This window comes from Cynocephalus volans, chromosome 8, assembly GCF_027409185.1.
Source record: "Cynocephalus volans isolate mCynVol1 chromosome 8, mCynVol1.pri, whole genome shotgun sequence".
In the NCBI taxonomy this organism is placed as follows: domain Eukaryota; kingdom Metazoa; phylum Chordata; class Mammalia; order Dermoptera; family Cynocephalidae; genus Cynocephalus; species Cynocephalus volans.
The window spans coordinates 28,705,969-28,816,821 of NC_084467.1; the positions used below are offsets into that span (position 1 = coordinate 28,705,969).

Genomic DNA, 110,853 nt, shown 5'->3' on the forward strand with positions numbered 1-110,853 from the left:
TGAAGTCCAAAGAAGTCAGGTGACTGATCCAAAGTCCCACAGTGAGTGGAGAGAAATGAAGATAGGATAGTTTTCCTCTTTTTCCTTTTTAAACAAGAATGTATTTTGATTTTTAAAAGTCTAAACAGCATTACTGATGCTTAAGGACATAGGGAAAAATCATGAATCATTACTCAGCCTGAATAAAACAGGTACCATGTTTCATTAAGGCAAATTTATTAAGGACCTACAATTTGCCTGACAATGTGCTGGACCTGCTTTCCTTATAAAGCGTACATTCTAGCGGGGAGGGGGCACACAATAAAGTAGTAAACTGAAATTACAGACTGGGCGAAGGGTTACCATGCAAATATTATAACAGACTAACAGAGGTGCTCCACCGTAGGGATAAAAAGAGCAGATGAGTGGTGGGTTCTAAGGGGAGGATGGAGAGAGGAGAAAGTTCCTGGCCAAGGGAACCAAAAGCAGAGAGGCTCCAAGTCAGAGAAGAGAAGCAGTTGGCCAGCGAGGTAATTGGTGGCCGACCAGAATAGCTGTGTCACGCATGACGAGTCTCACTGGGGGAGAAAGGCAGGGGCCAGTTAACGCCCTGCGTTTTGACCCTGGAAAGAAGTTTGGGTTTTCAGTGTGACTAGGCGCTATTAAAGAGCTTTAAACGTGGAAGTTATTTAATCCAATGTCTGTGTAATGTCCTGTTTCTTAGTCATCTTTTCCCAAACTGTATTGTACATCCCCCCTCCCCCCCAGACATGGTCGTTAAAGCAAGCCCTACGGACTTGGAGAGATCAGTTGCGATGATCACTTGACAGCCCGTGAGGAGGCAGCGAGCGGAGCGGCCTAAACTGGGCGTGGCGGGAGGGGCCCGGGACGGAGGGTGGCCTGGCCTCAGTGGGCCGGGCTCAGGGTCTCAGCCAGCTCCAGGTAGGCTGCTCCTCAGGTAAGCTCCGCCGCCGGCCGCGACGTCGCCTCAGGCAGGCACCGCCCCCGCCGGGGGGTGGAGCGAGGAGTCCGGCCTCTCGGGGTTGTCTCCGGTCGGCACGGCCCCGCCGCGTGTGCTGCAGCTCCGCCTCGGCTCTGTGCCCGCTCGCAGGCGCCTCCCCATTGTCCTCTGCGCCGGCCGTGCCCGCACGGACATCGCTCCCGCACGGCTCGGGGCCGCGAGGAGAGGCGAGGCGTGGACCCCGGGCGAGCTGGGCAGCGGAACTGACGCCGGCGGGCTTCCGGGGGCGGCCCCGGGGAGGTCGTCGGCAGCGGCGGCCCGCAGTCGTGGAGGAGGGGTGGGAGCGTCGCGGCCCCGGCGACGCAAGTTCCGGAGGGGGTCCACTCTTCTCGCCTCACCTCTCTCCTTCCTCTTGGTTCCCGTGAAGTCTCCCGACGGCGGCTCTTCCGACCGAGAGCTTTCAGAGCGGGGTGGCTCAGGGGAAGCCGTCGCCGCCTCCGCCTCGGGGCCGAGAGAGAGAGAGCCAGGCGCGTCGTGTTGCCCCCTGCGTCGCCTCCTCGCCCCCAGTGGCGGGCGCCGTTCTCGCTCTGAGCACTCCCCACAGCTCCATGAATGGAAATCGGCTCCGCAGGTGAGTCAGCTGCTGGGCCGGGTAGGTGGGGGTGTCACCCAGCTGTTGTCCCCTGAGCATCGTCGCTTCCTCTGCCCTGGCCCAGGTGCGCGAGGTGAGCGTCGTGAAGGCGTCTCCCGTTTCCCGCCCCCCGCCCGGCGCCTCCGGCGACCTCCCTACAGCCCCGCCGCAGGTCCCCGAGGGCCACTGAGTTGGCGAAACTGCGGGCTGGGGAAACTGCTTGGAGGGTTTAAGTTTGGAGTTACCTAGGCGATGTTACACTTTTTTTCTAGATACTCATTTTCTGGACTCCAGAAAGGTTTGCCATCGCTTTTGTTATTCCAGTTGAAGATATAACGGTGTCCTTTAACCGGCTGTGTGCCCCGTAGAGTCTGGGCGGCCAGCCATCTCCCATTACCTACTAAGGTAGTTGTGAAGATGCATTGAGATAAGAGATGAGAGTTAAGTTTGATATAGGTGTTAGTGCATCGTGAAATACAAGGTGGTATTATTGCTTCCATCCCCGAGTTCTCTTCTGTTTGTGGCAGTATGGTGTATGTAATTTCTGAGGACCTGGGAAAGGTCGTATCAGCCTGGATCACTGTATGAAGAGGTAGATCTTAAAATTGCTGACAGTATTTTTTTTTTTTTTTTTCCCATTGTCTATTCCCTAGAGAAGCCATTGTCGTATTCCTGGGAATTGGAATTTAGGAAAATTGCTTTATCACCTGGGGGTAGTCTTGAGGATAAATTGCAACATGAACAGTATTTGTCCTTAAAAAACAAACAAACAAACAAAAAACTCCACTCTTTATGTTCTTGGGGGACATAAAGTAAATATTACATAACAGTTTGCTTACCAAATGAACATGCTTGGTATGTTAAATTTTAAAGTATATTTCATCCAGACGATCACAAATTTAGAAATTAATTTTTAGAATATTTGGGGAGGATGTCTTGTTACAAAATCCTGATTTCACAAGTCTTTTCGCCAGTTTGAGAGGTACTTGAATATGATCTAAGAAAAACCTCTATACAAGAAACCAATGACATAAAAATAAAGGACTTTGTAGAATAGATTAAGGAGTATAATTGTCAAGTGGATGCAAAAAAAAAAAGCCTCAGAAATTGTGGAAATGGGTTGGGAGGGGAATTTATTACAAGGTTTGTCTCATGGAATTTTCGCTAATCAGTTTCTGCCATTTCTCTTTTTGGTGCTCCGTTTTCTTGACTTCTCTATATCTTCTTAAATACAGTTTCTCTAGATTGGAAAGAGTTTGATACACTGTTTCTTATTGATTTGCATGTTTTTGAAACTGAGTCCTGCTCTTGTTTTTTAATCTTCTACTATATTATTTGCTCTTACTGTACAGGAAATGTGATGATGTGGGGCTGTAGATGATTTTTACATAACTGTTTTGGTGTAAGCCTGGAAAACAAAACATGAAAGTTAAACACTGTATTAATCATCCAAAAACTTTTCAAGATATTTAAAAAATTTTTTCTCTTTTGGGTTTTTCATATGAAATTATGCTCAAATATGTGAGCAGCATCGTAGAAAATACTTGTAATATCAAACCACCTAGTTAACTGGTACAACTAGCCAAGTATGGCTCAGAAAATAAGTTTTACCTTTTTTGGGAGGGGTGCCCATTGCTGAAATACATACCCATTTAGCCGTCTTCACATCTGGGGAAGTATAGTAGATTTCTCAATCCTATGCTTGGCCATCTTGAAACATGAAGTTTATTTTTCAGTGCAGTTTCTAGGTGACTGACTATAGTCTAATAATGAGGATAAGCTATAATTTGGCTTAAAATTGTCATGAGAAACAAAATTTCATTCTTCCAGAGACTTTATATAATCGTTATGCTGAATGTGAAGTTGAAAGCATAGTTGGGGAAAATGTGCAACTAAATTGTTTTAATTTAAAAAGATTTTTTTGCATAGGCATTATTTTCTGTAACAACTAAGTTTTAAATCCAGAATTTGATAGATATATATCTTGGCTTAAAAGCTTTTATAGATGTAAATATTCTCGTCTGTCAGGTAAGTATTGAATCTTGGCTCTCAAATTCTGTTTTAAGTTTTTCTTTTGTGTGGAGATTCTCAGGAATCATTTTATGATAGCGTGTTTTAAAATCTAGTTGTTACGTAGACACATAGAAAACTTAAATTTATTTATATTAAAGGACTTCAAATACAAACCCCATACAATTGGTTTTGGCGAATCATTCCATAGTAAAAGTTAATATTTGTCTGTTCTTCTCTTTCACATGGAATATTTTAAAGAATTTTTAAGTTTGTCCTATATAATATACTGATTTAGTACCATCTGAACTTAGATTTAACCAAAAAAGTTGGCGTGATTAGTTTTTAAATAATAATAATCAGTTTAGCATCTGTGCCCGTGACTCCTTAGCTAAGAGAGTTTCTGATGAAACCCTATTTTTTATGGCCTAATTACAACTGAACTAAGAGTATAGGTTATGTTTTAGTTCCAAATAATGTGGGAATAGGGACAGCAGAAATGTTCCATGAGATACTGCTTCTGAGTACCTATTTTTTAGAACCATACTATTCTAGTGAGTGTCTTTAGGTAAAGTCAGATTACTATTCAGGATGAAAGGAATTATACTTACTTAATAATGGAAGGAAAACATTTACTTTAAAATAGTGACATGCAGATTGACATGTTTGGTGGTAGTTTTATACAGTATTGCAGAAGTGAATAAGCTTGTTTCTTTCTTAGTTATACTTTTAAATTCATGTCTGGATATAGTTGTTTTAGAGCTCTGCATTTCTTTAATAATAAAAGTCAAGAAAAGTCATTTGGGAACCAGTTTCAAAGGAACAAAAGTTAGATATGGGAGACTAGGACTAAATCAGGATTGAGATTTAAATGAAGTGAATAAAAGCTGTGCACTCAAAACGCTAAAATATATAATGCCATCAGGCTCTCAGTTTAGTATTTAAGATAAACAATCTTCTTTAATCACTTTGGAAAATATTTTTATTGTTTTTTTTTTATGTTGAAGGAAAAACATGTTGATTTGCTGCTCTGTCTGGTGGGCCTGAATTTACTAAGTGGTAAAGGTTTTTCTGTTGGGTTTTCATTTAAATTTTAGCTTGTGCTGCTCTGGAGTGGCCACTGTAACTTTTTTGTTGTTAGTATTTGCTGCTCGTGACTGGCAGCGGTACTTATTTTAAAATTTGATTTATGTTTTAGTGTTTAATTTCTCTGTTTATCAGTGATGAGTCGCCCTAAGGGAAAACTGAAAAACAACTTTTTTTCTTGTAAACAAAGACTAAAAAGTAAAGGAAAAAAAAGAACATTTATGTAAACTTCAAATGTAATTCGATTAACATGATGAAGATATTTAAAAAATTATCCATGATTCCATCACCCTGATATAACCACTTTACATTTTTAAACCAAGTTCCAAGCTAATAAATCTATTAATTTTAAAAATTAAGGAATTAAGTTATTTAGGAAAGCAGAATGAATGAAAAGATGTCTAGATGTTACTTCTTTTTGTTCTTTTGGAGAATTTTATGTGGTAAGTTGGTAATTTAGAATGAATTTATATTAGTTTATATTTTCCAGTGAGAACATTGCGTTTGCTTGGTTCTGTAAGCCTGGCTTGATAGTATGCGAAGAGGTCTGGGGCCCTGTAAAGGGGACATTTCCTGGAAGAATTCTCTGTTTTATATGGAAAAACCCTCGCTCAGAGTAGAGTTCTTGCCAGATTGTCATAAGCTGTTGGATTCTAGTTGAATACCATTTTGCTTTATAACACAAATGTCTAATTTCACATTGGTTTCTATATTCTTAAAATACATGAGGATCTACCTGAAAGATGAGTTAAAATGAATATTTTGCTCTTCTAACAAACATTCTTACAGTACTTAAAACTAGGATCTTAGAAAGTAATTTATAAGTTGTTGGGTTTTTTTTTTTAATAGATAAGGAAAAAAACCTGTTTAGTCTCAGAATGTTGGGATGGACAGCATTTACCAGACATTCCTACTTTCTAGTTCTGTTGTCTAGGATACTCAATAGACCCTCATTCTTGGCTCATTAACAAGACAGATATGAGAAAGAATATTGTGTGGTTTCTCAACCATAATGGTTATGCTGTTAGGATACATGAACAGCCTTTCTGTATTTGGAGTTTCTGTGGTTTTCTGCCATTATCTGTGTTAATATTAATGACTTTCTTTGGTTAGCCACTGCTGAAAAAAAAGAGAGAGAGATTGAGATTCAGCAAAACCTTGTCACACTGCTGATGTTTTTTCTTATATCCTAAATGTGGGCTTTTTGTGGTTTGGTTACAATAAAAAATTATACGCATTATTCTGGCACTTCATTTTAGTGAAATAATCTGGAAGAGTTCTTTGTTTTACATCAACCAATTATTTTATGCATTATTTCCAAATTGTCATGTTCTTGGAAAATCAGAAGGTATCTATAGAATATAGACATGAGATATTTTTAGATTTTTCACTTGGGGAAGAAATTTTGCAAGAAAATGTTCTCAATTGTGGGCTTACTTAATGCTGTTTTTGAGTCATTACTAATGCTTGATGTTTTAACTGGTTTCCAGATCTTCTAACAACATAATAGATACATAGTATTTCTCTAAATTTTAAAAATGGTTAAAGAATAGATTGCAAAGTGGGCTTCTTAGATAATGTCCCCACTTGATTTAAGGGGGAAAATGCATTTTAAAAAATTGTTTCCCATACTGCCATTTGGCAAATGTAACCTTTAGCAGGCTGAATATCCTAAAAGTGAGTATTTAGCTGCAGTGAGTATAGTAAATGTAGAGAGTATGAAAATAAGTGCACTATGTTTGGATAGGTTCTTTGAATGAATAAGGGGAATTAGTATGTAGGAGGTTTCAAAAGTCCCATGATGATTTTTACTTGTTAGCCTTGTGGGCTTAAAACGTGTAAAATCAGAGGCATTTTATTATGTCAAATTTTGAGATAAACACAATACAAGGAGTCTTCAAAAAGTTCATGGAAAGATTCATATTACTTTTTAATTTTATTTTTCCTTTTTTTTTTTTTAAAGATGACCAGTAAGGGGATCTTAACCCTTGACTTGGTGTTGTCAGCACCATGCTCATCCAGTGAGCTAACTGGCCATCCCTATATGGGATCTGAACCCATGGCCTTGGTGTTATCAGCACCACACTCTCCCGAGTGAGCTTTGGGCCAGCCCCTATTTTTCCTATTTTTAAAGTACACTCATATATTTGTTTTAACAAAACAAAAATATAATTTTTTCTGATTATAAAATAACAAATGTTTATTATTTTAAAAAGCAATTAATACAAGAAAGTCTAAAATAGAAAGTGAAAATAATAAGATCCTATCCTCTGGATAAAACCATTGTTAATTTTTTCTTGTATATCTTTCCAGACCTACATCCATGTGTTTATATATCTATCCTATTAATTGTTTCTAACCTGCTTTTTCTGCTCAGTAATGTTATCCCCTTTCTCCCATGTAACCTTTCTCCCATGTCATTATATAACAATGTAATAATTTTTACTGAGTGCATAACATTTAATTTTATCTATATATTATTTAATCATTCTCACTGGTGGTGGTTTAGATTTTTCCAGTTTTTTGTTATTACGAATAAAACTTTGGTAGGTATCCTAGTATGTATGTCTTTGTATACTAGTCTAGTAATTGCTTTTGGATGAGCTCCTAGAAGCAGAATTGTTGGAACAAGTATTCTATGAATATTAAAGCAGAAGTTCCCAGTGAAAATCCATAATTTGGTAATAGGCTATATAGTATTTGCTGTAGTTGATTTTGATTTATGCACTGTATATTTTTCACCAGTCACATTTGTTGCAGGCTGTAATTTAGCTTTGGACTTACAACTAGTACGTATTAGATTGTTAGATCAGTTAACAACATAGACACACGTATGCTTCGAAAATGCATGGTTTTATGTTTGAAGTTTAGTTTTGTTATTTGATATTAGCTAGTACTTAAAAGTTAGAGGTAGAGAGAAATTCCAGATAGTGATTTGTTTTTCTGTGTAATTACATTTTCAACTTTAGTGGGCATTTTCTGAGGGTACTTCAAAAAGTTTGTAGAAGGGGCCAGCCCCGTGGTGCACTCGGGAGAATGCAGTGCTTGGGAGCACAGCGGCGTTCTCGCCGCTGGTTCGGATCCTATATAGGGATGGCCGGTGCGCTCACTGGCTGAGCACGGTGCGGGCGACACCAAGCCAAGGGTTGCGATCCCCTTACCGGTCACAAAAAGGACAAAAAAAAAAAAAAAGTTTGTAGAAAAATTGAATTAAAAAATAACACAAAACCTTCCATAAACTTTTGAAGACCCCTCATATGTATTTGTTAGATAACGAAAATATGTGTCATTGGAAGTATAATTTGATGTATTGACAGAATTGTTTCCTCTACTAATTTATATTAAAATATCTTTTGGATACTTAACCTTGGTGTTGATTTTATAGTTAGTAACTGTAGGTTTTTAGTCATTGCTTATTCATGAAATAGAACTTTGATTTTGCCAGATTGTATAAAAAGCACCAGACAACATAATGACAATGGACAAAAAAAATGACAGTGTGATACAGTGTAAAAAGCATGGTTTTTGGAGACAGATTCTAGCTCTCATATTAACTGTGATTTATTAATGATGTATCAGTGTAGGTTCAGTTGCAACAAATACACCACTCTGGTGGGACACGTTGATAGTGGGGAGGCTGTGTGTGTATGTGGGGGCAAGAGATAAAAGGGAAATCTCTACCTTCTGCTCAATTTTGCTGTGAACCTAAAACTGCTCTATAAAAATGAAGTCTATTAAAAAAATTAACTGTGACTTTCGGTAGTGCATTTAATCTTCCTTAACCTTAATTTCCTTATCTGTACAATGGGATAGTAAAAAGAGATTAGGAAAAGGCCCTTCCTCTCTTCCTATTTTTTAAAGACATTTTATTATAGAGAATTTAGAATGTATACAAATAGTCAGAATTGTATAATAAACTTCCATGTACCCATCACCCAAACCCAAACAATTATCAACCCATCTCCAATCATGTCCCTTCTACTTACCCCTCCTCTGAATCTTTTTGAAGCATATTCTAGACATAATGTGATTTCACCCATAAATGTTTAGTAAGTATCCATAAAAGATATAAACTTTTAAAATATAGACATATATTCAACAAAATAATAATCCCTTATATCATATCGTCATTGTTCAAATTTTTACTTGTCTCAAATATTATACTTTTTAACAGTTTACCTTAAAAATTTTTTAAAAAAATTTTTGAGTCAGGATCCAAATAAATTTCACACATTGTGATTGATATGTTTTAAAGTGTCCTTTAATCTGTAAGTTTTCTCTCCTTTTTTATTGCCCCCTGTAATTTATGGGTTGTCTGTCCTTTTAGAATTTTCTGGTTCCTTTGCTGTTTTCTCTTTATCTCCCCATCTCTAAACGTTGGGAGTGTTCCAGTTCTTAGTACTCTTGTGAATCCACGCCACAGTCTGGATGATCTCCTCTAATTTAGTGGTTTTAAATACTACTTAGATGATGAGGACACCCACATTTACATCTCCAATTTGGACCTCTCCCCTGAACTCCACAGTCATCTAACTGCCTACTCGTCACCTACTTAGATAGACACCTGAAACTTAATATGTCCTAAAAAAACCTCTTGATTGACTTTCCAGACCAGCTGCTATCACTGAGTTTTTCCTGTCTCAGTAAATGACACTTGCGTTCTTTCATTTGCTTAGACCAAAAAACCTTGAGAACTCTTTTCTCTCACATACCGCACATCTAATCCACTAGCAGTTCCTGTCAGGCCTGTCTTCTAAATGACTTCCACAACCATCACTCTACCAGTTGCTACCAGTCTAGTATTAACCAACATTATCCTTTACTTGGACAGTCAATTAGTCTACCAACTGGTCTTCCACCTTGTACCCTTACATATAATTTTCATATAGCAGCTGGAATGATCCTTTTAAAAAAAATTAAAGTCAGATGATAATACTTCTTGACTCAGAACCCAGAGAACTCAGAGGACTGACTGACACTACCTGACTTCAAGACTTAGTATAAAGCTACAGTAATCAAGACAGTGTGGTGTTGGCAAAAAAACAGACAAATAGATCAGTGGAACCTAATAGAGGGTCCAGCACGGTCACTTCCCATCCCTGTTCTGCTACGTACTAGCTATGAATTTTCGGCAAATTATCTCAATTTCCCTCATCTATAAAATGATTCCTTCCTTTATGGGGTTCATATAAACGTTAAACAAGATAACACATGTAAAGTACTTAGCACATTGCCCAAAACATGGTAAGAACTTGATAAATTTTAGCTATTTTACATTTTCTAATTTGATCCTGATAAAATTCATAAGAAAGAGGCAGGTTGAGTATTATTCCCATTTTATAGATTAAGAAGCAGATTTAGGGACATTAAGTATTTGGTGACATCAAATGGTTAGGTAAATGGCAGAGCCAGAACTATGGTCTAGTCCAGAATTTTTACAGTGTTAACCTATCTCAAACTAGGGTAGCAGGAAAGATTGTGCCCTTGGAAGAGTTGGTTTTTTGTTGTTTTTTTTTAAATATATGAAAGCAAAATTTAAAAATAAATTATTTGGTCAGCACTTTATGTACTTCTTATTCCTGATATAAACTCATCCTTTTGATACATTGCTGGATTTAATTTGTTAACATTTTGTTAGGATTTTTGCATGCGTGAGTGGCCATGAATGAGATTTTTTTTTTTTTTTTCATAATGTTTTTATCAGGTTTTAGTGTCAGGGTTTTCCTGGCATCATAAATTGAATTGGAGTATGTTTACTTTTTCCCTATTCTCTGGAAGAGTTTTTATAAGATTGCTGTTATTTTTTCCTTAAATGTTTGATATAATTTTTTAGTGAAGCCATCTGGATCTGGAATCTTTTTGTATATGTGTGGGAATATTTTTAATTGTAGATTTAATTTTTTCAAGTAATTACAGGACATTTCATATTTTTTGAATGTAACTTTTAGTTTATTCAGATGATAGTTATTAATTTATTAACTGAATTTATTGTTTAAATTTTGATTAGCAAAGCTACATTTTGAACTTTAGAAATTTAATGCTAGATATCACTTTTTTTTTATTTGTGGTAAAATACATGTACCATTAAATTTATCATCTTAATCATATTTAAGTGTATAGTTCAATAGTGTTTAGTACATTCACATTATTGTGCAACCGATCTCCAGAACTCTTTTTTCCTTACAAACATGAAACTATATCCATTAAACAACTCCCCATTTGCCCCATCCGAGCCCCTGACAACCACTCTTCTACTTTCTGTCTCTTATGATATTGACTACTATAGATATCTCGTATGAGTAGAATAATGCAGTGTTTGTCTTTGTCACTGGCTTATTTCATTTAGCGTAATGTCCTCAGGGTTTATCCATTTTGTAGCTTGTGTCAGAATTTTCTTCAAGGCTGAACAATATTCCACTGTATGTATATGCCACGTTTTATTTATCCATTCATTCATTAATGGACACGTAGATTACTGACATCTTTTGGCTGTTGTGAATAATGCTGCTATGAATATGGGTGTTCAAATATCTCTTTATTCGATTCTTTCTGCTTTCAATTCTTTTGAGTATTTACTCAGAAGTAAAATTGCTGAGGGTGGCCCGTGGCTTGGCTCACTTGGTAGAGTGTGGTGCTGATAACACCAAGGCCAAGGGTTCGGATCCCTACATAGGGATGGCCGGTTAGCTCACTTGGGAGAGCGTGGTGCTGACAACACCAAGTCAAGTGTTAAGATCCCCTTACCGGTCATCTTTAAAAAAAAAAAGAAGTAAAATTGCTGGATGTTATGGCTCTGTTTTTAACGTTGGAAGAACCACCATACTGTTTTCCAAAGTGGCTGTACCATTTTACGTTCCCACCAGCAGAGGTCTTTTTTAGATTATATACTTTTGCATGTTAGTAAGTTGTATTTCTCTAGGTATTTGTCTGTTTTATCAAACTGTCAAAATTATTGGCACAGTGTTTGAAGTGTCTTCATTATCAGTATTCATTTTTTTCACTTGATACAGATTTTTAAAGCCCTTTTTCTCATTTTTAAAAAAGAAATTTTATTTTACCTTTCCAGTAATCAATTTTGTCATTTGTTAATCCTTTTTACTGTATATTGCTTTTTTTGGGGGGGGGGGATGCTCGTGATTCAACTTGATGTATATTGCTTTTATTTTAATTTTTGCTCTTTATTTTCTCTTTCTACTTTAAGATTACTTTGCTGTTGGTCTCACACTCTTTGGGTCTGACCTGTGTTTCTCATGCTCACCTGGGTTTATGTGATTGTTCTTCCTTTTGTCTACCCCTTTCAGAACAGTTTTCCAGGGGAATACAGTTGTTTGTTTTTAATGAAGAGAGGAAATTGGGATGAAGGAAGTTGAAATGTCAAGAATGATGTCATCTTTCAGCACTGGGCTTTAACCATTATCAGCTGTACTTACAATTCTTACGTTTATTCAACTGCAGCTTGTAACAATATGACTCTTCTTTTTCCTTCCTGACAGGACCCGTTGGGGCCCAGCCCCTACTCATGGTGCCCAGAAGACCTGGCTATGGCACCATGGGCAAACCCATTAAACTGCTGGCTAATTGTTTTCAAGTTGAAATCCCAAAGATTGATGTCTACCTCTATGAGGTAGATATTAAACCAGACAAGTGTCCTAGGAGAGTGAACAGGTAAGAATCATGAGGCTGGGGAGATCTTTTGCTATTTGTCTTTGCTTTGGTAATTATTTATGTTTATCTTGTGTATTTGAATAACAATGATAATATGTAACAGTTTGACCAAGAACAGATGGTAATTTGTTTTGAATTAATTGTGTTTCAGAGGTGTGATGGTAGGGAAAATCTGTAAACAGCCTTGAAATTATTCCATTTAACATGAGCTCACATGTTTTCCCGATGATAATAGAAAAGGTCTAAGTCATCTGACATGCTTTTGAAATCAGGCTGAGCATCCTGAGTGTATATATCTCTTTCCTTGTTATTAGGTAATGTATCTGTGCTTTCTTTTCTCTCTATACCCCAGCTTACTTAACACTTTTATAATGTTTTCTTTAAGATGATGGTGGTGATGGTACAGGTGGTGATTTTCATGGTTTCATGCTTACTGTTCTCATGTCCTCAGTTTCTGACTCTTCCTTATCTTATATAGGAATAAATACCTATGGAACATAAAGGTTTATCAGTCTGCTTTCAATAAACTACTCCCCCGCCCCCAAATGCCATATGTATTCCTGGCTGTGGTTTAGGTAATATAGGAGCTATTAAAGGAATTTATCATGTGGCGCATACCATGTATGTTCTGATTTTTTTTTAAAAGACAACACATTTAGAAAACAATATGACATTCAATTTAGCATTTTGGTTTGTACTGTCTCAGGCTTTTCTTATTCGATAAGTATTACTAAGAGCCTTCATTTAAGGTATAGATGGTTCTTACCCTCAAGAAGTTTGTAAGTTAGTAGAGGGGATAAGACACATAAGAAATATGGTCTGATATCTTTTGTGCTTGCCATCCTAATTGTTAGTATTTCTGTTATATCTCAAAGTGGATGAGCACTAAGAGACTTTGTGATACATGTTTAAAAAAAAAAAAAACAAAACAACTATATGAATGTTATAACTAACATGTAATGTAGAGTTCTTTGTGCAGCCAGAAAGAGTTGTGTGGTATTACAGTTGGAAGGACTTCCTAAGAAGCTAACCCAGTAACCTTTTTTAACAGTGAAAATGCAGAAAAGTTAAGGGACTTACCTAAGAACACACATTTCTAGTAACAGAGGTAAAACCAGAACTCCAGAATCCTGACTTGGTAGTCATTAAGAAATGTTTTGTAAAGGAAGAAGAAAAGGAATTCAGTTAATCTAAAACTATTGTTAGAATTTGGGATAGCTGTAGTAAAGAAAATACTTTTTTTTTTTTTTTTTTTTTTTCAAGGAGAAGGCAGTAACAAAAGTACAACGATTGAGAAGTAGGTGTGTTGAGCTTAAGCCAGGCTTAAGGGGAAGGTCCTGGTTAGTTAATACCGTAAGCTACTGTGTATGAATGGGTGACTCCTAATCTTGCTGTAGCCTGCCTCTTTACTAAACTTCAGACTGACATGTAAATGTTCTTAAAGTGCTTCAAACACAAATCAAAACAACTTTTCTCCCAATCCTCATCCCTACACTTTGTTCATACTACTGTATTCTTTTTCTCTTCCTAAACTCCAAAGTTAGACCTTCCATTTCCTTTTCCTCCTATTGGTGACCAAGTCCTATTGTGTTTATTACAAAAATTGTTCCTTAATCTGGCCCTTCTTCATTCACATGGCTGTCGGCTTGATTTCAGACCCTTATTTCTTGTCTACACTATTGTAATAATCTAATTGGTTTCCCCTAACATCTGTCTCTCTTCATTCTAGTTAATTATCCACACTTCTGGCATAGTTAGCTTGCTTTCTTTTTTCTTTTTTTTTCCTGGTGGCTGGCTGGTATGGGGATCCAAACCCTTGACTTTGGTGTTATAACACCACACTCTAACCACCAGAGCTAACTGCCCAGCCTCTGGTGTAATTATCTTTCTAAACAAGAAATGTGGCTATGTCACTCTCCTACTTTAAAAATTTAATCAGTTCCCCATTGCCTACAGAATCTCATCCCAAACTTTGTACAGCATATTCTTCTTAGTTTGGCTCTAGCCAATATCCTTTTCCATATTCTGCAACTCTTACCTGAAATGCCCTCTCTGACCTTGTCTATCTGGCAAAATCCTTTTATTTTCCGGGACAAACTTTTTGAATTCCACAGTCAGATGGTGATTCTTCTATGACCTAGTAGTACTTGGTATACACTTCCGTTATGGTATGTTAAGTACATCTTGGTTATTTGTTTTTCCTCCCTTCCCTGAGTGTATAACCCCTTTATGAAAAGAAATGTTCTTGATCATTATCTTTGTAGCCCTGATCTTTGGTACACAATACTGTTTCTTACATAATACTCAGTAAAATTAATGAAATGCTTATAAAAGTAAAATGGGATGAGCATGATGGAGACAGGAAAGAGAACTGTATATCATAGAGGCTTGTGTGTACATGGATATGGATTTTCAGTGCCCTTTTCTTATCTAGTAGGATCTGTAGGCTAGTGTTTGTCTTAGTCTCTCTCCTTTCTCTTTTGTGTCTTTCTGTTAGCCATCATGATATTAGGCAAAAAGAACAGAATTGTTTATTGATTTGTTCTTTCTCCTACCTAACATTTCTGTTTTGTTTTGTTTTGAGGGTGGGAATAAGGGAGAATATGTGTATTATATATGTATATATGAAGCTGCACAACATAGAGTTTCATTTGTTAGATGCTCAATATATTGATTAATTTTGGGAGAAAAAGATACGTAATAAATTAATGTGGAACATTCTGGCTTTAACTTAAGGTCTTGTTACCATCCCTAATCAGATTTTGTCTTTAGGTTACTTTGTGTGGTTATTTTATTTGCCAGTATGAGTAATTTAGATCTGTAATTTAGATGTTCTCAAGTGGAAAATTTTTATCATATACGTTTTATTTTGAGTATTGATAGAAACTGCAGGACTTCTTTGGGACTCTAAAAATGGCATTGAATTCAGCTTTATAGTTTATTAATAATATTGCCTTGATTTAATGTCAGCATCTGCAAAACTTATTCCCTTTATTTTCCTCAACAGACTTGCTTTTGTCTTCAGTTTTTACAGTATTACTACATCACTAGTTAAAACTGTAGAGGTCTTTTGAAATTTTGAAATCAATTCCTATACCTAAATGATTGGAATTTTAGAGGTTAGAAGGAACTAGATCGAAGTTTACAATTCTTTTTCAATATTAGTGAAACAGTTCAGGGTCAAAATGCAGAAGTCCAGTTATATCTAATTTGTCTAAAAGTTAAAACTATGACACATTTTTTTCTTATTAGTGTAAAGGTTTTTGTAGTTGCCTTCTGTCAACTCACAGTGTTTCTCTTCTAAGTGACTTAAGTTTTTTAATACATAAATCAACACATAGGAGATTTCTCTTGTCCATATGCCACATGAACAAATATTTTAGCACTAAGGCATTAATCATAATGGTAGAATGATGTATTGTAGCCAAACAAGATTCCAATTTATTCAGAAGAGTTTTCTTGGACAAAATATCCAGGAAATGCTCATGAGTCATTTTGTGAGTCAACTTTTCTACAAATTTATTCTTTAGATTTTTGTCTATTGCTTTTTTGGTCCTTTCCTCGCCCCCTTTTTTGTGGAAGAGGAGGGGTTCTCGCCTTCCTTTTTTTCATTACTAAATTATTTTGATTGAAAATGATCATTTGGTAAAAGAGCATATTTGTTTAGCAGATTTAAAATGTTAGTAGTTAATTTTTTGTTTTAAAACAAGTGAATGGTTTAAAGAACTAAAAACCAAATATTTTTAGAAATATTATGACCTAGGGTATAAATTCTTTAACTTGAGATTTTATGCTTGTTTGTCTAGCTACTAAATATACATGGGGATAAACCTTGAATAGATTGTTATGTATTTATTCAAAATCATCAAATGGTGGAATAGATACATGTGAAAAAGTTGTATATACAGCATAATTATAATTACAAAATCTATTTTAAACATGAATAAAAATTTGAAGGAATATTGAAATAGTTGGTGGTAGACTATGGTTGAATTTTTTTGGTTTAGTTTTCCTGTACACATTAAACATTGTCTTTTGGTCATTGTACTATTATTACTATTACTATTACTGTTCTATTATGATTAATAGCATAATGCCAAGTATTTGTGCGTATTGCATACGGATGTATGATGATTGAATTTATTACTGATGATTGAATTTAAGAAGGAGAAAGATAAGTCTATATTGATTCCATTTTGGCTTTTAAAATGGAAATCTTAGATCAGAAGAGTGTTTGAAGGAATTCCCTTTCTGCCTTTATTAGGAATATTGCTGCCATGGTGTTGTAGTTGGATGGTATACTTACAGAGGCATGATTTTTTTAATAATGACTTTATTGATATTTAATTCACATACTATATGATTCACCCATTTAAAGTTTGTAACTCAGTGGTTTTTAATATATTCACAAAGACGATGTACAACCATCACCACAATCTAGCGGTTTTTTTAGCACATTCATTGTTACAAATCATACTTATTTATGCCTCTTATCCAGTCTCTCCCCTCCCCCTCTAATAACCATAGATTTGTTCTCTCCATCTGATAGATTAACTGTTCCTCCTTGGTTTGTTGCATAGGTGATCTGTCCAGTACTGAAACAGATGTGATCAAATCCTCCCCTATTATCATACATCAAACACTTCTTTTACTCTGGAGAATGCTTTGTGGGGAGAGAGGACCTCTTTTTTTTTTTTTTCTTTTGGTCTCCATTGGTGCCTCTCCTTGTATCAATGAAACTGAGAGTCTGGTGTGCCATCAGCACAGTGGCTGTGATTGCTGCTGTAGAGACTAGCTGCTTTTGCGGCAGCCATGGCAGTTGCAGTGACTGTGGAGGGCTACCTGTGTGAAAGTAGTGTTTTTGGTGTGCTCTTTACCTGGTTGTGGCTGAGTCCAGCTTCCCCCAGCTGGACTCCAGGGTGGTGGTAGCATTTTGCCTAGTTGTGGTTGAGTTCAGCTTTCCCCAGCTCCACACTTTCAGGGCCTTGGCAGGGCCCCAGGGCTGTGGTGGCAGCTTGTCTAGTTACAGCTGGGTTCAGCTCCCCCCCGCCCTGGCTCCATGCCTCATTGTAAAATGTTGTTGCAGAGCAGTTGGGGGAGAGAAGGAGAAGGGAAAGGGGAGGGAAATAGGATGGGAAGAGTGGGAAGGAGTGGAGCATGATCGAGGCCTGTGGCCACCCCCACCCCCATTCCGGCCCAGGGCTTCTGGCAGCTGGGTAGTCACTGGGCTGAATGCAGATGTCAGGGGGGTGTGGCTGAGGCCCTTGGCCACCCACCTCCCCACCCCCCACCCCCTGCTTGGGAATCTGGAGCACTAGAGCAGTGGCTCAGTGGTCATTGCTGGGCTGGTTGCAGATGTCAGGGGCATAGCTTAGGCCCTCGACCCCTCGCCACCCTGACTTGGGACCTGGGGCACTTCCTGCAGCAGCCCAGTTGCGGATGATAAGGGTGTGTGGTTGAGGCGCTTGGCCCCCCGCTCCCCCCAGGCTTGGGAGCCCAGGGGGCTTCCAATCCTTCTAGGTTTTATAGGTGTTATTTGGTGATGTTACACCTCTACTAGTTAATATCAAACTTTCTCTATGATCTGTGGGTGTTTTGTTTTTTCTTTCAATTCTGTTTGGATTATTTGCTATTCCCATCACTTAAACTCTGCACTGGAATTTTGTTGTCCTTTGCTTACTTCTAAAACGGAGAAATGTCTTGTGGGGACAAGCACTTGAGCCCTGTAGTTGAGCTAAGCTAAACTACTGCTTTGCTGCTGTTTCCCTGAGGAAGACTTTTTGTGCAGCTCAGGTTTTAATGGTTGTCCTTGTATGTTCTTCCAGGTCTTGTGAGGTCTGGTACACATGGGTTGCATGGAAACTCTGGTCTGGGTCTGAGTCTTTTCATCAAACTTCACCCCCTACAGTTCTGTATTCCTGACCAGTCTCCACTGAGTGGCCCTACGCTGATTGGAGGGCAGATCAGCTGCCCTTGCTGTGCCCCAGTGTTCCCCTGGTGGCCCATCTCCCCCACTTCCTGCACTCCAAACACTTCCCATGGGATGGACCGTGTGCCGGTCCATTGTGGTCGGCCTCTGAGTGGCCTCCTTTTTTTCAGTTCTCTGTGGCTCCTTGCTCCTGTGTGGGTCCATGGGAACCCTGTTAGTGGTCTTGTGGCCTAGGGGCCACCAAGATCCTCTTCTCCCCTGCCACCTCTGAGCAACTTCATAGGAAGGGCAGAGCTGCGGCTTTTGCTAGCTCTTGCTCTGTGTGCTCACCAGTTCCAGACTTAAAGCAGCCAGGACTTGAAATGATGTTAGTGATCCTTTCTTTTTCTCATCATGGCCTCTCCTGCCTTCCTACCCTCCATAGGTCTCTTCTCCTCTTCCCCTGAGCTCTAGTGGCCCCAGCGTGGCTGTCATTCCTTTTTAATAGTTGTAAATTGGTTGATTTGTGAGAGAATAAGCTGGGGACCGTCTATTCTGCCATCTTGACCGGAAGCCCACAGTCTAGTTTTAAAACATTTCATCCTCCCAAGAAGAAACCCTGTTACTCATTAGCAGTCACTCCCCATTGCCTCCCTCCCTACAGCCCCTGCCACTACTAATCTACTTTCTGTCTCTGTAGATTTGCCTATTCTGGACATTTCATATGAGGAATTATACAATATGTGGTATTTCGTGACTGGCTTCTTTCTGTCCGCATAATGTTTTCAAGGTTTGTCCATGTTGTAGCATGTGTCAGTACTTTATTCCTTTTAATTGCTGGATAATATTCCATCGTATAAGGATATAATACATTTTGTTTATCCATTCATCAGTTGATGGACATTTGGCTTGTTTTTCTTTTTGCCTGCTATGAATAATGCTGCTGTAAACTTTCATGTACAGGATTTTGTGTGGATATATGTTTTTATTTCTCTTGGGTGTGTACCTAAGAGTGCATTCATATGATAACTATCATGTTTAACCTTTTGAGAAACTGCCAGACTCTGCTCCAAAGCGGCTGCACTATTTTATATTCCCAATAGCAGTGTATGAGGATTCTAATTTCTCTACATCCTCACCAATATTTGTTATTATCGGTCTTTTTTTATTATAGCCATCCTAATGGGTATGAAATAGTATTTCATTGTCATTTTGATTTGCATTTTCCTGATGGCTGATGATGTTGAGCATCTTTCCATGTACTTATTGACCATTTGTATATTTTCTTTGAGAGATGTCTGTTTAGGTCCTTTGCCTGTTTTTAAATTGGGTCATCTGTCTTTTCAGTATCAAGTGGTAGGAGTTTATTATACGTTCTAGATAAAAGTCCTTTATTAGATATATAATTTGAAGAATTTTTCTCCCTTTCTACTTGTTGCCTTTTCACTTTCTTCAGGGTGTCTTTTGAAGCACAAACATTTTAAATTTTGATAATATCTACCTTATTTTTTCCTTTGGTGCTTTTACTTTTGTTATTTTGGAGAAGGATATGCTTCTGATTAAAATGATTTTGAGGATATACCCCAGAAAACACTGCCAGTGAAAATCAAATGGTGTAGTTTTGAGTGTTTAGATATCTTGTGGAAATACCGTACAAAATATGTTAGCTAATAAACGAGTTTTATTTTCCTTGTTAACCATTTGGAAGATAGGAAGGCAAATAGATGGTAATTATTTCATATCTCATAATTCTTTTAAAGTAGCATTTAAATAAACTAGTCAGTACAAATTAGTCTTCTGGCTAACATTCCTACAATATATTTGAAATTTGAAGATACTTTTATAAATAAACATATGCCTAAAATCAGAGACTAGTAAGTATTTTTACTAACAACTATCCATATGTCTAGATTTAAATTATAATAATAGCTGTATAGTATTCCATTGAATGGTTCTACCTTGATTTGTTTACTTTTAGTCCATTCCAGTTTTTTTCTTGGGTTAAGTTAAATTAATTTAAGCCAATTATCTGAATTTACCATATGGTTGTACCAAAGTAAAATACTGTTGGTACTGAATTTAAAAGATATAAGGGCTCTGACTGGAATTATAATTCAAAATCCTGCAGTAACTTTTTAAAATTTAAAGATCAGTTTTGGATTTTCTCTGTGTTTTCCTTAGCTATTTAATTTATTGTGCCTTTGTTTTGTGTCAGGTACTGTGCTAGGTTCTGGAGATAACAAGGTTAATAAGACATTTTACCCCTTCTAAAGATTTTATAATCTGTATGGAGTGATGTTCATTATGTAGTTTGATGAAAGAGTAATGATTCCTGCCTTTGTGAAAGGAGTAGGAAGGGGGGTATGTGACATGGTATCTGAATGGAATAGTTGTCCAGTGGACATGGAGAAAGAATAATCCATATAGAGAGAACATGAGCACAGGTAGGACAGGTATGATATGTTTGTGTAATAGAAGTAGGCAGTGCAAATACAGTAGCTAGAGGTGAGTCTGAAAAGTTAGCCAGGGAATAGGTTACGAAGGATCTTAAATCCATGCTAAGATTTGTGAATTCAGAAATAATAGAGGACCACTGGAGACTTTTAAGCAAATGAGGAGCATCTGTTTTTAAAATCATAAGTGATGGTAGTATGGAGAATCAGTTAAAGAAGAGAAAGACTGGAGTCCTGGAGAACATTTGAAAGGCTGTTGTAATAGTCTAGGTCAGTGGTCTTCAAACTATTGGTCATCATCCCCATTAATTAAAATATGTTACAGTAAATAGATAAATATATATGCACACATATTTTATGTTATATTTATAATTACAATTAAAATTATAATTTATAGACATACTGCTATTCTAATATATTATGTAATTATAGAAAATTAAAGGTGAGAAACAATATTTTGAAATAAACCATTTAAAACTATTTATATAAATTGAAAATTTCAGATTAATGGTACCAAAAACCTGATTGGATATGTGCCACACACTTGAACTACAATAAGTTACAACATTCTGAAAATGAATGAATGAAGGAATGAATGAGAGTTCCACTGTTAACTCTTATATGTTGCAGAACTCCTGTCAGTCTCAGGATCCTGGTGTACCATGTGTTACACCTGACATGGACTGAGTGAGGGCACCAGTGTCAATCGATATTCATGAATAACAGTGAACCTTAATTTCTAATTATTAGATGAAAATTAAATATAAATACTTATAATTATTTTCTCATACTCCAGCATACCCCCTAGTACCTCTGGTGCATATTTTTCTGGATCAGAGGTAAGTGTGTTCTAAAACACAGTGGCAGCAGTGATGATGAAGGGAGAGCATAGACGTAAGATTTAGAAGAAGAATGAACAATTTAGATGTGTAGGGAAAGAGAAGAGATAGAACGTTTTCATAGTTCCTAGCTTGTGCAGTGCAGTGCTAATGGCTTTAACAGAAACACATAGTGAAAGGACCAGGTTTTTTAATATTCTGGTTTGGGTATTTGGAAGTTGAATTGCATAAGAAGCATCAAAATGGAGAAGTTCAATAGATTATTGGAAATAAGTGCCTAGAGCTCAGAAGATAAGTCAAAATGGAAATTGAGATTTGTGACTTGTCAGCATGTAGGTGGTAGTTAAAAGCCAGGGAAGTGTGTAGAGTCAGGAGAACTGAGAATAGATCTCTGGGGATGGTATTATTTCAGTTAAGACACATGGAGATTGGAAAAGTAGGAAAACCAGGACAAAGTAGAAGCTATTTCAGAGAAGGCAAGGCAAAGATTGTGATTTTCAAGGAACAAGATTTGATCACAGTGGCAAATGCTAAAAGAAGCCCTGAGTGTAAAGGCTGAAAAAGACCATTACACCTGGATATTGAGAAGTCCGTGGCCTGAGGGGAAAATGTTCAAGAGGCGAGTTGTTAGTGTAAGCCAGATTGAGTTAAATTTTTTTTCTCAATCTAAAGTAATCTGTCAGTTATTTGTGAATACTAGGAATGTTTACTACACTAGTGTGGTTATATAAGTTTATAAAAGAGTTCACACCCATGTGAAATTTATAATGGAAAAAAAGAATTTACATGTAAGATAACTACAAAGATAGTTTATAGTAAGACGCTCTGGTGTACTGCAGATTTTATATTACAGCATATTAAAAATTTAGTCTAAAATATAACCCCTTTTTTCTCTATTCTGCATCGCTTAAAGTGTATCTTGATGCAAAAAGTATTCATTGGCTACCTTCTCTGCTACTTACTACAGAATTATGAAGTTACTTAAAAGTTGGAAGGATACTAGGAGAGACCACCAGCTGTTTTAGTTTTAAAAACCTGTGAATGACTTTGGCATTTTGTTATACCTTACCAGTCTTCCTTCTTTCTGTCTATACTATAATGACAGATTAATTTATTGTAACTCTGGATACTATACTAATGTAAATAGACTTTTGGGGAAAATATGCTTTCATGTTGTGTTTTGTAGACTTAAATAATATTTCCCATTCTACCTTTTGGGTGCAGAGAATTAAGATGTACCTAAAAATGAGATGAAGGTGGATCTCTGTGAACTTATTTCAACAATTAACAGAAAAATAATTTCTTTTCCTCTTTTTTACATTAAAGTTTCCCTCTCCTACCATTTTTCTGCTGCATGAGTCAGGTGGAACTTATTGAAATCACTATTAAATTTTACTTTACAGTCTGTGCACCAGAGCATGATGGAGTCAAAAGATTTGGTACCAGAATGTAGGAAATGGTGATTGAGGTAAGAGTGGGAAGGTAGGCAGTAGCCCTTTGTAAGACCTAATTTACTCAGGTAAATTCCATTTTTGGAGTAACTCCCAGATATTCTTAAGGATTTCTAAATTCTAGCTTGAGTTTCTAAAAAGTGTATTATATTATACAGTTGTCCCTCAGTATTCATGGGGGAATGGTTCCAGGACCCTTCATGGGTTACCAAAATCTGTGCATTCTCAAGTCTCTCCTATAAAATGGCATAGTATTTGCATATAACCTACAGCATATCCTCCCACATACTTTAAATCATTTCTAGATTACTTATAATACCTAATACAGTGCCTACACATCACTTCATTTTCATGGATTCACCATAGTACTCAGCATGCAGCAAATTCAGGTTTTGCTTTTTGAAACTTTGTAGAATTTTTTTTTCCTTTCTGTGTATTTTTGGTCCAAGTTTGGTTGAATCCACGGATGTGTAATCCACAAATGCTAGGGCCAAACTGTATTCCGCAAGAATTCTTCCCTCCTCAGACTAAGGTTATTAGTAAAAGTAAGCCATTAAAGATTGGTTAAAAATTCTTATACCCATTTACTCAGATTTTTCTTTCACAAATTACTTTCCTAAGTATTGTTTTATGTATTTTGATTAATGTAGTTTTCGTTCTTTTTTTTTTCTTTTTTCTATTCTTTTTTTTTTTTTTTTTTGTCTCTTTCGTGACCGGTAAGGGGATCGCAACCCTTGGTGTGGTGTCGCCCGCACCACGCTCAGCCAGTGAGCGCACCGATCCGAACCCGTGGCGGGAGCGGCGCTGCACTCTCCCGAGTGCGCCATGGGGCCGGCCCTTAGTTCTTATTGTAAACTAAGAAACTGTCTTGACAATATACACTTGACTCTTCTGCTAAAAGTTCTACATTTGAACAGAAGATTCTACCTGCCCCCCCATTGTTATAATAAAAGACTAGTGTTCCACAACTACAGTATAGAGAAAACTCAGTTTGTTAATTACCAAAATTCATTCTTTGTCTTAGTTTACTACATTTGATTCTAATGCATTGTAGCATATCCATTTGTTGTTTGGAAAACTTTAATATAATTCTTGAAGTATATTTGTGAGATAATTATGCTTAAATTTTTACATAAATAAAAGCATATCTGCTTTTATTTTCCCCCAAATTATTTTCGCTAATATCCCATTTGGCCCTGAAACTATTATCCCATTTTTGTTGAGAAAAAAACAAAAGTCAGAGACCTCAAGTAACTTTCAAAAAACTTAAGTTGCAGAGTGGGGCTAAAAAAAACTCATGTTTACTTACTTCTTCTCCAATATTTACATTACCACATATTTTAGAAGTTTTTCAAGTTGGCGGTTTCCCAGTTCAAACTTTCTTCGTAATATAGTAGCACCTTTGCTGCTATAGCTGTCTAGATGGCTAGATAAATTACTATTGTTGAAATACCATATGTTCTCACTCATGTGGGAGCTAAAAAAGTTGATCTCACAGAAGCAGAGGGTATGATGCTGGTTACCAGAGGCTAGTAAGGGAAGTGGGTAGGGGCTAGGGAGAGGTTGTCCTCATGTTCTGTAGCACAGTGTGATGACTGTAGTTAACAATAATTTATTGTATATTTCAAAATAGCTGGGAGAGAAGATTTTGAATGTTCCCAACACAAAGAAATATTGAGGTGATGGATACTGTAATTGCCCTGATTTTATTACACATTGTGGTAAATGTATCAAAGTATCACTCGTACCCCATAAGTATATACAGTCATTATGTATCGACAAAAAATAAAAAATTACTATTGTACAGAGTTTTTTCGCTAGTTCCACATGCCTGCCTGATAAAAATTCTAATAAACTATCCTTTGCTCTAGTATCTTTTGAGATAAGAAATGAGAATTTGCAGTCCCTGGATTTGTCATTTTGTAACTTGCATACTAAAATTTTATTAAAATTCTAAGTGTAAAATGTAATTTCATCATATCACTAAGGGCTTAAAGTGAAGAGATATGATAATAACTGTTGGTCCCCACAAAGGCTGATTCCCTTTGTAGCGTAGGTTTTGGCAATTATACCTTGGAACGTATAAGTAGTTGAGTGTTAAAATTGCCTGGTGTACTACAGAATTCTAATGCCATTCCCTTAAGGCTCTGATGTAAATTATCAAACGTCAGTGTAATTATTCATAAAAGAATTTCTGTATTTGATGCCATGATAAAATCTATAGTGTTTCATTATTTGGTATTCTCATAATTAAATTTTACTGTCAGGGCATTGTAGATTATTCATTTCAATCTTAAATTTATGAGGGGTCTTCAAAAAGTTCATGGAAAGATTCATATTATCTTTTAATTCTATGTTTCCACAAACTTTTTGAAGTACCCTCGGATATCTTCTCTGCGGGTTGTTCACATAGCTACTCTTTGAACAATTTGTAGCAAGGATAAACTCAGTTACTTTATCAGATAGTGTAATCCACTTTGAATAACCAGCAGTTAGAAAATTTTGGAAAATTTTGTTCTGAAATCTAGCTGCTGTATTTTTCCAGTCATTTTTCCTAGTTATATCCTCTCATACAAGAAAAATTTTCAGCTCAGTTTTTCATATGATAATCCATCCAAATAGCTGAAGATTTCTTCTTCTTCTTCTTTTTTTTTTTAAAAGATGACCAGTAAGGGGATCTTAATCCTTGGCTTGGTGTTGTCAGCCCCACTCTCAGCCAGTGAGCGAACCGGCCATCCCTATATAGGATCCGAACCCATGGCCTTGGTGTTATCAGCACCGCACTCTCCTGAGTGAGTCATGGGCTGGCCCAAATAGCTGAAGATTTCTATAATTTCCTTTGAGTCTTTCCTATTCTAGACTAAAAGTCCATAGTTTGATTTATTTTTACTTATGTTACATGAATTTTTATCAGGATTGCCTTCTTCTGGTTGTTTCAATTTTTAGGGTCTTTAATTTTTCCCAAATTGAACAGAGTACTCCAAAATGTGAAGTGACCTGTATAATATATTATCTGGGTTATCTGGGTACTTAAATATATGCAATCTGAGTTCTTTAAGGTTGAGGGAGCCACCTCACACTATTAGCTCATTTTGCACTGGTAGTCCTCTAAACACCCTTTCCAGAGGAACATTGGTTGAGATGAGATCCTCTAATTTGTTCTTGTTGCAGTTAAAGTTGTCAAACATAAGTGTGTAGATTACAGTACCTTTATTATATTTCATTTTCATTTAGTTTATTGTCATAGTTTGTCAGTAGCTTTTAACACACTAATTTATGTTTTTAGCATACTAGTCATGTCTCCCACATATGTGTCATTTGGGGATTTTTTTAACAAACAGCTAATTTATTGATTATTTACTATTTGTGGGGCGTTAGATATGTTTCCTTTCCTTATAGTATTGATAGTTTTCTAGGGTGCATAGTTATTCTGAAATAAAAGTTTCCATGAATATTCACGTTAACTTAGAAAAAGTAAAGGAAATTGCCCTGCTCCACGTTATAATAAAACACCTTAGTAATAGTGAAAACATATGGTATTGGCACAAGAACAGACAAATAGATCACTGGGACAATATAGAGATCTCAGAGTCAGATTGATTCATATATGAGAACTGAATAAGATAAAAGTGCCATTACAAATTAATTGGTTAAGTGTAGACTATTTAGTAGATTATGTGGGGAAACTGGCTCACTATATGGAGAAAAATAAAATTGGGTCCTTACTCTTTACAAAGAAGAACAGATGGATTAATAACCAAAACATATGAATAAAACCATAAAGTTAATAAAATGTAATTTATCTTTCTTAGTATTAGGAGCACCTCAAAAGCATAGTGAAAAAATTATTAATTTGATGATGTAAAGTACGGATTTTGTTCAGCACGGACTTTGTTAACAGAGAACATTTTGGGAAAAGATATTTGCAATAACTTATCTAGAATATGAAGGAAACTCCTTCAGTTCGACAAGAATACTGGAACCCCAATAGAAAAATGGACAAAGGAAACAAACAGGGAATTCCCAAAAGGGGAAACACAGACAAATGACAGAATTCTCAAATTCATTGGTAATAAGAGAAATCTAAATTAAAACAAGCTTTTAGTTTACACTCATTAGGCTAGCAAAAATTAGGAAGCAAAGGTGGATAATGCCAAATCTTGGCTGGGACATAGGGAAATGGAAATCTCAAGGAGCATAGATTAGTGTAGCTATTCTGGAGAGCAGTTTGGCAGTTCTTCATCACTTAGTTGATAAAATTCACTTTGACCTAACAGTCTGTTGCTGGGTGTATAATCAGAGATAAATTCTCACACAGATTCCTAAGAGGACATGTAAGGAGATAGATAATGCATTGCAACATTGTTTTGGGTGGCTGGCAGTTAAGATACTCTGAGTCTGCATTGCTGGGGGAGTAAACAGACAACATGTGGAGTACTCTGCATCAATCAAATAAAATGAACTAAGTCACTTAAATTGTATACCACTGATTTTTCACAGATGAAGCTTTTAAAAATAATAAAAATAATTTTAAAAAGAAACAATGTACTGAGCACACCACAGCAACATGAATGGATTTTAAAAATCTAGTGCAGAGGGGTAAAGTAAGAATACATACAAACAGATGGATGTTCATCAAACACATTAGAAGGAATAACTTATCGGGAAGGGGAATGAAGATAGGAAATGGAGATGGAAGGAAAGAAATCAGTTAGAAGAGTGGTCTTATACAGATTATGACAGTGTGCCGTGAACTAAGTAAAGAGAATGATTAATTTAATCTTTTGTACCCGAGAAATAAAAATGAGGTTTGGGGACTCATTTGGCAGTGGTGTGAAAATTGGGTTGGAGAAAATACAAGAAACTTAAAACAGTTCAGATGCTAGGACATGAGGCCTTAATTCAGGATGTTGGTATAAGAAGTACTATGGAGAGGTGGAGTCAACAACTATAACTGGGTGAAGAGATGAGCCAGGTTTTGAATCTGGGTAACTGGTAAGATGGAGGTACCATTAATTAAAGAGGAGTAACAAGTAGAAGATAACCAGATTTAACTTGGGGAAAGTATGTTGAATTTAGGTTTAGATACATTTCATTGGAGGTTCTAGAATTTCATTGAAGAAGATTATCCACTCTTAGAACATTTATGTAGGATATGCTGTGTGCTGAGCATTGTCAAAGCAGTATATTTTTTATCTCTAAGATGTTTTGGCCCTACTATTTCAATCTCCTTCACCATCTTGATTCTTGGGGTGGTTTGGGTGGTTTGCCAGGAATTGGTAAGCTTAAAATTACACCAGTCTGCTGTTGAATAAATAGTGACAAAATAGTAAAAGCATCCTGACTGATGAGATCTGTAAAATTTCACCTGAGAAACTATTGGTAATAATGGCCACAACAGAAAATTTAAAGTGGGAGAAAAATTGAAATTCTTTTGAATCCCAAAATTGATAGGTATCTCAAATCTGTGTTGTAAAATTTACTCTAGAAAAGACTTGATATTGATTTAAATAGTTTCAATAAGGCAAAATTGAAAATGGATAAGATAGAAACTTTATGCCATGTAGAAAATTGCTCTGGGTATCAAGGCAGTTTGATTTTTTTGTTCCAGAAAAATGCTGTCTTTTCCCTCCCCCTCCCCCACTTGAATGAGCTAGATTTGAATCCTTTAAATTTATTTTAAATTATACCAGTACTATGTGAGTATACTCTCATTGTAATATATTTAGATTGTATAAACAAAAGTCACCCTGTGACCCTGTCACTCTCCTTTCTACAGGTAACCACTGTATCTATTTGATAGATATCCTTCCACATATCTGTTCACTGCTTTTACAAATATGCGTGTACAAAAACATATTAATTTGTGGATATTTAGTATCATTCTCTATATAGACTGTAATTTTTTTTTTTTTTTTTTTAAGTGCAGGTCTTGAATGTCTTTCTATACCAATATATTGGATCAAAATGTTTGCTGGGTAAAAATGGAGGTTTCATAATATCCTTACTGGCTAGATACTTTTGTAAGGACGGGGGAGTGCAAGGAATACAGGTGTGTTTGTTGCTTTCAAGAAGCTCACAGTTAGTAGAAATGAAGTATATGATTATTTTAATATAGTAGACTAGGTGTTCTAATAGAGATTTGTACTAGTGCTATTTTAGCACAGAGGAAAGAGCATCTAATGTTTAAAGAAAGAGAGGTGAACATGTCAAGAAATGCTTAGAGATGGTGGGAAGGGTTTTGGGTCAGTTTCTAAGGAGGATATTTTGCAGGTCAGTTGTGTCCTGGAATGATTAAGTAATTTACTGGATTCATTATTCACTGTCTTTTGTGAAATTCATGTCATCCTTTGCCAGCAATCAATCCTTTTGGTGTCCTAAGCCATGGTTCTGAAAGCAAAATCTTTTAGAATTTTGACAGCTTTAAATAGTGCCAGAAATTACTTCAGTTAATATTTTTGCATTTCATCTTGTAGAGGATTATGTGAATGTGTTTTTCCTTTCTTTAGGGAGGTGGTTGACTCAATGGTTCAGCATTTTAAAGTAACTATATTTGGAGACCGTAGACCAGTTTATGATGGAAAAAGAAGCCTTTACACAGCCAATCCACTTCCTGTGGCAACTGCTGGGGTAGGATATACTTTTTGTAAATTGGAAAGCTATTCTTTTGTAATGTCTCCTTTTCAATGTTTTTATTACCATTTTTATTATAAATCATATACATGTAAGTATGTGTCACTTATCTTTTTTAACTTTTTATTTTCAAATAATTCCAAACTTACAGAAAAGTTGCAAGAATAATGTAGAGAACTCTAACATATGCTTTACCCCTTATTTACCAGCATTGTTAATGTTCACCACATTCGTTTTATCGTATTTTTTCTTACTCTCTCTCTTTTGCACACTCTTCATATCTATAGATGTAGCTATCTAGGGAAACACACATACATACTTTTTTTTTCCTGAACCATTCACAAGTAGGTGCATACATCATGCCCCTTTAATATGTAATACTTCACTGTGTATTTCCTAAGAACAAGGATAAAAACCGTAGAATAGTTATCAGCTTCATTAAATTTAATATTGATATGATACTTTTGTCAAATCAGCAATCCATATTCCTTTTTCATCATTTGTTCCAATGATGTCCTTTAGCGTTTTTCCCCTTCCATTACAGAATCCAGTCCAGGATCATGATATAGATGTCATGTCTCTTCAGTCTTTATTCTAGAACAATTCCCCCCCCTTTTTTTTTTTTTTTTTCTCTTCTCAAGTTTATTTGTAGAATGTCCGCCAGTCTGGGATTGTTTGATGCTTCCCCTTGATGATATTCTGGTTATGCGTTTTTGGCAGGAATATATTACATAAGTGTTCTTTCCTTATCAGTGCATCATATCAAGAGGCATGTAATATGTATTTGTTCTGTTAATGATGATGTTAACTTTGATCATTTGGTTAAGTTGGTATCTGCCACGTTTATCCTAACAAGATATTCTTTTTCTCCTTGTAGATAATAAGTATCTTGTGGGGAGATACTTTTTTTTTTTTAATTGTGGTAAAATGCACGTAATGTAAATATTACCACCTTAACCATTTTTAAGATATAGCTCAGTGGTATTAAGTACTTTCACACTGTTGTATAATCATCACCACTGTCCATCTCCAGAACTGTCTTTATCTTGTAAAACTGAAACTCTGTACCCATTAAACAATAACTTCCCATTGCCACCTCCCCTCAACCTCTGGCAACCTCTGTTCTACTTTCTATCTCTATGAATTAGACTCTTCTAGGCTCCTCATGTAAGTGAAATCATACAGTGTTTGTCTTTTTGTGACTGGCTTACTTCACTTAGAATAATGTATCCTTTTGATATAAAACATTTTTTAAAAAATACTTCATTACTTTCTGGCACAGTAAAATGTTCCAGGTTTATCTTATGTTTTCCCTACTGCAGTCCTGCAACTAATCATTTCTTAAAGGAGCCCTGGTTTCTTTTATTTGGGGAATTCATTTTTGAAACCAAAATCTTGATACTGGTTATGCTCATTGCTACTGGGGTATATGTGCTTCTAAGCTCACTCAGTGGACAGAGGTAGGAAACAGAAATAAGTAAGTAAGTAAAACAGATAGACAATAAAAAATATTGCACTTTGTAAATCTAACATATATATATGTTGGAAGTCATGAATTCACATTGATTGTTCCAATTCCAGCCTATCCCTACAGGATTCTTCCTTTCCTCACCCAATTCCATATTGTATATTCTTTCTCCTTTAGTTAGACACGTGGCTCCCCAAAACATCCCCATTTTTTCTCATTCACTCTGTCCTGCAGTACATATAAAATAGTTTCTGAATTACTATACCCATACCACTATAAAAAACAAACCCACTCAAGAAGGGTTGAAGGCTGTTTTTCCAAACTCACCCTTTCTCCACACCATCTGAACTGAGGGTATAGTCAGTATACTATGTTTGAGTTACTTGCATTAGTGTGACTTTTTTTATCCCTTTCCATATGGTTATGTTATTCATTTGGAATGCATTTGAGTTCATTTGATTCTGTCTATATTGGGTTCTATTTTTTTCCCTCCATCCTTGTTGATTTTTTTATTTTATTTTATTTTTTTAAAAAGTAATTTTTTTTTGACAGCTGCTCAAAGCAACTGAGCCAACCAGCAACCTTATTTATTTATTTATTTATTTTTTCTTTTTTCTTTTTTTTTTTTTTTTCTTTTTCGTGACCGGCACTCAGCCAGTGAGTGCACCGGCCATTCCTATATAGGATCCGAACCCGCGGCCGCTGGGAGCGTCGCCGCGCTCCCAGCGCCGCACCCTCCCGAGTGCGCCACAGGCTCGGCCCTTATTTATTTTTTTGAGGATGGCCAGCACAAGGATCCAAACCCTTGATGTCAGTGTTATCAGCACCACACTCTAACCAAGTGAACTAACCAGCCAACCCCCTCATTTAAAAAATTTTTTTCTTTTTTTTAAAGATGACCAGTAAGGAGATCTTAACCCTTGACTTGGTGTTGTCAGCACCACACTCTCTCAAGCTAACTGGCCATCCCTATATAGGGATCTGAACCTGTGGCCTTGGTGTTATCAGCACCACACTCTCCCAAGTAAGCCACAGGTCGGCCCTTAAAAAATTTTTTTAGGGGCTGGCCGGTTAGCTCAGTTGGTTAGAGCTCAGCCTTGTAACACCAAGGTCACGGGTTCGGATCCCCATGCCGGCCAGCCACCAAAAAAAAAAAAAAAAAAAAAAAAAATTTTTAAATATGTAGAATATGTAGCTGTTATTTAAGTTTTAGTCTATTGATTTGACATTAAGATTGATTTTTTATTTTTGTTTTGTTTCCTCTTAGATACTTCTATACGTTAAACATAAAATAATTGTATTTATCTTTTTTAACATTTACCAGTTGACTCTCTTCCCATCAACAGGTAGATTTAGACGTTACATTACCTGGGGAAGGTGGAAAAGATCGACCCTTCAAGGTATCAATCAAATTTGTCTCTCGGGTGAGTTGGCACCTACTGCATGAAGTACTGACAGGACGGACCTTGCCTGAGCCACTGGAATTAGACAAGCCAATCAGCACTAACCCTGTCCATGCTGTTGACGTGGTGCTACGACATCTGCCCTCCATGAAGTGGGTACTTCTGGCTTTTTTTTCTTTTAAGGTTTTAAATGTGAAGGTTTTCCTCCCAGGAATGAGTAGTGCAGGCCTCCCTTCATTAATGCTGTATATTTTGATTATTTCAGTTGAAAAAAATAGCATGCATACAAATTCATTGACAGAAATTAACAAGATGTTCTTTGACTTTTGCAAGTAAATTTACATCATTAGCTTAGCTATTCTAATAAATACGTTTATAGAAAAATGTCTAACCCCTTTCTCCTAGGAGCTATAAATCTTGAGTAACTGATATATTTTCAGATATATTCTGATAGTTAAACCAACTTGTTTTAAAAGTAATTTCACTGTTAATACAGTAGTGTCAAATGTTGAAATTGCTACTCTTTTAATCACACTGGTACCTTGTGTGTGTGTGTTTGTGTACACTCATAAGGGGTCTACAAAAAGTTCATGAAAAGATTCATATTATCTTTTAATTCCATTTTTCCATGAACTTTCTGAAGTCATATATACACACACAAGACCAGTATGTCTTTTTAAAGAAAAACAGTATGTCTTTCAAACATTTATAGAAATAGCTTTTTGATCAATAATTATTTACTCTTTAACATTTTTAAGGTTGGAATTGTTAACTTTTTTTTTTTAACTTTTTAAGAAAATGTTTTAAGTAAAATTTATTCTTATTCAAATTAACATTAATTTGAGAATGGAGAGTTTCAGTGAATGATGCTGATGAATTTTTCATTTACAATGGCTGCTTTATGCTTTCACAAATTTGGAAGATGTTTAGTTTCATATATATTCATAATGATAAGCATCACTAAGATAAATTAATTGTCTGTGCTCTAGTCTCCCCTGTTCTGCAAGTTTAAATACTTGTATGGGAAGAAAAGAATTGAGCATACCATTTTAATTTTTGTAGATATACACCTGTGGGGCGTTCCTTTTTCTCAGCTCCAGAAGGATATGACCACCCTCTGGGAGGGGGCAGGGAAGTATGGTTTGGATTCCATCAGTCTGTTCGGCCTGCCATGTGGAAAATGATGCTTAATATCGATGGTAAGGGAACCAAAGCCATATTCTGTATTGGGTAGTTGATTCTATATGGTGTGCACGTGTGTATGCATATACATTTTATATATAATTATATGTACTGGTGTCTTGAAGTAATATTTGAGCATGTATTATGACAAACTGAAAAAACTTGTTTTTCTTGTATTTCATTTAGAAAACCTTTACACAGAACTTGAACTGGAAAGCTGCTAAACATGAAGCAAGCATAAATGTGAAACCAATGCAAAATATGAAAGCCCTGATATGATTATCTTAGCAATTTTCTATTATAACTCACATTTGTCCTTTTAACTCTAAGTCTGCATTTTATTATACATATTTTAAAGAAAGAGAAGTCTGTTGGTCATAGTGACCCCAGGCGTTATGCCTGCTGCTGGTGCTTAATGTGGTGCTAATTTCATTCTCATTTTTAGGCATTTTCTTACAAATATTTTCAAGCTTATATAAAAGTAGAGAGAATAGTATGATGAACTGGCATGTATGTAGCCATTATTCAGGTTGCCAGAAGTTTTCTGCCATTGCTTAATCTATGTTTCTTCCTCTACTGTAGTGTTTTTAAATCAAATCCTAGACAGCATGTTCTTTTGTCCACCCTACTTGAGTATGCACCTCTAAAAATACAGATTTTTTTTATAAAGCAGCAATATCTTTATCATATGTAAGAAAATGAAAAACAGTCATTTATTTGTACCCTCTAATACTCTGTCTGTAGTCAGATTTCCTTGATTGTCTTAAATATGTCTTATTCTAGTTTGTTGATTTTAATCAGAATCCAAACAAGATCCACACATCACATTTGGTTATTATGCCTTTTTTAACCTAGTAGTCCAATTTCATTCCCATTGTTTGTTTTTTCTTTTTTATGCCATTGACTTCTTGTAGAAGCTTGATCACTTGTACTGTAGAATATCCCCAAATCTGAATTTGTCTTTTTATTATGTCATTCCCTTATTCCTCTATCCCCTATATTTCCTGAAAATGAAAGTTAGCCCTGGAAGTTTGATTCAGTTCTGGTTCAAAATACTTAATAAATTCTTTATATTGTGTCATAATAGGGGAAACACAGTATCTAGTGGTCTCAATTTTAGAGATGGTAAAATTAATCCATAGGTTCAGAGATTAATCAGTAGGTTCAAAGATCTCTCCATTGTAAATTTCCCAATCAGCCTTTCAATTACTAATGTTCTATTCATTGGTCATTGTTACCCGAATTGTTTATTTCACTATGGATTACCAACTGATCATTTTTCTCAGTCTGTTAATCTTTTTTGCATTAGATGGAGTTCTTATGTGGAAAAGCATAATGTTCTGTTGATAATTCATTAGTATTTGATAGCTTTCTTGCTTTCTAGCTCAGCAGGATACTCTAGGCTCATCTTATATTTCCTGCCCGCTACCTGGAATTAGCCATTCCTCCAAGGATTTTGGAGTTTTCCTAATCAGTAACGTAGTTTCCTCACATTTTCCAGCTCCATCTACTATTGTGGATATGGATGATTGAGTAGGGATATATGAGGGTACTTCAAAAAGTTCGTGGAAAAATAGAATTAAAAGATAATACAAGTCATTCCACGAACTTTTTTTTTTCCTGTTCTCTCTAAGGCCAGGACCATGAACTTTTTTTTTTTTTTTTTTTAAAGATGACCAGTAAGGAGATCTTAACCCTTGGCTTGGTGTTGTCCGCACCACGCTCACCCATTGAGCTAACCGGCCATCCCTACATGGGATCCGAACCCGTGGCCTTAGTGTTATAAGCACCACACTCTCCCGAGTGAGCCACAGGCCTGCCCAGGACCATGAACATTTTGAAGTACCCTTGTATTTAGCCCGTCCAGTAGGTCTGTTTTTAATTATTTGCCATTTCAGAACATCATTTCATATATATTTTGATACATCTGTAAGATAAATTCCTGGAGGTGAGATTGATGGGTGGAGGGTAAATGTATTTGTAATATTGATTGATATTGCCACATTGCCCTTCATAGAGGTTGTAAACATTTTGCATAAATGAACAAGAGTAGCTGTTTCTTTATATCATCACCACTAGAGTTGTCAAGCTCTTAGATTTTTGTCAACCAGATTTGCAAGAAATAGTTTCCTTATGTATTTTTAATTTGCATTTGACCACCTTTTCACATATTTCACATATTTGTGTTTCTTTTTTAATGAATGATTTGTTTATTTCCTTTGCCCTTTTTTCCTGTTGGATTTTTGGTCTTCTCATTTACTGAAAGCACTTTCTAAATTAAGAAGATAAGCTCATTGGCTGTAATATGAGTTGTAGATATTATAACTAGGTTCTTATTTGTCTTTTGACCTTTGGTATGGTGGGTTTTTTTGTTTTTTGCCATGTAAAATTTTGTCTGTCTATTGGTACATATGATTGGTCAGTCATTTCTTTTATGACTCAATATCTGATAGGGCTATTTTCATTTTCTCTTTTTTAGGGTTTCCTAGGCCATTCTTAATTATTTTACCATATAAGTTTTAAAAACACCTTGTCTAGATCTAATGGATAAGAGAGGACAGGTTATTATTTTTATTGAAATCTCATTAAATGTATTAACTAAGTTAGGACAAATTGGCATTTTTAAGGTATTGAGTCTTTCTGTCCACGAACATACTGTGTCTTTTTGTTTGTTCAAGGTTACTTTTGTTTCCTACAGGAGAGTTCTAAAGCTTTCCTCACATAAATTTTGCACATTTCTTGTTATTCCTGAATATTTTCTTCTTTTTGTTGCTACTAAATGGATTTAGATTCTAAATGGTTATTGTTTATATTCACAAAGGCTTTTGATTTCTATATACTAACTTTTAATCTCCCTGCCTTATAGAATTCAATTATTGTTTTCGTTTGTTTTTTGCATTATTGTTTATAGTATTTTTTCAAGAGATTTTCTTAAGGTTTCTATGTTACAATCATATCATCTGCAGATAGTAATAGGTTTACTTTTTCCTTTGGGTTTTTATACCTCTATTTTTTTCTTATCAGATTATATTGACTAATTAGACAGGACAGTATTAAACAGTAGTGATTTGTGGGCATCCTCTTTTTGTTCCTTACTTTAGAAACCCAGTGTTTCTGCATTAAGCACTCTGCATAAATATATGTTAGTAAATATTATCATGCTAAAGGGTATCTGTTGATTTTATTAGGTACTTTTAATCAAGAATGTGTGTTATATTTTGTCAGATGCCTTTTTAGCATCTGTGGAACTAATGATATGATATTTTTCCTCTTTTTAAAAAACATTGACCAAAACTGGCATTCCTAGATTTTTTTAATGTGATGATGCTGGATTTCGTTTACTGATGCTAATATCCTGTTATTAATATGTTTTTGCCTATTTCTCCTTATACCTCCTATAATTTCTGCTTTTTAAATTAAAATGCAAAAGTAAGATTAGTCTGTAGTCTTCTCTTTTTTGGTATAGTCTTTTTCAAGCATTGGTATTAATATTATATTTCATAAAAAAATTCACAAGTTTTTCATTTTCTAAACTATACAACAGTTTTACAATAATATTAAAATTATCAGTTCTTTTAAGTTTTGGTAGAATTCCCCAGTAAAACCTTGTGGCGTGGTGTTTTTTGTCTCATTTTGTTTGGTGGGCAACCCTTTTAAAACTTCCTGCATTTATTTTGTGAAAATCAGTCTATTCAGGCTGTCTGGGTTCACTTTTAGTAGGTCATATTGTATTAGAAAATTATTTGTTTTATTCATATCTAATTGTTTTACAAAGAGTAAAACAAAGTAGTTTTACAAAGTAATTTCTTATCATTTTTTGAAATTTTATCTATTTCTTATTTTTTCTCCAACTTCATATTTTTTATATTTATACTTTCTACTTTTTATTCTTGATTAGAGTAGCTAGTTTAGTCTGCTGAATTTTTTTTCACAGCAAAGAGCTTTTTAATTTTCTTTTAGTTCTTCTATTTTCTGTCTCCTTAATTTCTGCTGTTATCTTTATGAATTTTTTCCTCTCCTTTCAGTTAACTAAATTGAACTAAATTACAGTTGTTTTTCTAACTTTCTGAGCTAGATTAATAGCTTACTTTCATTATTTTCTTATTGGTAAAAGTATTTAAAATAATGAATTGTCTTCTGATCACTGTTTTAGTTATATTGCAGATCTTCTAATATGTAGTATTTTTACTATATTGTTTTCTACAAACTCCACAAATTTCATTTGTGTTTCCTCTGTGGTCTAAATATTTGAGAGACTTTTTAAATTTTCAGATGGAAGGTCTTTTTGTTTTCTCATTTTGTTATGAATATCTAGTTTCATTGTGTTGTTAACCAGAAAATATGGTTTGTTTTTCTACTTTTAGAATTTGTTGAGGAATTTTTTGTAACCTAATATATGGTCAATTTTTGTGGTAGTTCAATAGCTATTTCAAAATAAAGTGTATTCATTTATTAAGGTAGACTGAAATTAATATCCATTAGAGCTATCATTTTGATTATGTTTATATCATTTATTTCCTTATTTATTTTTGTTGTTTTGTTCTCTTAGACTAGGAGATATAAAATTAAATTTCTTGTTATTAATGTGTTTTTGTCTGTTTCTCCTTATATCTCCTATAGTTTCTGCTTTCTGAATGTTGCTGTTGTGTTATTGGGAGATATATGTTCATATCTGCGTTTTTTTCATTGTGAATTGTGACTTTCACAATGATGAAATGACCTTCTTTTTAGACATTTTGACCAAAATCCTACATTATCTAATACAAGGATTATAATCTATGTTTTTGTGAACTTTATTCTATCCTTTAATTTTTCCTTTGCTTTGTTTTTTTATACTTTCTTAATCATAGATATATCTTGACAACAGCATGAATAATTTTGCTTTGTGGATCAGTTTAAAGCTTTTTTTCTATTTAATGAATAAGTTAAGCAATACAGATGAGGAGGACATATCTTCCTTCCTGTATGTCAAGACACACCATTGGTCTTGGTTTTGCCAAATTATTTTATGTCATTTTTCTGATTATATATGTTTTTGAAACTGTAAGTGGTGTATTTTCTGTGCTTTTTAAATGGTAGTTCTAATGTTAGGAAGGTCCCCCCGCCCCAGTGGTTATGCCTCCTCCCCATGCTCATGCCTTCGTATGATACCCATCTTCCTCTCTTTTTTTAAAGTAGTGTCTTTTGTTTCCCTTAATGAGTAACAAATTATATTAGCTTTATTCTCTTCCCTTCTTTCCTCCCTCTTTTTACTAACTAATTTTAGCCAATATAGCATTATTTTATTGCTGTTTATAATTCTTCTCTTTAATTTTGCTTAAATTTTTACTATTTGACTTTCACCTTTGACTCCTATCTATTATATATAAGGTGCAGTTGTTGAGCTTGTTCTACTTTTTATATTTTTGACTCTTATCATTCCTTTATTTGAATATAATATTATTCCTACATTCTTAGAGTATGTAGCAGTCGCATTTATTCTATCATCTATATGTCCATTTGTTTTCATCTTAAATTTGCATTTAAATGTATTGGTGCTCACTGCCAGTTCTTTTGTTGAAGTTTTTCCTGTCATCTGTTGGTTTCACTTTGTCCTCAAGTTGTTTCTTCAAGAAGGGCTAATATTAATAAGAGCTGAGTTTTTGCATACTGTATTGTCTATAGCCTTATTCCCGAAGAACTGTTCAGCTAGATATAAAATTATTGACACGTTTTTCTGTGATTATCTTGTACATACTTTTCCATTGTCTTCCAACATTGAGTATTCAGTAGAGAAGTTTGATGCCAGCTTGATTTTATTTTTCTTAGAAGGGATCTGCTTTATTTGTTTGGTTGCTGAAAGTATTTTTTCCAGTTATTTTACTAGATTATTTTTTTAGTTGACCATTTTAGGTCCGTTTTATTTATAACATGAGATTCCCTTTGAAAGTGTAGGTACAATTCATATCTTTTTAAAAAATCGATCATTTTATTTTCTTTTTAACATTTCTATTCTGTGTGCTCTTTACTGTGCTTTTTGTGGTATATATTTTACCATGTGCTCATTGCAGTTTAGTTTTCATTTTTAAATTTTTAAAAATCTTTCTCTTCCCTTTTTTTCCTGAGTCCTCCAGTGCTTGTTTCACCTCCTCCTTTTGACTGGCTATCTCTTCCTTGAGTTCTTAAATTTCTGCTCTGAGATCTTTCTTCATAGCTGTGTTAAAGATTTTTGAATTCATGTTAAAAATTAGGGTTATAATTTTCATCAACTTTTTGATGATATTGTCTGTTGAGTTTTCTTTGTCAGATGTTGCACTGCTTTTTTTACTTTTTGTTGTTGTTTTCGTGATATCTTTGTATGGATACTTATCACTTTTTTGTTGTTCATATTTGAATGAGATGAGGTTTTCCAAACTACCTATTAGAAGAAACTTCAGGGGTGTTGGAGGAACTTAGGAACACCGTTGGAACAAAGTAGTTTTCGAGGTTTCTCTGCTCAAGGCATCTGTCCTCTATTGTTCTAATGAATTCTTTCTTTAAATTATAACATCTCCTTTGCCTTTCATTAACTTACATGGTTTGGTGTGAACCTCCAGCCACGAGTTCCCCCAGGTCCTTACTGGTTTCTGCTACCGAGGGATGCAGCTCCTGCCTTTTAAACTGCCTGCCTCAAATGTTAACAATTGCACGATTTGTGAAAAGTATACAAGAGTTATTTGTACTATTATAACTTTTCTGTAAGTTTGAAATTATTTCAGAATAAGAAATTACAAAAGAAAAGTGCATGCCTCACTTTTAGAAGAGTAGTCCTGTCTGAGATCTGTCACTTCTAGACCAAACTTCACTCACTCCCATGACGTTTTCTACACCTCCTTTCTCTGAGATTCTTCCATTCAATCTCAGTTAGAAACATTGAAGTTCTCACTTAGGATAGGACTCTTTCATTCTGGGAGTGAAAATTTGCTGTTATCCCACTAGGCCTCTTTATACCTGTCATTCTCCCATGCTCAGATGCAGCTTCTTGTATAGATTCTACTAGTCCCAAGTACTTTGGGCCATATTTTCTGATAATTTGGCATTTTCAGGTTTTAATTATCTCCTAGTTTCACTGAAGATGTATGTGTTTTGTTTTGTTTTTTTTCTTTCATTTTTAATCTTTTTAAAAAAACATTCTCTTTGTTGCTCTGTACAGGTTCTAGGACAAAGATGGGAAAATTTGGAACTAAATTGTTATGTTCCTACTGGAACTTGAAGTCCATCTTTGGAAATTATTAAGAAGTCATTTCTAAGTAACCCATTGGTCAAATAAATCACAAAGGAAATTTAAAATATTTTGAACTGAAGGGTAATGAATATAGTATGTATCAACTGATATGATCAACTAAAGCAATGCTTAGAGAGAATTTAAAACTTTAAATGCCTATTACAAAAGAAAAGCATCAGTGACCTGAGCACTCATCTCAACAAGTTAGAAAAGTAACAAAATTAAATGCAAACAGAATAGAAAGAAATAAGAGATAAAAACAGAAATTAATGAAGTAGAAAACAAACTTATTTCTGTCCTTTAGATAGGGAGGCTTCAAAAGTTTTTAAGAAGGATAGTGACATGATCATATTTGTTTTCCAGAAAGAGACCTCTGGCAGCAGTGTGGAGAATAGATAGAGGAGAAAAAACTAATCTGAGAAGCCAGTTAGGAGGCTTTTCAATCACTAGTTCAGGTAAGAGATGGCGATGGTCTAATGTGGGATGGAGAGGAAGGAACACATTACAAGGATTAAGCTGAAAAAATAGGTTTAAGAACCAGGTCCAGCAAAAACTTTGGGTGTAGTTACTGGTACATGGAACTGATTGGAAACAAATAGACCAGAAGCTTTACTAGGTTTTCGAAGGAATTGTTTTTAAAAATAACTGCAAAACCAGTTGTATCAGTCTAGGTTCAACTAGAGAAGCAGAACCAGTAGAAGTTACGTATAGAGGGAGAGTTGGTTCATGCAGTTGTAGGAGCTAGCTAGGCAGGTCTGAAATCCTTAGGGCAGGCTATGAGGAAGAACAGGCTGGAAATCTTAGGCATGGGCTGAAGCTGTTGTCTATAGGTGGAGTCAGTCTCTCTCGCTCTCACTCTTTTTCTCTGGAGAGCTCAGCCCAGCTTTTAAGCCTTTCAACTAATTGAATCAGACCCATCCACATGATCCAGGACAGTCTCCCTTATTTAAAGTCATCTGATTATGGACTTTAATTACATCTACAAAAAAACACCTTCACAGCAACACCTAGATTAGTGTTTGATTGAAAAAATAACAGCTAGTAGCCTAGCCAAGTTGACACCTTAAAATAAAAACAACTACAACTGGCTTGAAAATTTCTGTGATTATTCAGTCCTTGAAACAACCTTCAGGTGCAATGACTGTGCTGTTATAAATTGGCTTCCAATGTACTCTCTAGCGTACATTCAGAATAGTGACTGGGATTTCTACCAGGTATGAATGGTGATGCTGTCAACTGAGTATGGGAGGTATAGATCTGCTGTTGCTGGTTAGTTGGCAGTATACACCATTTACAGATAGATAAATGTTAATATGTCCAAATTTCAAGGATTCTGTGAAATATATGGATAGAGATATCTAGTGTGTAGTTAGAAATTAAGGTCAGAAAGTCTGTAGAGGTGGGAACTAGTAAGAGAGTTGAGACTCCTCAGTATATAAATTCATATTTGAAACTATAGAAGCAGAAAAAATTATTTAGGAATAGTATTTAGATTGAAACAGGAAAGAGAAGGATAAGGCAATGGGGAATACTAGCCTTTAAGGAAGGAAGAAAAACCAGTGAACAAGTAGTGATTATCACAGGCAATATGAGAGCAAAAAAATGGTGTCAAAGAAGCCAAGAGAAGAAACATATTCAAAAAGTAGATGAAAAAGTAGATGATTTCACAGTTAAACAATGAGAGCTTTTTCAGTAAAATCCAAGAGCAAGGCAAAGATATCAGTACTATGATTTTTAGCCACTATTATGTTTGCTAATTTCTGTTCTTCTTACAGGTTTCAATCTACATGTTACTTCCTTGAGAAGCAGTGTTTGACACCCTTCTCCCCCCATCCAGCCATCCCCCAAGTCTGAGTTAGGTATTTCTCTTATGTATTCCCATAGCACAGTGTACTTCCCCTGTAAATTAGCATGCATCACCCTGAATTATAAGTGTTTATTGTTCTGTGTCTCCTATTAGAATGAAGGCTTCATGAAGCCAGGGACTGTCCATCTTACTCACCAGTGTCCCCTCTGTGCCTAGTACAAGTGTTGGTCATGTTAAGCAAAGAGTGAATAAGTAAATCCAAGAGCATAGAGGAAGAGCATCCCAATGAGCCTGGAAAGTCGGAAAAATATTTGTAAGAGTAAGTGATGTCTTAGCTGAACTTTAACAAATATAATGAGATCAAGAGTTTGGATTGGAAAGGAGGTACCCATGAATAAAAGATTTCTGAGAGGTCTCTAAAATATTATAAAACTATATTGAAAGATATAAGAAAAAATCTAAGTAAATGAAGTATATTAGGCTTATTGAAAGACTCAATTTTATAAGAGGTCAGTTCTCCAAAAATTAATGTGTAAATATATATATCATGAAATTTGATAAGTTCAGTGTTAAGATTTATATAGAAGAATAAATGACCAAGAGAAGGCAATACAATTTTAAAGAAAAACAAAGAAGGAATTGCCCTACTTATAGAACTATAACAATTATACCACACTGCCTTAAGTGCAGGGACAGACAAATTAATGAAGCAGAAAGGGAGCCTAGAAACAAGGCACATGAGTGTATTTATCGAAACTGTGTAAATGTCTGAAATGGCATTTCAAATCAGGGGAAAGAATAGAATACTTAATAAATCATGTTTATACAGTTGTTAACCATTTGAAAAAAATAATTAGATCCACCTCACATTATACCCAAAATTTATTTCTAGGTGGATTATGATCTTGAATGTGAAAAGAAAACCTTTGAAATTCTTTTAGGGAAAAAAATAGGATATCTCTGACACTGAACAAAATACAAAGTAGAAAACATAAAGGAAAGTTTGGATAAACTTGACTACATCAAGATTTAAAACTTGTTTAGTACAAAAGACACCATAAAACAAAGTTAAAATACTGCAGCTCATACAGCTGAGAGCTTTACAAAATATAAGGGAAGATGAATAGAAAAATAGGTAGTTCTCAGAAGAGGAAACCAAATAGCTAATAGATACATGAAAAGATTCTCAAATTCATTAGTAATCAGGAAATTGCACATGAAATCTATAAAGTACTATATCACACACATCCAATTTGTAATATACACATAATATGTGCCTGAGGCAATATATGTAATAGCTGAAAATTGGAAACAGTTTAAATTCTTATCAGTAGTGCAATGAATAAACAGTACATAAATTGTTACGTAATATTGTAGTGTGCTATATAACAGTTAAATGAATGACAGTGTTGGGGGATAAACAGCAAAAATATAAATTTAAGATAGACCTGGCCAGTTAGGTCAGTTGGTTAGAGCGCGGTGCTGATAAAATGAAAGTATATACTGGGTATGTACAAATGCAGTAAAACTGAAAACCTAGGTGGGATGAGTGTACACCAGTCTCAGGATTGTGGTTCCCTTTAGAAAGAAAGAAGGAAGAGGAATGGAATAGGTTGGCTGGTGTAGGGAGAATAGAGAGATCAAAAAGGCTGATTATTTCAAGAAAAATATGAGAGTTTATTTGTGTGAACAAAGTGTAACTTGTGCCATTGTCAAGCAAATAATGAGATCTTTTTAAAAAAAAAGATTTATGGTATCTTAATGAAAATAAAGCCTAAAATTCTAAATCAGTTTATTTTCTCCCAACCTTTATTGAGGTATGATTGACAAATAAAAATTGAAGTATGCTTAAGGTATACAACATGGTTTTTGATAATATGTATACATTGTGAAATGATTACCACAATCAAGCTAATTAACATTCATCACCTCACATAGTTAGTTCCCTATGTGTGTGTGTATGAGATGAGAACATTTGAAATCGACTTTCAGCAAATTTCAAGTGTACAATAAATACATTATTATTAAATATAGTACCATGCTGTACATTAGGTCTCCAGAACTTATCTTATAACTGCAAGTTTGTACCCTTTGACCAACATCTCCCCATGTCTCCCACTTACCCCCCAGACCTTAGGTAACTAGCATTCTACCCTCTGTTTTTTTAACTGGCTGGCCGGTAAGGGGACCTAAACCCTTGACCTCAGTGTTATCAACACCATGCTCTAACCAACTGAGCTAACCGGCCATCCTACACATTATCTTTTGATTCTACTTTTTCCTGAACTTTTAAAAATATCCTCAAATATATATATATCACTATATTATATATATATATGTGTGTATATATCACATTTTCTTTATCCATTAATCGATTGACACTTAGGGTGTTTCCATATATTGGCCATTGTGAATAATGCTGCAGTGAATGTGAGAGTTCAGCTATCTCTTTGAGATAGTGATTTTATTTCCTTTGGAAATATACCCAGAAGTGGGATTGCTGGATCATATGGTAGTTCTATTTTTAATTTTTTTAGAAACCTTCATACTGTTTTCCATAATGAATGTACTAAGGATTATTTATTAAATGCAAATAAAATGTAATGCTGCTGTGAAAATAATGAGGGGAAATATTGTTCTGACCATCTTACTTGTTTGTTTCTTTTTTTGTCTCGGTGTGATTTTGATTTTGCAACCCTTGCATTTTGCATACTGCACTAAACAAAACAGCCTTTATTGAACTTGAAATCATCTGGAGAAGACTGGTATTGGTCAATATAATAAGTGTTACAAAGGAGAATACCAAGTGCAGTGGAAACATTTAACAGGGATCCATTCTAATCTTAGGGGTTGAAGAGTTGCCTGAGGAAGTAACAGACGGGAGCTAGGTGAAGTTGGTGGTGGAGATCAGTGTGGAAAAGCACTCTAAGAAAGAGAGCAATATAGTTCTCTCTAATTGTGTGATTAAACTTGTCTTGAGAATGATTGTTTTTTTTTTTTTTTTTTTTCTTCGTGACCGGCACTCAACCAGTGAGTGCACCAGTCATTCCTATATAGGATCCGAACCCGCGGCGGGAGCGTTGCCACGCTCCTAGTGCAGCACGCTACCGAGTGCGCCACGGGCTCGGCCCGAGAATGATTGTTTTATTGGTATTTAATATCCTAACTCTCACCTATGTAATTACTGTATTTTACCAATCTAAGACAAAAGGTTTTTTTCCACATTTCAACATCTCTGAAATTGGGAGATAATTGATAGTTTGTCACAGTTTAATTTTCAGTTTTCTTTTTTAAGAATACATAAAATATATTGTTGCACCTTACCATGAATGGCATCTTAGATTTGATGAAATGCAGGTTATTTCTTTAGTTTAGCCTACTTTGAGGCCAAACCCATTTGCAATTTGTGTTGTATTATTGAAATTCACACATTTTAAGAGCATCAGTCAATCTGATGTTTGTTAGTTGTAGCTCCCTTAAGATGTTTTTATTTATCACTTAACTATGTACCAGATAGAATGAACGCTAAGCACTTTATATTAATCATCTCATACAATCATCTCACAATTGTATGAGTTAGATTATATCCCCAACTGAAAATTAGATACAGAAAGTCACTTGCCCAAGGTCTCATAGTTTATATTCAGATGGTGGAGGTCAATTCTTCTGACTTCATAGCTTACACCTTTAACATTCACAGCTCTATGCTGTATCCCTTAAGAAGGAAGATTCCTGGCAGGCAAATCTCAAACCTTAGACATCACAGTTAAAAAAAACTTTATTTTTATTTACTTTCTTGTCCTTTTCATTAAAAAGTAGCTTTCTATAAAACATTCGCTATCCTAGTCAAAGGTAGTCAGAATATATAAGTGGTTTTAGAATTTAGTGATTGTAATTTATTTTTGTCTGAGAGTCAGAAGTTCACACTTCATATGCTTCCTTTGTAAGGAAAACAGATTTCTAGTAAGTAATAATCACAGTATTAGCATTGCTTGTTTCATGTGTTTGTCTTTAGTTCAGGTATAAAATCTCTAAGATTAAGAAATAATTTGATTTTGTAATATTAAAATTAATCCTCTCAGAAATAGATCAAAGCAGAACATTTCTTAGATTGGAATGAGTTGTCAGTTGATTCAGGTAGCAAGGCAGGAACTTTATCAATGCGTGGTCAAGGAAGGCCAACTAAATATATCTTGGTCAAGCTTGCCCAGATGGTCTTTCCTCACATTAGAAAATCCTCAGAGTAGGGCCGACCCCATGGCTCACTCGGGAGAGTGTGGTGCTGGTAGCACCGAGGCCGCAGGTTCGGATCCTATATAAGGATGGCCAGTGCGCTCACTGGCTGAGCATGGTGCAGACCACACTGAGCTGAGGGTTGCGATCCCCTTACCGGTCAAAAAAAAACAAAAGAAAATCCTCAGAGTATAATGGCAGCAGGAGTCTTAGTGACAGCCTTCATCAAATCTGTTTCTTGATTCACACCATTTCAGTCTGGTTGAGTATGCCTTTTATATTTGGTACACAGCTGTCTGTCCTCCCTAGATCGCACTTCACTGTTGCCCTGGGGAATTCCTTTTGTCTTTTTCCTATATTGATTTCTTGTTTCCTTTTCTTCCTCTTTTTTTTTTTTTTTTTTTTTTAAATTTTATTTCAGAAGCTTCATGACAAAGGGCTACACAGGAAGCAAGTTTTTTTGATACCTTACATATTGGAAAATGCATTTCATCAACAAACTTAAGTGATAGCTGAGTTTCTATGTTGGAAATAATTTTCCTTCAGAAATTTGAAAGCATTGTTTCATTTTTAAAATAGCTGTACTGAGGTTTTATTTACAAACCATAAAATTCATTCATTTTAAGTGTACATTGTTGTCTTTTTACTTCCCTTGTTTTCCTTTACTTTCTGGAAAATTTTCTCAATTTCATCTTCCAACTCTCTTCACTTTTTTGTTTTTGCTATTATGTTGCTATTTCCAATAGGTCTTTTTTATTTTCTGAATGTTATTTTTTATAGCACACTGTTCTTGTTTCACAGGTGCACTATCCTCTCTTACCTCTCTGAGCATAATTTGTTGTGGAGTTCTTTCCGCACATACTTACGCTTTCCCCAAATTACTTTTTGTTTGTTTGGATCCCTGTCTTCCATTCTGGAGGCTTTCCTCAGATACGCAGTATCTTTGATTATCTATTCATGATTCAGTAGGAGTCTAAAACACTGCCTGGAAACTCTGAATGTATGGATGAGGCTTGTTGACTCTAAGCTAATCATAGGATGATTTCAGTGGGCTGAGGTTGGGAAATCTACAGTGTTAGGATCCTTAGGTGTCTCTTCTTGGCATCAAGGTACCCAGCGATGAATCTTCCAGACTCCTTCCTGAAGGGCAACAGTCTGGTTGACTGCATTCTGGATGCAAAGTTGAGTATTCTCGCAGAGGGAATTGCTGCATTCAGCATTTAGTATGTTTACAGTCATTTAATCCCATGTTTTTGTTACAGTCATGTGCCCTCAGCTGTGCCTGGCATCCTCCTTCCAGAGAGCCTTGTTTTACCTTTTCCAGAGAATAAACCTCCAGATTTATGCAAGGATGAAAAAGGAGTACTTGCTCACTAATGTGGACCTAGACGGGATCTAGGACTCTACCTACTTCTCAAACTGCTGTCCTCTTTATTTTTCAGCACCACTCCCATCTTTTTATCACTTGTTTCAGAGGAACCTTGTACTGCCAATTCTTGTGTCTTTTGAGGACTCAGAGCGAATGCAGTTGGTTCTTACCTTTCCCAACACACCCAGCTATGATTTCATTTTCTCGGGTCTGCTATGTCAATTACAACTTGCCCACTTGCTTTTCATTTTCCAAAGTTTAATGTATTTCCTGTTCTGTTCTGTTCCCCCCCTCCTTCTAGGTTTTATGTCTGTCTGTCTTTCTTTCTTTTTTTAATTACTTACCATAGTTATAGTGGAGTTTAGGGAAAAAATGAAGTGAGATGCTCATGGTTAATGTGCCATCTTAACCCAGAATCTGTTCTTAGAGGGTAGGGGCTTTTGTTCATCTCTAAATTCCAACTCATAAAGGAATCTGTGATATATAGTAGATACATAATATGTTTGAATGGATTATTGTCTTATTTTACATCTGTATTAGTTGTCTATCACTGCATATCAAATTATCCCAAAACTTAGAGACTAAAAAAAAACATTTCACACAGTTTCTATTAGTCAGGAATTCGAGAGTGATTTAGCTGATTGGTTCTGGTTTAGGGCCTCTCAAGAGCCTGCAGTCATCTGAAAGCCTTATGGCAGCTGTGGCACTCACTTCCAGGATGACTTACTCAATTGGTAACAACTTAATTCTGGAAGCTTCAGTTACCTACCATGTGTTTCTCTCCATAAGGCTGTTTAAGTGTACTCACGATATTGTGGCTTGCTTCCTCCAGAGCAAGTAATCCATAAGAGAGCAAGGCAGAAGCTGTAATAACATTAAGACCTAGCACTGAGAGTTAGATTCTGCCTTTTTCATAATATCCTATTGGTTATACAGATCAGTTACACTCAGTGTGGGAGGGGACTACACAAAGCTGTGAATAAGACTCATTAGGGACCATCTTGGAGACTGGCTACCACACAGTTTCCATCTTAAGCTAAAAAAGGAATAGCAAATTAAACCAAAGTAAATAGAAGGTAAGAAATAATAAAGATCAGAGCAAAATTAATGAAATAGAAAACAGTACAGAAAATCTGAAGCCAACTGTTGGTTCTTTCAAAAAATTAATAAACTAGCAAGATTAATTTTTAAAAAATAGAACAGATTGCCAGTTTCAGGAATGAAAGGAGTTGGGGTATCACTAAAGATCCTTTGGAATTGAAAGGTTAATAAGGGAATGTTATGAATAACTTTATGCCAATGAATTTGATAACTTAGATGAAACAAATTTCCTGACAAGCACAACTTTTCCAAAATTGACTCAAGAAAGAAATCTGAATAGCCCTGTATCAAAGAAACGGAATTCATAATCCTTTCTCACACAGAAAACTCCACTGGTGAATTTTATCTGACATTTAAGGCAAAAGTAATACCAATCTTTCACAGATTCTTTCAGAAAATAGAAGAGGAAGGAGGGTTTTCCAACTCATTTTTTTGAAGCAGTATACCTGATACACCTGACAAAGACAATATAATCCTCTCAACAGACAGAAAAATCATTTGACACATTTTAACATTCTCATGATAAAATTTACAACAAACTAGCAATAAAAGAAAATTTCTTAGGCTGGCTGGTTAGCTCAGTTGCTTAGAGCATGTTATTATAACACCAAGGTCAAGGGTTTGGATCCCTGTAGCAGCCAGCTGCCAAAAAAGAAAAACCTACAGCCATCATCATACTTATAAGATGAAAAGACTGAACACTTTTGCACTGAGATCAAGAACAATGCAAGGATGCTTGCTCTTACTACTTCTATTCAGTATCATACTGGAGGTCTCAACCAGTAATGAAGCAGAAAATGAAATAAAAGGCATAATGTTGGAAGAAATAAAACTATTCGTAGAAGACATAATAGTCTACTTATATATCTTTTTTTCTCGTGGCTACAATTGTAACTCTGCTGTACTCTTAAAGTGACATATTTGCTTTAAAAAAAGTGCATAAAAAATCCTACTAGAATTAATATGTGAATTTAGCAAGGTCATAGGTTACTAGTTGCATATATACTAGCAATAGAACAATAATACCAGCATTCAATAATGAGAAAAAGGAAAAAATTTGAGTACCATTTATAATAATGTCAGAAGCCATGTATTATTGAGTAATAACTTTAATGAAAGATGTGCAAGGCCCCTACACTGAAAGGTACAAAGCAATACTGAGAAAGGTGAGGAAAATATAAAGAGGTATACCATGTTCTTGAATCAGAAAAATTAAGATGCCCATCCTCACCAAATTGATCTGTATATACTCACGCAATAAACTGAACACAATAGAAATCCCATTGGGCTTTTAAAAATATTCATAAATTGACAAGCTAATTCTAAGATGTATATGGAAATGCAAAGAACATAACATTTCTATTTTGCATAGGCCAAACCTTTTAAAGAAGAACAAACTTGGAGGATTTATACTACCCGTTTTCAAGACATGCTATAAAGCTACAGTAATCAAAACTGTGATACTGGGGTAAAGATAGACATATAAGTCAAGTTATAGAATAGCTACAGGAATAGACCCACTCATGTGATATGTAGAGTTTTGACAAAGGGACCAACATAATTCAATGGGAAAAAGGATAGTCTTTCAATAAATGATGCAGGAACAACTAGGTATTTGTATGAAAAAAAAAAAATTAAACCGTACTTCCTACCATACACAAAATTTAATTCAAAGTGTATCACAGGCCAAAATAAAAATTAGAACTGGGAAATTTCTAAAAGAAAACAGGAAGAATATTCATGACCTTGAAGTAGGCTAGGATTTCTTAGTAAATTGGAAACCTCGTCTAAATTAAAAACCTCTCTTGGGGCCAGCCTGTGGCTCACTTTGGAGAGCGTGGTGCTGACAACACCAAGTCAAGGGTTAAGATCCTCTTACCGGTCATCTTTTTAAAAAATCTCATAAGAAATTCCACCTTTTTATTTTTTTTAATTGTACATATTTATGGGGTACTGTGTGACATCTATACAACATTCTAATGATCAAATCAGGTCAATCAACATATTTGCCACCTCAAACATCATGTGTTATGAACATTCAAAATCTTCTCTTTTACTGATTGAAAGTCTGCATGTTTTCTCCTCTAAAAAAACACCATTAGGAAAATGAAAAGACAAGCTACAGCTGGGAGAAAACATTTACCAAACATATATCTGAACAAAATATTTGTATACAGAATATGTGAAAAAGTACATAACTCAGTAATACAACAGGAAAAAAAGTGGTCAAAAGCAGATACTTCACAAAAGAGGATGCGTGAATGGCTGGTAAGCACTTGAGAAGATGCTAAACATGATTGGTCATCCAGAAGATGCAAATAAGAACCACAATGAGATACCACTCATACCCATTAGATTGGCTAAATTTAAAAGACTGACAGTACCAAGTGTTAACAAGGATGTGGGACAACTGTAAATGGTAGGAGTGTAAAATGGTACAACCACTTTGAAAAATAGTTCAGCATTTTCTTTTAAAGTTAAATATTCTCTTGCCATATAACCCACCAATTCTACTCTTAGGTCTTTACCCAAGAGAAATGAAAATATGTCCATACAAGTATTTCTGTATGTATGTTTGCATGTTCATAATAACTAGAAACTGGAAACAACCCAAATGGCCAACAAGAGGTGATTGGAGAAACAAATTGTAATGTGTTCATTCAATGGAATACAGAACAATTAACAGTATAATTCATGCAACAATTTGGGTGAATCTCAACTAATTAAGATATGCAAAAGAAGCCAAACAAAATGACCTGTACAGTATAATTTTATTTATACAAAGTTCTGGAACCGGTTAATCTATTATGAATGGTTATTATTATAAGTGGTTGCCTACGGCAGATGTGGAACAAACTGATTACAAAGGGACAGCAGGAAAGCACCTCCTGGGGTGATGGAAATGTTCTCTCTTACATGGGGTGCTAATAGCATAGATGTATACATTTGGCAAAATTATTGAACTTTATACTTAAAAAGTATTTTGTTATATGTAAGTTATATTTCAAATTTGTTTTTTTAAAAAATGAGATACCACTGCACACCCACCAGGATGGCTACAATTCAAGCCTAACCATACTTAGCAGTTGATGGGAGTTTAGCACAACAGTGAGTCTTACAACACTGCTTGTGAGAGGGTCAGTTGTTAAAACCACTGTGAAAGAGTTTGGCATTATCTGAGAAAGAGATACACATCTCTCATGACCCAGCAATTCCATTCCAAGATATAGCATATTCTAGTGGAGAAATTTGTGTGTGTTTACATTCATCAAAAAGACATATAAGGGGCTGGCGGTTTAGCTTAGTTGGTTAGAGTGCCGCCTTGTAACATCAGGGTCAAGGTTTCAGATCCCCATACTGGCCAGTTGCCAAAAAAAAAAAAAAAAAAAAAAAGACATATATAAGAATGTTCATATATATTCATAGTAGCCAAAGAAAGGTACCAGCATTAGAGTAGATGAATTGTGTATTTCTTCAACAGAGTTATGCAGCAATGAAAATGCAGAAACTAGTTACGTTTAATTAATATGGTTGAGTTAGAAACAATCTTCAGAGGAAGTCTCAAAAAGATTATATGCTTTACATTTCTAGTTATATAAAATTCAAGAACTAGGATAGCTAAACTGGTATTTAGGAATAAGGATTTATATTGTGAATATATAACAAGAAGGAAGCAGTTACTATAAAAGTCGGGATTTGGGTTACCTTTAGAAGAGAGAGGAGAAGTTAGGGTTGAGAAAGGTATAGGGAAGAGGCCTCTGGGATACTGGAAATATTTAATTTTTGACCTGAGTGGTGGTTATGTGGATATTCAATTTATAATTTGTTGAGGGGCACCTTTATATTTTGTGCACTTTGGTTAAATAGGTGGTATTTTTGGCAGATTAGCTCAGTTGGTTAGAGTGTGGGGCTAATAACACCAAGGTCCAGGGTTCAATCCCTGTACCAACCAGCTGCCAAAAAATAAGTAAATAAATATGTGATATTTTATATAAAAATTAGAAAAAAACCCTTATCAATTAGTGAATATTTTTTGAGTACTCTATATTTTACTAGGTGATGTAGGAAATACAAAGATATTTAACATGGCCTGTAAAGCAGATAAAGTGTTCACTAATTATTACCATAAAAAGTCATTGTGTAATAAATGATCTTAATAATTTCTGTTCTTATAGCTTTATAGCCATGGAAGTGAACCTATAAGATTGAGGCAAGTAATAGCCATACCATGTAACCTCTCAGGAGGTAGTAGTATATGTACAACATCAAAGTGTAATTGTAGTTACGTTTTTTGCTAGGATCTAGCATTATGTACTGCCCTATTTTACACAATTCATTTTAACCTGGACTCTTTGTACATGTAATCCTAGTTATTTTAAATTTGGCAAATATTATTTTCTTTTTTTCATGTCTGTTGTTTTCTGCTGTGTCCTATCGAGAAATCTTTAGTTTTTGCACCATGAAAAGCAAACTTAATAATTCTAATCTCTTCTTCATGGGTTATTCTTTCATACAGCCTCTTCAAGGAGTTAGTTTACAGAGACAAAATAATTCTGCCTAGAATTAAGACCTCAGTAGATCAATGAGCAAATGACAAGAGTAGATAATTCTTCAAAAAGAGAAAAGGCTCTAGCTCCTACAATGTTCCAGGCACAAGCGGGTACCTTGCATTGACTCTTCACCCCAATGCTATGAGAAATAGATATTTTTCTAATTGTACAGGTGAATAAGTAGAAACTCATGGACATCATAGCTAGAGAGTATTGGGCTAGAATAAGTCTATTTGCTTTTCTAGTCTTTCCTTTTTTCATTATTCTAATACTGCTACACATGAAAAGAAAAAATCTGGTTTAAAAAATAAATATGCAATAATTAATAAGTAAAAAAAAGTTAAAGGATAAATTTCCATCAGAAGCAAAAATGATTGCATGACGTCATAAACAAAAACCAATCTATAACTTTATTTTTTAAGTTTTGTTTATGATGTCTTTTTTCTAAATAGTTTTTATGGTTTGTAGTTTCTGTATCTTGTTTAAGAAATTCTTCCCTACCTCTAAGATCATGAAGATATTCTACATTTTCCAATAAATGTTTGTTTCCTTTTCATGTTTGGTTCTCTGAATAGGAATTTGTTTTTATATATAGTATGAGGTAGGCTTTCAAGTTTATTCTGCTAGTCTGTGTGTCTGTCCCCACAGTCTCTTGATCTGAATAGCATTATAATAAATCTTGATGAATGATAGGGTAGACCTTATTCTTAAGAATTGTCTTAGCTATTCTTGTTTTATTGCTTATTAATTATAGTATCAGGTTGTTAAGTTCCATGCAGAGAAGGGGTTACATCCTGTTGGTATTTTGATTAAAATCGCTTTGATTTTGCAGATTAATTTGGGGATACTTTACGTGAATAGATTATATTACTCTATTTACTTAGATCTTCTGTAATATCTTTCAATAATAAAGATACCTGTTACTTCTATAGATCTTACACATCTTTGGTTTAGATTTCATCTCAAGTGCCTTATGTTTTTTGTTGTGATTTTAAGTGGTATCTCAAAATTACATTTTAAGTGGGTTGCTAGTATATAAGAACGAAATATATTTTTGTATTTTGTTCTTAAATCTAGCAACATTGCTGAACTATTATTCTGTAATTGGTGCACAGATTTTATTGGGTTTTCTATATAGACAGATTGTGAAGAGTAATAATTTTGTTTCTCTTTTTCCAACCTTTTTACCTTTTATTTCTCTTAATTTACTTTACTCTCCCAGCTAGGTCTTCCTATTAAATGAAATTGAATTTACCATAGAATTTTGATAGATGACTTATTTATTTATTTATTTATTTTAAAATAGCAAGGTAGATACACTCTTATCAGATTAAGGAAGTTCCCTTCTAGATATGGTACAGTAAGAATATTTGCTGTAGTGCTGAATTTTATCACGTCCTCTTTTGGGGCCATCATCTATGGAAATGATTGTATACTTATTTTCTTTAATATGTTAATGTAGTATATTTTATTAATATATTTTTATATGTTAAATGTAGATATTACTTTTTTAATAGTAATTAGCTAATTTGTGAAAAGAAAGAAGGAATAAAATGCATATATATGTAGGTTTATTAAATATTAAAGATTCAACCAAGGGGCAAAGAAGCAGATCTTTGATCATTGAAATTCACTCCCGTGCTCGCTTCGGCAGCACATATACTGAAATTCACTCCCAATGCAAAACTGCATTCACTGATTATAAAACAACCTTTATAAGAGCTTTTTATTACTAAATTTAATTTTCATCTCAAATGCCCACCTTCTTGTATAGAAGATGGTAAACAGTAAAGTGACTAGGAGTGTGGTGGGATAAGCAGTTATGGAAGAATAGTAAAAGAAGATTAAACATAATTTTAGCATGTTTGTTTAGTAATTTAGAACTCTGTGTGAAACATTAATTGTAAATGCTAGTGTTATAGTAATGAAGAAAATTTGATCCTGTAGGATTAAAGGAAAGGCAAAAGAAACATGTTGCTCATTGTATATTTATTATCCTTGACTTATTTTTTAAAAATTAACCTAGATCAGTATGTGCTTAAGAACTTAAACAATGTGAATATATATAACTGAAATTTGGTATGTATCCTGCAAGCCTTTTTTTTTTTTACACACAATTTTCTCACATTTTGCAGTAGAAGAATATAATGTATACATTTTTAAAACTACTGTGGATTTGAATAAGTTGTTTAGACTAGTCTTAACAATCTTAACAGTCTCCCTTTGTCTTTTAAGTATTTAGAAACAGAAAGTGTTTCTAAAGTTTATTTGGATGGAAGTTTAGCAATGAGTTTTGATTCCTCTTAAGTCTTTCCCACAGAAGTACTCGTGGATATACACACACACACATATACATATATATGGATGTTCATTGGAATATTGTTTGTAATAGTAAAGAAACAACAACAGCATAACTATTCGTCTTTAGGAACATGAAGTCCATCCATGCAATGGCATTTCCAGCTGTTATGAAAAAGAATGATATGTTTTCATATTAGTACATACAGATTTATCTTTAAGATAGATTAATATAAGGAAAAAAAATTCAAGGCCCAGAATAGTGTTTCTAATGTTTTACTGTTTGTGTTCTTTTTTATTAAGAGGGGAAGAGAGTACATATTCACTTAATTATCACGCACCCATATTGTAGAATAATGTACAGCCATTAGAACGAATGTACTGACGTAAAAAGATCTCTAAAACATATTGCTAATTTTTAAAATAACAAGTCATAAAACATCATCTAATCTCATCTAATAAATTTTATCTACATTTTTATCTGTCTAAGTACATATTAAAAGGAGAGGATGTATATGTACTGTACCTAACTCACAATGGTTACTTAAAGATATTTGGAAAGGGAAGTGGTTGATACTGGAGAGGGTCTTTACTCTGTACATCTCTATATTTTTTGAGTTTTTAATGATGAAACTTTATTCATATATTTCTGCAATAAAAGAAAAAGTAATATTTACTTACTACAGAAAAAAAAAATGAAGATTTATGGTTCATCAGTTAGCTCACTTGGGAGAGTGTGGTGCTGGTAACACCAAAGTCAAGGGTTTGGATCCCCATGTGGGCCAGCAACCCAAAAAAAACAAAAAGAATATTTAAAGATAAAAATTCTAAAAAGAAAATAAAAAAATACTTAAAGTAGCCTCACCACCCACATGTATCCTTAGATAACTACTGTTAAAGCCTTGATAAATATCCTTCAGTAGGTAAGGGATATTTTATGGAGGACATTTAATCCTAAACGAGAGAGAAAGAGAAAGAGCACCACATAAAAAGTTTACACTTAATTCAACAGACAGTGGGCATTTTATTTCAGTAGAAAATAACATGATATCATGTAGCTTATTGTCTATTTTGATTTTACTTTTTATTGGATCCCAGTGCCTTTATAGAACACATCAGTAAGTATGTGTTTAGGAAATGAGTGGTGGCGGTCTACTAACCATTGGTGAAGCTCTTCTAATTCCCAAACCCAAGGCTAAGAAATCATGCTGGTTAACTATTAGAAAACCATCAACTGTAGCTTAATAACATTGGGCAGATACCCCTTAATATTACTACCTGTAGCTTGGATTAGCACCAACAACATTTAATACCACTATCTTCTCAAATTGTTACAAAATAGGGAAAGCTCTCACTAGAATAAACAGTGTAGGGAGGCATGGAAGGCCTTGTTTAAGAAATAATACCTAAAATTCAACTGCCGAGGGGTTCTGGCCTTCTTTGTCACCTATAAGCCTGTGTATAAGCCTTGTCTTATACACAGAACACTTTTCTGAATATGTAGTAGAGAATGGAATGATTCAGTTACCCATGATGAAAGAGTTAGATTATGAAAACTGGCATTTTGGCCTTTCTATTCTTGTGCCTCAGAGGTCGAGTTGAAACTGCTTAATTTTGGAAATATATGTATACTTAAATATACATAGGGATCATTTAACTCTGTCGATAGTTAATTATCATGGAGCCTATGATGAAGCTTCTGAACTTTTAGGGAAACATTAATTTGTGCTATTTGTGTTTTTCTTCTTAGTTTCTGCCACTGCCTTCTACAAAGCACAACCTGTAATTCAGTTCATGTGTGAAGTTCTTGACATTCATAATATTGATGAACAACCAAGACCTTTGACTGATTCTCATCGGGTAAAATTCACCAAAGAGATAAAAGGTGAATTAATTAACATTTAGAATGACTTAACTATAAAATGCATGGTTATAACAACCTTTTATTGAAATTTTTTTAATAATTAAAATCTATTCGTGTAACATCACCTGTAAAAATATACATCAGTTTTAAAATGTTACTTTAAATTCATTATGGTAACATCTCAGGTAGTGTTTTAGTGAATGAAATGTTAAGTAATGGAATTAGTATTGTTACCAGCTAATTTTTTCTTAGTACTTTCCCATACTAGCTGAAGGGATAAGAGTGTCTCATGGGAAAATGCTTCTATAATACTGTTAAAAGTAGGCAGCTTATCCCAAAAGTATTGTTACTTTAGAATTAAAATCATTCATTGAACGTATTCTAATATGACTTCCTTACTTATCTGAAATGATATTAGGTTTATTTATTTTATTTCTTTGAAAATTATGAATATGGGCCTAGCCTGTTTCAGGCATTGTTCCAGAATTGTAATTTAATTATTTAATATACATTATAGAGTTGACCATCAATTTTGCCTGTTTCACTTAATAGTTAAAATTTATAAGGGCCGAGCCTGTGGCGCACTCGGGAGGGTGCTGCGCTGGGAGCGCGGCAACGCTCCCAGCGGCCGCGGGTTCGGATCCTATATAGGAATGGCCGGTGCACTCACTGGCTGAGTGCCGGTCACGAAAAAAGGAAAAAAAAAAAAAAAAAAAAAAAAAATTTATATAGTGGTGTTGCATTGTATGTACGTCTAACTCTCATAAATTCATCTCTCTACATGGTTTGCCAAAAAGAAAAGAAAAATAATTTTAATAGTCTTCTCAAATTTATATTTTAGATATATATTTACTCTTTTTATATATGTACATTTCTAGATACATTTAAATATACATATGCAGTTTTGTGTCCAAACCCACATATACTGTACATTATCAGCAATTTAAGGGAATTTTAAAGTAATTCTGATTATGTACAATTCTTGCCTTGCTCATGACTTTAGAATTTAATCCTCATGTAAGATGTGACTCCACTGTATTTAGTTTATTATTTAGACATGAAGAGAAATTAAACATTCTCTAATCAGAATGAGTAGTATAAATTCCACTTATATTAAATATTAGATCTTAAATAGCCAGACATAATTATTTTGTTTTTATTTTAAGATTTTGACCTATTTATTGCAGATAATTTTCAGCTTGTGGTTTGAATGAAATATTCAAGTTTGTTCACTGAACGTCTTTCAGTTTCCCAAATCAATTAGAATAGCTGAATACATCCTGCTTGCTCCAGTTATCATTCATTCTTTTTACCATTTAGTAACCAGGAGAGAGAGACTCATTGTAAGAAACATTAAGAAGAAAATCCTTCTAGCTTTGAAAATAAGCATCCATTTAACTCAAGTTATTTAAGTGCCAAAATAAGAAACTATTAAATGTAACTGTTTTGCAACCATACCATTATCCTTTCATAATCTGCATTAACTGCACAGTTAGTATTGTCTGGAGATTAGTGCATTACCTACCATTAACATCTAAATGCCTTAGTTTGCAGTGGAGTTGCTGCTTAGTTACCACCTCTGATATCATGAAGTCACTTACATTATTTTATGGTAACTATGCAATCAACTCATATCACCACTCTATCACAGAAAATACAAGATGTACAGAACAAGGATTCAACTGCTGCCCGAAGAGCATGGACTCGATCTTAACTTCAGCTGCTCAGGGGCCCAAAGAAATGACTGAAAAAATGACTAGAAAGCATTATAAAGTTGATGTTATAGTGAAGGTAAAACTAAGTTTATAGGTTAAATATTTATTAAAGCCAAAAAAATTTTTTGTTTGGATGGAGGGTTTGGGGAGGGACCTGGGCAGAGATTTATCTAGTCCCTTTTTTAAAACTTCAACTTCTTGCTAGCCCTTGGATTTTGGTCTAATTCTTATGATCCTATGATCTATGATCCTAGATTTGGGGTAGAAAAATCTGGATTGGGTCTAATTGACAAAATGATTATTATTTTTTCTCCATTCAAAGTTAAGAAAGCTTTTTTTAAAAGTACATTTTAAAGTACATCATGTATTCCTACTACGGTAACTCAAGAGAATCAGAGTTGTATGTTCTGTGCTGTATATTTGGGTTTAATTTTTAGCTGGCATGAGGAATTTGATGATAGCTGTTAAATTTTGACAGAAAGTATGCTAATAATAAATAGATTTTCTTAATATATTCATTTTATTCCAATTGAACTTTTTCCTATATATTTAATAATAACTTTGGGGTGGTTTTTTTATCCAGCCGAAATATTGGGGAAAATGTGTTATAAAAGTACCATATGTGTACAAAAGTACCAGTTTATTTTTGTTAAAAGCTTATTTTGTAGGCTTATAAAACCTTATTGATTTTTTTTAATTCAGGAGGAAGACTTGAAAACAAATTGCTAAGTGATGCAAATAACAGAATCTTGTTTTAACCTTTCTGTTGTGTTTTCCCCCAAATATAGTATTTTTACATCTTGCTTACTTGTTTTTGTTATGTCCTTCTCATAAGGGCTTCCCTTGATAGTATTTTATTTTCTAGTCTCCATTATAATATGAGGGGTCTTCAAAATTTCATGGAAGGATTCACATTATCTTTTAATTTTATTTTTTAAACAAGCTTTTTGAAGTACCTTCATTAAAGGCATAGTAAATTCTCTAATTGATCTGAAATTTTAGTTTTATAAAGATACAATGAAAAACTACTCACTGATTCAATTAGGAGTGCTTCTCAAGAAAAGCCCATACCATTCTGGTACAGGTACACTGTATCCATTTAACATCTTAATTTGTGCTGATATACAAAAGAAAATATTTACTATGAATGAATTTTGTGTTTGGTACTGTAGTTAGTAATTAGATAGGAAAATAAGTTATACTGTTGCAGGGTTTCTCAGCCTTGGCACTATTGACATTTTGGGCTGGATAATTCTTTGTTGGGGTTCTGTGAATTGTAGGATATTTAGGAGTATCTCTGGCCTCTACCCATTAGATGCCAGTAGCACCCCTCCCCCCATTTGTGGCAATCAAAAATGTCTCCAGACATTACAAAATGTTTCCTAGAGGCAAAATCACTCTTGGTTGAGAACCACTGCGGTATAGGAATCACAAATATGAAAGAGAAATAATACAAAGGGTAATAACCATAAATACTGTCAGGGAACTAAAAGTTGTCCTATATCCACCCCTTTTTAGATTTTCATCTTTTGGAGTCTAGGCCAATCTTTAGAATTGGAGTTGTTTATCTGTGACCAGTAGACATTGTGTGTCTAACTCTTCCCTAGGTAACTCCAAGACTGCACTGGCCAGTATGATAGCCACGAGCCATATGTAGCTATTTAAATTTAAATTAGTTAAAATTAAGTAAAATTAAAATTTCCTTTTTTCAGGCATACTAACCACATTGCATGGGCTCAGTAACACATTGTTAGTGATTACCATATTAGCACAGATGTAGAACAATCCATTACCTCAGAGAATTCTCTTTGACAGCACTGCTTAAGAAAATTCATCTGAAAGAATCTCAGCTGATAGTTTAAAGCCCATTTCTTCTCTTTCTAGAACAGAGGGTCCAGAGGTGTACTTCAGGGATTCAGGAATGCCTAAAATCATGTGCTAAATTATGTGTATGTGCTTTTTTTTCTGAGAGTTTATTGCTTTCATCTGATTCTTGAAGGGGTCAGTGACTCCATAAGAAAGTAGGGATCACCTGCTCTAGGAATTATTTTGGTTGCATTTGATTTGACTGACAATAGTCAGTATTGTAAAAGAGCTGTGTCACTATACTGTACTTCAATAAAATTGTCATTCCACTACTATTAAAAGGGCCTGACATTTTTCTCTTCGTGCTTTATAAATCTTTGAAGGGCTTCCTTCTAGAACTTTATGAAATTCTGATCTTCAGTCAGTATGTGTTGACTGGGCTATTTAAATATCAGATACTTTGAAGGTTATAGAATATTATGAGAATTACTGCAACTCCTCTTTCATTCCTCCCCTCTCTCAGCATAAATACCTGAATTTATTATAAACAGGGTTTTTTATTAATGGAGACTTTGTCCCTTGATCTGTGGACTTTGCAAATTTTATGATTCTATAAGGGTACTTCTAAAAGTTCATGGAAAGATTCACATTATCTTTTAATTCTATTTTTCCACCAACTTTTTGAAGTACCCTCATGTTTTTAATGTGTGGAGGTTGATAGGGTAGGGGAAAGGTTTAGTGTTAGGTCTATCATGATTATAACCATTATTAGCAAAGTTATATATAAAGTCCTTTGTTAATATCACATTGCCTGTATCACAGATTTTCTGTCCAGAAGTGAGTTTTTATAGTAGTGAACAGGCTTTATAAGTATAAATATTTTATATGTGACAGTTCTGTAACCAGTGTTTTTCTTGTTGGGAACAGGTCTGAAGGTTGAAGTGACTCATTGTGGAACAATGAGACGGAAATACCGTGTTTGTAATGTAACAAGAAGGCCTGCCAGTCATCAAACGTAAGAAAAGCTGGTGTTTGTCAGAGCAGCGATGATGTGAGGAGGCTTGCTGTAGGTAGTGGGTTGGCAGTCTTGCTGGCTCATAATGGGATAAGAGTTGTTCATGTGTACTTTTTTTCAGCTTTCCTTTACAGTTAGAAAATGGACAAACTGTGGAGAGAACAGTAGCGCAGTATTTCAGAGAAAAGTATACTCTTCAGCTGAAGTACCCACACCTTCCCTGTCTACAAGTGGGGCAGGAGCAGAAACATACCTACCTGCCATTAGAAGTAATGTCTTTATGCTGCTAAGTAATATCCTCTTGTTTATTATTCTTTTGGGGTCTTTTATCACCTGTAACTTACCTCATACTCTCACATTTATTTTGGAATTTGAACTGTTTTTGAGATTTAATTTATTCTTAATTTTCTGTAATGAAATAATATGAGGGAAGTTCATCCATATTCCTGCCACTCTAATGTAGCTATGTTAGCATTTTGGTATACTTCTTTCAGTGTTTTTATCCTATGTACATTTTACCTAATTATAATCATACTGTAAAACAGTTTTATTTACTACTTTTTTACTTAACATGATATTAAAAAGAAGCGGTTTAATGGAGTAAATTTAAAACTTTTATTTCACGTGTAATTGGCACTAATTGAGAGCTAAAAACAAAAAGATATGTACATTTAATACATCTAGTGCAAAACTTTTTTCCACTTGTAGGTCTGTAATATTGTGGCTGGGCAACGATGTATCAAGAAGCTAACAGACAATCAGACTTCCACTATGATCAAGGCAACAGCAAGATCTGCTCCAGATAGACAAGAGGAAATTAGCAGATTGGTTAGTACTTAACCCTAGAAATAGGAATTTAAAACATGTAGAATGAGCTACTATAGAACCATCTCCTTATCAGTTCACACCTTATTACCATTTCATAGACTGTCAAATTAAAAGGGATTATGGAAATAATCCAGTGGTGTTCTGGAGCTAAACCTTAGTGGGTTACATGAAAAGGGTCAAGTCCTTCTAATTTAACCCTAAACTCTTTAATTAGATCCAGGGAACAGATTCTCTCAGAACTAATGCTTCAATTTAGTGAACTGGAACCTCCATATAAAACGGGACAGGGAAAGGAGGAATAGTCAAGGTATTATGACTAGCAGTAATGAAAGCCTTAACACTCAGTCTAGGAATCCTTACTTACCACCAGTATCAGACTGGCAACTGTACACTCTGAATAAAGAAATAAAGGACAGCTTCAACCATGTAGGGTTTCTGTGCTATTTCATTGTTCTAAATGAGGGGGAGAAAGGCGTTATCAATACCAATTTATAAAACTGGAATAAGGCAAAATTAAAAATAAAAGGGCACCTGGATCTTATCTCACTCTCTCCTTGAATACCATTTAAACTGCTCAAGCAAAGAGAAAAAAGTCTGGGAATATGAATATTCCCGAAAACAATTTAACACTTTCAAGCAGTTTTAAAGATTATTGGAAAAGAGTTGCAGAAACGACTCTTTCATTTTGTAAGCCAGAAAAAAGACCTTTTTTTCCTTTAATTTTGTAAAGAACGAATGGAAGTCATTGCATGATATTTAATTAGGAAAATACAGGCTGGTTCTCATCTGAGATTTTTCTCTGATTCTACTACAAGATTTTAAAAGATTTCCCAAAACTGTTGAGACTAGCACCTCTTACAATCTCTGTAATATCTCAATAACTAGCTGTTCTAACTCATTTATTACAATTTAACTGTTCAGAAAGATAATATTGAAAAAAAGCAGGTTTTGGAGTCTAATAGCCTCAGGTTTGAAGTCTAGCTCCTTCATTTATTTACTGTTACTATTAGTATATCATTTATAGCATCTGGAAGGCTAGTACAGTGAGTGAGAGTAGAAACTCTAGAATCAGAACATACATGGTTTGAGATTCTGTTGGATGTGTGTTACTTGCTTAGCTGTGTGGTTTTAAGCAAGTCATTTAACTTTACTAAGTATTAGTTTTATCCTTTAGAAAATAAAGATGATAAAAGGTCTACTTTTATAGCCATAAGATAATTGCGAAAATTAATTATTAAGCACTCAGCACCAAGCATGTCATGCAGCAAGTCTTGGTAAAGTAGTAGTTGTTATTCTTACTGTGGAGATACACTGAAACACACCAGAAGTGAATGGAATTATGCTTGAAGAAAAAGATGCATTAGTGCTTAGCTTAGAAAATGACTTTTCCTGCTTATTGTGGGAAGATTCTGTTTACATATTATATAGTTTTTTTAGATGGATTTTTACTCAAAGACTTGAACACTGCCTTCTTTTTTGTAACCTTGTTTGACCTTCACCCTGAGAGCAAGTAAATATGTTTTGAAAAAAGTTACTATAACATGGTATAAGCATGAATTGCAAAGAGATCCAACGCTGAATTACAATAAATTCTTTATCTTTGATTGTATATATAGATATGTTATGTAAAAATTATAACCTGTGACTCATACCGGCTCTCTTATCTGTCTCAAGTGTACCTCATTAAATAAATTTTATAATATGGCACTATTTATCTGAAAATACTGAAGTAAATTTTATATAAATTGTAAATCAAGTAATTAGAAAAAATCCTTAGAGGACTGGCCCTTGGCTCACTTGGGAGAGTGCAGTGCTGATAACACCAAGGCCACGGGTTTGGATCCCTATATAGAGATGGCCGGTTGGCTCACTTGGGAGAGCGTGGTCCCGACAACACCGAGTCAAGGGTTGAGATCCCCTTACCAGCCATCTTTAAAAAAAAAAGAAAAATCCTTAGGATTTTTAATACTTCCTGTCAAACTCTAGGTAAAAAAAAATTTTAGTACTATGTTTCTGGATCCTATATCAGAGGTTCTTAACCTTTTTTGGGTGAGGTATTTCTTTCTTCCTCCCAAAACCAAAAATTACCATTTTCATCGGTATATAGTTAAAATTTCTTATTATTCAACCTTATACATACATTTAAATTTTGTATAAATTACCAAGGGGTTCAAAGACTTCCTGCAGTTCATTCATGATTTGTGGTCCCCAGGTTAAGAATCTCTGCTTATAGTTCAGGCCCCATTGATTACACCTATTGCAAAATATATTGTTGGCATAAGTGAAGAAAAAAAAGAGGGCTCTAATGAGTAAAATAGAGGATTTGGGAGAATTTTGAGAGTAACTATAAATATTTTCTGTTGTTAGGTAAGAAGTGCAAATTATGAAACAGATCCATTTGTTCAGGAGTTTCAATTTAAAGTTCGGGATGAGATGGCCCATGTAACTGGACGTGTACTTCCAGCACCTATGCTCCAATATGGAGGACGGGTAAAAATTCTAGATGTTTTAAATCATATACATAAAGTTTCTTAAGTATGGAGATGGAGAGAAGGACACCCTAGCTAAGTCTGGAATTTAGAAAATGTGTTATTGTTCCAACAACATTTTTTTGTTTGTTTGAAGGTGATTATCTTTGCTTGAGTTTAGTAGAATTTTGAGGGGTTTTTAGATGAAAGTATAAATAATATTGATTTAGAACAGCCTATTCCATGTAGAATATCAAAAATATATCAATTCTAAATGCCTATTTTCAGCTCATTAAAATACACTGTATATTAAGTTTCTGTTCTTTTTTGCCATGTTCTTTCTTTTTCCTTTTCCTGTAGAATAGGACAGTAGCAACACCAAGCCATGGCGTGTGGGACATGCGTGGGAAACAATTCCACACAGGAGTTGAAATCAAAATGTGGGCTATAGCTTGTTTTGCCACACAGAGGCAATGCAGAGAAGAAATATTGAAGTAAGGAATGTTATTACTTTGTCTTTGGGATTTTTTTGTGTTTAGATTTCAAATTACCTAATGTTCTGATAAATGTTGTCTCAATATGGAGTATATTTAATCACTGAACCTTTAGAAATGTTTCTTCACAATGGTTTGATGAAGATTCCTGACTTTGTTAGTCATTGTAAAGTCATTGATTCATTCTTCTAAACATCCTAATGAACTAGCTTATGTGGTGTAGCAGCAGCAGCATTGTCTTTTGTTTGTCTGGGAAATACACTATTTCTCCATCATTTCTGAAGGATAGCCTTTGCTGGGTATAGTATTCTTGGCTGGCAGTTGTTTTTTTTTTTCATCATTCCATTCTTTCTGGCTGTAAGGCTTCTGCTGAGAAATCTGCTGTTAGTGTGATGGGGGCTCCCTTACAGGTGACTTGATACTTTTCTCATGCTATTGTTAGGATTCTGTCTTTGTCTTTGACTTTTGACAGTTTGAATACAACGTGTCTCAGAGAGGACCTTTTTGTATTGAATCTGTTTGGGGATCTTTGAGCTTCTTGGATCAGGAAGTCTGTATCTCTCTCAATACATGGGAAGTTTTCTACTATTATTTTGTTGAATAGGTTTTCAGTGCCTTTTTCTTTCTCTTCCCCTTCTAGAGCAACCATTCAGTTGTTTGTGCACTTAAGGTTGTCTGATAGCTCTCTTAGATTTACTTCATTTTTTAAAATTCTTTTTTCTTTTTTGTCTGCCTGGGTTATTTTTAAAAGACTATCTTTGAGATTAGCAATTCTTCCTTCTGCTTGCTTCTTAAGCTCTCAGTTGTATTTTTTATTTCATTGAATGAATCTTTCAGTTCCAGGAATTCTGCTACATTATTTTTTAAAGCATCTATTTCTTTGTAAATTTCCTCCTTCGTATCCTGGATTGTTTTTTTCATTTCGTTGTATTGTCTATCTGAGTCTTCTTGTATCACATTGAGTTTTCTTGATGTTGTTACTCAGAATTCCTTTTCAGTCATTTCATAGGTTTCCTGCTGTTTGGGCTCTGGTACTTGAAAATTATTTTATTCCTTTGGTGGTATCATATTTTCTTGTTTTTTCATATTTCTAATATGCCTACATTGATGTCTGGTCATCTGGTGGACAGTTGCTTCTCCTATTACTCTGGAGTGGCTTTTGAGGAGAGAATTCCTTCTGTGCATATGTTTTATACTGACCGTTGGGTAGGGTCTTTTAGTTTTGGATCCAGGTAGATACAGTAGTGTAATCTCCGTATGGTTGCTTTGACTATATTCAATGTCAGAGTTGTCTGTAGGTGCCTCCGTGGCCTAGGCAGTGTGGCACTCAGTGGTTTCTTGCTGATCTGAGTAACACTGTTTTGGGTCTTTGAGGACATGGGTGAGACTTGAGTTCTTAGGAGAAGTGCCTGAGTGCCCCGTTGCTCTTTGGCTGAGGTGGGTGACCCTGGGCAGACTTGCTGGCACCCTAATGCCCTTTGACCCTGATAGATGCACTAGAGTGTACTGAAGCTCCTCAGCTTGAATGAGGATGACCCTGGTCTGGGTTTCTCTTTCCTCTTTCTTCCTGCCTGGTATTAGGCAGAATCACCTAGATCTGGGTGAGGTTGAATGGTGGTGCCCAGGCTGGGCATCAGCGGGGAACAACTGACTGCTGTGTTAGGAAAAGGGCAGCAGCAGTGGCAGTACTCTGGAGCTGGTGGTGGCAATGCTGGCAGCTGTGAGATTGTGCTTTCCTCTGCAGTTTGAGAGCTGTACTGTCAAGGGCAGAGATGCTGAACTGCTTCACAGGAAGTTGGGGGAGGCGGTGCTGCAGAGAGGGGGCCCACCTAGTCACTTCCAGTGTGGTGGAAAGGGCCACTAGGCAAGCCTACAGTGAAGGGGCCAGAGCAGCCACTTCTCAATGTTGTCTTTTGAGGGCAGTTTGGGTTTAATTCCCATTTTTGCCACTTCCTGGCTTTATTGCCATGGATAATTTATTTAATCTCATTATTCTTTAGTTTTCACCTTTGTAAAGTAGAGATAATAGTACCTACCTACGAGGTAAGGATTAACTAAGATCCTTATTTCTCAATTGAGGTTCTTGAAAGTGTGGTTAAACTCCTCATTTCTACTTCCTTACTCTCTAAAATTTGTCCTCCACCTCCACTACTTTTTCCCTCTTTCTCAGATTCTTTCCTTCAATTTGTATGTGCTCAACAATCTTCTCTTTAAATTTTTAAAATTATCTCGATTTTCAGTTTACCTGACATAATCTTTCAGGCTTCCAAACTTCCATTCCCTTTCCTCCCTTGAAATTGTAGTGCTCTGCTAAAACTTATTCCCGGAAGATCTCCTATATCTTTGTGCTTATCAATTCTAATAGTCTCTTCTTAGCCATTATTTTTCTCAAGATATATGCAGCATTAGATATAACTTACTACCTATCTTCTTGGCATTCTCTCCTCTCTTGCCCTCTGGGTTTTTTTAATCACTTTTTCTGGCCTCTCTCTCTCTCTCTCTCTCTCTCTCTCTCTCTCTCTCTCTCTTTTTGGCAGCTGGCTGATACTGGGATCCAAACCCGTGACCTTGGTGTTGTAAACACTGTGCTCTAACCAACTGAGCTAGCCAGCCAGCCCCTTCTTTTCCTCTTCTTTATCTGTCTCCTCTCCTTTGGGAGTCTTGTGCAGTCTCAAGGGCTTCTGTCACTCTTGTTTGAGGAACTGTGCTGTCATGAAACAACACCAGCTCCACTTATGACTATCCCTACTCCAGACTTTTAAGCTTCTCTTTGACAGAGAATGACATTCAAAGTCAGTATGACACTTAATATTTTTTACCTGTCTCTTAAGTCCTTTATTATTACTCTTTTTACATATTCTGGACAAAGAAACTAAAGCATTTTATTCCTTCTGTCTCCCTAACCTTTTTTCCTGTTTCCATTCATGCAGCTATTACTGAAAGTGCCTCCTTCCTATCTCTACCAATCAATATCCTCTCTATTTGTGCTTATCACTTTATGTGCAAAATATGACCGCATTATAATTATTTTGTAAATTTCTTATCAACCTTCTAGAATCTAATTTTCTAAAGAAAGTGATTCTTGTCTGATTTAAATCTCCACTTTAGCTCATGTAAAATATGTCCATAATAAAAAGTTTTTGAGTGGTATAGAGACCAACATACCTCAGGTCAATTTGTAATTTGCTCTCCCTTCTTCATGTGAGAAATAAAAGTATTTTTTCTATTTATTGCTGTTCATTCCTTTTTACTGACCCCAGATCTCTAAATGTATGTCTTAATGATCACTTAGTATATTTTTTCACTGAAGTTTTTATCCCCCTGCTTTCAAGTAAAATGTCATAAAGTATGGTTTATTACAATGCTATGATTATCTTATTTGACCTTGAAAGGCCAAAGAAAGCAATTCCAATTGTCTATCAAGCTTAGAGTTGTTCTTTTTATTTTATATTTGTTATTCATGGCTTGAATAGTTGGCTCAGAATTATTGGGCCTATCGTTATTCAGGTTGAGTAAAAATATTCAACTTTATACTTCTTGAATTAAACACTAATAAGAAAAAGGAGAATAAGAGAATCCCTATAAACTTCATCTCTGTCCTGAGGGAATCAGAGTGTTTTGAGCGAAGTCCACTCAGATCCTTGACTTAGGACCTTATTTGTTTTGTTTTTGTTTTTGTTTTTGTTTTTGTTTTTGGCAGCTGGCCAGTACAGGGAATGGAACCCTTGACCTTGGTGTTATCTGCACCATGCTCTAACCAAGTGAGCTAACCAGCCAGTGGACATTATTTGTTTTTAAAACAATTGAAATGAGTGTTCAGCCCCTACATCATTACTCATATATGCTAAATACAGAATTTTCTTTAAATATGAAATTGTTTTTTGTTTTCATTTTCAGTATAGATGAAAATACATTAAAGTGCTGCCTGCTTCATTTAAGTTTTGTTTTCATATTTTTTTATCTTCTGAGGGTATAATCCTTCCTGCTACCTTAGTCTGAGATAGGTAATACTGTAGAAATTCTGGGCTAGGTGATAGTTCTAGCGCTCCCATTTATATAGTCATTTGACCTTTGCCAAATACTTAAATGTACCTGAAACTGTTTTTTGATCTATAAAATGGGAATAATACCTGACCTGCCTCTTTCTTATGAATCTTGTCAGGATCAAATTAGAATATGTACAATAGCTAAAATTTATCAAACTCTTACCATGTCTTGGGCAATGTGCTAAGTGCTTTACTTGATTTATCTCATTTAATCTTCACATGAACCCTATAGGGGAAGTAATTGTTTTACAGATAAGGGAATCTGAAATAATTTGCCTAAAATTTCAATGCTAGTAATTAGCAGAACTTTCCAATTCAATTCAATTATTTATATTTAACTTACAAATCTCAGAATCTAGAGCTGAGCTCTTAACCAGCACACAGTATTACTAACACCCTTTGTAAGCAAAATGCTATATAACTGTATAGTATGTTCTTAGTTTGCAAAATAGATTACTGACCCACCATTGCCCTTAACACCAGTAGTCTGGCAACCTCTTGTATATGGAGCTCACAGATCTTTGCTTCATCCTCCATTCCCTTCACAAACTTTCCCTTACTACTTTGTAGGTATTCATGACTAGGCAAAGGTTTTATATTTAGTGGTTTCTCTTTCTAGGGGTTTTACAGACCAGCTACGTAAGATTTCCAAGGATGCAGGGATGCCCATCCAGGGCCAGCCATGTTTCTGCAAATATGCACAGGGGGCAGACAGCGTAGAACCCATGTTCCGTCATCTCAAGAACACATATTCTGGTCTACAGCTCATTATCGTCATCCTGCCAGGGAAGACACCAGTGTATGGTAAGGATATCTTAAGACTGCATTTTTCCTCAAGTACTTGATATTCCTTTTAGGTTTATGATAAAATATATCCTAAATCTTTAAAATATTAAAGCAAATTTTATGCTACAGAAAATAAAACCATGTTATTGTTACTTTAATAGAAATCAGTACAGCAAACTAAATAGTCCAAGTGAAAGGACGAGTGGACACCAGTTGACGATCCACCGGAGAGAGCTCGTTTATTAGGCAGCACACACACATATATATAGGGTTTTAAGGGAAAGCTGATTGGCTTAAAATACAATCCCTATTTAACATACCGCATGGGGCTTGGGGGGTGAGCTGATTGGTGTGCGATTCGCGCCTGCGGGAAGGAGAATACGGACAACCAGCGCCATGATGGGGTGTGGCCGAGAAGGGCTTATGTGATCAGGGTGTGATCCCTTGGGGCATTTGGGTTCTTACACCAAGAAGAGAGCCTATGAAAAGAATTTCAGTAGCTAAAGAAGCATAGCAAAATGGTGGTTAAAGGAAGAATTATTTAATGAAAATGGCATTGAGATAACTTGAGTATCAGTAAAAAGCAGTGGTTAAAAGCACAGGCTCTGCCTTGGGGGCTCCACCCCGGAGGCTTGGGCATCAATCCAGGGACCAGATCCCGGGCCCACAGCCAAGCACACCACCAGCGCCAAGGAGCATGCCAAAAACATCACCTCCATATGCATGGCCCACCACAGCCACCACAGTAAGCACAGCTGCTGCGGAAGTGGCTAGACATCACAACCACCACGTGGATGGTCTGCCAGCCACTGCAGTGCATTGACACAAGGAGAGTCACCAGCAGAGACCAAAGAAAAAAACAGGATGTCTCTCTACACAAAGCCCATTCTAGAGTGACAGAAGCAGCATCTGCTGTATGATAGTATTTGGGAATCTGAACACACCTTTCAGCATTGGACAAATCATCTAGGCAACAAATCAACAGAGTAACCATTACTCTTTCAGAGGGAGAGAAGAAATCTAGGGTTATCAGTGGTGGGAGGGGGGAGGAAAAGAGGGATAGGGAGAGATTGGACAAGGGGCATAAAGAATAAGTACAATTTGTAACAATATACATATTAGTAATATTGATTTCATCAACATATGTCAACATTGAATCCCCAAAATATGTATAATCAATTATAATTCAATAATGAATAAATAAATAAATAGCATAGGCTCCATTGTCAAACCGTATTACTCAATATTCAGGTATACTACTGAAAATAAAATTTTCAGTTATGCTATTTGTGTGATTTGTCTGAATTACTTAACCACGCTAAGCCTTAGTTTCCTCATCTGTGGAATTAGGGTGCTAATAGTACCTAACCTATATATAGGTAGTTGTAAGGATTCAATGAGTCTACATATGTAAAGGATCTAGGATAGCATCATATACTAAACACTCAGTAAATGTTAGCTATTACTGTTAATAAAATTAAGTTTTGTGAAATTAGTAAGTTAAATATAAATAATTGAATCTTGAAAAAAACACAAAATATAATTTTTGATCTGCTGAATGGAGTAAAATCATTTAAGCTTAGAAATGATAGAAGAAGGGCCGGCCTGTGGCTCACTCGGGAGAGTGCGGTGCTGATAACACCAAGGCCACGGGTTCGGATCCTATATAGGGATGGCCGGTTCGCTCACCGGCTGAGCGTGGTGCCGACCACACCAAGCCAAGGGTTAAGATCCCCTTACCGGTCATCTTTTGAAAAAAAAAAAAAAAAAAGAAATGATAGAAGAAATCACAAAGGAAAATTAGATTTAACAGCATAAAAATTAAATTTTCTGTTAAGTCACAAATACACTAAAATTAAAAGGAAACCAATAGAATGTGAAAAGTATTTGCAGCAAATGGAAACAATAAACAATTAGCTTATTATTAGACAAAATATTCATACAGATTGGTCAACAAAGGAAGAAAATTCTTCCAGTCTTTTAGACTAATGAGAAAAGAATATAAACCAAAATTTCTCAAGTAAAAATATGAGAAAATATTTGTTTTTACCAGTAAAGTACAAATAAATTAAAGGAAAAATTTTGTACTACTAAATTAGCAAATGTATTTGAGTGTTGTAGTACCTAGTGCTTGTGAGTATGTAGTGACTCTAGTATTTTAATATGTTGCTGATGGTCATATAAATTGATGATATTCTTTCCATCAAAAGTATGAATGTGTTCTTAGTCTGCAATTCAGTATTTCCAATTCCAATAATCTACTCAAAGGAAAGAATTCATACTGTAGAAAAATCTCTATGCACATAATTTTTATAATGACATCTGTGATACTAAAAAACTACTAAAACTGGTTTTAAACAATAAGTATAGTATTTTGATGAAATAGTATGCAGTGATTAAAAATAATAGTTATAAAATTCAAAAGATAGTGTGAAAGTTATAATAAAATATAGGTTATTATTTTTTAAACTCAAAAGAATGTGTAAATCAATAAGAAAAGGACAAACAACCCAACTGAAAAGTAGACAAAGGACACAAAACAGAAACACAAATAGTCAATTGTGTTATAAAACAAAATGCTCAGTCTTATTAATCATTAAAGAAATATGAACTGGAATAAATTATTCTTCACCAGCAATGATAATACCAATTACTGGCAAAAATGTGAATAAATATACACTCTCATACACTATTGATGAGAGGCAAAGTTTGCCAATTTCAATAACCTCCAAACTGTTGTTCTTGACTGCATTCTATTTAGTCCCTTCCAGTCCATTCTCGAAACTGCTTCCAGAATGGTTTCTTTTAAATGAATAAACTTTATTTTTTTGACTAGTTTTAACTCACAGAAAAATTGAGTAGATAAATATAGCATTGCCATATACCTCCCCGCCCCTGTACGTGGTTTTCCCTATTATTAACATCTTCCCTTAGTGTGGTACATTTAATGAACCATTATTCACACATTATTATTAATGTATTGTTCACAGTTTACATTAAGGTTCACTCTTTGTGTTGTAAACTTTTATGGGTTTTGACAAATATATGTTGTCATGTATCCAGTATTACAGTATCACACCGACTAGTTTCACTACCCTAAAAATCTCCTGTACCACTTATTCATTTGTCCTCCTGCCCCCTAAATCCCTAAAACCACTGATCTTTTTTTATATCTCACCTTTTGTTTGCCTTTTCTACAATGGCATATAGTTGGAGTTATATATAGTATGTAGCCTTTTCAGATTGGCTTCTTTCACTTAGTACTGTATGTTCAGAGTTCCTCCATGTCTTCTCAGGGCTTGGTAGCTTATTTCTTTTCTTTGCTGAATGACATCCCACTGTATCGATGAACGGCTGTTTGTTTATCCATTCACCTATTGAGCAACATCTTGGTTGCTTCCAGTTTTGGGCAATTATAAATAAAGGTGCTTTAATTATTCGTGTGGGTTTTTGTATGGACATAAGTTTTCAATTCAATTGGGTAAATTACTAGGAGCACAATTGCTATTTTGTATTACGAGGCTGCCAAATTAAATTGTCTTACAAAGTGGCCATACCATTTTGCGTTCCCACCAGCAGTGAATAACAGTTCCTGTTTCTCTGCATCCTCTTTAGCACTTGGTATTATCAGTTTTTTGATGTTAGCCATTCTAATAAGTTTGTAGTGGTATCTCATTGTTTTATTTTGCAATTCCCTAATGACACATAATGTTGAGCATGTTTTCATACACTTAGTTGCTATCTATATATCTTCTTTAATGAAATGTCTGTTGCAATCTTCTGCCCATTTTTTAATTGGGGTGTTTGTTTTCTTGTTGTTTTAAGTGTTTTTTGTGTATTTTGGATACAAGTTCTATATCAGATATGAATTTTGGAAATTTTTTTTTCTAGTCTGTGCGTTGCCTTTTCATTCTCCTAACCGTGTTTTTCATAAAACAGAAGTTTTTGACTTTTTTTTTCTTTTTTTTAGAAGTTTTTTAGTTTTAATAAAGTCCAACTTATCGATTTTTTTCATAGATCATGGTTTTCATGTTGTAGCTAAAAACTTATTTCCAAATCCAAGGTTACCTAAGTTTCCTCCTATGTTATCTTCTAGAAGTTTTATAGTTCTTATTTTTATATTTAAGTTTATAATCCATTTTGAGTTAATTTTTATGAGATATATGAGGTCTGTATCTAAATTATTTATTTTGCATGTTGATGTCCAGTAGTTCCAGCATCATTTGTTGAAAAAACTATCCTTTGTCCACTGAATTAAAACTTTGTCAAAGATCAACTGACTATATTTATGTGGGTCTGTTTCCAGGCTCTCTAGTTTGTTCTCTTTGCCTGTGTGTCTGTTCTTTCACCAATATCATGCTATCTTGTTTACTGTCATTTTATAGTACTCATTTATTAGTTCCAGGAGGTTTTTCTGTTAGTTCTTTGGGATTTTCTTCATAGACAATCATATCATCTGTGAACAAAGACAGTTTTATTTCTTCTTTCCTAGTCTGTGTATTTTTCTTTCCTTTACTTATTACATTAGCTAGGACTTCCAATACAGTGATGAATAGGAGTGGTGGGAAGGGATCATTGTGTATTGTTCCTGAGCGTAGGGGGAAAGCATCTAGTTTTTCACAATTAAACATGATGTTAGCTGTAGGTTTTCTGTAGGGGTTTTTTCTTTGTTTTTTTATCAAGTTGAAGAATTTCTCCTCTATTCCTAGTTTGCTGAGAGTTTATACCCTGAGTAAATGATAGTGTTTGCCACGTGCTTTTTCTGCGCCTATTGACAAGATCATATGAATTTTCGTCTTTAGTCTGTTAATGCAGTGGATTACATTAATTGATGTTTGAATGTTGAACCACCCTTAAATACCTGGAATAAATCCCACTTGGTCATGATGTATAGTTCTTATTATATATTGTTGGGTTCAATTGGCTAATATTTTGTTGAGAATTTTTGCATCTGTGTAGTCTGCAGTTTTCCTTTCTTTTAGTGTCTTTATCTGGTTTTGGTGTTAGAGTAATGCTGGCCTCATAAAATAAGTTAGGCAGTATTCTCTCTGCTTCTGTTTTCTGAAAGAGATTGTAGATAATTGGTATCATTTCTTTCTTAAATGTTTGGTACTCTTCACCAGTGAAACCATCTGGGCCTGGTGCTTTCTTTTTTGGAAGGTTATTAATAATTGATTCAATTTCCTTAATAGATAGAGGCCTTTTCAGATTATCTATTTTGTGTGTGTGAGTTTTGGAATTGAAGGAATTGATATACTTCATCTAGTTATCAAATTTGTGGGTCTAGAATTGTTCATAACATTCTTTTATCCTTTAAATATTGATGGAATCAGTAGTGATGACACTTTTCTCATTTCTGATATGAGTAATTTGTATCTTTGCTTTTTTTCCCTGGTTAGTCTGGGTAGAGGTTTATCAGTTTTATTGATCTTTTCAAAGAACCAGCTTTTGGTTTTATTGCTTATTGCTTTTTCTCTATTGATTTCTTGTTTTCAATTTCATTGATTTCTGCTCTGATTATTAATTTTTCTTTCCTTTTTGTTTTAGGTCTATATTGCTCTTCTTTATTTTCCTGAGCTAGAAACAGAGATTATTCATTTTAGATCTTTCTTATTTTCTTATATATTCATTCAATGCTATAAATTTCCCTCTAAGCACTGCTTTTACTGCATCCCCACTCTTTGGTAAGATGTATTTTATTTTCATTTAGTTCAAAATATCTTTAAATTTCTCTTGAGACTTCTTTGGCCCATGTGTTACATAGAACTGTGTTACTTAATAACCCAATATTTGGGGATATAGTTGAATTGAACTGCAGTCAACTGAATCTGACCAACATTTATAGAATACTCCATCCAACAATAGCAGAATATACATTGTGCTCAAGCTCACATGGAATATTAACCAAGAGAGACCACATTCTGGTCCATAAAACACACCTTAACAAATATAAAAGAATAGAAGTTATACAAGTATACTTTCAGATCACAATCATGGAAGTATACTCTCAATTGAACTAGAAATCAATAACAGACAGATCTGTCAATTACTGATAAAATTGTGTTTAAAGTCTCTACAAAAATAGTAGGTACGTCTCTTACACCTTGCAGTTCTATCAATGTTTGCCTTCTGTATTTTGGCATTATTTTGTTAGATGTATACTTTTTAAGTATTGGTATGTCTTTTCAGAAAATTGGCCCCTTTGTCATTAAGCAATCCCCATCTTTATCCCTGATAATTTTCCTTCTTCCCAAGTTAACTTTGTGTGAAATTAATATAGCTACTCCAGCTTTCTTTTGGTTGATACTAGCATGGTATATGTTTCTCCATTGCTTTATTTTTAATGTATCTTTATAGTTAAAGAGGGTGTCTCTTATAGAAAGAATATAGTTGGGCCTTATTTTTATCTTCCCCTCTTTTTCTATCTTTTCTGGTCCCCCTCCCCCTCTTTCTGGTTTTAATTGAGCATTTTATATGATTCCATTTTCTCGCCTCTTTTCTCTCATCTCTTAGTGTGTCAATTATACTTTTTAAAATTTTTAGTGTTTCAGGGGGTTGGCGAGTTGGCTCAGTTGGTTAGGGCGCGGCTTTTATAACACTGAGGTCAAGGGTTCAGATCCCCATACCGGCCAGCCACCTAAAATAAATAAATAATGTTTTAGTGTTTGCCCTAGAGTTTTTAGTACACATTTACAACTAATCTAAGTCCACTTTCAAATAACACTGCACCCACTTATGGATAGTGCCAGTACCTTATAACAGAGCATTCCCAATTCCTCCCTTCTGTCCCTCATAACTTGCTATGATTCATTTCACTTATCTGTAAATTGTAACCACCCAATACATTACTGTTATTATTATTTTGAACATATAGTTATCTATTAGTTCAATTAAGAATAAGCAAATAAAATATTTTATTTTATCTTTATTTGTTCTTTTTCTGATCTTCTTTCCTATGTAGATGAGTTTCTAATCAGTATCACTTTACTTCTCTCTGAAAAACTTTGCTTAACATTTCTTGGCCTGGCAAGTCTACTACCAACAAATTACCTCAATTTCTATTTGTCTGAGAAACATTATTTCTCCTTTACTTTTTTTGTTAGCCATATAATTCTTTGTTTACTTATAAATCAAATTATCTGATATGTAATTTCAAGTGCTAAATTATTCTGGAATTCTTATTTTAAGAAGTCCTTTTTTAACCTTCATCTTATTTGTTTTTCTCATGGAAAACCTTTCATCATTTGCCATTTCTTATTTAATTTTTGTTTCCTGAGTGCTGCTCCCTGTACTTCAGTTCCTCATGTATTCTTGCCCTCTTTTTCCTGAGCCCTGGGATCTCTACATTTGTTGCATGGTAGTAGAGATGATGGCTTCTCAAGTCAGTCATCTGGTGTCAAATTTTGGTCATAGTTTTCATTCCTCCTGATGTATTGTTTTCTTGGGAGTGTTCCTGAGTTAACTATATTTTAACAAGTTATTTTTGTATGTGTGTGGTAAAATACACGTGACATAAATTTACCATATTAACTTTTTATTGGGGGGTAGGGGAAGGTGGTGGCTGGCCTATATGGGAATCTGAACCCTTGGCCTTGGTGTTGTCAACACACAGTCTAATCAAGTGAACTAACCGGCCAGCCCCAAAAGTTTTTAATTTTGATGAAATGCTTTTGGTATCACATCCAAGAAACCATAGCCAAATCAAATGTCACAAAGCTTTTCCTCTGTTTTCATCTAAGACGTTTATGGTTTTAATTCTTAGGTTTAGATCTTTGATCTATTTTGAGTTCATTTTTCTGTATGGTGCATAGTAAGGGTCCAACTTCATTCTTTTGCATGTGGATATCCAGTATTCTCAGCAACATTTGTTTAAACAATTGTTTTTTCCCCATTGAATGGTCACAGCACCATTTTGAAAACCAATTGACCACATATGCAAGGTTTTCTCTCTGGGCTTTTTATTGTATTTCGCTGCTCTATATGTCTGTTTTTATGCTAGAAACACACTGTTTTGATTACTATGGCTTTGTAGTAAGTTGGGAAATCAAGAACTATGAGTTCTACAACTTTGTTCTTTTTCAAGATTACTTTGGCTATTTAGGATCCCTTGAAGTTCATATGAAATTTAGGATGTTTTTCTACTTCTGCAGGAATTGCTGTTGATATTTTGATGGGGATTGCACTTAATCTGTAGATCATTTTGGGTAGTATTGTTATCTTATCAATATTCTTCATATCTACGAATATGGGTGTCTTTCTATTAATTTAAGGCTCCTTTAGCTGCTTCAGCAGTGTTTTGTTGTTTCAGTATACAAATCTTACACCTCCTTGGTTAAATTTATTCCTCAATTTTTTATTATTTTTGATGCTTTTGTAAATGGAATGTTGTTAATTTCCTTTTCATATTATTTGTTGCTAGTATATAGAAATACAACTGATTTTTGCATGTTGATTTTGAATATTGCAGCTTTGCTAAATTTGTTTAGTAGCACTAATTTTGTGTGTGGGGGGATTCTTTAGAGTTTTCTACATATCAGATCATGTCATTTTCAAGTAGAGATCATTTTACTTCTTCCTTTCCTATTTGGATGCCTTTCATTTCTTTTTCTTGCCTGATTGCTCTGGTTTGAACTTCCAGAACTATGTATGTTGAATAGAAATGGTGAAAGGTGGATATCCTTGTCTCGTTACTATCTTAGGGAAAAGCTTTTGGTCTTTCACCATTGAGTATAATGTTTGCTCTGGGTTTTTCATATGTGGGCTTTATCATGTTGAGGAAGTTCCTAACCCTTCTGTTCCTAGTTTATTGAGTTCTCTTTCAGTTTTGGAGCATAATTTGACTGGATACAGAATTCTAGGATGGTAGGTTCTTTTGTTTAAATACTTTAATTTCACTACACTCTGTTTTCATGGTTTCTGATGAGGAGTCCAATGTAATTCTTACCCTTGTTCCTTTCTGAGAAAGATGGTTTTTATTCTAGCTCTTCCAAGATTTTCTCTTTGCTTTTTTGTTTGTTTGTTTGCCATTTGAATATGATATGCCTACCTATACATTTTTTGTTTTTTTATCCTGCTTGATGTTCTTTGAGGTTACTGTTTGTGTGGTTTGATGTATCTCACTAATTTTGGAAAATTCTCAGCTATTTTTACTTTAAATATTTTTTGCCCCTTCCTCTTTCTTCACCTTCTGGTATTACAATTTTATGTTATACCTTTTGTAATTATCCCACATTTCTTAGATATTCTGTTCTGGTTTTGTTTTATTCTTTTTTTTCTCTTTGCATTTCAGTTTGGGAAGCTTCTGTTGACATATCTTCAAGCTCACTGATTGTTTCCTCAGCTGTGTCCAGTTTAGTGATGAGCCGGTCAAAGGCATTCTTCATTTCTGTTGCAGTGTTTTTGATTTCTAACATTTCCTTTTGACTCTGTTTTCGAGTTTTCATCTCTCTGCTCACAATACCTGTCTCTTCTTATATATTGTCTACTTTTTCCATTAGTCTTTATATTAATTGTAGTTATTTTAAATTCTCCATCTGATCATTTTAAAATCTGTATCATATCTGAGTCTGGTTCTGATGCCTGCTTTGTCTCTTCAGGCTGTGTTTTTTCTTGCCTTGTAGTATGCTTTGTAATTTTTTGTTTACAGTGGGACATGATGAATCTGGTAACAGAAACTGAGGTAATCAGACTTTTAGTGTGAAGTTTTATTCAGTCTGGCTAGGAGCTGGACTATGTTTAATGTTTGCTGTAGTTGTAGGTGCCAGAAGCTTCAGTTTTCTCTAGTTTTCTTTTTTTTCCCCCTCCTCCCCTGTTGTCATAGGGTTTCCCTAAGCAGCTGATCTTGTAGCTCTCTCATTTGTAATCCCCTGTTAACTATACTGGAGCCCTGTTGATGTGGTGGTTGGATGTTGGGGAGAAGACAAGTTCTATAACCTTGTGATTAAATCCCGGTTTTTTTTTTTTTTTGTCATTATTAGTGTGAATCCCTGGCTGTGACCATCACAAGTGCTTCTTTGCTTTTTCTTTTTCCTTAAGTGAGACAGGAAGGCTAGAGGGGGCTGGAATTGTTTAATTGCTCTTCCCCAGTCAGATATGGCTCTGGTAAAGTAATTTCTCTTGAAGGCAGGCCTTTATTAAGGAAACCTCTCTGAGCATAGTATTTCAAAATGCTTCCTTTTTCCTGTCCCTTGCTTCAAGCATGAAGGGATTTTTCTCTGGATCTTCAAGGTAAAAACCTGGTGGGGCTCCTGGTAAAACTCTTGAAAGTATGGGTGCCTCTTTTAAGACTGGGCCCTCAGGAGTTTTTAATTCTCAAGCTACTACACACTCAGCCTACTGCAATTTATTAATTACTGTATTTAATTATTCTTATCAGTTACTAGTTTCATCTCCAGCTCCTACAAGCTGATCTCAGCTATTATTCTCTGTATTTGCCTGTTTTAGTGGTGGTGGTTTGTACTGTGACCTCAGTTCTCTGATGAATCTAAGAATAGTCATTGATTTTCAGTTCATTCAGCATTTTTCTTCTTGTGAGGATGGGAAGAGTGACTTACAAGTGCTTTACCTGCTGGAGCTATAACTGTAGTCCGGAGTGATCTTTTAAAAACAGAAATTTGCTTTTACCTTCTTCCCTATTACCTCTTCAATTGTTTTTCATCACACATTTGATAAAATTGATTTTTAAGATGAGCTTCCAAAGGTTTGCATGTTCGAATCCATAGCTTTCTAGGGGATTCTTCTTGCTCTTTACCCAAGGGAACTCTATTCATTCTGTTCCTTCTACCTGTGTTGCTTCTTGTATCCTACTTTCCCCATTCACCAAATGAATGCATGTTCTTCATTTGAATTTTAGTTCAGACATTCCTTCCTTGGGGAAGCTTTGCCTGACCTTCCTAACAAGGTTAAATTTTTTCACTTTTATTGTCTTTGCACCTTGCATCTCTCCTTTATGTTGCTGCTTTCACAGTTGTAATGTTAAATTTGAGCAGTTATTTAATTAATGCTTATTTGAGTAGACTATGAGATCTGTGAGGGCAGGAACAATGTCTATGTTGACTCAACAGTATATATACAGAGCTTTGCACAGAACTAGTGTATGTTAGGTGCTCATTAAAAATTTGTTGAATAAGTGAATGAATCTTTTCAGAAGGCAGTTTGTTAGTATCTGTACAAATGTTAAACATATATACCTTCTGAACCCTCATTTCTACAAGGGGTCTTCAAAAAGTTCACAGAAAGATTTGTATTATCTTTTTGTTGTTTTTGTTGTTGTTGTTTTTGTGCAGTTTTTTGGGGAGCTGACCAATACAGGGATTGAACACTGGACCTTGGTGTTATCAGTACTATACTCTTACCAACTGAGCTAACCATCGAGCCCCATATTATCTTTTAATTCTGTTTTTCCATGAACCTTTGAAGTGCTTTTGCATTTGTAGAAATTTAGCCTGAAGATATAGTTATACAACCAAACAAAAATAGAAGGTCCCCAGCTTAGAGTGGTTGAACTTAATTTTTTGACTTTATGAAGGTCCGAAAGTGATATACGTTTAGTAGAAACTGTACTCCACATAGTATACAGTCTGTTTTACACCTTGTGATGGTTAATTCTGGTTGTCAACTTGATTAGATTGTGGAATACCTAAAAACCTGGTTAAGTTGTCTTTTTGTATTTGTCCATGAGGGTGTTTCTAGAAGAGATTAGCATGTGGGCCTGAGTGGACTAGGTGGGAAAATCTGACCTCAATATTGGCAGGAGCCATCCAATCCTCTGGGGGGCCTAGAGAGAACAAAAATGGAGGAAATGGACAATCGCTCTTTCTGTCCCCTGAAGCTGGTATACACTCTATTCTCCTGTCCCTGGACATCAAAACTCAAGATTCTTCAGCTTTTGGGTTCCACAATTTACACTAACAGCACCATTGGCTTCCCTGGTTCTGAGGCCTTTGGACTTGGACTGAGCCACACTGCCAGCATCCAGTTTACAGACAGCCTATTGTGAGCCAATAAATCTCCTCTCATATATTTATACATATCCTATTGGTTCTGTCTTTCTGGAGAACCCTGACAAATACAGAAAATTGGTATTGAAAAGTGGTGTGTTGCTTACAAGCAATATCTGAAAATGTGGAAGCGGCTTTGGAACTGGGTGATGGGCAAGGATTGGAGGAGTTTGTAGGACTCAGAAGAAGACAAAAAGACAAGGGAAAGTTTGGAACTTCTTAGAGATTGGTTAAATGGTTGTGACCAGAATGCTTATAGAAATGTGGACAATAAAGGCCATACTGATGAGGTCTCAAATAGAAATGAGGAACATATTGAGAATTGGTCAAAAGTTCACCCTTGCTATACCATAGCAAGGAACTTGGCTGCATTGTATCCATTGTGACTTTGTTTAAGATGGGACTTAAGAGTTATGAACCATAATATTTGGTGGAAGAAATTTCTAAGCAGCAAAACATTCAGGAAACTTCATGGCTACTTGCAACAGCCCGTGCTGAGTTGTGGTATAAAAGGGATGACATAACGCCAGAATTTATAACTCAGAAGAAGGCAGAGGGCAAAAAAATGAGTAAGCTTTCAGCCTGGTCATGTAAAGAGTGAAATGGTGTCTTTGGGAGAGGGAAGCAAGGGGGTAGCCCAGCAACCATTTGCTAAAGAGATTAGTACAGAAGAAAGGGATTATCTAGTGAATGGAAAAAAAAAGACTTTAAAGGTGTTTCAGAGATTTTTGAGGCTGCCCCTTCCATCACAGGCCCAGAGGCCTAGGGAGATGGAATGGTTGCGGGGAATAGGCCCAAAGCATCCTCCACAGGCTTGCTGCCCAAGGTCACCTTGGGATACTACTCCCCACACCCCAGCTGTCCTAGCTGTGGCTAAATTGGCTCTAGATGCTGCTGGACCCATAGCTTCAGAAGATACAAGCCAGAAACCTTGGTGGTGTCTGTCCACATGGTGTTAAGTCTGCAGGCTTGAAGAATGCCGGGGCTGTGCCACCCAGATTTCAATGGATGTATGGAAAATCCTGGGGGCCCAGGAAGACATCTATCACGGGCATGGAATCACTGCATGCAGCCTTCACTAAAGCAATGCTGAGCAGAAACATGGGGTCAGAGTTGCAGCAGATAATCCCACCATCCCTAGTGGAGCCATGAGAGTGGGACTGCCATGGAGACCCCAGAATTGGGAGCTACCAGCGTGCAACACGAGCCTGCAACAGTTGAAGCATGGCCCGAGACCAGGAAAGTCATAATAGCAGAGCTGCCCTAGACTTGAAGGCCCAACCCCCTCCCAGCATACATAGGATGCAAAACATGGAGTCAAGGTACATGATTGGCCAGCTTTGGGATTTGATGCCTGCCCTGCTGGATTTCAGACTTGCTTAGGACCTGTTACCCCTTTCTTTATCTAGACTGACCAAGAGAAAAGAAGACTGAAATTACTAAAGTCAGGAACAAAGTAGGGGCATTATTATATTGTCATTATGGCTTTTCGTGGTGGTAAGATTTAGTCTTTCTCATTTGCATTTTTGTTCTCCCAGTGGGTTTTGTTCTTTCTTGTGTATTTGTGGTAGTGATTATTGTTTTTCAGATTCCAGATGCAGAACTTCCTTGTGAATTTCTTGTAGGGCTGGTTATGTGGTGGTGAGCTCCCGCAGCTTTTGTTTGTTTGGAAAATACATTATTTTTCCCTCATTTCTGAAGGACAGCCTTGCTGGTTATAGTATTCTTGGCTGGTAGTTTTTTTCTTTTAATATTTTGAGTATATCATCCCATTTTCTTCTGGCTTATAGAGTTTCTATTGAGAAGTCTGCTGTTAGTCTTATAGGGGCTCCCTTATAGGTGACTTGGTGCTTTTCTCTTGCTCTTTTAAGATTCTCTTTGTCTTTGAGCTTTGCCAGTTTGACTATAATGTGTCTTAGAGAGGATCTTTTTGGGTTGAGTCTGTTTGGGGATATTTGAGCCTCCTGGATCTGAAGGTCCATTTCTCTCACTATACCTGGGAAATTTTCTGTTATTATTTTGGTGAGTAGGTTTTCCATGCCTTTTCTTTTCTCCTCACCCTCTAGAACACCGTTATTCAAATGTTTGTGAGCCTAAGGTTGTCTGCTAGCTGTCTTAGATTTTCTACATTTTTAAAAATTCTTTTTTCCTTTTTTTGGTCTGCCTGGGTTATTTATTTATTTTTCTTTCATTTATTTATTTATATATTTATTTATTTATTTGTCATTTTTGTGACCGTCCGCACCACGCTCAGCCAGTGAGCGCACCGGCCATCCTTATATAGGATCCGAACCCGCGGCGGGAGCACTGCTGCGCTCCCAGCACCGCACTCTCCCAAGTGCGCCACGGGGTCGGCCCATGCCTGGGTTATTTCAAAAAGACTATCTTCAGGATCAGAAATTCTTTCATCTGCTTGTTCAAGCCTGCTGCTTAAACTATCAGTTGTGTTTTTTATTTCATTGAGTGACTCTTTCAGTTCCATGAGTTCTGCTACATTCTTTTTTAAGGTATTAACTTCTTTGTAAATTTCCTCCTTCATATTCTGTACTTTTTTTCTCATTTCATTTTGGTGTCTAACTGAGTTCTCATATCTCAGTGAGTTTCCTTAAGATTGTTGCTCAGAATTCCTTTTTAGTCATTTCAGTGGTTTTCTGCTCTAAAGGGTTTGGTATTTGAGAATCACTGTGTTCCTTTGGTGGTGTCATATATTCTTGGGTTTTTGTATTTCTAATATCTCTATGTTGATGTCTGGTCATCTGGTAGAGCAGTTGCTTCTTCTGTTACTCTGGAATGGGCTTTGAGGAGAGGGACGTCCTTTTCTTTTTCCAGTCTCTGCTGGTGACTCTCCTTGTGTCAGTGCAGTTGAGTGTCTGGCAGGGCTGCCTGCACAGTGGCTGTGGCTGCTGAGGCATCGAGCTACTTTTCTGGCAACTGTGGTTGTGGCAGTGGCTGTGGTGAGCCACCCATGTAGAAGTGTTTTTGGCAGGGGGCATTTCCCTTGTCTCCTTACCTAGGACCCCAGGCGTGCTCTCTTGCCTGCTTCTGGGCAGAGGGGAATGTGGCCCTCTGCTCTCTCCATAGGATCCCAGGTGTCCTCTCTTGCTTGCTTCTGAGTGGAGGGGTCATTGTGACATTTGAAAACAGAATAAGTGCTGCTATTATAAATAATAAGGGCAATCTATATATTGAGATTGAGAACCATACTACATTATTAAGTGAAAATGACAAGTTGCAAAACATAATAATATAGTTAGTGTATGTTCTTGGTTTTGATTTTAAAATGTGTTCGTGTATCTTATATATAAGAAATTGTATACAATGAAATCTTTATGGCAGAGAAGGGGAAAGGAATACAGGCCTTTTATTTTTTACACTATAATAACCTCTGCATTTTTAAAATTAAAGTCTAGAGAATTGAATTGAAAGCTGTAAGTATACTATGATTATAAGTGCAGTAAAATAATATAAATGAGAAAATTACTGGAAGAGGGTACAATAAAATAACAAGGGATTATGTAAATTTTTATCTTTATGGTTCTTCAGTTATTGTGTTTACACTATGTTTATGGTGGTAAATATATACTTTTTTTATACAAAGAAGAAAACAACTGGAAATATCACTAAATACTTAAATTAATCTTTAAGGCAGTATACTTTAAATTTTAACAGCATTATTTTAGCATTGGTGTAGTTTTTAGTGTCCTGTGATACAATGATGTATTTCAAGGGGAAAACAGTAGCTTTATTTTCAGTAATTTAATTCATTTTCAGGTCTTTTTTCTGACTAGAGATATTTGCATTTGTTTCATAGCGGAGGTGAAACGTGTAGGAGATACACTTTTGGGTATGGCTACACAATGTGTACAAGTCAAGAATGTGATAAAAACATCTCCTCAAACTCTCTCAAACTTGTGCCTAAAGATAAATGTTAAACTTGGAGGGATCAATAATATTCTTGTACCTCATCAAAGGTAAGATAGATAATCCCTTATGAAAATATTCATTTTTTTTCATATCTTCATTTTTCTGTATATGGCTATATCTAAACTGTAAGATTTGTGTGAGAGAAAACTTTAATGATTCCTGCCATGGGAGATACATAAACATTTTGACAGAAAATTAAAATAGTTTGAATTGGCAAGGTTAAGAGATTCCCTTGAGAAAATTTCCCCACCCCTCCATTTTCATTTATGCAAAGTATCTCTTGCCTAGCCAAAAAGTATTGAGAACTTTATTTATTGCTCATTGGAGAGCCCAGCTTGAAGAATTTTCTCTATATTTGATAGTCATCTTCAGCTTGGTTTTGTGAGGCTACTCACTCACCTAGAATGTGAGGGAGAGGAAACGACAGGTGAGGACCATGTGGTTAGTCAATTAAGTAAGCCATATGAACCCTACTGCAGGGAGACATTATGACCTGCAGACAGGAAGTAGCTGGTTATACATGTCGCTGGGGAAAAGGCTATATTCAGAGAATTGAACAACAGGTTTCCTTTTAATAGTCAAAGCAACTAGGACTCAGAGAATTTAAGAATCTTGACCAGCATGCACCACAAATAAGCATTAGAACAAAGATTGACCCATGTGTGTTTGACACAAAAACCGTTTTCTTCTGTTTTTCATGCTGCCTCTACTTCCAGTCACTTAAATATAAAATTCATAAATGAGGTGAATATAGAATTTTATCAAGTCTAAGAACGAAGAGACAATTCTTTGAATCTTAAAGGGTACAGTTTTAAAGTAAAAGGAAATACTAGCTACGCTATGACTATTAAGTACACATTACTCAAATTTATAATTTGGGGCAGGGGAGAGGGAGTGGTAGATTCCCATAATTCCTTCCAGTCTAAAGTTTAATGATTCTTTTTTATCCTTGAAAACATACATAGGCTTGAAATGTAAGTATACTCATATTTTAAAATATTGATAAAAATAAGTGGATTAATATGAGAAGGTTTATTATTCTGTGCCTGTTACAGAGAACAGTAGCATCAATTGTCCTTTGCAACCACCAGCACCACTGCTTAAGACAAAAAGCTGCTTTGAATAAGACATTGGAAATACCTGTTGTGACAGTTTTTACTTCATTGACTAGGGATTCATGAATTAAGAGGATAAAGCAGTCAGTATTTCAGACCTATGAAGCTGTCTATGTGGGACTTCCTCTGTGCTATCATTAATTTGCAGTTGTGTTGCAATCACGTGAAACAGATAAAGATAATGAAAAAACTGAATTATCTAATAACCCTTTTAAAAAATGTGTTTAAGGCCTTCTGTATTCCAGCAACCAGTGATATTTTTGGGAGCAGATGTCACTCATCCACCTGCTGGGGATGGAAAAAAGCCTTCTATTGCTGCTGTGAGTGTCATTAAGCAGCTTTACCATAATAAAGTTTAGACCAATGTCAACATTTTGGTTTCAGCTTTTTGAATTTTAATGATATTTCTCTGGTTTGAATGATAATGATATTTCTTTAGTTTGGGGGCTGCATATATAACTGTTAAATCAAGTTTCTTAATTATATTACCAAAATGTTCTGTACACTACTTTAATTTTTCTACTTGCCCACTCTGTGATTGTATATTTTCAGTTGCTTTTGGCAGGGGGAGGGTTGGGGGGGAACAGGCTACTATGGGGATCCAAACCCTTGACCTGGTGTTATGACATTGTACTCTAACCACCTAAGCTAACTGGCCTGTATTTTCAGTTACTTTTTCTTGTTCAAAGAGCTTTTTTATAGATTTCAGTAGTATCTTCATTATAGAAAGATGCATTACATTTAAACTTGATGGATTACATTTTTTTCCAATATAAAATTTCTACCTTCATCCAATTTAATATTTCATACCTGAATTCTTTGTTTAATACTACCATTCCTACTTTTAACATCTGCCTATTACATCTTTGCTCAACTCTATATTTGTAAGTTTGTGTCAGCTTAAGTGTATTTCTTATAAACTTCAAAAAGCCTAATAATATTTTACCCACTTTGAAAATTGCTTGATTTTAACAAATGCCAGCATTTTGAAAATGTCAACATCTTTTAGGCATACTTGATAAATTTCAGAAATTAAACTGCAAGACTTTTTTTTTTGGCCAGCCCAGGGATCTGAACCCTTGACCTTGGTATTATCAGCACCATACTCTCCCAAGTCAGCTAAGCAGCCAGCCCCTTATATTTTTTCTGTCATCCATTATAATAATCTTTACATAAATTTTATTTTATTTTACCTTTATTTTTTGGCAGCTGGCCAGCCTGGGGGTCCCAACCCTTGGTGTTACAGCTCTGCTCTCTAACCAACTGAGCAAACCAGCCAGCCTTTACATAAATTTTAAATTTTAACAAATGATAGTATTATTAAAATTTTCACATAAAAATTCCAAACTTATTTTCCTTAGTGAAGAAAATTGATTTTTATCTATTAAAAAATTGTATTGCTTTGTATTCCTAATGTTCTGTATGAGTTGTTTTCATTTCAAGTATTCCAGAGGTAGTGGTGAGCCATCTCTGATATTCATAAAAGGATTCTTATAGAAGATATAATGATAAAGAAAAACATCAAAAGACTACCTTGGATTTGCTACTTCAGGGTCTTTTTTCAAGAAAGTTTAAGCATATTTTAATTCTTTTGGACTTCTAGTAGTCATTGTCTTTTTCTACCAAATCCATTTCTACCAAATATCAACTTTCTTCTTCGGTTATCAGAAGTCTTGTAAGTAGAGTTAATTAATTGATTCTTTTTGCTGTTTGGCTTTTCTTCCCCAGAACTTAAAGGTAGTGTGAGAAACAAGTAGTAAATGCCACATAGAATAATAGGTACTACAGTGACAACAAGGTAAAATAAAATTTAAATTGCAAAGACCTGGTGTGTTTTGGGAATGTAGAGAAATACAGGGAATTGGGATATACTACAGGTTGAGTATCCCTTATCTGAAATGTTTAAGACCAGAAGAAGTGTTTTGGATTTTGGATTTTTTCACATTTTTGAATATTTGCAGAATACATACTGATTGTGCATCCGTAGGATGCTGAACCTGTTGGGAAGACTGTGAAGCTAGTAAGCTTTTGTGAGGAATTTTGTGCCATGAGAGCGGTTTGCATTTCTTCTTTAGTGATGAGATACCATTCAAGGGAAAGCAATGATCAGGTTCCATTTTTGAAGTTTGACTTTGGTATAGACTACCCTTGAAGAAAGAAAGTACGGAGGTAGAGTGACCAGTCTGGGCTCTGATCATAATAATGTTGTAAGTTCATGCTTTGAGGTCTCCTCTGCTCCAAACACATAATAATATTAAACAAAACACAGAAAGAAAAAATTAAGATAGTCTCAAAACCAAGATTTACTTCTCTGAGGACCAGATACAGAACACAAATACAATATAGTAAGACTGACTATAACACCAAGGTCACTGGTTCGGATCCCAGTACCAGCTAGCCACCAAAAAAAAAAAAAGACTGACTATAGATTCATGCCTTCTGGGAAAATTCTAATTTTAAAATTTATGAAGCATAAAATAATAACAGTTCTAAGATGATGCTAAAGTTACTAAAGTATGAGAGATATGAAGAGAAATCAATGGTTTGAATCAGTCTTTTATTTTACTTTTTTTTTCTTTTATTCTCTTTTTATGCATCTTTTTGTCTCTTTCTTGCCTCACTAATTTTTAAGTCTACCAGCAATGATTAGAATCTAATCTTTAAATGTAAAGTGCAGCCTACTTACAGGAAAATAGTTTTTAACCCTGTCCTGGGTCTTCTATTCTATTCTTCAATGAGAATTATCTATGTTTGATGACTCTCAGTGAGAAACAGCACGCTTGTAGTAAAATACAAGTGTAAATGAAATCCATGTAATTTTAATTATCTTGATTTCTGTTTTACTTTACTTTTTCTAATCTAGGTTGTAGGTAGTATGGATGCCCATCCAAGCAGATACTGTGCCACAGTAAGAGTTCAGAGACCCCGACAGGAGATCATCCAGGACTTGGCCTCCATGGTTCGGGAACTTCTCATTCAGTTTTATAAGTCAACTCGGTTCAAACCTACTCGTATCATCTTTTATCGGGATGGCGTTTCGGAGGGACAGTTTAGGCAGGTTGGTTGCCTGGGATCTCATCAGACTGTGCTTAAATCAGATACTGTACTTATGACATGGTGTGTAGTTCTGAAGTTAAAAGCCTTAAGTTGAGAGTTCCTAAAGTCAGAATTTGATGCTTGAGTAGAATTTCCCTTTTAAAATGTTCATTGTGTATATGTAAGCCTTGATTGCTAAGACCATGCTCTGTTAGTAGTTAAAATGGAATAGAGACGTCTATTTAGCTATAAAGTGATGATATTAAGAAATCCTGAGTCTAAATTATTACCTTACTTTGAAGTATATAAAAGAAAACAGCTGACTATATTAAATCTTTCCGTTTTCTCTTCTCTAGGTATTATATTATGAACTACTAGCAATTCGAGAAGCCTGCATCAGTTTGGAGAAAGACTATCAACCTGGAATAACCTACATTGTAGTTCAGAAGAGACATCACACTCGATTATTTTGTGCTGATAGGACAGAAAGGGTAATTTTACATCTGTTGTATTACTATTGTAAGCCAAACTTATCCTACATAGTTGTACCTAACAAGGTCCCTTTGCCAACAGCTGCGTTTCCAGTGTATTGTAATAGATCACAATTAGATTATGAGTATAGAAGCATCAAAATAGGTTATTACTTCTTAAATCTTTGGAATTTCTAGTAACATTCCCAATGTTCAAAATCCCATTCTACTTTCTTACCGTTATGAAGAAACTCATAGTTTTAAAATTGTGTTCTTTTCATATTTTCCTTAAATGTAAAGGGAAAAAAAGATACATTCTTTTTTAAAAATATATTTAGAAATAGTTTTTTTAAAAAGTGGAAATTTATACAAACTAACTTTTAAACAATGCTTCCTTTAAAAGTCACAGAATTATTTTCTATATTTTATAATGTGAATATGTATTTTTATAATTAGGAAGGGAAGGGAGGTATAAATACCTAGGGAAATACGCCTTCTTGTCTGCATGCAACATAGGCAAATAGCAGGCTTGCTGTTATTTCCAGTGCTCTGATCCTGTCTGCCTTCATCCTACAAATCTTGGAGCAGAGAAATCTGAGGGTGGCAAGTGTCAGTGTCCCCTTGGGATTGGGATTTGGTCAGAAGGACTAGGAGAGAGGAATGTCTTGCCTTTGGTGTATACACTCATAGTGTACCTTTGGGCAAGCAACTTCATGTCTCTGTGCCTGTTTCCTTCATGGCAGAATTGGATATCTACCTAATTTGAGTTGCTGAGAGGATTAAACAAAATATGTAATATACTTAGAACAGTTTTTGGTACATACTAAGTACCTGAAGGTTAGCTAGTTGAAGGGTGATGGTGATGGTGGTAGTAATACAGAAGAAGAAATAATAATAGCAGATATTGCTGTATTTTTTACAAATTTAACTGATTTAATCCTCACAAACCACACTGAGGTGGTTATTATCATCCCCATCTTGTACATGAAGAAACTGTGGCACATAGATCTTAATAACCTCCCAAGGTTACAAAGGTAGTAATTGATAGAGGCAGGACTTAATTCCAGGCAGTCTGGCTCCAGAGTGCTCCTAACACTATGCTGTACCACCTCTCTAATAGAGGTAGTAATTTTATTATGGCCTCCAGGTTGTTAGAGACCTTTGACCCCATATTACTAGGTACATTTCTGTACCTAGAAAACCAAAGTTTTCTTCAAAAGTAGGATTAGGAAAACCTAAGTTAGATGTAGTTGTCATGAACAACTGACATTTACTTGTGCCACTCATTCATTTGTTTGCTTTTCTTTCACCTTTGCTCTAAATAGTACTACTAATAATAGATGGGTTATATTTCTAGATGAGAAACAGAAGTACAGAGAAGTAAAATACCATGCTCTAGATCACACAACTAGAAACGGGTGGAGCTGGGATGTGAACCCAGGTATTCTGCTGCCTCACTAAATAGAGCACAACTTTTTATATGTAGTAATTAGGAGATTCTGTGTTGCTAATTTATTAGAGTTGAGATTTTTTTTTTTAAGATTAAACATAATTGAGTAGATTATGAACTGTTTTCTTTGTTTTGTGCTTGATAAAGGCTAGCTGGTTGGTTCACACAGCTATAATTCAAGCCACTACCTGATAGCAGTCCCTCACATGGCAGAAATAATGTTTAAGTCAGCAAAATAGTTTCTGATTTGCTAGCCTTGTAAACCTAGATTTTTAGTTAATGATGTTAAATGTGCTGAGGATAAGGAGGTGGGGATGGGTATAATATGAATTTTCACGTGTTTTATTAGAAGCTTTCCATTTTGGGGAATTTTCAATCATTTCAGACACATCATATCTACTTAGAGAAATCATGGTCTGTTCTCTTAGAAGATACTGAAACTGATAGTATGAAATAAAAGGAACAGGGCCTTTGCAGTCATTTCAGTGTTTGAATTCCATTTCCGTTCATTATCATATACTAATGTGCAGATTATTGTACATTTCTGGGACTTAGTTTCCCGAAACAAATGGGAATAATACCAGACTTGCAGGATTATCAGGATTTAGAAATAATATATTTAAAATGGTTAACAAATGGTAACTATTGTTGATGTTATCAACATTCTTTCTCTCTAAATATATAATGTTCCCCTAGGAAAATGCTGATTTTCATAAATTACACATTCAAGAGTACCCCACTGTGCATAGGTACCATACATTGGAGCACTTAAAGTTAACTTTTAAAAAATTGTTTTAAATGTCTTCCACCCATATTGGTATTAACTACCAGCTAAGCAGTAGAGACTAAATAATAACTCTTTGTTGTTTATCAGCACTCACTTTCAGCAACATTTAAGAATAGGAATCAGGACCGGCATAAGGTCTGCTCTTAATGGCTGCTTAAGTAATATTTCAAGCTGAAAGTAACACAAGGTGGGATCAGCCTATATATTTATGCATTTTTTAAAGTGCTTTTAGATACATCTTTACCTTTGTCTTGTTTGTTTAAACTTTGACCAAACAAATCTAGGTCGGAAGAAGTGGCAATATCCCAGCTGGAACCACAGTTGATACAGACATTACACACCCATATGAGTTTGATTTTTATCTCTGTAGCCATGCTGGAATACAGGTAAGCCTATACTTTGGATGAAATGTTTTAATTCAGGAACTTCCATTGTTACGTGTTGTTTTTTAAATTTCAGTAAAAGGAGAGAGAAATATGATTTTCTGCACTCAAAATTGTTTTTTTTTTTTTTTTTAAAAGATGACCGGTAAGGGGATCTTAACCCTTGACTTGGTGTTGTGAGCACCACGCTCAGCCAGTGAGCGAACCGGCCATCCGTATATGGGATCCGAACCCGGGGCCTTGGTGTTCTCAGCACCGCACTCTCCCGAGTGAGCCACGGGCCGGCCCTCAAAATTGTTTCCACATGAAATCAAATGAAACTTTCAGTAAATAAATTTCTTTCCTTCTTTTGTCTTGAGAGGGGTTTATTTTTATGAACATATCAGAATATAAGTAGTTTAATAGAATAAATCTCCCTAAAATGGGTTCCTAATTTAACCTAAAACTTCAAAAAAATTTAAAGTACCTGATTGGTTTTTATTGATGTATGCCTCTTTTTAATAATAATACTTCGTAGAAAACTTTGACATTTACTGGCAGATATTGAGCATGTAAGTTTAATTGTAGAATTATAGCTTTAAGTTTCAGTTAAATAATTTTGAGTCTTATTCTTTTCAGAAAATCTTTTCATTAATTTGTTAGCTTTATTTGGTAGAACATAATCTTTAATTTGGTGCTTCCAGACTTTCCAACAGCAAAGAGTAAACCCACATTCCCAGAATATCTGAGAGGATGTAGCCCAAACTATTTTAGGTTATTTGCTATTGATTAAAATAGAAATTTCAAGATGTGCCTTACTAAACAGATGTATCTTATAGCTTTATATGTCCCACATACACTAACACATTTCAGACTCATAGTTTTAAATTATTGTCCACTTATTTATTCTTATTCTTCTATCTACTCATCTTTACAATCAATGTTGTATATTTTCAGGATGGGTGATAATAGTCAATTAGCAAAAAAAGTTAAAAGTACCTTCCAGGCATAAAACTTATATCACTGGTATACATATTTTAACCTAGTGTTTTCCCTCATATTTCCTAAGGAACACTACTACTGTGGCTTTGTAATAATATCACAAATCATAGAGGAGAAAAAAAAGATTCTCTGAATAAGTTTTGGAAATGCTGTTTATACAGATTTATTTATTCTAGAACTTTTGGAGAGCACTGATGTGCAAATGGTCATCATGAATCTTCACGATAGTAATATTTCTCCAATATATTTAACCAGAAACTTTAGGGAACAGTTTTTCTTTGGGACACCAATTTGAAACTTCTGCTCTAGTCAGCAAATAAACAGGAATATTTCACAGGGACTAACAACTGTTCTTTACACATCCTCCCAGCTTTATTAGAATTTTCAAACTTCTCTGAGATCAAAAAAGGAGTCTTGTTTTTTGCCAACTAAAATTTAAAACCCAATCATTTCAAGCCATAAAAAGTTTATTTTTCCTAATTACTACTTTTAACTTTACCAATGAGTGACAGATCCTTTAACATTTTGGCCAAATTCCATACCTTCTTAACACTTTTAGCTATTAATCTTATTGGTGTTTATAGCTCAGTTCCATTCCCTTCCCCCTCCCCATTTTATTTTAGGTAAAATTCCCGTTTGTTTTTAAAACTTAAATTTACAAATCAAGTTAAAGCTCGGCTCCTTCCTTCCACCCTCCACCTACCCAGCACAGCTTAGAGCTTTGGTCCCAGAAGCTGCAAGGAAAGGAGGGGACCATGGCCTGACTGTGAGATACCTCCTTCTCCTACTCCTTCTAGGGCTCTAACTTATCATATTAATGACTGCCAGCACATCAGTAGTGGGGGAGATAGGACTGGCCTATGTAGTCCATTCTGATTCTTTCTGACTCCGTAGCCACCATGGAGCTGAGAACTGTCAAGGGCAGCAGTGGTTCCATCAGTGATGTATGCCCCAACTCCTTTAGATCAGAGATCCCATGCTTGGATCCATGGCTTCTGATCCTCTGTTCACTTTTATTCTTTTAGGCTCCCAAAACTGCTTCCAAGAACTCTTACTACTCTAGCCCTATTAGCAGAGTGGGCCTGTGGATTCTGAACTCAGGAAGCATCCAGTTGGAGAACAAGATGACAGTTTCCACTTCTAACAGGCTCTCATTTTTAAAACTGATTCTCTTGGAGTCCCCCTTACTTGTCTTCAGGGGAGAGAATGTGCCTTACCTAACAAATAAAGTTTTATATTCTCACAAAACGCACAATAACTCTTTTCCTATACTGAGAGGATAGGGGTGAGGTGAGAAGAGGCCAAAACCAGAATATTGATAAGACCTGTCCTGAACTAGCACCTCTCAGTGAACCCTTAAGGGAAAGTGGCTGGTTCCAAAGGTTGGTAGCTCTTTAGAATGTAGGGTCCTTAGCAACTTTAGTCATCCTGGCCTTAGTTAAAATTCCAGGACAGGAGGAGGAAAATCCCAAATGGCATACGTTAGAAACATACTAACTGGTAGAACATGTGACCCCTTTGTCTGACCTACCAAAGGGAATTTTTTTTTTTTCTTCAGGATTCTGGGCTGTTTAAATTCACAGCTAAGGTAGGAATGGCTGAGTGAAAACAATTGAAGAGACGATGAGCCAGTGTATAAATGCTTCCTTTCTTGTTTACATAAGTTTATTCTTAAATGTGTAACAGGCTCCATGACAACATTTCATTCTAGCTACAGGTGGCAAAAGATGTTATGACAGGGAATCTAGATGTTCAAAAAGGAATGTAATCAAGGGTCACCATTGCCTCAGGCACAAGGAACAGCTTACTTTTTGCCAGATTTCTTAATTCCACCTGTGGCCAGGGGGCCCTTTCCCGTGGCCTTCACCCTCAGTTCCTCTAGTTTCTTCTGCTCCTCTTTTTGTTTCTGCTTGAAAGCCTTATCTTCCTTGTCCATCTCCTTGGCCTGCTTCTTGAGCTGTTGCAGGGGCTGCTTCTTGCCACCTTCGTGGCTGGACATGGCGCCTGCTGCCCCTTCCGCCTACCAAAGGGAATTCTGTGAAAAGATAAATGCCCTCTGTAGAAGAGTCAGTGCAGAAGTGTGGACAGTGCCCTAAATTATTAACTTCCTAATATGAGTCGCCAAAACTCCAAAGACAGCTTTCAGTGTTGTCTAACAATCCTCTCACCCTTCTTTCATTAGCTTTCTTTACTATTTTCCTTGGGTCTCTAACCTTGGTCTATTGCCCCAGCAGTCAGCACATGACCCCTTTAACCTCGCTAAGAAATTATATGGTCAGTCATGCCTACTTTCTTCCTTCCATTTTCAAAGGGTCTGCCTGTAGCATTAGTTCTTGCTTGCCTTAAAATGACCTTAATTCACCTGTTATCCTTTTTTTAAATATCTTCAGCTCTTCATTCAGTCAGCTTCTGATTCCATTCTTTTAGCCTACGGTTACCTGAATCTTAAAATACTATTTCTGGGTCCTGCTGTTTTCCTTTAAGTTATTGCTCCATGTCTTTCTTCCATTTGCCACCAAATTATTCTTAAAAGAATAGTCTAAACATACCCACGAGAATGGCTGAAATTTAAAAAGGCATAGAAATATTCAGGACATAGAGCAACTGGAACTCTCATATTCTGCTTGTGGGAGTGTAAATTGATATAAACACTTTTGAAAACTCTCTGGCATTATCTACTAAAGTTAAACATACATATACCTTATGACCCAGGATTTCCACTCTAAGGTATACAAGCATAGCCAACAGACATGCATATCTGTGTTCACCAAAAGATAGTATGTAATGATCATAGTAGCATTAGTCATAATAGCCAAAAGCTGCAAACAATTCAAATGCCCATAATCAGTAGATTGGATATATAGTGTATATTCATACAACAGAGTATTATACAACAGTGAGGATGACGTAATAGCATGGACATTTTACAAACACAATTTCAGACCAAAGAGGTCAGACCCAAAAGTTACATACACCTATGATGCCATTTATTATAAAGTTCAAAAACAGGCAGAACTAATCTATGGTATTAAAAGTCAGGTTATTGGGGCAGGATGGGTAGGATAGTGACCTGGAGAAGGCTTCATTGATGTGGTTAATATTCAGTTTCTTGATTTGGGTGCTGATTTCATGGGTATGTTCACTCTGTGAAATCCATACATGTATGATCCATGCATTTTCTATATATATATGCTTCTATGAAGTGCTTACATTAAGAAAAAAACAACTACACTTGCTATTTCCTCTTCAATTTATAGTGGCCCGCCTTCTGCCGTACCACAATTGTTCCTTGATCTCTGCAACATCTGATGCTAGTATCACTAACTCATCAAAACCATCTTTCACCTGGCTTCCACTACACTTTTTCCTACTCCTCATCTTGCCTTTCTGATTTTTCATGATTTGGTTCTTCTTCCATCCACCCTTTAAAATTTAGAGTTTAATGATATTTATGACTTTGAAATGTCTTTTTACAGGTATGCCTTTTCTCCTCATTTCCAGATCTTGAAGTTGTTTTTAACCACACCCTCTCCTATACCACCCTTATCTAATCACTAAACCCTATAGAATCTACCTTCTCACTCTCACACCTATCCCTTTTTTTTATCCTCACCTCCTCTGCTTAGTTCCAACTCTTATTACTTTCCTGTACAGTTATAAAATGATCCTGAGTGCCCTCATTTAGAGTATTTTCCATCAGGTGAATTAAAACAGATAAAACTTCTACATAGTGCTCCATATCCATTGATGGCGAAGTCTCATCTTGAGACAACTTATAGACTCAGTTCTTGATACATCCTACTCCCGTCACTTCCATTATATCCTCTCTCTCTTTCTTCCCACCCTTCCCTCCTCCTCCCTTCCTCTCTTTTTTCCTCTTTTCTAGTTGACAGTTTCCCTCTCTCTCTCTCTCTGTCTCTCTCTCTCTCTCACACACACACACACACACACACACACACACACACACACACACACACCACACAACACAACTGCAGCCATTCTAAACTACTTGCAGGTAATTTCTGTAACTCTGTCTTGCCCATTCTGCTCCCTTAAGTATTGCTCCCTAAGTACTCCTGCTCATCCTTTAAGACTCATCTCAGATATCAACTCCTCCCAGAAGCCTTGACTCCTTCCCCCAGATGCCCCTCCTCTGCACTGCCTGACTACCCTATGCATACCTCTTTGCTGTACTTACTAGATAATATTGTAACCGTGTTTTTTGTTTCTCCACATACACCCCACACACACTAGTCTGTAAAGTCCCAAAAGGCAGAGGCTATTCATTCTTTCAGTCAACAGATATTTATTGTATACTTCCTAAGAAATGGGTATTGGTGCTGGATATATGGAGTGAACAAATAAACATAATCCCTTCCTCTTTTGGTTTACGAGGGGAGACATATAAAGTGAATTATATCATAAATATATGTTTACAAGTTGGGATAAGTACGATAAAGGAAAAGTGAAGGGTAGAAAGAGAGATTTAAGTGAGGACCTGATTTAGTTTGGGAGGTCACAAAAAGCTTCCTTGAGAAATGACATTCAAGGTTAGATCTTGAGGAATTAGTAGAATTTCACCAAGCCAAGAATGGGGAAGAGAATTCTTGTCAGAGGCACATGTACAGGCCCTCTTGGTGGAAAAACTTTTGTCCACTGAAGGAATCAAATAGAGGCTGCTATTGCAGCGTGAGAATAGGTTAGAGGTAGGTTGGGCTGGAGCATATAGGCCTTGGTGGATGAAGGTGAGGATTTGGATTTTATTCTTTTTTTTTTTCTTTTTTTGGTGACCGGTAAGGGGATCGCAACCCTTGGCGTGGTGTCGCCCGCACCGCGCTCAGCCAGTGAGCACACCGGCCATTCCTATATAGGATCCGAACCCGCGGCGGGAGCACTCTCCCGAGTGCGCCACGGGGCCGGCCTGGATTTTATTCTCTAAGTGCAATGGGAAGCCATAGAAAGCTGGACACTAACATAATTAGTTGTTTTTGGTTTTGTTTTAATTTACTCTTACTAAAAAAAAAGTACAGATTGTACTGAGGAATGAGAGTGGTATTGTGGGAAATCAGTTAGGAGTCCCTTACCATATAGTCCAGGCAAAGTAAATGTGTTTGGAACTAGAATGATGGGAGAGAACTGAATGAATTTCATGTAGCTAGGGCTTTTGCCCTAGCTCTTCCCTGAAACGCTCTTCCCCTGATGTCACAAGCCTTCTCATTTGGAGCTCACTTCCATGTTTCTTCAGAGAAATAGGCTTCCTTGATCACCCAATCTAAAGTACCACAGACATAGTCAGTCTTCTGTGCTATTTTACATTTTAATTCTCTTTATAGCCCAATTTCTAATGGTTTTATTTATGTATTATCTATCTATCATCACTGGAATCTGTGTCTTACTCATCACTGTGTGTTCAGCACCTGGTACAGAACACGGCACATAGTGAGTGTTCAGTAAATATCAAATGTGTGAATGTACAATATATGTGCATTACAAATACATAATTTGGAGGAGGTAGGATTTAGTAATAATTTTAATTTTATCCCCCAAATCTTGCATATTGTCTAACAAGTGGTATTCAAAGATATTTGTTGAAGTATGAGCTAATCTTTCTCGCTTTCTCCGCTGCCACTGCCACTTCCTGAGTTCACGCCTTCACCGTCTCACGCCAGGAATAATACAGCAGCCTCTTAACTGCTCCGCGTTCTTCCAGACTCTTCTGATTTCTAACCCTTCCTCCATATGATTGCTGATATTGCTTTTGTAAAACCCAATCTCCTCATGCCTAAAAACTCTCCTGTTAAAAAAAAATACGCATTGCTCTCCCTGCCACCTATAAGTGAAATTCCAAATTCCTAAGCATGTCATTATAAGTGAAATTCCAAATTCCTAAGCATGTCATTCAATCTGATTTCAAACTTACTTTTCAACTTTATCTTTTTTCTCTCATGCACCACACTCTGCTCATACTAGTCTATTAGTTACTTGTCAAAAATGTCATGAAATGTTATGCCCCCCCGGCTTTTGTTAGGGCTGTTGATTCTGTCTGAGACCCTCATCCTGACTGCCCCAAAAAGGCCAAATTGTACTTATTCTCCTCTTGGTGAAGTACCTCAATCTCACCCCTACAGTTACTTTCTTTGGTATTCTCATGCAGGGGTATATATGGCCACTGGTGCTACAAACATTTATAGTGGTGATACTTTCTCCTATACTCTACTGAATTGGTTTCCAGAAGATAAGAAACCCTTGACTTCGTTGACTTTTTTTTCTTTTAATCCATAGTACTTAACATAGTAATGGACACACAGGAGCTCAACTAAATGGTTTTGTGTGTGTTTGTGTGTTTGTGTGTGTGTGTGTGTGTGTGTGTGTGTGTGTGTGTGTGTGTGTTTGTAAGATAAAATATACGTAACTTTAATTTACCATTGTAACCATTTTTAAGCCTACAGTTCTGTGGCATTAAATACATTCACATTGTTGTGCAACCATCAGCGCCGTCTGTCTCCAGGACTTGTTCATCTTTTCTGACACGTTGTGCCCATTAACACTAACTCCCTGTTCTCACTCCTCCTAATCCCCTGGCATCCACCCTTCTACTTTCTGTCTGTATGAATTTGACTATTCTAGGTACCTCGTAAAAACGAATCGTATATTTGTCCTTTTGTTACTGGTTTATTTCATTTAGCATAATGTCTTCAGGATTCATCCATGTTGTAGTATGTGTCAGAGTTTTCTTTCTTTTTCAGGCAGAATAATATCCCATTGTACATAACCACATTTTGTTCATCCATTCATTCATTGATGGACGCTTGGTCTGCTTCCTCCTTGTGGTTATTGTGCAAAATGCTGCTGTGAATATAGGCGTACAAACATCTCTTTGAATCCTTGCTTTCACTCCTCTTGGGTATATACCCAGAATCAGCTAAATTTTTTAATTGATTATTAAATTAGAATATGTTTTACTAATGTACAAAGATTTTTTTGATATAACTTAGCCTATGCTGAATATTTATTTAAAAGTTTAGAAATCAATAGAATATGCCATTGCCTTCTCTGTAGGGTACCAGCCGTCCTTCACACTATCATGTTTTATGGGATGATAACTGCTTTACTGCAGATGAACTTCAGTTGCTAACTTACCAGCTCTGCCACACTTATGTACGCTGTACACGATCTGTGTCTATACCTGCACCAGCGTATTATGCTCACCTGGTGGCATTCAGAGCCAGATATCATCTTGTGGACAAAGAACATGACAGGTAATATAAAAGCATAACAAATATAAATTCTTACCCAAATACAAATATGGTCTACATGTTACGATTTTCTTGGGAGATTTCTTTAAGCACTTCCATGTAAGTATGTGCCTCTATGTTTGCCATAAAGTACTGCCATTTAGAATTAAAGTTCCACAAGCTATTAGAGGAGTCAGTGATTTCATATTATAAGTGATGATAGTCAGAAGTGACTGATGAAGGTTGTCAACTGAAAGATGCTGTCTAGGCTCATTAGTAATAGAATGATGTAGTGACTTAGTTGCTTTACCAAATTAATTCAAGGAAGAGATTTACTGGTAACAGTAAAAGTGATACATATACATATCTAGATAAAATTATATGTTGTGTGGGATTTGTTTCTGACTAATCTTAGGGAAGTGAAAGAAGTAAAACAAAATTGACCTTGAGTTAATAATTATTGAAGCTGGGTGACGGGCACATAGTTCATTATACCACTCTTTATTTTTTAAGATTTTTGAAATTTTCTACAACAAGTAATATTTTTCAGAATTATTACATCAGAATAGAAGGTTTGTTTTTGTGTTCATTGCCACTTCTCTTACAGTGCTGAAGGAAGTCACGTTTCAGGACAGAGCAATGGGCGAGATCCACAAGCTCTTGCCAAGGCTGTACAGATTCACCAAGATACCTTACGCACAATGTACTTTGCTTAAAAAGTCCAAGTATATTCTCTAAGAGGAAGATCTGAAAGACGAATTGACATACAACGTATGTTTCCAGTGGAGTCCATTGAGTAGGGATGCCTCCAGCCATACAGAAACCAACACTGTGTGGGGGCCTGGGTCTGATCCTTATTTTGATGCAAGGAAGATTGTTTACTTCATAAAGGAACACAGCACCATTATGCAATATGAAACCAGCCAACTGCTTTTTGTGCGGTCTCCTGTAGGAAGTATCGCGATTGTTTTGTTTTCACTTCTTGTAGTCTAACCCTTTTAATGCCTTTACCTCAAGTTGCTTGGCAGCACAACTATCTTTGCAAAAAAAGTAAAGAAAAAGTAAATGATGGTTTAAAAAACACACACCCACATGAACAATCAAAGTGATTGTTCATAATTATGTGTGCAAAAAAATTAATGTGCATTCATATGTTCTTGTAAAAGGTGTCTGTGTATTTTTTAAACATATACATGCATACTTCATATGCATATATATCTGGATCTAGACTGATAATAGATATATATGTGTCTGTGTATATATTTTATAGTTCATTCCATTGGGGAACTTCCTTTCCCTTTTATTCTCCTCCACCGCCTTCATTTCTCTCTCTACCTCCCTCGCCTTCATCACCTACATTATTTTCCCTGATGCTACCAGTGACATTCAAATGTTCATATAGTTGGTTCATTTGAATGTGAAGCATGGCAAACAAGATTTCTATTTTTATTTTGCACACCCTACTCCTGTCTCCTATCTCATACACAATTCTGAGTCCTCAATTCTTGATATTGCTTTCATAAGAAACAAAATTATTTTATATATAGATAGATATGTTTTTGTGAGAGTATGTGTCTGCCCGCTCCTGCTCTGAAGTTACATTTGCCATTTGTGCAATGTGTACATAAGCAGTAGCAACCTAAACTATTCTTTTTCTTCAGTGAGTTTATTGGAGCTGCTATAAATATAAAACCTTGTCAGAAGTTGTAACTTCCTCTCTGATAAATGATATGTATTCTAAACCCTTCTATTTCTATGAGTTATACATGGAAATCCCTTAAAGCTAAATATTTTAAAAGATTGGAACTCTGTAGGGTTGAGGTCTTTGAAATTGGACGGAGAGAGAGAGAAGGGGTTCTTGGGTGTTTTTTTGTTTTGTTTTATTTTTTGCTAGTTTACTTGCTGCCTCTTATACCTTAATGTGATTTTCATATATATATTTTTATATATATAAATGTGTATATATAAACATATATGTATGTGTTTTGAAGTATAGCTTCCTTTTCTTTATATTTGTTAGAATAGTGCTTTGATATAGAACTGTATTGGTAACATCTTTTATAAAAATATAATCATGTTTATTTTAAGAACTGACAACTTGTTTTTGCTATCTTTTAGTGCAATAAGCAGTTCTAAAGGAAAGTTGTGTCTGTTTGACCTCTTTGCCACGGACAGTGGAAGGAACACTCACCTCCATAATTTTAAAAGGGCAAAGTAATACAGCCTTAATTTCAGAAGGAAAGTTTTGTAATTTTCAGTTCTAAAGTATGTCTTTCAAAAATCATAATGAAAATCAAGGAAGTGAAATTGTCCAAATGAGTCTGATCTTGAATGTTAGAAATAAAGTTGAACTTTGATTTAAGAAATGACAGTGAACATCTTAAGATTTAGAAGATATTTAAATTCTTTGAAAATAGATCATGTTTATCAAAGAATCATACTGACGAGATACCCATTTTCATCTGCCAAAATAAATCAGGAAAATGCAAGATGATATTTTTAAAACATTTTTTGTTAATTTATCACCAGTGTAACTTTCCTTTTAAAATTAAGGTGATAGTGACAAAGGAAGTTAGGACTTTGATCATTTTAAATGAGTTAAATCACTGAAATGTGGGGAAAGTTTTGTAAAACTTTTGTTTATTGATTTCACTTTAAGATATTAAGAAGTACGATAAAGCTGTCAAAACCAAGTTTATCATTAGCATTGGATTCAGGAGAGCTTTGCACTTTGTAACTCATGAAAATTGCATTTTGGCTTTTTTGTTGTTGTTGTTCTGGTTCGGAGCATAGATACTACAGATTGTTTCCAGCGGGCATTGTTAGCCTTTCAGAATTCCATCTGCAAATGAAAAATAATTAATTTAGGTCTTTAGTTTCTCTTACCTGTAATCCACTATTATTGCCAATTTACTGTATTTTGAGCCTAAAATCTGAGCCCATGTCCACTAACAGACATGAAGTCTTATGTCCCTCTGCCAGAAAACTAAGAAAGTACTGTATTTTGTATGTTTATTATTTTGAAGTGTCTGAAATGCAGATACAACACTGTTTCACAGTACTTTACATAAGGTGATATTTGTATAGTATATACATTTTTTTCTCCCAGCCTTCTGCTATTTCCTCCAGAAAAACTTCTTATAAAACATATTTGGTTTTTTGCATTGAAATTTCACTGAATATAGTCAGGAACATGGGCAAGAGAAGAAAATAGTATATCCTGGATGGTAAAAACTTGATTGGTTTATGCTTGCTCATATCATAAAATGTCTTCCTTTATCAATAGGAGCTGGACAGATTCATGTGGGAAACATTAGGGAACCACTGTAGATGCCCTTTCCCTATTTACTGCTTTACCTAATTTTCAATTACTTAGTCTCACATATGCTAGAGTGAAGCTCTTAAATCTATTTGAAAGGATTTTTTTAAGAGGAAAAATATGCAAGGCTTTATCTTTTGAGTGATTTTTTTTTTAAGAGTGCTCTTACACTATTTAACATTGCTAGTTTAAGATTAATTAACTTGGAAGAATATGTATAGTATATTTCTATTTTGCATACTAACAAATTGGTATATCAAATTTAATTACAAGAAACCTGTGCTTAGAATTTTAAGATAAAAAGTTAAGTGGCAAATACTTCTCAAAATTTGTTGTAGTATTGCACTTCTGGTGTAGCATTTCTAATCTTATTTTTTTAAAGACTGGTTTTGGGGGGGTTGCTTTTGTTTTTGTTTTTTAATTTAAACATTATGAAACTTCCAGTAACCTTTCTGCTCCTGCCCTTGCTCACTAACTGTATGATGAATACTGAAATTTGGTCTGCTGTTTTCTATTATGTATCTTTTAAGAGTGACTTTAAAATGTCAGTCCCAGCAACTAGTTTAATTGATTTTCATGTGAAGAAAAGTTGGGAGTTTAATGTATATTCTTGATGGCAAATGTGTTTATGTAAAGTGCTGATACATGTGATTATATTACAGTATCAAATTACTGGCATTGAGGACCATACGTTTATGATACTGTAGCTGCTATATTTATTTATGTAGAGTCTGACAGTTACTGCACTAAATAATAAGGAGATGAGCAGGATTCAAGGCTAGTGTTAGATGCTTTTTTTTTTCTTTTTTTTTTTTCTAAATAAGATTAAGGACATGAAATATCAAGGTAACAAAAGGTGCTGCCATTTTAGTTTTAATTTAATATCAGGACATTCTTTGTTTTAGAAGTGTAGATTTTGACTTTTACAGTTTGAAAAAGGGTAACTCAGCCTCCTCAGTACTGGTTTTTGGCACATTTTCACAGAAATACAGATGCCCTTTCTATTTCTTAATAGCTACCTTTTAACAAGTTTCTTAGAAAAACTATTCTTCTATGGAAGTATTCCTTTTTATAACCTGTTAATTTATTTCTCTTCCTATAAGAGAGTCTAGAAGGCATTCTGGTAAAAATGTGCAGGGTGTTCTGGAAGGCATTTGATAAAAATTTGTCTCTACCTTCTGGCACAGGGACTCCCAGCCTTCTCAAGACCTATACTAGTTTTCCAAGCTAGATTCTCTATGACCCACCACTGCTTAATGTTTACTTAATGGATTTGAGTATGACAGACCTCCTGACAGACAGATTTAAGGTATATTTAGAGAAATCAAAGCTGAGTTGCCATCCAGTAGAAATGGCTGGCAGAGGATCTCAGTGTTAAAGAAAAAGGTGAGCATTCAAAGTGCTAGTAATAGATCTGAAGTATTTAGATAGATTACAGACCAGGAATTAGAAACCATTATTCAAGGAAGCTGGTGGGTCTTTTCAGAGGCTAACGTAAATTTGCTAAGGGCACTGATTTTTATGAAATTCAAGAAGCCAGCCACTTGGATACAACTAGAATATTCTATAGTCTTCCTATTTTAAACTTGATAGTAATGTTTTGCCAAGAAGTTTAACTGGTAGCTCTGCATAATTTTCACTCAGTATGGTTAAATTTGAGTTAAATGTTTGCTTAATGCATCCTCTTAGATGTTCTCCTGTTGAAGAAACAGGTTGCTCTTAACAGCAACTTGCTACTTGAATTACCTTTTATGAGTTAGTCATCTGCAAAGACACCATTAGTCTAGCATCTTTCTTTTGGCTTTTTTATCTCTATGAAGTGTTAGTCTTTTCATTCCTTTTGAGAATTCGCAGATGTCTTAAAGCTTCAAAAATAATAGTTGGGAGACATTACATCAAGTGAGGCCTTCCTGGATGTCAGTAGAACCCTGATTAAGAATCTGTCTTTGTTTTCCTATTTCCTTTCCGTTTGATCGTATAAAGTACTTTTATGATTCTATAGGAGTCAAAAAAATAAGCCAAGAATAGATACGTAAAAATCAATACAGAAATCAGAAAGTGAGAATTTTCTTCACACAAAAAAAATTTTTTTCAATTTCTGTCTATACTAAGAACATTCTTGATTAGTGACACTGTTAGAAATGATACTGTGATTAATGAAAGCCAAGCTGAATCCTCGGGCAGGGGGGATATGCATATGTGTGTGTATGAGATATATATATATATATATATAGGCACACTATATACTTATATATATCACAAAGGGAAAAAATATTTTGACTTATTTCCTACTTTTAAAAACGGTACATTTAAGTATATAATTCTCCATGCCGGTCAACATAATTTTTTTTTTAACTAAGATATAATGGTTAAATCTTGTGCTAATATTGTGTACTGCTAGTTAAAATTTATTTTACTTTACCCATCAAAAGTAGTGCTCTAGATTTTTACAATGTTGATTAAAACTCAAGAATTTTTGTTCTTAAAGCATGGAAGTTTAAGATTTAATTTGAATTAAAGATTAAAGAATGATAAATTTAATACGGAGGGTTGAGATTTATCAGCTAAGAAACAGTTTGACAAAATTAGGATCCTGTCAAATCATCTCTCCAGCCACTGGGCTCCCTTCCTTTTTGAAACCAATGTTTGAGGTAACCAAAATCTAATGTTGGATCTGTGTTAGGGTCTCAGTAAAGCAAAGATGTTATTCAGGGTAGACACTGAATTAAATTTTTTAAATCATTTTTTAAAGCAAGGCTGTTCTTAGAAAGTGCCTTTTCAGAAGATGGTGCTGTAGATTTTTATTTTTCAAATAGCATGAGGCTAAAAATTTTAAAGATAAATTATTTTAGAACTCCAAGAGTGTGACAGTTTCATATAAATAATGTTATTTATTGTCCTGAATCTGGTCCAAGGGAACCACAGAAAGCTTTTATGCAGTAAAGTATCTAGGTAAATGCTCACCAAATTTATTCTGTAAATTTGAAAACAAAATTTTTGGCTGTGTTGGGGGTAATCTATAATGCACATAAGACAGCAAATTTACTTAACTTTTTAACAAGATTTTGGGTATAGTAAGTAGCAAGTGCCCAAAGGGAAAGGAAATTTGCCAGGAATTATATGTCGCAGGCTACCTTTCCGTTTTTATTCCAGCATAGATGGTAAAGCCAACCTTTTCTAATTAATCATTATTAAGGAAGACTGTTTATAAAAGGAGAGCCAAGTCATCATTGAGATAAGTTTAAGAGAGAAAGCAAAATTATTATATCTCTGTCTTTAGGAAATTTTTCTTTTTTAGACACAAGGAATATTTTTAATGATTTCTTTTTTCTCGAATGCAGAAACTATGAAAAATGATGACAATGCATTTTTCAAAAAGCATCATCAGTTAATGAGAAATAGAATGTGCAAAATTGAGCTTTGGAGGAAATAAGCAAAAGAAAGGAAAATAGGAGGACCATTCATATTTATTAGAAGTAATAATCTACCAGAAAGTGATTTTCCCCTGTAGTAGGAAGCGGTAAATAGCAGTAAATGATCACCTAACTGCTGGCTTGTTAGCTCAGTTGGTTAGAACATGGTACTAATAACAGCAAGGTCCAGGGTTCAATCCTTGTACCAGCCAGCTGCCAAAAAAAAAAAAAAAAAAAAAGATCACCTAACTAGTTCTTGTTTGTGAATTTGGTGAGCATTCCTCCAGAAGAGAAGTAGACTAAAAAGAAACAAAAAACACCACACCTCAGTAACCTTGTATGCTGCATTATATAATAATGATAGTAAAATTATCTTGATTGTTTGGAGTGTACTGTGTCTGTTTGCAAATATATATGCACATTAAACTTTTTCATTTTTTATAATGTCTTCATAGCAATTATGTTTATTTTTTTTAAGATTAATTTTTCTATTGTGATGTTTGTATTTATTGGCAATTTATGTGCAACTTTTATATTTTGCTTAGATGTTGGTTTTAAGGTATTTTATTTTTATAGACATTTCTAGCTTTTCCTCTTTCTTTGTAATATTAGCAAAGATTAAGATAGAATGTTAATATACCAACTAAACTACTAATTCCATAAAGTCTAGGATTTGGATTTTTACCAATAAACCATTAGCACTATTTTCTAACTTAGAATATTTAATGTTGTTTATATAGTGGGCATTAAAGACAGTCTTTAGACAGATTTCTGCATGTAGAGGGGAGGTGGGGCTTTTCTATAAGTTAGATCTTTTTTTTCCTGTTAGTGTAAACTAACACTAACATAATGGATTTATTTTACCTGATTGCAATTTTGGGGAAACTTGTCAAATAAATGATTATTGTATTTCTTTTTTTAACTTTAAGTACATTGAAACTGCTTAAATGGTCACATTGTTCAGAATTTGAATTATGATACCATTTTTATAGGCCTGGAAAACAAATAGCAAATGATCCAGAAGTCATTGATACTTGACTTTGAAATGGGATTTTTCCTCCCATTAATTATATTTTATGGAAGATTTGCTACACTGATCTTTTCCCTAGCATACTTTTAAAGTTGATTCATCAACCACATTGTATATCGACAAAATAAAATTAAAAAAAAAAAAAAAGTTGATTCAACCCCTGAGTATTAGTGAAGAAACCAGATAAAGAGATAAAGAGTCTTTATCCTTGGCTACGATGAAGACCGATTTAATAGAGTATTTCAGCTAATTAAATTTAAGTAGTAATTTATGAATGTGAATTAATTGGAAGGCAGTGAAAAGTATGACTACAGAATATTAATTTTAAGCATATATAATCACTCCAGTTTTCTAGTGAGTAGATTATTTGTATTGGCACATTAACTTTTTTTATAAATGTACGTGAAAAAAGTATATCC

General features: G+C 35.2%; 2 protein-coding genes across 3 annotated transcripts; one reads left to right on the plus strand and one right to left on the minus strand.

Moving 5' to 3' along the window:
- Nucleotides 1–1,286: 1,286 nt before the first annotated feature.
- On the plus strand, nt 1,287–103,835 carry AGO3 (argonaute RISC catalytic component 3). 2 transcript variants are annotated; one of them, XM_063104112.1, is made up of 19 exons: nt 1,287–1,571; nt 12,161–12,332; nt 29,493–29,613; nt 32,431–32,639; nt 33,550–33,686; nt 58,021–58,155; nt 62,583–62,670; nt 62,792–62,939; nt 63,379–63,498; nt 65,866–65,988; nt 66,327–66,460; nt 71,126–71,310; nt 87,103–87,262; nt 88,560–88,650; nt 91,194–91,388; nt 91,723–91,857; nt 94,358–94,459; nt 102,497–102,696; nt 103,280–103,835. In XM_063104112.1, the coding sequence occupies exons 1-19, from the start codon at nt 1,553–1,555 to the stop codon at nt 103,386–103,388; spliced, it is 2,583 nt and encodes an 860-aa protein (XP_062960182.1). In that variant the 5' UTR covers nt 1,287–1,552; the 3' UTR covers nt 103,389–103,835. The 2 variants fall into 2 exon arrangements, with proteins under 2 accessions (XP_062960182.1, XP_062960181.1); XM_063104111.1 differs by having other exon boundaries at nt 103,288–103,835.
- Nucleotides 97,242–97,436, minus strand: LOC134383220 (translation machinery-associated protein 7-like). Its single transcript, XM_063104113.1, has one exon. It carries the CDS (start codon nt 97,434–97,436, stop codon nt 97,242–97,244), a length of 195 nt encoding a protein of 64 aa, XP_062960183.1.
- Nucleotides 103,836–110,853: the final 7,018 nt, after the last annotated feature.

Bases quoted from the DNA above. Each gene is read 5' to 3' on its own strand.
- AGO3 (XM_063104111.1), top strand. The intron at 32,640-33,549 runs GTGGGTACTTCT...TAATTTTTGTAG, and splicing joins CGACATCTGCCCTCCATGAA to ATATACACCTGTGGGGCGTT. The intron at 102,697-103,287 runs GTAATATAAAAG...ACAGTGCTGAAG, and splicing joins GTGGACAAAGAACATGACAG to GAAGTCACGTTTCAGGACAG.
- LOC134383220 (XM_063104113.1), bottom strand. From the start codon at position 97,436: ATGTCCAGCCACGAAGGTGGCAAGAAGCAGCCCCTGCAACAGCTCAAG.